Here is a 121,879-nt window from a genome sequence, read left to right as displayed (position 1 = left end):
GCTCTGTAGAAGCAGCCACCAGGGGTCTGCCCTCCTCTCTTGATCCTCCAACACCAACCTGAAGGCCCTGGGGCAGCTGGCACCACTGCCCGTGACATGCCCCACATATGTGAGGCTTTGCCTGGCACATCCTAGATGGGTCTGTGTTTACATGGTAAAGGGAACGAGGAAGGAAAAAAGCAGGTATTTTAAAAAACCTTTACTGTAGGGGCATCTGGCGAGCTCAGTCGGTACAGCATGTGACTATCTTGGGGTTGTGAGTTTGAGCCCCACGGTCAGTGTGGAGATTACTTAAAAATAAAATATTAGAGAAAAAAAACAATTGCAAAACAATATGGATAAATGCACAAAACTTCCTTGTAAGCACCACCTAAGCCAAGAACCTCATTTCCCCAGGAGCCTGTCCATGTGCCTGTGCCAGTTGCCACCTCCCCTCCCTCTGAACTGAGTCACCAGCCCAACTGAGTCCTGAGGGTCACCCTGAGCATTAAGGCTCTGTGCTTCACTTGGGTGTCTTAGCAGTCTGCAGGGGCCCCTTCCCGCGCTGCCCGGGGAACCTATGACTTGGGGAGACAGGGTGCAGGAGGGCGGCTCCGTGCTGTCCTGTGGGTGGCACACTCCGAGGCAGGGAGTAGGGCAAGAACGTCTCTCGGCCCCTGACCAGTCCCCTGGGCAGACAGAGGCAGGACGTGAGGAAGACACGGGACTTGGTCCTCGAGCCCGGCATTCCTTCCACACGCCTCAGACTCCCACGTGTGTAACCAGGCTCCAGGGCACAGCTGCCGGGGAGGGAAAGGGGAGGCCAGGGGCCGGGTAGCGCGGCCTCGGCCAGGCCCTGCCGGGGCAGCAATGCAGCGACCACACTTGGCACAAGGGAGTCCCTTGACACGGTCCTGAAAACATGATGGGGTGAGGAGTGCTCTTGGCTTTTTCAGGCCTCCGGGGCATCAGAGGTAGCGACGCCCGAGAGGCCGCGGGTCCAGATGAACCAGAGCACGGCTCCCGGGAGCCAGCCCTGGGCCTGGCCCTGTGGCTGAGAGGACTCCTGCACTCCAACCACCTCGCCCTGTGAGCACCACGACCGTGCAGGACTCTGGCCCCATGGCAGGGGCCGGCCTGGGTGCCCATCCTACAGGGTCAGAGCAGCGTCCAGGCGCATAGCCGTCTCCCCGGAGCTTGCAGGGCTCCCCAGTGTTCTTGGACAGCAAGGTGGGAGCAGCCACCCCGCTAGGGGGCTCACCCGCACGACCCCGCCACACCCAAGCACCACAGAGGACGAGATACCTGATGTGGGTCCTGTGATCCCTGCAACACCTGGCAGTCAACACCCGGTCGGTGTCAGCCCTCAGTGGGTGTCTCGTGGTGAGGGCGGTGGGGAGAGAGGGAGCAGGGTGGTTGGAGCAGTTCTCAGCAAGATGGAAGGTGGGAAAAATGTGGGGGCCGCCTGGCCTGGCGAGTGAAGTGGTGACCCCGACCCTGGTTCCCCTGCCCCGGAACCCAGGGAGCTAACCCTAGGGTAGGAAGACAGCCCACAGGGATTTTCACCAACCTTGCAGGTGCCCAGAGTGGGGCCCTGGGAAGCCTGGTGAATAGGGTCCCTGAAGGTACCCGAGGGGCTGCCCTTCGCACTGCATCTGTCTGAGCAACACCCCTGGGGGTGGATGGTGCACAGCCAGGGAGGCCACACACGGCCTATGAACTCACCAAAAAATTCTGCCCGAACCGTTCTGGGGAGAGAGAGAGACCAGCTTCCATCGGAGAAGTCATAGGGGCCCCTGATATCAGAAAGTTCCAAGAAACACTTTACTGGGGGCTTGGGAGTGAATGGCCCCCCAAGAGGGTGCCAGCTGGGACCCTGTGCATCCCAGTCATCCCAGCAGGTCGCCCACGGGTAAGCCCAGCTCTCGCCTCGGCTGAAACTTCAATGCCCAGAGGAAGACGACGACACACGGTCTTGCTGAGGCTGAGGCACAGGCTTGGACGTGCCCTGGACAGCATCTGTGCTGCTGGGTGCCGCCGACCGGCAGGTCCTCCTGGGAGCACTGGTCCTTGTGGGTCCCAAGCCAGATTAAAAGCCGGTCTAGAAAGGTTACGGCTCGAGACAGCCAATTATCGCTGCAAAAGGGAGGAGGACAGCATTGTATTTGTGATGCCAGAAGCTGTCTGAGGGGTTGCTGGGCAGGGCCAGGCCTAGCTTCAAGCGTCCCTAGACAAGCCAGGAGCTGGAGCAGAGGCGCTTCCAACAGCGGGAGCGGCCCGGGGCGGCAAGCTAGACCCCCTCTGCCCGTCCTGCCCTGAGAGCTGCCGGCCACCGCTGGCAACCACACAGCCCTCGCTCGGGGAGGGGACCGTCTCTGCGTGGCGGCCTGCGGGGGCAGATAAGCCCGGGCCAGGCAGGAAGGCGGCTCACTGCGTCAGGACCCCCTAGTCCCACAAACAGGAGCCCCATTCCTGAGGCCCGAGTCCCCCACTGCTTCCTTGGCCCATGAAGCCTTCCTTGCAGCCCCTCTGCCTGCTGGGCCTCGGGCCAGAGCAGAACAGGCCGCAGGATTCACTTGCGGGAGGTCCTCAGAGCAGCCGAGCCTGCTCCCATGACTCTGCCCCACAACACTGCTCCCCAGTCCCCAGCGGGGCGGGGGGGGGGGGGGGCAGGGTTGCCTCCTGAGGTGGCCCAAAGTGTGCACGAGGGTGTCTGCATTACCCCATGGCTGGAGCTGTGACTGGAATGTGGTGGGTGGGGATGCCATTCTCTGCAGAGTCCTACACAAGGAAGAACCGTCATCTGCTTTTATATGAAGAAACAACCCAGAGAAGAAACCATTGTTTTCTCCGATGAAAAGAATGCACAAATCACGCTACCTCCTCCTCTCTTTCTTTCCCTCCCAAAGTTAAACACATGACATTCAGCCAGTCGTACAGGCATCCAAGGGGCCATAGCCAGGCCCTGGTGATGGCCGGCCCACGTGGGATCCGCCCGGCGAGAGGCCTCCTTACCTGGGCATGTCAGTGGGGATGGAGCACCTGTGATCCAGAAGCATGTCAAAGCCATGCACACTTGCTAGCAAAGAGATGAGACACAGTTAGAGACCAAGGCCAGGCAGCGGGGGAGGGCAGCCATTCCTATAGGGGCTGGGCCAGCACCTCCAGGGCAGAAGGCAGGGGTGTCTTGGGGGGGGGGGGGGTGGCGCTCAGAAGGCTGTGCCCGGAGTGCATTTGTTCTCCCAGTAAGCTCAGAAATTAAGCCTGTGATAGGGACATACTGTGTCCGTGGTGGCAGGGCCCTGCCACTGTTCTGAGGGGGGCACACAGGGGTCTGTAGGAGAGGGCAGTGAGGCTCTTGGTATGGCCAGCTGCTTGTTCTAATGAATGCATTAAGTCACTTAATCCTCATACAACCATCATCCTGGCCCAGGTGACATAGCTAATCAGAGCAGCAGTTCGCGGGATCCCTGGGTGGCGCAGCGGTTTGGCGCCTGCCTTTGGCCCAGGGCGCGATCCTGGAGACCCGGGATCGAATCCCACGTCGGGCTCCCGGTGCATGGAGCCTGCTTCTCCCTCTGCCTGTGTCCCTGCCTCTCTCTCTCTCTCTCTCTCTCTCTGTGACTATCCTAAATAAATAAATAAAATATTTAAAAAAAAAAAAAAAAAAAAAAAAAAAAAAAAGAGCAGCAGTTCGCACCCAGCCTGCTTCCAGAATCCCTGCTCCAGTTAAACCGAGCTGCTCCCGGCAGAGCACACCTGCACCGAGGCTTTAAGTTTCTGCACCTTTCGGCATGTTCCTGTGCAGCACAAACGCCTTTTGTAAGACTTTCCCCTAATAACCAGCCCTGCCCAGGAAGAACCCCATGGAGCGCTGCTCTAGTGCATGGCTGGCGGGGACCCCGACCCCCTGGGACTCTACGGTCCAAGTCCTGGTCCCCATCCCGCCTCCGCACCCCGTCCCTGGGGACGAGTCCCCTCCCCGCCCCACAGTACTCCAACCCCGGGAGGTGGGCAGGACGCCCGGTGCTGGCACCAGCACCCCAGATAAGACCCCACAGGTACCAGAAATGGAGGGATTGGGATCCATCATAATCTTTTGTTTCCTAATTATCTACAGAAAAATTATCTTAAATGTATGAAAAAATTAATGGAAAGCTCCGTGCCAGCACTGTTTTAAGCACTTTGCATGGATTCTCTCCTTTAACTCTGATACTAATCGTTAAGATGGGAATTCCTCTTCTCATTTTACTTAAACGAAAAGCAGAAGCGTCTCCAGCAAGTGTGTGCGGTGGCAGCGCGAGCTGGGCTGGTCACCACGGGGGACGGCGACAATCTCCGGGGCTGGGCTCCCGGCTCGCTGCCCACACTCCGCAGCCCTGCGCGCTGGGCCCCCCGGGGCCTTCCGGGCGCCGTGCTGCCCCCTACCCAGCACTCACCCTCGGGGTGGGGGCCCCCCTGGCCGCCTGCGGGTCGGCCTGTGGGCCACACTCCGTGAGTGGCAGTGCCCTAGGGGTGTGGATGCAGGGAGAAGGCGGGTCCCCGTGCTTTGTACTTTGAAACCCTGTATCCTGGCATGAATCAGAGTGGAGTTTTTTCAGGAACAGCACAGGCACTCCTCACAGAACAAGCTCCTCCATCACAGACGCCACCTCTGTGTTAGTTTGTGGGGCGCAGGCCGCAGGAGAGGGGCAGAGGGGCGGTGGAGAGGCGGCACGGTGGTGGCATCCTGGGTTGGACATCAGACTGCGGGTGCCTTAGCGCTGGTCCTGCCCCTCGCCCAGCTCTTGAGCCCTGATCTTGGCAGGCACCATGAGGGGGTACAGTCTACAACCCCCAAGACTCCGAGGGCCTGATAAACCCAGGTGGCTCCGCGGTTGAGCGTCCGCCTTTGGCTCAGGGCGTGACTCCAGGGTCCTGGGATTGAGTCCCACATCAGGGCTCCTTATAGGGAGCCTGTGTCTCCCTCTGCCTGTGTCTCTGCCTGTCTCTCATGAATAATAATATCTTAAAAAAAAAAAATGACTTGGAGGGCCTGATTCTGTGTCATATACTCAGTAATTTCTCCAAAGTCAAACCCTGGCATAAGTTGAGCTAGTGGTGGTATTTACAGAATGACTTCCTAACAGCCCCTAGCTCACTATCTTAAGGGAGGTGTTGTGGACAGAACTATATCCCCAACATTCTCAAGCTGAAGCCCTAAACCCCCATGCCTCAGAGGGTGACTATGTTTGGAAACAGGCTTTTTAAGAGGGAATTAGTTACAGTGAGGCCGGGGATCCCTGGGTGGCGCAGCGGTTTGGCGCCTGCCTTTGGCCCAGGGCGCGATCCTGGAGACCTGGGATCGAATCCCACATCGGGCTCCCGGTGCATGGAGCCTGCTTCTCCCTCTGCCTGTGTCTCTGCCTCTCTCTCTCTCTCTCTCTGTGACTATCATAAATAAATAAAGAAAAAAAAATAATTAAAAAATTTAGTTACAGTGAGGCCATTAGGATGGACCCTTCTCCTCATGACATGATAGTGTCAGGAGAGGAGGACAGACTGGACCCAGGGACTGGGGTGCATGACGAAGCCCAAGAGCAGAGGCATCAGAAGATACCCACCCTACCGACAGCGTGAGCCTGGATTTCCAGCCTCAGGACTGGGAGAAAATGAATCGTTGCAAGCTACCCAGTCTAGTAGCAAACTAATACAGAAGCTTATATCCAGTTTGTATTTTGACCACTGCCTACCATGATTGAGGATGGTAAGTGAATACAATAAAGTGAAAGGCTGTTTGGTTAATACTTTTAATTATATGATTATAATTATACAACTTTCACTATTCAATATTTTGTATAAAACCAGTACAATACACAAGATTTTCAAACTCAACAATATATATCAAACTACATAGATATGCAAAGTTTACAGGCCATTATGAAGCTTTATCTTAAAAATACCTTCAGGAAAATAAACATTCAACCAGTTCTCTAGGCTTTATAAAATATGATTAGAAATATACATTTTAATAAAAAAATCAAGACAGTGATTGATCAAATACTGATTCATCAGTTACATTTTAAAACTTTTAATAATCTGTACACGAGTGCAGGTTAGATAAAACTGCAAATTATTAATATAAAACTGCAATACTATAATCAGATGGACACATCTGCTGACAGTTAATTCTACTGGGCAATTAAGGAGGTAATGTCCTACACAGTATACGTGAATTGTCCAGTTTTTAAAAGTCATCTGTAGTATTTCCACTTGGCGACATGAGTACTCAGATTTAGAGAAATGGAAGAGCAGGAGCCAGCCTTAGCAGAACAGCTTTAGCAGGAGGTAACTAGTAAAGAATTAAAATGTTTTTAAAGTTGTCTTTGATGAGCACTGCCTTCCAAGCTGCAATAATTACTTTTAAAAATGTACGAAGAGAAACAAGCTACTTTTAGAACCAACATCAAAAGAGAGCATTGCTCATTTGCCATGAATGGTGGTGATTCAAGCAAAGGAAAGCCTCCAGGAGCTCTTGGCACCACACACCCCAAGGCCTGGAGGCCCGCATGGTGCGCACAACCAGCCATTAGGCTCCAAATGCAGTTGCCTCATGAGAACACTGGGGAACTCCTCTAAAAATTGTCTGGGCCCAAGAAAAGAGTAGAAATCACCCCTGGGAAAGGAGAGAAGAGGATGAAGTAGGTGGGTGACAGGCTAATGGGGCCAAGTTTGGAACAGATGAATGCTGGAGACTAGGAGAGCAGCGTGCCACCCAGAAGTGGCAAAGTGGACAAGGAAGGCTACTTGCTTTGGTGAGACACTGCTCAGGATTTACCCCTCTTCGTGGACAACTAAGAGATTTCTAGCTTTTTTTTAGCATTACAAAATAGAAGTCTGTCTATACTTCTAGATACCCAGTTTTGCAGACACCCTTCCTTTGGACGGTCTCTGACTTTGGACACAAGTTCCCAAAAAGCTTCAAGGACACCTAAAAATATTCATTTCTAATTTTAATTCCAATGGAAACTGTCTTGGTGTACTTTCAAAGTTATTTAAGGCTCTTAAGTTTAAAGGATTCTCTCTGACTCTCCCTATTTCATATTCCATAGCAACAGTCTTTCCATGACAAGGACTTGAAGTTAGAATTTCAGAAGATTCAGGGTGTGTTTAAGTTTCTGTTGGGGAAAAAAGAGTCCGCTCTTATTCATAGCAGGAAGAACGTTCCATCAGTGAGACCCAGAGGCTTCCTGGTTTCCAGATCCGCTCTCAGTAAGTTGAACAGTGAGCTATGAAATCCCCTGAAGCACACCCTAGTCTTGGTGTGATCCAGGGAACACTTCTTGATCAAATCACTAGTTTCCTAGGACTCATTTCAGTGAGACAGTTAAGTACAAAGATTTTTTAGAAAGAGCCACAGTGATAGCAATTTTAGCTGGTAACTTGAGCAGCCAACACAAAAAGGCAATTTGTAAAATAAGAAGTACTGTGGTTAACACTGAAGCCCAGATTTTTCACTCTTGGCCAGGACACAAAATGGCTTATTCCCTGTGAGGGAGACAGCACACTGAGCTTGTTCTGATGGAATAAAAAGCCAAACCAAGGGCAGTTCAGAGGGAAGTTTGATTTTCAGAACTACCTGGATTATTTAAACAGGAGATGGCCTTTAAAACTGTCAAAGTAAGAAGAATTGCCCTGAGAAGCCAATGTTTTATGCAAGGGCACACAGTCTGAATACTGAGTATTGTCTCCTAGCACAAGACAGCAAGTGGAATGTTTCTCTTCCCATCCAAAGCTTACCCAAGAGGGGTCTTCCTGTCTCCCATTTGGTACATGGGTCTTTGTACCTCGTTCACTTCCAGGGATAGGAAACCACCTTTCCTCTGAGATCTAGTCTCCGGGGTTTAAAAACTGGCATTACACCCATTACACCTGGCGGGGAAGAGCCCCTTGTCTGACCAAGATGATGGCATGTGCCATCTCCCCTCGAAGCCAGTCAACCTTATCATTTACTCCACAAGAGAGGAAATATCAAAATGGAGCCATGCCTTCTTGTAACTTTTTGCATTAACAGACTTTGATCTGTTTATTCCAACTGCTTCTTACTGTTCTTAGTTTTGTTAAAAAGGCAGCTTTTAAAAATGGAATTGCCTGCTCACCTGGTTCATTCATCTTGCAATGTGAAGACATGTGCCTTCTATAGCCTTTCCATATTGTATCCCCTGTTCTTCAAACCAGGACAGGCAAAAAATTCTATTTGGGGCTCCACTGTTTTGTTTTAGCAGCAAATAAATTGTTTTTGTGATTGCTTTATATCACAGACTCTGCTGTGTTTCTGTGGTGGGGGTGGGGTGGGGGGGGTGAAGGCACTCTGCAAAGAGTTAGTTGTAGTCCCTAACCAAAGGCAACGGTGAGTCTCTTATTTACAAACAACTGAAATCCGGATGCAAATAACTCTCACTGAAATCAAAGGGGGCGTGAAAGGCCTTTGGCTGATCACATAAAAACAGAAATCCACAATGCTACAGAGACAGACCCTAATAAAGCAGTACCTTTTTTTCCCCCCTTTTTAAAGCCACCATTATTTGGGATGGCTATTTCCAAGGAGAAACACCAAAAGTTTGTTGTGTTTTTTTTATCATGCATGGAAGGAACTAGGGCTTTGATTTCTATGACCCGGCAGCTGCTCAGCGGGCAGCTGTGGCGTCCATCCTGCAGTCCCTCGCCCACACACAGGAATGACTTTGCCATCACCTTCCAGCTCTGTGACTGGTTGCCCTCCCAATTCCTCTAATACTACCCTCATAGTCTCTTCCAGTTTAGGTTGCCAAAGTCCCACTTTGTATCAGAACATCCAACAGTTTACAAACACGGTTTTCACAGGTTCTTGTTAATAAAGCACTCTTCGGTGGAAGACAAACAGCTTGGGTACTTAATGGAGTTACCAGTACAACAACAGTACAAATACTAAAGTGAGGATGGTTAAACCAAATAGTATCAAATTACAGAAAGTACCACTTCAGTAATGCCTGTTTTCTCTTTATAAATTTTGACACAGGGTGAACAGAAAATAAATACGTAAAAAACCTCCATCAGATCGTCACTTCTGAAGGCCAGCAGCTAAAATGATTGCCATCACAGGGACACACGGGCAGCACACAGACTGGTCAGCTTTCCTGACAGCAGAGGGCTTTGATATTTACACCTGAGACGGAATTTATAACAGCTTTGTCGTTCAACTTGAGACGTTTCTACCAAAAGAGAGCTGGGTCTTCTTCAAGTCACTGCTTGTGCCCAGACTCAAGTAGTTATTTAAACTCCCATGGACATTGTCTTCATTGAATAAACTTCTTAGGTGGAAAGCAGCTAAGGCCTTTGCAATTTTGCTTTGTTTCCAAAGAAATTGTGCTAAGTCTTGCTGTAGTTCTCTGTTCCTAGAGTCTTCCTTCAGTTCTGGTCACAGGTTTTTATTTAATGCAAGACTGTTTTAGTCCTTGAAATGGAGGGACTACAGGGGGAGAAAAAAAAGGATTTTACCATGAAGGTTTCAAAGTGTCCCGTACAGAGTTACCCAAGACAAGGAAGGCAACATAATAAAAGTGGTGACATGCTAAGAGGTATACACTTTTTATAATTCTTTAATGACAAATATTTTGAAAGAGATAGTACAGTATCAACCATAAAGTAAAGACAAACGGGAGAGAAAGGCAGAACAGAAAGAGGTTCGGTTCTGCAAAAAATAATGATAAAAACAAAACGAGAAGGGTGGGCAGAAGCAGCAGAGCAATGCGAGTACCATAATGCCATTAAAGGCATTTGTTGCAAAGCATTCCTTTTCCTTCCTTCCCTCTGAGGAACCAGGCTGTGGGAAAGGTGGAAAGAATGAAAAGATAAAGAAGTGTTACTTGGTTATTTCCAAAGCCAGAATTTGGTCACAGAAAAAGCTCTGGCACCTCAAGCAGTTTCCAGGGGGGCAGCTGCACAGGGAAGGCACCCACTGCCCACTATCCTTGGGCTGCGCCGCGGACCCAGCTCTGTACAAAATTAGCCCACACTGATTCTTACCCTATCTCCCTTCTGTCCTTCCCCAATTTATTATGTCAACTTTCATCCAGACAGCAACTAGCAGAGGAGAAAAGTAAGCAAAGACAAGAGCCAGAGAAGCCAGTATCATCTAGAGACATCCCTCACTGCCTGACACTGGCACTCCCTCAGAGGAGCACATCTAAATCGCTCACTCAGTTGTTGGGAGACCCAACAGAATACGGAGTACAGAGGTCCAGGTCAGCCAGTGCAGCCGAGTGGGAAAATGTCTGGAATTACAAAGGGAAATCAGTAATTTAGAGGATTAGAGGAAATCAGCATTGTTTTCAAAAAGGATATTTAGCAACCACATTCTGGAGCTTCTAGACTGATGTTTTTTCAGAGATAATGGTAGTAACTAGAAGTTGGGAGCCCAGAGGTGGTAGAATGGACACTGAGATCTGAGCCTGGAAGGGACGAGAAGCAGTGGGCAGACATGATGATGACAAAAGTCATAAATGAGAAGGCTTAAAAAGTCAAAGAAGTCCTAAATATAGTACTCCCAACAGAAGGGCTCATGAAGACACATTTTCAGAGGCCAAGGAAGGCACCCTGAGTATTTCTCTTTCCTCATAGTATCAATAATTGGGTATAAAACACCCCCAAAAGTCACAAACATTAGGTTGGTTTGACAGGTGGAACAGAAAGTGATGGTTCCTGGATGGTAACTTGGAATAAAAAAAAAAAAAAAAAAAAAAAAAAAAATTCGCTTGTCCACGACCACTTTCTAGAAAATGAAGTTATAATTAAAAAAAAAAAAAGAAAGAAAGAAAGAGAAAAGGAAACTATTCCAGAGAAATCACATAAGCTTACAGAAACATGCACGCAATGGTAAGTTGTATCAACACATAAACTGAACTGCATGGTATCACATGAGGTGGCTGCAGGTCTTCAGTCAGAGGCATAATGGTGGAATTTTCAAGACTTTAAGACAGTTCGTCAGAGAGTTAAGAGAGAATACTGAGAACAGGCCAATTCTCCACTGAATTTAGCAATTCTTACGAAAGAAACAATAGAATGATGTACAGCTTTCACAGGAATCGGGAGGGGTGGAAGTCTACTGATTTACTTCTTCAGACTTGACAAAGGGGATGAGGAAGGTGCTACACAGAACCCTGTCAGCCACCACCAAACCAAACCCTCCAGCGCTCTGGGCCTGAACTATACAACTGTGCCAGAGCAGAGCCTGGCACCCAGGAGTTAAGGTTAGATGTGGCTTGTGTTCAATGGTTACAAGAGGGAATGATCATCTGCCATGAGAGAACATGGTGGCATTTCTTCCCAGCAACAAAGATTTATGACAACACATAGTTTTGCAGCCTCCAAATAATTGCTCTTTTAATGTTTGTGGAAAAGCTGTCCCAGATTGTAGAGTGTCTCAGTAAACTGTCAAAAATCAAGAGCCAAATCAGTGGAAAGTGAGCTTAGGTGAGGTCTTCATCCTGGAAGCCTCTAAGAAGAGAATAGAAAACGGGAATAAATGGTCAAGTTCCTATGGCAGGACAGGTATGACAATGACGATGATGAGTGAACATCAACCTGCAAAGAGAAGGCCTCATGGCAGGGGGAGGGGGTAACAGCGGACTGGCAACCCTGGCACCTTGGAGGCATTTATTTTATACTGAAAGGTATACTACTTCATTTCCTCGTATTGCTGTCTAAAGCAAAGTTTTCTATTCAATACTTTACAATTACTCAACAATTTTATATTCTTTTCTCTTGAAACAGATTATGCAAAAATGTGTTAATTCCCTCATTACCCTCCAGCCAAAAATGAATGCTTTCTGCATTCATAAAGGATAAAAGTCTGAGGCTATACAGCTGGGCTACATCAGCTCCCACTATTTCCCTAGAAGCAGGAAGTGGGACCTGGACCTAATGTATTTGCCTCCGTTTCCTGAGCTCATGGTTAAGGTGATGTGAACACAGGCCAAAAACCCAAAAGAGGCCAAGACGACCCTGCGTGAAGGGAGGTGGGTAAACACACTTGAAACCCAATTCTCTCTCACTGATTTATTTCTTCACCTCTCCCAATCTCTGAAAATCCATTCCAAGAATTTAAAAAGAAGCCTTTTGGTTATCAACACTATCCCAAATGCCTGGAAACTGCTTTGGGCCATTTCAAAATTCAGTCAAGTGTATTCAGTCTGAACTCTACTTTCAACCCCTCAAAGCATCCAGTCCAGGGACCTCAGGCAGATGCTCTCTGCAATCAGAAACCACTTCTGCTGAGAAGCACATGTTTAGATCACTAGACAAGACCTAGATGGAAAAACTGCCGCAGGGCCACGGCCCCCAGGGGCACATGGTGTGACTGGGCATGCGTGGTCCTGGCTCCTGGACTCTATTCCCCTGTAGCCTGAAGAGCACAATCCAGAAAAGCAGAAAGCAGAATTAAATGTGCAAGACATATTCAACTGTAATGGAAGCCTGAGTAATTAACCTAAAAGGAATATGTTCATTCAAAATATCTATCTCTAACAGCAGGCTTTTTATTTGAATTTTTAATAGTTTAATTCACCTACATATGTCAAAGTTAAACTGCTCCCATTTCCCTCTACTTCTTGTAAAAAAGTTGGGAGAGAAACAAAATGATACAATCTGTAACTGTCCTACCAACTAGAAGAACTGTTAATATTATGGCATATTTTTCTGTTACATTATTTCCATACATGCATAGAAATGTATGTATATATATTTAAATATAGGTGTGATACATACAAACTTACATATTATACATAAATATATCTATAAACATGTAGTTGTATGCATTTCTATACATAAAGTATATTGTACATTTATAAAATTATAGTTAATACTTTATAATTTTTATGTGTAGCTCTTTTCACTTATTGGTTCATGAGCATTTATCGAGGCCATTAAATTTCTTTAAAAACATGACTCTTGATTCACTTGGTATAATTCAACAATCTTTAGGCCATTTCCTCTTCCTCAGGGTTATACATACCCTTCTGATAGGTTATAAAGTACATGAATCCTTGACTTTTTGTCAGTATTTCTCTAATATTCTTCAAGTTGAACTAGAGAGTAAACAAAATTATAAATATTTGATAGCTTTCTATGAAAAATCCAAAATCCCCAAATTATGAGTTGGTGCCCTCAAAGCCTTGTACTAAGGCATGATCACATTCTCATGTAAGTAAATGTATGTAGTGAAATTATATGAATCAGCAAAGAGGGGGAAATGGCAGAACTGAACAATCCCTTAAAACAACAACACCTCCCCCCCCGCCCCCCCAACACACACACACAGCTCTCCGGTTTGTACCAAGTCCCTCAGGACACAGGCTGCTGGGACCTGTCCCAGAGATTAACTCAGCTGTCCCATAGCCTCAAAGATATGAGGACAGGAAGTTAAAAAGAAGCAAAGAAAATTGTGAAAGATGCTTTGGAGTCTGGTTCAGACTTTCTTCAGGCCGCTTGTGGTCTAAGAGAGGTGCTGGGCCATGAGCACAGGACTGCACATGTTGTCAACACCAGGCAAAGATACACAAACACAAAAAGGGTGCCTGCCTTCCACTCCTGAGATAACAGTATGTAGGTTATCTGTTCTTCTCTCAAAGGGGGACTGCTTCTAGGATATGTTAGATTCTAGAAATATCTGCCTTCAGTTCATGATAAACATCCAAAAACAATAGTGAGTAATGGATTTGGTCATGGAATGAGTGCATTTTCTTGTCATAGCCTGTAATAATGAAGGAAAGGAAGATGCTGCGCTCTGTGGGGGAAAGCATGAGGCTCCTGGGTGTGGACTGTGGCCAAGAGACCAGGCCCTATGTAAAGAAGGATCCCAGACTCACTGGAGTTCTCATTTCCACCATCGCACTTACTTGCAGCTAATTCTCCAACAATTATGCTGTATCTCATATATAGAAAAATTTCCTCCGAGTCCAGACAGAGAGCTTTGGAAATTCAAAAACCTGTAAGTACAACCCTCTCAACTTCCCCATAACCTGACCCCGACCACACTTTCAGTGTTGAGAACCACCTCTGAAAAACAAAACAAAATAAATCCTATATTAACAGTGACCCAGAGTTTCTGAGATGGTGAATAAGTCGAACACATTTGATTAATTTCCCATCACAGGGACTCTGCTTTCTCCTCTCTTCCTCTCTTCGTTTCTATCTCCAGAAGATTAAATTGGAAAACCAATGTTTGGAACTTTTCAGAAGAGTAGGATTCTTTTCTCACCTTTTAAAACTGCTTTTTCTTGAAGCAGATCTGGTGGTTCTTTTAGTAATGCCTGCACTGCCAGAAATGTTAGGTTCAGATGTTTTACAGCTCTGAACACTGGACTGAAGAATTACTCTGAAAACAGTTGGAAAAAAATAAGATTATATTCACTGAAACAATTTTCAAATACTTGACAGAGGAAGGCATCTTTGCACTTTAGTGCAATTTAGTTTATTGAGAATTGATAGGATTTTCCATTAATACATTTGCCAGAAAAATCTGAAACACATTTTCACATCAGTCTTTCGAAAAGAAGCATCTCATTTCCCCATGAAGCTTATACAAATATTAACCAGAATATACTTTGCTTTTAGAAAACAAATGACCTGGCATTTTAAAGCAATTCCCGCACCAAAAAAAAAAAAAAAAAAAATCAATCAGTAAAACAAATTTTTGTGCCCCAAAGTAAAAGTAGATTCTCAGAATTCTAATCATAAAAACAAGAAATCATTTAAAAGCTCTGAATTCTAAGGAATATGAATATGAAAATCTATAAAATAGACTCTTCAGAAATGAAAGTATGGGTATTAAGCCCCAAATCAATACTAATTTTATATAACATTTCAAATTTTAAAAATATGTTCAAGCAAAATTTGAATTTTGTTTTTTTTATTTGAATTTTGTCTGGATTGCAACCACTTACTAAATCACTAAGTACCATTAACATGAGAGCAAAACTTGAAATTTTGTGAAATTTGATTTAATTAAACTCTAAAATAATCTCAAGGAACCAATGCCAATGGGTGAAGGTTTCCCAGGAGGCAAATTCATGAGTCAGAAGAACAACCCTCAGATGAAGCCCAGATAGAGTACCTTGCTCAAAGTAGAGGGTGTTTTATAATTCCTCACTGAATGGTGGTCATGGGGAAAACAGCAGAAAACATCAAAAGATTTTATATGTAAATCTTTTCTTCAACAGATAACCAAAATGCTGAACCGCATACACACACATTTATATATACTCAACTTCTATGTATCTGTAATTGAAAACACTGCCTTAAAAATAAGCTTCCTCCTCTCATGTCCAAATAGAGGTGAGAGCCGCTAACAACTTAGGAGGACCCAGCTCATGAGAGTAGAAGGAACCCTTACAACTCATGGTCCTCTCTCCTTCGTCTGTATTGCTGCCATATTAATCAGTAACTGAAGCCGGGTCCTTGAAATACAGCAGTAAATTCCTGGTATTAGCCAAACCACAGCATATTCAGCATTTAGTAAAATGCTTAACTTCTCATCACTAAAAAAATAGCAGGTGTCACTGTCCCAGGGCAGAAGCCAAGAGGCCAGTGGTTTTCAAGCTGTTTGGGGAAGGGGGTGAGGGCGGAGTATTGCTCTCTCAGCCGTTTTGCCTTATCCCCATAGTATTTCTCAAAGCCTATAAAACAGGCATTCAAAGGGAAACTGATCCTGAGTAAATGAGCCAATGCTTGACTCAGGATTTTTCACAAAGTTTTATCATTCTAACAAAACAGAAAAGGTATATGCAGACATAGTTGTTTTAATCAAAGAAGCATCTATTTAAATATCTTTCTGATCATATCAAATGCAGGGGAGGGACAGTAGAATATTTAATGGTCTCTGTTAACAGGATTTGAATATAGGATTTTTCATAAAGAAAAAGAAAACAACATGGGACGCCCGGGTGGCTCAGCGGTTTAGCACCTGTCTTCAGCCCAGGGCGTGATCCCGGAGTCACAGGATGGAGTACCGCATCAGGCTCCCCGCGTGGCGCCTGCTTCTCCCTCTACCTATGTCTCTATGTCTCTCTCTCTCTCTCTCTCTCTCTGTGTGTGTCTCTCATGAATAAATAAATAAAAATATTTAAAAAAAACAACAACAGAACTTCCACTGCTATTTCTGAAGCCAAGGCCCAGGGTGTGGTGCTGCCACTGTGGTCCTGAAGCCTTGCACCTGCTCCAGGCTCCTGGGTTTTACCACCATTTATACAAGTAGAGAAAATAAGACTCCTGTTGGCTTTTTGGAAATACCACACCAACTTGTTGAAGAATTTGAGGCCACTTACGGCCAGAAGAATGGACAATCATCACACTGTAAAATCATTAATGTGAAAACAAAACCAAGAGCCAATGTATTACTTGCTTAGGACATTTAAATCTTGATTTCTTAAATTAGCTACTAACTTGATTTCTTAAATTAACTATTTCAAAAATTTTTTGAAACGTTTACTATTTCAAAAAAGAAATCGCTGTTAAATCAAAATTTAGGTTGACAGGTCACATCTTTTAAAAAGTACTTATTTCTCTATAAAATTACTGTAAATAATTTATGTGGATTTTTTAAAGTAAGAGCATGACAGAAATTTGGAATGCATTAATGACACCAGAAGAGATTCAGGTCACTAGTTATTTGCATTAACAACAGAGCAGTCACTTTATCTGTAGGTTATGTGTCAAAAAACTGGAAACCCCGCAGCAAACACACTTAGAGAGGACCCGTGATAAATTCACAATACCACAAGGTGGGATAAAGCTGGCACGCGTGGCGCCTTCACTCTGCCATAGGGTATGGGGGAGCCCAGCACCTCTCACCTTGTGCAATCCAGGCAGTCACAGGGCTTTGTGGAGCAAAAGCCTCCTGGTGTATTTTCTCCTGTCAGCCCTTCCCGGACAGAACCCACAGTCCTGCTCTATGTCTTGCCATCCTGGGAGTTCACCCTCTCTGCGGCCTCTGCTGAGGCCCGCTCTTCCCAGACTGACACTTGCACCTTAAGGCACACAGCAAAGCTAGTAACTGACAAGCCAGCTCTCTTACCTCTCCAATTATAAAACACTTTGAACATAAATGCTCGATTCCAGAAAAAGGAATCCACTGGTGTGACTATGCATGGTGTACACTTGGTTATCACCCACACAAAATGAGCTTCCGAAATGGTGGGCCTGCACCCTCAGAGATACCAGCCCCCGCCTCAGGGTCTGACACAGCCGTGAGGTGTCGGGACAGCCTGACCTCCCAGGCACGCCGGGTGACAATGTATCAGGCCACACCACGTCACTAGCCTACCGAGGTGAATACCAACCCCGGTGCCTATAATGAGTCCCCTCAAAAGATAACTCCGAGGATTCTACCTCTTTACATCATTGTTACTACTGGAAGTTTTTGTGTCTGTAAATTCCAAATTAATCAGGGAAGCTAAACTGAATACTCCGATTTCAGTCTACAAATGCAATGGCAATATTAGTAATGGCAATAAAAAAAATTCTATCTTATATAGGGTATTGAAAAGAAAGGTGTCTAAGAGAAACCATTTTTAAACTTACCCAGGGTAAAGTAATACAACCACAAAGTGCCTAACTATTATTAGCAATGACTCCACCTGCTTAGAACTCATCTATTCAAAATACCTTTCCCACAGAATAGTTTGAGAATAAATCTATGTAGTGCATTATGCTCCTGAGTCAGAATATGCAGAAATCTAACCTTACTAAGAGAAATTAGTATTTCTTACTAATAGAAATAAAGGAAAAAAAAACAAAAAAACAAAAACAAAAAAGATCATCTATATCAGAAATACAACGTATCTGTCTATGCAATAATAAACCTGTATTGATATACAAGAAAATGTCATAAATAGGAACATGTTAAGCAGCCTTTCCTTAATTTTGAAAAGAATGGTCTCTGCTGGATTTTGAAATCCTAGCCATCTGAAGACACTCCATTAAGCCACAAAGTATGAGAGTTGTTGCAACGGAACTCCACTTTGGAGATCCCAGAAGGAACTTCCATATTCCTTTACAACTCCCAAGTCCAAGTTGGAGCAACAGAATAAATTCTTAAAATATGAGCTAAAGGAAGAGTTTTAGCGAAAAAAGAATGCAGCATAGATATACATAACGGGGGAGTGGTAAACCACATCTTACAGCACACACCCTCCTTCCTGTTCTCTTGGTCTCAACTGCATGGTGTTCCCTGGGGAAGCTTCCTGCCACATTCTACTGCAGAACAGAAGTCTCTTCACTGCGAAGATACTCACTTAAGGGTGAAAGATATCAAGAGAATACAAATTCTGCAGTATTAACCTAATAAGGGCGTTTTGATTACTTCTGGGAAAGGAAAGTATGAGGATGGAAGCGCAGTGACCATTATGTAGAAACACGAAACTGAACAAGGGACTCCAGTCTTCTCTGCTGTCCTATTCCCATTTAACATCATTTTTGAAAACTGTACTAACTATATTCCCTAAAGGGGAGGATGTGAAATGCAGCAGAGGAGAAGAGTCTGCTTACTCAAGACAGAGATTTAGCAGGAAGTAGCTGCAAGCTAAGAGAACTGTGTACAATGGCAGTTGGAGATGAAACATGATGTGACACTCACTATCTGCAAAATCAAATCTTTCTGAGCAGCAGAAAAACAGTGGGTAAGTTCTTTTTTGTTAGATTGAAGGGGATATGCTGAAGATATTTACTCTGGAAAATGAGAGGAAATTGAAAGAAAACCACCCCATTATCCCAAACTCACTAAATATTTCTGACAGGGAAAATAAACTATTTCAGTGACTATAAAAATTGCTATTTCAAAAAATGTGTTAAGAGTAAGCACAATTTAAAAACAAAATCTGTTATTTTTAATATCCCTATATGAAAGGATCAGGAAAGGGCTTCCTTCCCCCTACCACCATCCCATTAAATGACAAGTTTCAGAAGACGAACCTTTGAAAAGGAGCAAACCAACAAAGCTAGGAGAGCTGAGAGTGAGAAAAACATGCACCATGAGAAACACACTGGCCACCAGAGGTAACCACATAGAGAAATGGAATGGGACACTTACACAGCAGCTATTTGCCAAAGGGTCCCGACGGCTACTGTGTTCTGAAACCATCAAGACAGAATAGCAGGATGGGAAGAATGTAGTCACAAACAATCCACCAGATGACAACACTACACAGTGCAGAGGTCAGCACAGCTAGGGAACATCTGGAAGGGGGTGAAGGGGAAAGAACAGATGTTCAAATTGGGAAGCCAAAATAAATAAAATAATAAATAAAGCCACATGTCAATTTTAGACACCCTGTGATAGATACAAAGGGGTGGGAAACAAGGATGGATTTTTGCCATTTTACGCTGGGGAGAAAATGCTATCTTCAGTTTTAAATTGATTTGATATTTGGTAACAAAAGATGAGACCCAATCTCTAGCTGATTAACTGTCCCATGTTAATTTAACTGTATGATACAGAAATCAGAGTTGTAGTTCCATGATTGAAATTCTTCAAAAAGCAAAAGATATGCACGCACAGAAAACTATACCAAACCAGAGAAAAAGGAGACAAAACCAACCAAATCACCAACAGCAGCCCTGGACTGATAGTTAACAATGATTCACGGGAGGCACAATAGTAAATGAACACAGCACAGCAGAACTAATGTAATTTCCATGCTGTCATGCACTGGTCACCCAGGAGTTGAGGCAAACTGCATATTCTGACAATAAGTACTAAGGAAGCATGCCCAACACTGGGCAACACAAAATGAGGAAAATTTAGCCTATATAGGAACATTGTATATATGTCCTTAGTTGTTTTCCTCATTCATTTTCCTCTTGTGGCCAAACTTGGCTTTCAGCTCAGTATTTCTTAATCTTGTAGTCCTAGTCCTCTAGGATGATGACAAAGGGAACCTCACAGTTTGAAGAGTGGTGACTCCTTCCAGCTACTTCCAACTGGTCACTACACCTGTGATTAAATAGAAAAGGCTCCACTGAGCATTTGCTTTGTGGGACTACTGGGCTGGATGAAGTCATAAATCACTGGTCTGGCTTACTGTGTGCTCTTTCTCGGCATCCTTGTCATCTTAATCACTAAATAGGTACCCTCTGCTATCTAGCGACAAGGGATTACATTAAGTATGGACCTGAAATCAAATCTAACCTCACCCTGCAAATGACACCTGGCACCACCTTATTTACTCCTTCCACAAAAACACAAACCTACTAATTACAATATTTAGACAGGATGGAATAAAATGGCCTAGGAACACTGAAGAACTGTCTATCCACCCCAAATTTCATTTGCAATTACTGATTTAACAGTGATCTTAAAGGCAAAACAGTCTATATCCAAGCATCTACACCACAGATTTTTCATCGGTCCTCTATGAAAGCTCATGGCCTCAGAGTTATTTTCCAATGATGAAAGCATACTCATCCATAGTGTGCTGTTAAGGGAGGAGATTTAAAGCAAATTAGGTCTATATTCTCACCTTATTCCCAGGTAGGGTACACCTGACTCTTCACGCACCATTTCGTTTAACACTAACAGACCTAGCAGAATGATGAGTATGCACAAAGGCAGCATGGATGACGTTATAAATCTACCAAATCTATTTTAGTGCAGACAGTAATATACTTGCCTTCGCGTCCTGCAGATCACATCAAGGTCATGGTACTATGTGATTTACTGTCTTCGTGATAGTCGGGATCAGACTGATTCTTTGAGGTAAGGACCACTTGACAATATCTAACAACTTTAACTCTCCCCCAAATACTGTTTGTAAAATAGAAAACAGTAATTGGAATGCTGTTTTGTGTATTACAAGCTTCCTCTTAAGAATCACCAGTACTTCTATATTTTTCCCTAACTCCTTCTTAGAAGTATTTTTATTCCACTAAATATCCGTAGCAAAGCGACTGAGGTTACCTGCGGAGACAGAGGTGTCCCAATCTGGAGACAGGGGCTGAAGTTAGATTTCTCACCTCAAGCTGCTGTTGAAAACTCTCTCTTTTGTTTCTAAGACAACAACACAACTTTGGAGGGAAAGGAAATCCCCAACTGACCTCTTCTTCTAGGGCCAGAAGAATTACATGTAAGAGCAAAAGAGAGAGGATTCCAACAGCAAGGAGGGTCTGAAAAAGCAGAGGAAGGATAAGTGAAACGTACAAGAGGAGGAAGGGAAATCCTCCCAGAGTAATCTAGACTTCCCCAGGGTTTTTATACTTATGAACTTAAAAGGATCTTAGTATTTTGTTTTTTTCCTTTAAAAGTAGAGAGGGGGGAAAAAAAAAAGTAGAGAGGGAGATGGCTTGGGGACTTTTCTACTGTTTTTAGGATTACAATGATAATTAAAGAAATCCTGAACTAGCGGCCTTTTTGCCTTTTTTTTTTTTTAACTTTTACCATTTTCCTTGGTTTATAACTTACGCCAAATGTCTCAGAGAAAAAGGCCAGTGTCCTTCAGGGGGTAGGGTGGGGTGTAAGTCCAGAACAAGTGATCTCAGAGGCTGGTCTCTTCTTCAGCCCTCACGGACTCCTCCACCCCAGGATACCTCACACACTCACCCATATCTAGCGTCGTCTCTGGGTTCCAACAGAATTTAGAATTTTAGGCTTCATTCAGTGTTTTCTCTTATATTATCACAAATCTATCAGCTATGAAAGAGACTTTTATTGTCTCATCTGTAGGAAACAGCAGCAAGTCCTGTGAATCTCTGGAACACATACTCACAGGGCAGCAGGCTCAGTTACTGAAGGAAATTTCTTATAAGTCCTATTTAACAGGAACTTTTGACTAAGCAGAATTCCCATCCCGACTCCCAACCTGACTTTTCATCAGAAGCTTTTGAGAAATGAACTGATGCTGCAGATTCATAAAAACAAAACAAAAAACCAGGGCATGATTAAAAGCAACCCACAAACCACCCATTTTCTAGGGCTTGTGAGTCAAATGGGTCCCCACGCCAGCATCGTGGGCAACACCTGGAAGCTTGCTAGATGTGCAGTCACAGCTCACAGCCTAGGCCCCACACCGTAATGTGCATTCTGCAAAGCTCCCAGGAGACTCAAATGCATGGTGAAGTTTGAGTACCGCTCCAGGGAACTGCCTATGCCTATCACGTCCCCTCCAGCCTCAGAAGGGTTATCTTGAGGGACTACAATATTTCCAAATAAAAAGAACATTAGAGCCTCAGATGAAGACTTACTGAATTAACATCAACATGGCATTTGGATTAAATAAATGATATAAAATGCACCCTTGTCAAAGCTTTCTCAGTTATGTGCCACACCCCCACACCGCAGAGAGGGCTGTGACTGTCTACAATCTATTCCAACGCCCTTATAACTTTGTTCTTCCCTGTGGGTCTTTTAAGAACGTCCCAAGGCAGTTGCCCCTGAGCATACATGCTTTCTGCGTAATTCTACTTTAGAACTTTAGATAATGAGGAAGTGCCAGTGAAGAACCACTGTTCTTTTAATTAAAAAAGAAGGCCTGAAAAAAATAAAAAAATAAAAAATAAAAAGAAGGCCTGAAAAAAAATTAAATTAAAAATAAAATTAAAAATAAAAAGGCTTGTTCTTCTCTGCATGAACATTTATGTCATTAGGTCCTCACCATATTATAAGATGATTACCAAACAAAATGACCAGTCTCCAACACCAAAAAAAAAAAAAAAAAAACCCCAAAACAGCCAACCTCAAAAAACGTAACTGGAGGGGTACCTGTGTGGCTCAGTCGGCTAGGCATCTGACACTTGATTTTGGCTCAGGTCATGATCTCAGGGTTGTGAGATTGAGGCCTGCACTGGGCTCTACCTGGGCATGGAGCCTGCTTAAGATTTTCTCTCCTGGGCAGCCCAGGTGGCTCAGCAATTTAGTGCCTGCCTTCAGGCCAGGGACCTGGGATTGAGTTCCATGTCGGGCTCCCTGCATGGAGCCTGCTTCTCTCTCTGCCTGTGTCTGCACCCCCCCCCCCCCCTGCGTCATGAATAAATAAATAAAATCTTAAAAAAAAAAAGATTCTCTCTCCCTCCTTCTGCCCCACCCCCCCAAAAATAAATAACTGGAAATGTGGTACCCCATAATGAAAAGGAAGGTTACTACAAGGAAGAAATCCTAACAGGTAAATGAAAGCATATACTAAAGAATATCCTAGAAAAAAGTGTAATGGCCAAGTTTTTAAATTCTACGTATTTTTTCTAACAATCCTGGATGTGCCATGAGATCGAATCCCAACTAGCACACAACCAAGTACAGATGGGCATACACACACACTAACTGTAAAATTTCCTAACACCATATTAAACCTTCTTTTGGAACTTGAAATAGCTCCTCAAACAAAAAATTCATACAAAATTATTATTTAATCTAGTTCATTATTGCCCTAAAATTATAGGGCATTAAGCCACAGTGTCATCACTGATTAAAGTCTACCTTATCCACACAAACTGTCTATAACATGGTAGTGAATTTAAGGAAATTCAGTTTCAGTAACTGGACAAGTCTGTTATTCTGCGATTTACATCTGCTACCACTCTCCTGAGAACATCTCATCCAGAAGAAAGAGCATTCCTAATACTGCTGTCCCGTGTACACAGGCTAGATAGACAATGGACATAAAGTACAGATAAGAACTTCTTGGGTGACACCCTGAATTTTAAATAATGCATATAACCATTTCAAAGTGGCATAATGGACATGCAACTACGGAGAAAAACACAGAGGAAAAAATGCTCAGGAAGGACCTTATATACATATTAAATCATATCAACCACACAAAGGAAACCAGACTCACGTGAGGGGAATAGCATTTGTTTTTGACTGTCTTCTGCTTTTCAGGGCCCGAAGTCTATCCCCTTGTGTCACTCCATGGATTTCATCATCATCACTGTACTGTATAAGTAAAGAAACACTGAGCTAGTGACTTAAGTTGCACTTACAAAGGCAGTAAAGCATAGCAGTTACGTTTATCCATATAGACACATACAAAAAAACAGATCAACTCTAAAATATTCTGCTTTCAAAATAAAGCTATGGCTCATATTTCAAGATAATCAAAAGTTGACTTTCACAGACAAGATCTCAACAGTACTCTTGTTATAAAACATACTGTGAAGAGGCATAATGGGTTTTCAAGAATAACATTCTTTTTGAAATTTCACAATCCACTTAATATAGTACTACCACTTAATATAGTATCATTAGCCCCCAAACTCTTGATTCTTTAAAGCTTTCCACTTGAGAAAAATTAGTTCCGTAAATCAATTGTAACGAAATGGGAAAAAGGCAGGGACAGGGGGCAGGGGGAACATAAGGAGAAGCGTCACTAGGTCCCTCTAAAGAGCTCACTTCAATGTAGCTCTTTTTTACAGTGTCTAGTGAGTAAACAAACAATTTTAGTTTTATGGACATATGATTTTATTTTAACTATTTTGAGTAAAAAGTTCCTAGAGGGGGCTGTAAGTATAAAAAAATTGTGTGACGATAATCCCTCAAAATGTGCTTTATTATTTTTATCTACAATTTTCCCCATGCCCTGTAAGGTTCTCAACAGCACTGAAAACAATGACAACAGCGTGATGGGGATGGTTCGATTACCAGTTCAGGTTCTTGCTTGTCTTGATTCTCGACTCCATTGATTGAAATGTCGTCAACAGCCAAGAGGAGTTTTGAGACAGCTGCTCTGTGTTTTCCATTCTCCTGACCCCTTAACTTTTGACGAAAATAGTCACCTTCCAACCAGAGGCTTGCCTGTTTCCTAGAGCATTTAAATAACATCATCAAAATACAGCTTTCCAGAAAGACACATGCAAATGATGCTCTCCTACAGATGATCTATTGTTTGTTTGTTTGGTTTGTTTTTTAGATTTTATTTATTTATTCATGAGAGACACACACAGAGAGAGGCAGAGACGCAGGCAGAGGGAGAAGCAGGCTCCATGCAGGGAGCCCGATGTGGACTCAATCCCAGGACTTCAGGATCATGCCCTAGGCCCAAAGGCAGGCGCTAAACCGCTGAGCCACCCAGGGATCCCCGAGATGATCTATTGTTACTGGAGACTAAGAAAAATCCTACTTGCCATCATTTTCCAGACCCATGGTTCCCTGAGGAATTACAAAAGTTCTCCGTTACTTACATCACCAAAAATTGCTGCTGCGGTCCAATTACTGAGCCAGGTCTGCAGATTCTGACCCAAGCAATGGTCTCGGCTGCTGTCATCCTGTAATGCTTCATGAGGTAACAGGCTATCAGAGTGCCTGTTCGTCCAAGGCCAGCTAGAAAAGAAACAAATCAAAGGGTCCTAGTCTCACGTACTTCAGAATTTTGTTGGGCAGGTAGAATTTTTTAGGCTTCCCATGAATCTGCTTCCCTCAACAGTGCCTCTCAAGTTTGGATATGCACAGCAATCACCTGAAGAGTGTCAGAAATACTGGGTCTCATCTCCAGAATTCCAAGTTAACTGGTATGTGATGCAGCCTGGACACGGAGATTGCTAACATCCCCCAGATGGTTCTATGAAGTCAACAGTGAAAATCACTTTCTAAAGTGATGATTCTAAGTTGTTTAAGTGCATTGTTTTCCACTATGGGTTTTCTGTTAATGGTACTATCGTCTCTCCAAACACATGGGCTTAAACTCTCACATTTTTTTCCCTCATCCAATAGTTTTTTCTACTATACTTTTATTCCTATTTTCACATGGGTTTCTTTTATAAATTGTATTTCTGCTGTCCCCCTTTACTCTCATCTAGACTACCATCATTACCTCTTAGAGTGATTAATTTTGTATGTCAGCCTAATAGGTGTATTTGGAGGAATTGACATTTAGATTGGTGGACTGTCAATAGCAGATTACCTGCCCCTCCATAATGTGGGTGGGCCTCATCCAATCAGTTGATGATCTGGACCGAAGAAAAAGACTGGCATCCCGGAGGTTGAGAGAATTTTCCAACAGCCTGCCTTCAGACTGAAGCTGCACTATTGGCTCTCCTGGGTCTCCAGCCTGCCTATTCACATGACAGATTTTGTACTTATCTGCCTCTGTATTTACACGAGCCAATTCTTTATATCTTCCTCTCTACATACGTTCCATTGGTTCTATTCCACTGGAAACCCCTCACTTATACAAATTTTGGTACTGTGATATGGTGTGCTACTGTAACATATGTAAAAACGGAAAGGAGCTCTGGAGTCAGAATTGTAAAAGCCTGGGAGTTTTAAGGCACAATGTTAGAAAAAAAAACTTAGACCACCCTAAAGGGTCTGTTGGTAGGAATATGGGTGTTGGTAATTCTGGTTCTGACTCAGATGGGAATGAGGAACAGGTTACTGGGAACCAGAAGAAAGGCAATCCTTGTTAGAAAGTGGGAGAAAAACACCAGCCTGGCTAAATTGTTTTAGTGATTTTTGGAAGGTAGAACTTATTTAGCAAAAGATTTATAAGCAAAGTATAGAAAGTACAGCCTCGTTTCTCCTCATTAAAGTAAAACATTAGAGAAGACAGATGAACTGAAGAAGGGACTGTTAAAGCAAAACAAACATTTAGAAAATTCTAGGCCTGTCTATACTGCAAACAGAGAGAACGTTTTTTCTGGAGAGAACCCCAAGGGTGTGGTCAATGATCCACTGGTATAAAGAGATTACCTAGGGATCTAATCAGCCATCTCAGCAGAAGCCAAAAACAGGGATGGGATTGATTATACCAAGCAGACACAGTGCCAGTCTGAACTAAAAGGGACATACACAAGATGAAATGAAGGAAGGCTTCCAGATTTCTGGGGTTTTAATAGGACTAACAGAATTATCTAAATGAAAACACTCCTTGTCCTTCAAGAAGAGAGAAGTATAACCCCAAAGGACCAACAAGGCTGCCACTGCCCCGATAAGCCCAGGGGCAAGGCTACCTACTCCTGGGTTTTAGGGGGTAGGGCCAGCTCTGTGGTCAGGGGGCCAGGCTGTCCCTGCCCACCACCTCAGGGACAGAGCTGCTGCCCAAGTGGGTCTGTGGAACAGGGAATGGACCAGAGCATTACTTCTGGGCCAGAGGATCTCACAGCATTTGCCTTGCTAGGTTTTAGACTTACTAGGACCCCGTAAACCTTTTTTTCTTTTTTCTTTTTCTTTTTCTTTTTTCTTTTTCTTTTCTTTTCTTTTTTTCTCTTTTCTTTCTTTCTTTCTTTCTTTCTTTCTTTCTTTCTTTCTTTCTTTCTTTCTTTCTTTCATTCATTCATGAGAAACACAGAGAGAGAGGCAGAGACATAGGCAGAGGGAGAAGCAGGTTCCATGCAGGGAGCCGGATCCCGGGACTCCAGGATCACGCCCTGGGCCAAAGGCAGGTGCCAAACTGCTGAGCCACCCAGGTATCCCTTGAACCCTTTCTTCCTCCTGATTTCATTTGGAATGGGAATGCCTACCCTAGGCATGTCCCCTACTGTATTTTAGACACACTTAACATGTGTCAGGATCCACAGGTTCACAGCTGGGGAAGAGTTCTGCATCAGGATGAACTGTACCTGGTGTCACCCATTATCTGTCTTAGAGGATATTTAGAAGACACTTTGAACCTGAACTGATTTTGGAATGGATTATGTCTTTGGAGACTGTTGGGATAAGCTGCCCTGAGAGGACAAGAATACTGATCAACCGGAGAACACGATGTTATGGACTGAATTGTATCCTCCACTCCCTGCCTCCCCAAAAATCCACGTTGAACTTGTATTCCCAATGTGTCTATCTCTGGGAAAAAGCCCTATATGGAGGTAAATAAGGTTAAGTAAGGTCATGTGGGGAAGGCCCCACAAATCTCATAGGAGTGGTGTCCTTAGAAGAAGAGGAAGGGACACCAGGAGTTGAGTGTACACAGAGGACAAAAAGAAAACAACTATCAGGCTCCCCACAGAGAGCCTGCTTCTCCCTCTGCCTATGTCTGCCTCTCTCTGTGTCTCTCATGAATAAAAAAATAAAACCTTAAAGAAAAAAGAAAAGAAAAGAGCTGTCTGCGAGCCAGGAAGACACCTCATCAGAAATCAACCTTAGGTTTCTAGCTTCTGAAACTGTGAAAAAATACTTTTTGTGTAATCCACACAGTCTGTGGTACTCTACTGTGGTCCCCCAAGCAACTTAATACCCTCCCTAATGGATCTCACTTTCCAATTAATAATCCAAACTTTCCATGGTCATCAATTTTCTTGCCAAAACAAAGATCCAATCCTATCAAATCCTCTTCAAGTTTTTAAATGGTCACCAGCTGACTTCAGGGTCTCTCACCTCAGCACTAATGGCATGTGGGGCCGGTGTGGATGCTGTCCTGCACACTGAGGGCTATTTACGAGCATCACTGGTCTAAAGAGTTGTAGCATCCTCCCACCACTTTGTGAAAACAGCCGTTTTAAATTCTTTGTCCAGTAACTCAGAGATCTAGGTTTCTTTAGGGCTGGTGTCTGGAGATGGTTTTAATCATTTCATTTTTAAGTGTACATTTCAGTGGCATTAACCAACACACTGCTGTGCAACCATTACTACTATGTCCTCTGTGTACCTGAGACAAATGTGTATTCCTTTTTTGGGGAGCAGTGTTCTCAGTGTGTCTGTTATTTCTGTTGGTTTACTGTGTTGTTCAATTTCCTTACTGATCCTCTATCTGGTTGTTTTTTTCCATTATTAAAAGTGGGAGAAGTTGAATAAACCTTAGTATATCATACAGTGTATTATTACACAGGCATTCATTCAATAAATACTTATTAAGTGCCAAGGCACTGTTTTAGTTGCTGAAAACATAGCAACTTAATAGAATATAAGCTCCACAAAGACAAGCCCTTGGAGTCTGCTCTGTTCACTGACATATTCTAGAACATATCAAACAGAAGACACTGAATAGGTATTTGAGGAATAAATGAATGTATTTCTTCTTTTAAGATTTTATTTTTTGAGAAATAGAGATAGCGGATATGTGCATGTGTGAGAGCAGGGGGAAGGGCAAAGGGAGAAGGAGAGAGAATCTCAAGCAGACTCCCTGCTGAGTGTGAGCGGAATTCGATCTCACGACCCTGATATCAGGACCTGTGCCAAAACCAAGAGTTGGGTTCTTAACCAACTGAGCCACCCTAGCACCCCTATATGAATGCATTTCAATGTGCTAAGGTTTTGTAGGGTTACTTATGAATATAATTTAATTTAATACTGTTCGAATGAAATTAGGGCTTTAAAAGCCTTCTGTATATGCACAGCTTTATAATGTCAATCATCACTCAATAAAGTGGTTTTAAGAAAAAAGCAACTTACAAACAACAACAACAAAGTCAGTTCATGTGTCCTTGCATATAATCTAAATGGGCATGGTGTGCTTCTAAAGCATACATACACGCATGTCCACCATTCTTTACCCAACCCTGGAAACATACCTTTACAATGTACTGCAATGGCACCCTCTGCATTTTCACAAATATCCAGAAATTCTTTGACAATGGCATCAGTAGGGGTGCTGCCATCCGCAAAGAAAAGATCATAGTGATCGAAACCAGCATTCGTAAAGCGTTTGGCATCATACATCCTTTTATTCAGACGAATGATGGTAGAAACGTTGTGATTCTTAAAATATGGAATATAAGCCTCAGGAGAGTGTTGGTGGTAACCTACATAAAGAAATTCACCAGATGTTGTCAAATGCAGAAAGAAAATGGATAACACCTTTACCTATAATTGGGTAGAAAGAGTATCTTGACTAGGGACTGAATACCAATTTGATTATAACTGTAAAAGCACTAATTTAAGAAGTTAAAAGCCCGGCAAAATGATGTACTATCATGACCTAGTATATTTAAATAATTTAGACAAATGTGGTTTAACTGTTTGGCCTCTTTCAAAGGAAAACACAGGATAGATACTTCTTTTAATAACAAAACAATATTCTAGGTCCCCTATTTTCACATACCGCTTTCAAGTCTGGTTCTTGAATGAGGTCCACAGAAGGCAATAAATCGGTCTGGTATTATCCAGTTTAAATCTCCATTTTCCGCTTTCTGCAAAGGGAAGACCAGTACAATTCATTTTTAGACTTGATTTCCTGTCTACATCCTTTTTCAATACCGAGTGTCTAAAGGACTTCAAATCCATTTGTTTCAGCACAAAAACTATTTACAAGTGACCAGGAGACAGGAAACTAAAATTTAGCCTGCTACGAGTATTCCCAGGGAATAGTCAGTTAACTTTTGCTGGTCCTAATCACTTTTCTTAAAACAGTGTTTCTTTCCTAGGATAGTCAGCCTTTGGAAAATAGAGTTGATTGCCATCCAATTTATACCAAAATATATATATATTTTTTTTATCCAGAATTTATTCTCATGTAGTTGCTGCTACTCAGTAAAAAAAAGCATTTTTTTTCTTTATACTATGAGGGACTAGAAACTTCCCTATTTTCCTAAATGACAAATTGGCTTCTAATATGAGCAATCTTGACTCCTTTAACAAAGGGAAAAAAACCAAAATTTTTGACTTCTTGATATTTACACCTGTATGATAGATACACTTCCATCATTTTGTTAGCTATTTTGTAAGGAGATCAATGAGAATCTGCACTAAACCCAGCAGAAAATTTGAAATTACAAGTACACTAAGATCACAGTGTATCTCTAGAAAGAAAACATGAATATGAACTGAAATTTAAAACACTTTACTTTTAGTTATTAAGTCCTTTCAACTAAGCTACCATAACAATTGTCATAATATAGCTCAACTTTAACAATAGAAATGGATACAAAAAGACTTAAGCAGGAATTAGAAGACACTTAATAGTGGAGGAATAAAGAACTAGTGATAAAAACAAGATCAATTAGCTTTGCAATTGCAGTATACATATGTGCACCTAAGAACAAGTAAGAAGTAAACTGGGAGTTGCTTGAATATTTCTACAAGACAGGCAACCCACATCCAATTTACTTAATTATGAGTGAGGGGAATTAGTGAGCCCATGTTCCATACTAAAAGGCCTAAGCAGGAATGAGAATGTGTCCAGACACTACAATTTTGAAATGAAACCAGAAATCTGGAGTTTTGTTTTCTCAGAAATCTGTAATTCTTAATGAGAAACCTATGATTAGATTTCATTGAATTGCAGAAATTACAGATTATACGATGCATTCTGACTTCAGAGAAGTTAAAATGGGAAAAAAATGGTCATCATGGAATCAATGAAAGACACTAATCCAAAATTTCTAAATACACTGTACAAAGCAAAACTACCCATGGTCTGTAGCTACCTCAACAATTCCTCTTATTTCAATGCAGTTTCATTGAAAGTAAATAGCATTTGTGCGCAACCCTGCTACTCCCCCAACACTACAATGTCTGCATTAGTGAGAGGGGAACTAATTAGCACCTATATTCCTTCTTAGTAACACACAAAGACATCACTCTGCTCCACTGAAGAACCCCAAATGGCATTCATAGTAGTTTTACATGCCTAAAAAGAGAAAGTATACTTTATTTTAAATGTTTAATTTTATGAGGACAAGCATGAAAATAATGGTAAGTCACATTTACTAGTTTAAGATGCAAATTAAATATATATTGTACTTCAGAAAGGTACCACTGTTACAGAGAAGGAAAGACAAGATTGGCCTGAACGAATCAATAACGAAATATATTTTAGATCTTTGTACAAGGCAGTATGACTAATTGTAACTATTAAAACAGTTCAGTTACATTGAACAGATTAAAATAATAGTTACTCTAGAATATGATTGTGAAAGGACAGTTATCCGAGGATTCCATATACTGTTGCATGAAGCACTGCCTGTGGAATCACTCCATTATGAGTGAGAATGTCCGCTCAAGATAACCACATAGGGATAAAAAGACAAGATTCCACAAGTATTCTTGGTGAAAGAAACCTTTAGCACGGCATCTTACTACCTATTTAAAAGGTTAGAATGGTAGAATTAAATTACTTATTCTTAAAAAAATAATAACACTACATTAAAAAATGTAGAGGACTCATATTGCTTTGCCTTTCTGGACTTCCTTCTGTCCTTCTGTCTGTGCTGTTTGATGGAGCCAATCCCAGCACTCTACTACAACTACTGAGATGGCCCATCCAACAACCATCCTCACCAAGAACACAGTCTGGTTCAGGCCCAGGGCCATGATCTAAGGCCAATGAAGAACTTGTGGGTCTTTTCTGATGATTTGCCCAGTGAGTAAATCAAAGCTGCTGGCCTCCATCTTCATCACTACTGGGGAGGGCTGGCCTAAGAACAAAACTAGCTCTAGCCCAATTTCTGGTAAGTACTGGAGTACATTAATCTCGTCATGCATGAAGTCACACCAATTCCTGGACTCTTTATTTATATAAGTCAATTAATTTTCCTTTTTTATTTAAGCCACTTGTATTTACTTTTTGTAACTTGCAACCAATAGTGTCTTGACTTCATACAAACAGTTATGATAAAAACATATTTTCTAGAGGTAATCAGATACACGATGACTTTTATTCATCTCATCAGATCCTATGCTAAGGGTTTTATGATCTCATTTACTCACTATATGAAAATCATCAATACTAAAAAAAAGATTAAATACTAATTTAAAATGCCCATAAGCACGTTCATGCACTCTGGAAAGATGTATTAAATGCAGAAATCACCACTAAGAAACTGGACTGTAGAACGGGGGATGAGAAGATAAATACTTGAATTTCTTTTTTTACTCTATACACATCTAAATTATTCACTTCTTTAAAAACCAAGAATATTACCTCTGTAAGTAAAACTTGAATAAGGGAGTTAGTTAAAGCAATATCCTTGAAAACTTACTTCATAGTGTTCATATTCATCAAGGTTAAATGAGTTGAAATTAAGGAGGTCATACTGCATTGCCTAAAATCCAAAGGAAAGCTTTTAAGAATAAAGATGTAAGTAAGAAAACAATTTCTAATCCAATTTCCTAATTAAAAATATCAAGAGGTACCCCAAAAGAACATTATTATATTTAGATTTTGTTCCACTCAATAGTTTTCAAAGAAGGTAGACTACGTGTTTTCAATGCTTCCATTATATGGAAAATCAGTTATAACAGTATTTATTTTAATGAGATTTTTTTTTTTTAATTTTCCTTCATCAATCAACCTATCCATGCAGAGCTGAAAAACTATGTCTTCAAAGTAATCCTACCAACTTATTAGATCAACCCTAAATAAGAAAGAAAAAAGAAAAAAACCTAGGTTAACTTATCCTAAGTAAATCCCACCACGTCATAAATATCTTCACTTTCACATTCTTCTGAATTTGAATTAAAAGATTAATGTCCCTGAAACGAAAAATTCAAAAATTTGAGAAAATTCTTTCAATAAAAAAAGTTCTGCTCTGTGGCCTCACTCTGAGTTGCAGTGGGCAGGCAGATCATGGTAAGCAAAATAAGCAGTTTTCTCATTTCTGAGACAAAGACAAGCTGGTGGCCTCTGAGAAGTGTTGTCCCTGCTCACTAATCCATGAGCAAAGCAGTATGTAAGCAGGAATTTTTTTAAATTAAAGTACAGTTGACACACAATGTTTTACTAGTTTCAGGTGTCTAACATAATGATTTGACAATTTTATACATTACTCAGCGCTCACCACAATAAGTGCAGTCACCAGACAATGTTATGATACTATTACTGACTACATTCTCTATGCTATACTTTTCATCTCTGTAAGCAAGAATTCTTTTTTTTTTTTTAAGATTTTATTTATTCATGAGAGACACAGGGAAGCAGAGACACAGGCAGAGGGAGAAGCAGGCTCCCTGCAGGAAGCCAGAAGCAGGACTCGATTCCAGAACCCTGGGATTACACCCTGAGCCAAAGGCAGATGTTCAACCACTGAGCCACCCAGGCATCCCATAAGCAAGTTTCTTGATCAGCAAGATACTCTTGCTTTAAAAGGGGTGACTCTGTAAACTCAGCTTTCAAAATGTAAACTACTGAAATACAAATGAAAAACAAGGCTATAATATCAAACAAAAAGCCCCTGTTTTAAAAAATATAGCCATTTAATTCTAATTCCAACACCATATATTTCTTTGAATTCAAGATACTCAATATATATCATACTATTTGAACTAGACATTTCTAACAGAAACATACAGTAAAATGTAGATTATAGGCAATTTCTATTCATAAGGAGAGCCTATTAGAAGCTGCATTAAAATTAAGTCACAATTATATTTATAAATGTTTTATACATGCAGTAATATTCCAAATCAGATACCAATAAAAATAAATTGAAAATCAGAAAAAAAATAAATAAAGAGTGAGAAAAGCAATCTTAGCCTACAGTTCCTGCTAATTAATGAGACTTTGGATGTAATAGCTGATTAAAAAAAAAAACTAAGCTGAGAAATAACAACAGAAACTGCTATAAAAATGTTGCAGTAGACCATTTCCAGGGCTCTCTAAGTTTCTTCTCCTTTTAAAGGAGAGAAGGGAGCTCTAGGATCAAGACAGGTTTGCCTGCCTACATCAGAAGTTCCCAGGGGTCCATCTGGCAGGAACTGTAAATGCAGTTGGAAGGGGTCATTTATACCTGCTGTCTCTACATCTCTTGATCACTCCCTCTGCCTATGGACCTACCTAATCAGAGACCTGATGGAGCTACCTCAAAGCCTACAGCAACAAACTCAACCAGTTCCATCATAGTCCACAGACTCAAACCCAAAAAAACCATTAAGTTCCATACTTTGTTGCCTAATACCGGAAAAAAAGTATACTAATTAATCTCTGAATTTGTATACTAATTAGTCCTCACAATTCTCAGAAAGCCACCATGTTTCATTACATAAGAAAGTAAACCCGGTTCCTTTTGCCTCTGAAAATACAAGTCATACAAAAGTTGAGATGTTGTTGAAGACTTATTTGACGCATGGACAGCTGATTTATAGTCTTTGTTTCTTGTGCTGCCCTGACATTCAAGACACATACCTGAGGGAGGGAATGTTATAACCAGAGTCTGCTGCGTCACATAACTCCAGGGAACCCCATTCATTTAGAATGTGATATGAAAAATATCCCTGGGAGTCAAAGACAGCAGGCAGCCCTGGTTATAAAACACAAGAGTTATTTTTAAATAGCTTTGACAAAGCAGTGGTGACCTACTTAGTCTTACATAAAACCTAGTAACAAACTAATGGGCTATACAAATTCTTCTGTTGAACTAAAAACTGAGTACTTTAAGATACAAAAATGAAGTGTTTCTATCAGTTACTGTGTTCTAGAAATGTCCGTTGTAAATAGGATTGGTGGATATTAGACCTATAAAATACATAAATCAAAGAGAATTTGGAAACCAGTAATCTATTTACTTTTTATTTTTCTTTGAAATCACAACATACTCAAAGCAAGTCTGGATTTAGCACCTAAGTATGTAACTATCCTCTTATCATCCTCTGTTGTTCAAGTAGCTTTTCTATCAACTCATTCAGAGAAACACTCAGCTTCAGAAAAACTTTTCTGGTTTGACATCATTCTAACATTAGTGGAGAAAATGGGGTATCTCTGACATCATACACATCTTGGAAAATCTTTGTGGAAGAAGGACCAGGTTTCCTTGGACTGTAACTTTCCAATTTAACACTGGGCTCATCCTATGAATCACTTACCTTCTTTACTGCATGAAAACAGTCGAGAAGTGTAATGTAGAAATTGCAACTTCCATAGGCAGCATCTCTGAAATCCCAAAAGTATTGAAATACATAGCTTAGTTAATTTAATTTTCTGTAGTACACTTGCCTCAAGACAAAGTTGCCTAGAATTTAAAATCAAACCACAAACTCAGGACAAGGATTAAAAAAAAAATCTTGCCTTTTGGGTTTTAATCAGGGATAAGTCACTGTTATAAATTTCACTGCAGTTTCTACCTATTCTGGTAGATACTGTTTTATAGGTGTAAATCAATGACCACTATCTGAATTTCAAATGATCTCCCAAGATCATTTCTGGCCGTGATGGCTAGACTTCAAAAGTATCTTCTTGAGCTCTAATCTAATATGTACCCCTCCCCACAAAAAGGCAAAGCATTGCATTTTTTCTTCAAACTGGAAGATACCACATTAAATTGTTACCAGGAAAGACTTACTTTTGACTCCATATATACATACATATATGTGTGCAATATAAGTATGTATCCATCCACATAGAAAAAAGATAATGGGAAATCACAGTAATATGTAATACTACATGTGAGCTAAAAAGCAGTCTGCTCTTCTCATTATGCTTTCACAATCTTTAACAAATGAACTGAGTAACTTCTTTCTGATTTTTAGAAGATTAGAGTACCTCGAAAACCACAGTGCTCTTGGGGAAGTGTTTAAATTAGTTTACAGACAACTCCGCCCAACACCACAGCAACATCTATCACTAATCTTACCACAGATCTCTTAATGTCAGTTAAGAGTTTGTCCAGAAAAATAAGGCCACCCTCTACTCCCACTGGCTTCTCCTTTCCAGCTACCCTGAGCCATTACAAAATGAAAACATTCAGAATTAGGCAACATTAAGTTTGATCATTCTAGAAACGCTGAACAGCTAGGATTCTCAAATGGTCCTTATCTGGACTTTCGGTGGAACCAGACTGCTGCCGAAGCCATCATTACCTGCCTGCCTTGGTTGGGTTTTCACACTGTAATGTCACTTAGCTGAAAACTCAAACTGCACATTGAAAAATTTCAACTTACACAAACCTTATAGCAACATGAACAAGGTGGAAAAGGACATCCTTTTCACTGAGAATAGTTTGACATTACTGTCTGAACTGGCTAGGATTCCTGAGGTAAATTCTATGTCAGCCATCAGAGGATTGCACACAGTCTTACAACAGGCCATTTTTGTCCTGTAGGCCTCTTAATTTAAAAAGCTGCTCTTCTAAAACCTAGAAAAGTTCTCTACAAAGCCTAGGAAACGATTTTACCAACAGTTTATTGGCAATCTTCAGGAAGTAGAAAAATAATACGGCCCACAGCAGTTCGCAGTGTGGTCCCTGGTCAAGCAGCATCACTCAACCCTGTTGGAAATGTCAATTCCCAGGCTCCATCCAAACCTACTGAGTCAGAAGTTCTATGGGTGGGCCAGGGAATTTTTGCTCTTACAGGTCCTCTGGGTGATTGTGATGTATGTTCAAGTTTAAGAACCAGTGACCTAAAGAATCAACACAAAAACATATGTTTTGTAGGAATAATTTTTTTCATGGAATAAAGAACATTTTAGATAGAGAACCTAGGATAGGGAAATGAAGTAATTTAATCTAAACCCAAATAAAAGTTATCAGTGGAAGGGCGGGCGCCTGGTTGGCTCAGTTGGTTAAGTGGCTGACTCTTCATTTCAGCTCAGGTCATTATCTCAGGGTCCTAGGGAGACAGCTTAAGGATTTTCTCTCTCCCTCTACCTCTCCCCCTGCTTACATGCTCTCTCTCTCTCAAATAAATCCTTTTTAAAAATTATGACTGGATATATGGTGTTGCATCCTCATATTTTTAACCCTGTCTCCTCAGTTACTTTTATTATCTTCTTTATCTACTGAGAATTCTTCCCAAGTCAAAGGCATGTTGATTCAGTCTTTGTGATAACTTGATGCATTTATTCAATGTATATTTTTGAGAACCTACTACAAGCCAAGCCCTGCTTTAGTCAATGAGGATTCCACAAACTTTAATCTGGGCTTACCTGAAGTTCTGCCTCACACATCACACTACCTGATTAGACAATAAAAATCTTTCTTTACTCATTCATGTTTATTTCTTAATACCTCCAACTTTAAATACACCCATACATTCTTCCTTCTACCCAAGCAATCAGGCTTCTTCCAAACAGTAGAAAAGTAGCTATGAATCTGTATATAAGGCTGGGGCAGGGGATGCGTCACTAAGATCGTTTGACAAACTTAGAAAAGCAATGAGGGGGCACCTGGCTGGCTCAGTTGGTGGAGTGTGTGACTCTCGGTCTCAGGATTCAAGCCCCAAGTTGAGTGTGGAGATTACTTAAAAATAAAATCTTTTAGATAAATAAGGCAGATGAGAATCAGTGAAAGCGTACTGCTGAGAAACTGCAAAACAATGTCAAATACTAGTTTTAAAATAACAGCTTTTGCAGCAGCTTGGTAACCAAAAACTGCAAATAACCCAAGAATTCATCAAAAGGACAAAGAACAAATAAGCTGTGATGTGTACACTGAGTGGAATGCTACAAAAGCAGTAAAAAGATAAAGCATGATACCTACTGATACCTGCCACAACATGGATAAATCTCACAGGCATTATGTATTTAAAAAGCTCAGTCCCAACTCTCTAAAATGCCTACTATATGACTTCGTTCATATCAAGTTCAAAGGCAAGAAAAACATGTGGTGGAAGTCACAGAGATATTAGGTGGGGGGTGAAGGGAATCTTCAGGAGTGCTGGCAGTGTTCTGTGCCTTGAACTGGATGGTAGTTACATATACGCGAGAGACTAGTGGGGGTTTTAACTGCAGTAAGATATACATCATGGTGTTTAATCCTCATACCCCATTAGAGCGATCCTACTGTCATTCCCATTTATGAACTAGGAGACCAAGGCTCACATTTGTAAAGAACCAAAGTGGCAGAAGTTAAGAGTCAAACTCTCCTTGGTCTGATGTCAATAGTAAACTATACAACACTATCTCCCAAGAAAACAGAAAGCAGAGCCCCCCCTTCCCCAATCAATTAAGAAGCAAAGGTGTATTAAGGGTAATACCAAAGAACAGCAGTATATGCTATTGCTGACAATAATCCTAAAGTATCAAGAAAACACTGAACTACATTTTATACTATATTTTCATTTAAATGGCAGAAAAATCGTGATATGATCCATTAAGAAATCATATATATGTATATATAAACATATGTAAATTCAGTGGTTAAAGAATTATATCTAAGTTGAATTAAATCTAATTAAATATTGCTATGGAGCATAAAAAGTTTAACTGCAAATGAATGCTATTCTTGTTAACAGCTATATTTATACTATGCACTTAAAGTGCATATATTTTTTTAAAAAGTACATATATTTATTCTACATACTTAAAGTGGCAAGGATGAAAGACTATAATGCAATTTCTTTCAAAATATTCAAGCTTAAAAAATATATCAAGCTTTATTAATTCTGATTGACCTACTCTCTAATTAAGTTAAACAGAACACTAAAATGTGAAGTACAAGTTTTTTGATTCTGCTCTGCTGATACTTTCATAAAATTCAGTAAGTGTGAAATACAATAGTATTGTATTATTACATAACCAAAATAACATAATTTCTACATATAAAAAATACTTTCTAAAAAAAAACTTTCTATCTAAAAAATACATATGTATTTTATGTTTTACTTATAAATAAAAATGAATTACTAGAAAAGCAAAAGAAAAAAAACACATTAAATACAAGCCCAAATTCTTAATATTTTATTCCACAGGCATTAAAATACTCTACTGAATTATTATAAAAGTCTCTAAAATCCTACTCGCAATTCTTTTTTTTTTAAGATTTTATTTATTCATTAGAGACACAGAGGGGGAGGGGGAGAGAGGGGGAGAGAGAGGGAGAGAGAGAGAGACAGAGACAGAGACACAGGCAGAGGGAGAAGCAGGGTCCACGCAGGGAGCCTGATGGGACTCGATCCCGGGATTCCAGGATCACACCCTGGGCCAAAGGCAGGCACTAAACCGCTGAGCCACCCAGGGATCCCCTCTACTTGCAATTCTTATTCTCATCACAGCTGGTAACAAAAAGTTCGCAGATTGACACTAATTTACAGACCATATCTGGAGAAACAATACTTTATAGATATATCAAATATTTGGCATCTAGGACTACAAAGATTCAAATTTTACAAACTTGAACTGCTTCTAGCCAAGTCCTATTTTTTAGAGAATTACTCACTTTCCTCCTGGGACCAGGAGTGCCAAACTTCATATCTCAGTGCCAAACTTCAGTAATTTTAAACACAGGTAATGGCAAAAAAAAAGCAAAATTTATTCTATTTTTGGCATTTGCATTTAAATTAATGCAAATTCTCTTTTACATCAACAGTGTTCCATGGACCTTTACCTGGGTTATATGAAATGTGTGTGCTTATTCTATTTCAGGACCTTAAGTTATAAACTTTAAGAATGGCACTATTATAAAGGAATACTGATATAAAGAAGCTAACAACAAAATTATCACTGTATACCAATGTTCTTGTGACTCACAGACCACAGATACAAGCATTTCTTCTCAAGGAATTTATGGCTGCTGTTATATTTCAAGTTGAGAAATAGAGCACTCTCCAGTTTAGAAAATAATCTTCATCTCTTCCTACCCACCTCAAATAACAGAAGACTTAACACAATCCTTGCACTAGAAAGAAAGGTGATGGTACTGGGTTCAAAGCAATTCTCCTAATTTGCTAAATCACTTATTACAGTCTTAAGGTAATATAGAAATGAAACAACTATCTATTTCATGGAGTAAGTCCATGGTAGTAAGACCCATCTCATGGACAGTCCTACAGTTACTGAAGAAGAAGATTCTGCTAAGGTCAATGGGAGACCCAACCTGTCCACAATGAAGTCAAATTCACAACCTTACATTTTAAAAGCAAGGATATACCTTCAAAATCAGGCATCCAAGGCATATACAACAATACTAAAATTACTAACTTATGAGTGGAAGAAAAATGCAGTACTTGAAATTATCAACACAGTATGCAATCAGTTAAATTATTTCATGTTTATTACATCTTAAGTGCCATACAATATCCTGATTATGTACCACGTCAAGGATTTTGAGAAACTTTTAGAACTTAAGAACACAAGTTTTTTCAAAATATCTTCAACACAATCACCTGGTAAGTTGTGAGATGAGGATGAGGCTGTTACCCGTTTACATAGACTTTACTTATATACCACTTCTATGACACAGCCATTTGGTTTTTCCAGTAGTGGAGCACACTGGCAACCTCACCCAGCCACCATCTCTGCGGGCGTATCGCTAGGACAAAGAGATTCCTTTATGCCACTGAAATTAACTACTATTTATCGGAAAACTTATTTCTTAACTCTTCAGGACCCAAATTTCTCAGGGGTGGCTCTGAGTACCATAATTCCAGGACTGTCATCTGATTACAAGGCATAGTTTCCATAAGTGGCAGAGGTTCTCACATAGAAGTGATTCACTGCCACGAGGGACATCTGGCAATGTCTAGAGACATTTTGCTTTCCACAATTAATTTCATGGAGGTGGAGGTGTTACTGACAACGAGGAGGCAGAAGCTGGGGATGCTGCTAAACATCCTACAATATGTAGGACAGCCCCCATGACAAAATGTCAGTAGTTGAGCTGCCCAGATCTATGGTGTTATTTGTACCCACTCTAACAAGACTATTTACCAGGTCTTCTTTTTTTCAGAAACAACTATAGTAAGATATTTCTGGCAAGTACCTGATTGAATGAATCTACCATATCATTCTTATATTTACCTGAAAGGAATGTAGGATGTAGCTCCACACATTAATATTCTATATGCTTCTTCTGGAGCTCTCCCCAAATATATAACCTATATTTGAAAAGAGAAGAAAAAAGCAATTTATTTCTAAATGAAGATACAGTGCTGTCACTGCAAAAGTTTGTATAATTTCTCTCTGATTAACTGAGCCTGATTTTCCAGCCTTCCCAAGGACCCTGGGAGTCACCCAGGACCCTATCAGCCAATTCCTTTTTAGCTGGAATCTGCGGTAGCTAGTTTTTGTTGCTTGCACTAAGAGCACTGAACAACTCCCCAACAACCTTTTGTGGTAACAAGTAGAGCATTTTAAAAACAGATTTTCTAAATCAAGATATTAGACTGAGCACATGCTTTTAGCCTCATCCCTTTCCTGAAAATCCACTGAAATGACTATAAAGAAGTGTGTGGGGGATGGAGCTAGGAGGTGGACTGAGAATGGGGACGAGGACATAAGGCAGAGCAAGAGTTTGATTAATTCCATCCATTTAAATTTAACTACTTAAAAGTACTGAACAGGTTTCCTATAAAACTGCATTTGCTTCTTATTTTCATTGGCTTCTTTTATCCTCAGAACTATATTAGGCTTTCACCTTATCTGGCAGAACTACTTCAAGTAGATTCTTTAGCATTTCGGGTCCAATAGCTTCTTGTTTTCTGCCCTGACATTTACTATGCATATGATTTTTGGTGGACAGTTCCTTTCTCTCAATAATTCATACATGTTGTTCCACTGTCTTCTCAGTTCTAGTGTTGCAGAAATATTTTACTAGCCTCATTCTCTCTTCCTCTTATAAGAACCTGTTTCAGAAATTTGGAGTTTGAGAATTTCACTGGTCTCCCTCTAAGTGAGTCATCCTCAACCTCCAATTTAGTTTGCCTGAGACTTCCTGACCCCCATTCAATCTGAAGGCACAAGTCTTTTTCCAACTCAGAATCTTCCCATAAGGCAGGACATTTTCAGCTCATACATCGTGGAAGGAGAGGTGGCCACCAGCATCCGATTTGGCACATATATTTTTACATAAATTAGATTCCATGCTAAGGCTTATTTTGGGATAATATACTTGAAATTTTGAGTAGTAGGGCACCTGGGTGGCTCAATGGTTGAGCATCTGCCTTCAACTCAGGGCTGATCCGGGATTGAGTCCCACATCAGGCTCCCCACAAGGAGGTTGCTTCTCCCTCTGCCTATGTCTGCCTCTCTCTTTGTCCCTCAGGAATAAATACATAAAACCTCTAAAGAAAATTTTTTTTACTAGTAAAAAGAAATCACTAAAGAAGTCCCTGCATGGCTCAGTTGGTTAAGTGTCTGACTCTTGATTTCAGCTTAGGTCGTCATGATCTCAGGGTTATGGGTTCGGGAACCATGCTGAGCTCCATGATCAACAGAGAGTCTGCTTGAGGATTCTCTCCCTCTGTCTCTCTCATGCACACTCTCTCTCTCTAAAATAAATACATTGAAAAAATAAATAAATAAATAAAAATAAATTAAAAATAAATAGATAAATATATTTTTAAATCACTAAAAAAAGTATAAACCTCTAATCTCCATCACTTACGTATATGAGCTGTTTCCTCAACCTAATTGTGAGCCCTATGAAGTGAGGACCTATCTCTTAGGCTTCATTTCAAACTCCTGGTTCATATTCTATACATGGACTCTTACTGAATTTTTAATTCACTAACCTAAATCTACTTACAATAGTAAATTTTAAAAAATCATTGGATTGGGATCCCTGGGTGGCGTAGCGGTTTAGCGCCTGCCTTTGGCCCAGGGCGCGATCCTGGAGACCCAGGATCGAATCCCACGTCGGGCTCCTGGTGCATGGAGCCTGCTTCTCCCTCTGCCTGTGTCTCTGCCTCTCTCTCTCTCACTGTGTGCCTATCATAAGTAAATAAAAATTAAAAAAAAAAAATCATTGGATTAAGAGAAATCATACAATCACAGATCCAACAAGGATCTTTAAAATTCTGAGAAGGACATATCTCAAAACTAGTCATAACAGTTGAGTCACCTTCCAAAGGGCAGAATGCCTTTGGTAGAATTGGTAGAATACCAATTTTCTGTTTTAAGAATCATAAAAGGAATCTTTTCCCAGTGTCTAGGCTGTTTCTTTTCTTTTCTTTATTTATTTGAAAGAGAGAATGTGCACACACACAAGGAGGGAGTGGGGCAGAGGGAAAAGCAGACTCCCCAGGGAGCAGGAAGCCTGACGTAGGGCTTGATCTCAGGACCCTGGGATCATGACCTGAGCCAAGGCAGCTGCCTAACTGACTGAGCCACCCAGGTGCCCCTACACTGTTTCTCAATATGGTTTCATCCCATTTACTCTAAAAAAAAATTACAAAACTTCAATTAACTATACAGAATCTTGTAATGTTTATCTAGGGCAGCATACAAATCCCCAAAAAAGGTACAAGAAAAAAACATCAATTCCAAGAATAGAGAAATATTTTGTTACCTAGAACCTAGTACAAATTTTCAAGTATAATATTCATAACTCATGGGCAGCCCAGGAGGCTCACGGGTTTAGCACCGCCTTCAGCCCAGGCAGTGATCCTGGAGGCCTGGGATCGAGTCCCACGTCGGGCTCCCTGCATGGAGCCTGCTTCTCCCTGCCTGTGTCTCTGCCTCTCTCTCTCTCTCCCTGTGTCTCTCATGAATAAATAAAATCTTTAAAAAAAAGTATTTGTAACTCATATAAGATTGCAATTTATCATGAACTAAAGCACACATAATCATTTGTAATCTTACTCATCTTAGTTGTCTATACATTACTTCTCTTTTAGGCCTCAACTTATCACGTGACTTTCTATTTTATTATTATTCATTTGGAAAAACAGCATGACAATTCTTTTAGGAAACATTAAAAATAATTTTAAATCCAACCCCCTCCTTTGCAAATTTCCTCATTCTTTGTTAGGCTCCAACATCTTTCTTTTCTCTTCTAAGGTTTACTGTACAGCATCAGAAAAGTCTTTTCTTGTCTTTCTTCTATTTTGGGACTTACTAGTAGATAGAGACTCCCTTTCAAAGACCACCCTGAAACCAAAACAAACCAAAACCAAATAAAAAAACACCTTGAAGCCAATGAGAGTGAGAACAAGATTTGATTCATTTGTATTTATGCATGTATGTGTATGTACACATAATTTAAATTAAATGAAATCGAGACCTCTTTCAGGTTTCCCTATGTCTAGCAAGACTGTCTCAAATTATATAAATTTTTCCTCAAGAAAAAGGTAATTCCTCTTTATACATTAAATGCCTCTTCATACATTAAATAATTGTTGGTCAGCCTTGGAACACAAGTTTAATTCAAAGAACACAAGGGCAATGTAACATTTTCTCCTTTGGGGGAATATTTATTTTTTATTATTGTTTTAAAGATTTATTTATTTATTCATGAGAGACACAGAGAGAGGCAGAGACACAGGCAGAGGGAGTAGCAGGCTCCCTGTGGAGAGTCTGATGTGGGACTCGATCCCAGATCCCCTATCATGCCCTGAGCCAAAGGCAGAGGCTCAACTGCTGAGCCACCTAGGCATCCTTTTTAATTTTTATTTATTTTTTATAATTTTTAAAATATTTATTTATTTATTTATTCATGAAAGACACAGAGACAGGCAGAGACACAGGCAGAAGGAGAAGCAGGCTTCCTATAGGGAGCCCAATCCTTTAGGGGAATAAAAACTGAATCCCTAGTAGTAAACTTTTCAAAAACATTATTTTTAAACCCAGTTGTGGATTGACTGTACATAATGTACATAAATAGATACTGGGTATAATGAGATAAGTTAAAGGAAATTTATAGACTCAGAATGAGTCTATTTATATAATGCTATAGTCTGAATGTGTGTCCCGTCTTGCAAATTCCTATGTTGAAATCCTAAGCCCCAAGAGGTGATGGTATTAGTAGATGGGAGCTCTGAGATGGTTAGCCATAAGGGTGGAACCATCATGGATGGGAGGGGTGCCTTATTAAAGAGGCTCCAGAGATCCTTAGCTCCCTTCTGCCATGTGACAGCCCTCACCAGGTTGCTGACACACCCTGATCTTGGAACTCCCAGCCTCCATAAGAGAAATAAATTTCTGTGTGTTTATAAGCCTCCCAGGCTCTGGTAGTTTGTTACACCTACCCAAAAGGACCAAGACACACAACTATTAAGTAAATATTTGCAGCTAGTATCATTTTTAATTGTACACCCACGCATCTTCCCTAGTCAAAAGGCCTTGCCATATGAAATTATTCTAAATATAAGAAAAACCCTATAAACGGCTCCTATATTAACACAAATCCTCAAATTAGTAAACTCTAAATCAGTGTAATTTTACGAACCGTCAGTGTTCCTAGCAATTTGGAAGCTAGGTCCTTTTCAAATTCCTTTGGTATATTTTCATGAGAAGCTATGTACAAATATAGAATGGTCATTCTAATTCCACATTGCTGTCCAAAAATAGGAAGCAACAAATGAGGAACAAGAGAGAGATTAAACAGCTGTGGTAGCTAGCTTCCAAAACAGCCCTCATGATGCTCACCTCCTGGCATTCCCACCTTGCGGAGCCCCCTCCCACAATGAATAGGGCACCCATGTGTAAACAATGCACAAATGGCAGTGTGTGGCTTCTGAGGCTAACTCATAAATGACACTGTGGCTTCTGTCTGGGATTTCTCACTCTGGGTACCTCAAGGTGTCATTAAGTGAGGGTACTCCGGCAGCCCGTGTGGCAAGAAGAGAAGCCCCATGCCAATAACCAGTGTTAACTGACAGTAACAGTTGTCACTTTTAACTGACAACTTCAGATGACTGCAGCCCAGTGGGGTAATTTGTCAGGCAGCAATAGGTAATAGAGTAGCATGATAAACAGTGAGTAAGGAAATAGTCACTTCAGTTAAGAGAGGATAAATAAGCAAATAGGTGACAAGTGCGGAGGTAAACGCAAGCAATCCCCATGGCTTTGAAAGCATCAGAAGAGGGAGCATGCTGTCATCTCTCTCTCTGAGGTAGGTAATCTCTCTGAAGAAGCAAATGGCAATCTCACAGGATGAATAAAATATTGTGGGACAAATATCTGATAAGTCAGTAGTGCTTTTTGAAGTCACAGTGCAAAGATCTTTGCTGAGTAGTACTATAGTCATTTCTAGGACTTCCATGTCCGTATTTTTAAATTATCATCTGCATGCCCCAGTCCCTGTAAAGACTCTGAACCTTAGACTACAGACCTATGTTTTGAAACCTGGGAAGGGCTCAACCAGTGATGAATGAAATCAGTGGATTGAAAGAAAAGAATCACAGCCTGATCATTTGGTTTCAATCCTGACAATTCAGGCCCCAAATAATAAAGCCCAATCATTTAAGCACATGCTTCTTATTCTTACATAAAACATTTTGGGTTTTTTAAAGATTTTATTTATTTATTCACAAGAGACACACAAGAGAGGCAGAGACACAGGCAGAGGGAGAAGTAGGCTCCATGCAGGGAGCCTGATGTAGGACTCATCCCGGAACTCCAGGATCATGCCCTGGGCAGAAGGCAGACGCTAAACCGCTTAACCACCCAGGGATCCCTACATACAACATTTTGAAGCTTAAGCTATGTACTCAGAGAACCTTTGGTACAGTTTTAAAAACTAAAACATTACACAATCATCATGAGAATGAAGAATAACAAAGGGTGTTTAAATTCTACAACAAATGTGGCAGCCTGATAAACCCATAGCCATTTTCAAATATTTTTCATGGAGAAATGTCACAATGTTTCCAGTATTAACTATTTTCACTTCAACCAAATGACATAGTCTTTCCTATGCCAACACTTGAATGATCTTTAAAAAAAAAAAAAATCACTCTCCAGATTAACACAGAATGTTCATGAACCAACACACGTTGGAAATAAGCTTCAAGATCCAACTGCTGAATAAAAATGATGAGCAGGGACAAGACTATATACAATACACAATTTTATATGATAAAATAAGTAAACAAGGTAAAATCACTTTCACAGCTCCTGCACTAATATAAAAAAAAATTCTATCACTTAAAAAAAATCAGATGACCTTATATTTCAATAGTTTTAATTTTTCAGTTATTTATAAATATAGTAGGTTGGTATAATGATCCTCAATTTAGATAAAGGGAAACTGCAAGTTTGGCATAGCAATCATATATCTACCAAGACCAGATACCTAATAAACGTGAGGAAATTGGGCTCTGGGTCTTAGTGCACATGGCTATACTATGTGGGCAGTAGGGATATTTTTTCAAAACAAAGCAAAAATCTTAATTTTTCTTTTTGCATGAAACCTAATTTTTAAACATTAGCAAAAACAAACTACTATTTATAAATACTCAGTTACATAAAACTAGTAGGTCACTACTTTCCAACCTGTGATATTTGCTGGTCACCCAAAATCACACTGCTTGTTACTGGATGGAGAGAGCCTACTGCTCAGACCTTATTATAGACAAGAAACCATACTATCTAAAACAAGTACTGCAACAGGGACAGGATTCCAACATTCCAGAGAGCTTAAAAGATCTACAGTCAGGGATCCCTGGGTGGCGCAGCGGTTTGGCGCCTGCCTTTGGCCCAGGGCGCGATCCTGGAGACCCGGGAGACCCGGGATCGAATCCCACATCGGGCTCCCGGTGCATGGAGCCTGCTTCTCCCTCTGCCTATGTCTCTGCCTCTGTCTCTCACTGTGTGCCTATCATAAAAAAAAAAAAAAAAAAATCTACAATCAAAGCTTATAACAGAGAGAGCCATTTATCTTCACTCTTTCCCCAAATTGTGTCCCAGGTGGCTCTAATAGCTGCGGTCAGGCTCACTAGGGCGAGAAAGGAAGCAAGGCTGACATCAGCAGGGATGCCCACAGCTACCTCCACCACATGGCCTTGTCCCCTTCTGGGCACACCTCACACTAACCTGCCTTCTGGTTGCTATTCACAGCAGCCTGTTGCTGTTGCCCTGCCTGTCACCGACACCACAGTATCTGCCCAAGGATGAGTACTTATAAAAACTTGAGCTGTCCCTCCTACCCCCTTGGTCCTGTAGTCTTTGCTGCCCCAGCTAGACTATTTCCTGAACTGGATTCTTACCTGTGGCTTTCAGATCCTTTCTGCTCCCTTTGTCTTAGTTTCTTACCTGATCCCTTCAACAGGTAGCCACCTTCACCTAGCACTGACTACTCTGGGTTCAAAATCATTAAATCCTTAAGAAGTAGACCAGAGATTCAAAAGACCATCATTAACTAACAAATTAAGTCCCTGAGCTCTTATCATGACTGTTGAAATAATCTCAAATCTGACACAATTAGGATTCTATTCAGACTGTGAATTAATAAATTCTTAGGATTTAATGAGTACAATTTTCAGTGCAAATGTTTACAAGGTAAGCCATTCTAAAGGTTACAAAAATTGCTTAGAAATAAAAAATACTACTTACAGAGTGATAAATTTTGAACAAGGAATCTACATGTTAGCACAATTAGCTCTCCCAAAGTAATCTCTTAAAACATTAAGGAAAACAAATTTGCAAGCTATGTACCAAGAGTTTGCTTGCATCATTTATTTTATACTCAGAACACAGCCACAAATATGTTAGAAAAAAGGGTTAATTTCCCAGATTAGCCCTCAAAAGTACATTTAACTTGTGGAAGAGCTGAATACTATATATCTGCAGAAAAATATAACTGCTGGTCAATAAGATATAACCAAGGTTGATGACCAGTAAGATAATATGGCAACTTTCTTGTTTTTTAATATAAAAAGAATATTTAAGGTATGATAATAGTTGAAAGAAACAGGAAATAGAAAGACATTTAATGAATGCTTATTAATTGGTGCCAGATACTCTACATAAATTGAAATTAAAAGCCAGCTCAGTGGCCTCTTCCAAAAAACTGTTTTGTGGGCAGCCCGGGTGGCTCAGTGGTTTAGCGCCACCTTCGGCCCGGGGTGTGATCCTGGAGACCCAGGATCAAGTCCCGTGTTGGGGTCCCTGCATGGAGCCTATTTCTCCCTCTGCCTGTGTCTCTGCCTCTCTGCCTGTGTCTCTCATGAATAAATAAATAAAATCCTTTAAAAAAATAAAAATTAACGTTTATACCTACTAGTATAATAACACACCACCACTTCTATTACAAAGTATACACATAAAAAAATAAATAGTAACAGAAAGTGACTATCATTTCTTAAATGATTAGTGATCATACTTTAAAATAAAATAAAATATTAATATATTTAACAGTTAATGCTTCATTTTTTAAGTATCTTGATTTATTTTATTTTATTTTTTAATTTTTATTTATTTATGATAGTCACACAGAGAGAGAGAGAGAGGCAGAGACACAGGCAGAGGGAGAAGCAGGCTCCATGCACCGGGAGCCCGACGTGGGACTCGATCCCGGGTCTCCAGGGATCGCGCCCTGGGCCAAAGGCAGGCGCCAAACCGCTGCGCCACCCAGGGATCCCAAGTATCTTGATTTAAAAGCCTGGTTGTAAGTTCAGCTCCCTTGCTTGCTTTCTTTTTGGTTGTTTGGAAAAAAAAAAAAAAAAAAACTTATGGAAGTGTAACTTACAATCAACGAAAACATACATTTTAAATGTATATAGGTCAATAGATTTCAACTGTCCACAGCTATATGACCACAACAACAATCCAAGTAGGAAATGTCCATCACCTCAAAAGTTCTCCTGTGGATCTTCTCAGTTAATCCCAAATGTTTCCCCCTTCCCCACAAGTCTGAGGCAACCACTGATATGCTTACTGTCACTATGGAACAGAGACATCTTCCAAGAGCTTCATATAAACAAAATCATGTACAGCTGTTTCAATTCTTGATTTAAATGGGTGCTGTGACTAAAAAAGAAACTTTACTATGATAAGTAAATGCACATATGGGAATGATTACACTCATTTTCTTTCATTCCATCTAGCAATGATGGACATTTGGTTAGTAAATTCCCAATTTCCTAAATGCTAATCAGATGTTGTTAAAAACTAATGGGGAAAGTGCTGTACATTTTTTAAATGTTTAGCAAATAAGTATAAGATCCACTGAAACTTCATTTAGATGATTTTAAGGCAGGTTATAACATTTTCTTTTGTGGCTATTAATATAACCCTTGACTGAAAACTGTACTTAAAGGAAAAAGACCATTCATTCTGCCTTTTTAGTAGGAAATTGGTTTCAGGATAACCAGAGCCTCGGCTGGAAGAGGGGAAGTTCAATTCCCATAAAAGAAAGTCAGCTAATAAATGAAGGATGAATAAAATAATTAGAAATTATGGTTTTACTGAAACTCAAATATAATTAATGATTGAGGCAAGTACTATAAACTGTTGTTTAAAATACTAAATATTGGGCTGCCTGGGTGGCTCAGTGGTTAAGCACCTGCCTTCAGCTCAGGGTGTGATCCTGGAGTCCCGGAAGCCTGCTTCTCTCTTTGCCTATGTCTCTGCCTCTCTCTCTCTCTGTGTCTCTCATGAATAAATAAATAAAACCTTTAAAAAAAAATAAAACACTCGATTCATGATTGACAGGGTATTGAACATACAAATTGTTCCAAAATGATACCATACAGAACCCACTAAGTTATAAAGGAGAAAACCATACATTAAAGGAATTTGAAAGCACCAAATCCAGTGGTCATTTTTAGCATCCATAACGGTAACTTAGGTATCATTTGTTTTCAGATATGATGCAACATATACTATTGATGCATGAGGCTATAGATTTAACTTCCGGTTCACAAGACATACAGAGAATGGAGAAACAAGTTAAAAAATACCACAAGATAAAAAAACAGAGAAATTCAAAAGGTGGAACAGTCCATAAGAGGCCTGGTCTCATAAATCAGTGTTAGCAAAAAGGGACCATGCATGTGTGAGAGAGATTAAGGGCACAATAGTCACACACAATACACGGTCCTGGATTACATATTGCTCTGGACATTTTAGATCAATGGAGGAAATATGAATATAATCCAGGTACAGAGATGATGGAGTATGTACTAAAGTGGAAGGACAGACCACTGACTGAAAAAAACAGGTGATAAAACTATACTGGTGAACATAAAACATATGGTTATAGTACACACACATATACACATATCCTACTTATATAAATATAAAAGGTTTCTTTTTAAGGAAAATTTTCTAAATTTTCAAAGGTATAAATGTACATGACATTTTTCACAACAAAATGACAAAACAAAGTTTCAAACTTTTACTTTCAGAATACTCTCTTCACTATCATGAATTTGTTTTGAAGGGCACTTGCTTTTCCACTTAAAATTTCACCTTTACTTCAGGGGCACCTGGGTGGCTCAGTCTGTTAAACATCTATCTGCCTTCGGCTCAGATCATAATCCCAGGGTCCTGGGATCGAGCCTCACATTGAGCCCCACATTGGGCTCCCTGCTCAGCGGGGAGCCTGCTTCTCCCTCTCCCTCCCCCTCAAATAAATACATATAATCTTTTTTTAAAAATTCACCTTTCCTTCAAATGACAGCTTAAATGCCACCACCCCCAAAATCTGGCTAGATAATAACCACTGAATTATCACAACAGGGTAAACTGATGACTTCATAAAATGATGTGATATTTATCTTTCTGTAAGAAGAAAAATTCAGTTATCTTTTTTATTCTTCAACTATATAAAAGAATTTTACCTTCACCACAATTTCTTACCAAAGCTCCTACCATTCCAGATAGTTGGTAAAACCATTTACCAGGCCACATAACATGCAGTACTTGGAAATACACAAAGACAAATGAATAGTTAAGCTAATAATCTCACTTCTTCTGCCACAGGTGGCACGTGACCAACTGAAAAAAGGGACTAACAAAGCATGAGCGTATCAATCCTGTTTTAATAGTTGAGTATTTTGAGTATTTGCAAAACCTAACCTCCTCTTTTTTTTTTTTTTAATTTTTATTTATTTACTTATGATAGTCACAGAGAGAGAGAGAGGCAAAGACACAGGCAGAGGGAGAAGCAGGCTCCATGCACCGGGAGCCTGATATGGGATTCGATCCCGGGTCTCCAGGATCGCGCCCTGGGCCAAAGGCAGGCGCCAAACCGCTGCGCCACCCAGGGATCCCCTCCTCTGCTTTTAAGACAAAACAAACAAAACAAACAAAAAAAAAAAAACAAGCCTGCTCCACACTCCGTATTAGGTCCTTTGGAATACATGAAGATGAAGAAGACATTCGTTTCAGAGGCCCAGAGTGTAAAAAGATGGATAGAGAGTCAGCTTACTGGGAATACTTTCTTACTGACAGTTCTTCCTCCAGATTTTTTGTTCTAACATTACCACACCATCTTCCACGTTAATCACTAAAAATCACTACTATCTCCAAATTCCTCAACAACCCCAAAACATGGTTATGAAGGCTGCAGATCAATTTTAGGGAACTCTCACTCTTTCTAAAAACTTTGATCAGAGGATTCAACAGACTTCAACCAGATCAAATTTTCACTTACTTACTTTGATATTTAATGTTTTGAGATATCTATATTATATCTTGACACTCCTCTGCTACTGACCAGTTTCCTTTCTCAGGGCCTCTGGGTGGCTCAGTTAGCTAAGCCATCTTGCCTTTGGCTCAGGTCATGATCCCAGGGTCCTGGGATCCAGCCCAGAGTCGGGGGGGGGAGGGGGGTCCCTGCTCAGCAGGGAGCCTGCTTCTCCCTCTCCCCTACAATTCCCCGCTCGTGCTCTCTTTCACACACTATCTAATAAAGAAACAAAATCTTTAAAAATAAATAAATTTCCTTTTCTTGGAAGTTTTCTCCTGTCTTCCCACCTACCATCATTTCAACTCCAAGCCCCTACTTTAGCCAGCCAGTCATGGCTGCAAAGACTTTTGCTACAGCCAAGAGCTGTAATCCTCCTGCCAAGCTGGTTTCTTAACTAAGCAGAGGAATGAACTCAAGTGAATGTCCAAATTACTTACCTGGCACTTTCTTAACCAATCAAATCAGTGCCAATCTGAGAGTGTAAAATCCCGAAAGGATTTCTAACTCTAAATATGTTAAATATAGAAAAATAAACTTTTACATGCCAAAATGCAAACATAAACAAAGTCAAAAGACCAACAGCAAACTTAGAACAAATATGACAACAAATTTTCAGTAAATATGCCAAAGGGTCATTGTTTTTTTCCAACAGCAACAAGATTTTTAAAAAGAGATTTCTTATTTATAAAATTATTAAGCACCGTTTTTAACAAAATCCTTGTTTCCCACCATGCTTGCAACAACCCTCTGAGGGTTCTTCACTGATGTCCCCATGTCTGGCTCCCTGTAGCCTTCTCCCCATGCCCCATCTTGGGAACAGGTCATGGACCAGGGATGAATGACTGAGCCAAGAGCAGTGCAAGCAGAGCTGTGTGTGTTCTACTCAGGAGCACGTTCTCTTAAACGGAGTGTCTTCCTCTATTTTCTCCTGGATGGGTAAATATTTTCACTGTCACACTAAGGGCCATTTCTCCAGGGTTCCCTTTAATATTTTACAAACCCCAAGAATTCTGGCTGCATCCCTTTTTCTGTAAAGCTGTCATGAGTCATGATTGATTCTAATCCATGAGGTCCTCTTCTCATTGATGGGCTAAGTAATGGGACCACATGCCCCAGTTATTCAAAGAGCCACCTCTCCATACTCTTTTTCTTAAGAACTAGTCTAGGCTTTTTTCCCCCTAAGAATTATTCCTAAGCACAATACAGAGCAGGAGAGATGGGAAAAACACAAACAAAAGCACCACATCTGGGTACGCTTAAGAAGTCAAATTTTAGTAGGCCTAATCTACAAACCTGTGTTTCACACATTCAGAGATGATAAGAAAACTTAGAAGTATCCCAGAAAGATTTCTTTTTTTTCTTTTTTTTTTTTAAAGATTTATTTATTCATTCATTCAGAGAGAGCGAAGAGAGAGGCAGAGACACAGGCGGAGGGAGAAGCAGGCTCCATGCAGGGAGCCCGATGTGGGACTCGATTCCGGGTCTCCAGGATCACACCCCAGGCTGCCAGCGGCGCTAAACCGCTGCGCCACCAGAGCTGCCCTTTTTTTTTTTTTAAAGACCAGAAATATTTCTATCAACTACTTCTGTAAGCACTCGAAGAGGAAAATAAAAGCAAAAAGGCCCTAATTACCTTTGTTAATGATTTACCTTAAACACAGAAAAGGAAATTAGTAAATGCTTAGGTGCAATTTCAGCTATTACCAAAACCTCTGGTTTAATCACTATATATTCCAAATCATTAAACTATATACCAGAAAATAATTTTCAAAGGAAGGAAAGCATGACAGAGGCAAGTAGCAAGTTGGGGAAGAAAAATAACTTATCTAAAGAATTTCAAAAACAATCCCCTAATGGTGGGTGGGAGTAGAAGACACATCCACTAGCTATTCTTCTTCCATCAATAGGGCAGCCAGGTTCCACACCAACAAACAGATAAGGGGCACTATTCTGGACGAGCTCTCAGCCTACTCTGGAAAAATTGTTGCTAAGGTATTCCATAGATGAAAGTACTAGGCAGTAATAAAATGTGACTCTAAAGAAACAAAGATCTTTCGTGATGCTTAAAATAAATGAAGTTTATGACTCTTGTATAAATATTGGCTATTCCAAAGCATATTTTCCAATGATTCAACTAGACCTCTTGATGTCCTGTGTAGCCTATGTAGCATGTACCCTTTTTCCTGTAACACGGACTCGCCATATCTTCATGCTAGATGTTTTGATGAAAATGGAAAGAATCTGTAAGAATAGACCTAAGAGTCACATCTTAGTTAGGAAAAAAATCGCTTATATTCAAATTATAAAGCACCCTTACCTCATGTGCTGCACTTTGATGTTTCTCTAGAAAAAAATTTACTGGTCCTGGTTCTACTTTCACAACCTCACTAAATGATCATGGGTTTATAAAACAAAGCTTTGGGGGCTGTTTTTTCTAACCTTAAGTGCCATAACATATACAAAGGTCTTCCTGGGAGTTGGTCAATTTCTTAGAAAATAGACTTTTTAAAGAGCAGTTTTAGGTTCAGAACAGCAAACGGAGTAAAAAGTACAGAAATCTCCCATACACCTCATCCCCCCAAAATGCACAGGCTTCCCTGTTGGTCAAATCTTTAAAAGCAAAACACGTTCCTTCTGGAAAGAAATCAAGATACTATCTTAGAAAAAGTAATTTCAAAATTTCAATTGCTTTGAAGTAGCACCATTGGATGCATGTTCACTATGCAATATGTTAGGAAATCCATTAAATACTCACCATATAACATCCAATAAGGAAAGCAGCATTTGCTTGTTTTCTCTGATCAGAGCCAGTAAAATGAATAATTTTCTTCCTCATCATTGTGATGGACTATATAAAGATAAACAGCTGTTAGTATTCTCTCTTTTAATTTTGAGTCTTCTAAAACTTCATTTTGTGATGAAGATAAATTCCAAACCTTACAATGTGAAAGCATTCATCTTAGCAAGATCTTGAAAATGATTGACTTTGATACCCCAAAATACCATGTACCTTCCCAAAAAAGACATGTTCTTGGACTGGGATGAAAGTACAGTTAAGGGGTTAGGGAGGGGACATGAAGAGATATATGCTTGGAGCATAAGCTCTGAAAGAATACATAAGATGCTGGAAACAGCAGTGATAGGGGAGGCTTTTTCTGTTTTTGTTCTTAAGTACATTCCCCAAACCTTTATAATTAAAAGGGTATATTAAAACAGGCAAAAATAATTCATTCTGTTAGAAATCAAGATGATGAATGGGGTAGGAGGACAGGGTGAGGGTGGAGCAAAGACAACAGCATAAGTGGGCTCTTGTGTGGCATTGTTAATGTTCTGTTCTTGATTTGATGACCAGGATGGTAACCTATATTCACTTTGTGAAAATTCACTGAGTTGTGCACTCAAGATCTGTACCTATTGCTGTTACATACATTGTACTTCAATAAAAAGTTAAATAAAAAGGATATGGAATTAAAAAACCAAAAAAGCATATGATTAGTTAGCACCTCCTCACCTGTATTTCACTAACGTGAGCAGAAACAGATTCAGGTAGGCATAAGGAAAAGGATATATTCAGTTCAAAAAGCACGTATTTCTTGGCTTCTGTGATTTAATGATGAACGTGTACATATTTTCCTTTAGTTGTTTACACAGTGTAAGAAATCAAGTTGATTTTAACAAACAAAACCCAAACCCAACCAGCCAACAGAGTAACACAAGTACAAGACAACTTTAATTCAAACTCTCAGTACACTTTTGTCACTAATTAAACAGGCAGTAGTATTTCATCAGGCTGGGTGGTCAACACCCTGGAAGTTGTTTTGCTAAATTATAGAAAGTTTAAAAAAAAAAAAAAAAAAAAGACCAATATACCAGTACATTCTTGTTTCAGTCAAAGGATAAAACGTGGAGTATAGGGGTGATAAAGTCTTTCAAAATTAAAGCAAAGAAACACAAGTTGGGGGAGGGGGTCTTTTTAGCTTCCCAGCCCTGTATGAACAAAAGATCTGCCATTAGCAACCAGAAAAGAGGAGGAGGGTGTGGACATAAATATACAAGGCTATAAATGCTTATACTCTTATTCAAGAGAAAAATAAAGTCCAGAAAGAAGAGTCTCCATCTCTACACAAATCTGTAGGGCAAACATGGAATACAAAAAAGAAAAGGCAATCCTACTACTTCCATTCTGCAGATCAGTAACTCCTTTGACAAGTGCTTCTAACGTTTATAATCGGGAATTTTAGGTTTGAGGCTCAAGGGGAAAAAATTTGCCTTACTCATAAATTTTTAATATGATTTAATTTTTAATTGAAAATAAATATTATTTCTTCTGTGTATTATTAGTATGGTAGGTAATCAATTGGGTAATGTTGTTTCCAGATTTTTCTATTTGAGAATTTACAGTGACAAGTTTGGAATTGCTAGGAACACATAAACACTTTTTATTGATGTCACCATAACTTACAAGTTTTTAAGATAGAAGAATGGTGTCTAAGTTCAAACTAATAGAAATACACTTTTGCAACTCTCATACATGGTCTTAAAAAAACAGTTTGCCCCTGCTTCCCTGGTGAGGGGAAGGTGAGGGGAAGATGGGGTGAAAAGTCACGAGTAGTACAATACCATGACAGATTAAAGATAGAATGGAAGTTGGGGCACCTGGATGGCTCAGTTGGTTAAGTGTTTGCCTTCGGCTGGGGTGAGGATTCTGGGATTGAGCCCCATGTTGTGCGTGCTCCCGCTGCCCCTTCTTTCCCCCTTCTTTCCCCCCCTCTCCCCCCCTTCCTCTGTCTTTGTCTCCTACTCGAGCGCGGGTTCATAATTCTCTCCCAAATAAATAAATAAAATCTTTAAAAAAAAGAATGGAAGTGAGATGAGCCAGTATCTTTTATTAATTTGCTAGCACTCTGTCCAAGTGAAGCAGAAAGAACAATGACCAAAGCAAGGGTTCAGTCCCAATTAGATCAGGCAGCAAGAGGTTTTATTTCATTAACCAATTTCTACTTTGGCTTTTCAAGTATCTGAGCATCATCAATCCAAATCAGAACCAAATGACCCAATCAATCTTAAACCACTCAGTCAAAACTGTGGAAAACAAACATAAATACTATGACTATATATAACAAAAATCACATGTATGTCCCAAACACCACTGTAGTGAGAAATAAGGTGTTTTATGTGTTATTGGTTTTTTAATAAAAAAAAAAATAGAGGTATATTTTCCTTTATTTTCCCTCATCAGAATCAAGCTAACAATGATTACCTAAGTCAAATCTTAAGTAAAAAAGATTTTACCTTTAATTTCTTATTTATCTTGCAACAATATCTGTAAACCATTGCCAGATTGAGTGGTCCAAAATCTGCGTAGAAGCTTTAAAAATGAAAAACAAAAACATACATATACATTCTAGATCCTCTAAATATAAATGTCTTTTTGGAACTACAAGATCCAACTAAGACAAGAAAGCATACACCAAATTGTCATTGGTCATACAACTTAATGATACTGCCCTACTAGTGGCAAACTAGTGCTATTCTGGTAAATAACTCCTATTAAAAAATATGACAAAAAAAAAATACGACAAGTGCTACAATGCTGAAGTCTAGCCTCAATAACATCTGAATGAAGAAGCTGTTTTTCCAATGGTAAAAACACCACATCTTACTTATTAATATACTAGTTTATATCTCATTATACTTTAATCTGTTAGGATTTCAAATACAAGTTGTCAAATTTAGGAAGTTCCTTCATTTTGATATTTTCCCTAAGGATGTACTTTATTACCAAGGGTTATACTACCAAGAAAAAAAGCATTCTGCAATTATCCATCAACAAATTTTCAATTTTCCAAGGCTATTCTATTTACAAACATACCTTTAGATTCTTCAAAATAAAAAAAGTTAGTAACAATCTTTTAAAAAGCAATACTTACTTCTCATATTCAAGTTCATTATCTATGCTGAAATAATGTACATTTGATGAACTCTTTGGTCTGCTGTAGAGAATGGCAAAACAAAGGCGATCTGCAATGGAAAAATTGCAATGTTCCTTCCTTCAGGTTATTAAAAAAACGTTTCACATATCATGATGCAACTCTTTTCAGATTAAGTCAATTTTTAAATTTTAAATTTTAAATTAAAGGGTGCCAATGGGTAATTTCAAAATGTTGTGCTATCTTGGTAGGTAACATAAGCAACATTTTTAAAGGAGAAATTGTTTTTAACCAGAAATGTCAATAACAATAAGTAATTTTTCACATAGCAACATGGCTAAACTTCTAGAGGAACCTCTCATTACAAAAGTCTAGTTCCCCTGGGCTAAGGAATTTCAGCAAAGGGCAGCATGCATTTGGTAGTTCGGCATCAACCTAGATTACTCGCGGTATGTTTTGCTAGGTTTTCAAGTCATCCTAAGAAGTCTTCAGTAAGAAATTCTGCTTTTTAAAACAGAAGCTAAAGAACGCTATCAAAATCGCTGTAAAGTTAATGTTTATGGCTATAGAACACAAATGAAACAAACCATATGTTTATTCAACTGTTCTTAGGGATCCCCACTTCTTGATTCAGAATCACTATTTTTGTGTGTGTGATTTCTACAATTAGACAAATTACCATTAGGAACTAAGCAATGAGAGGTGTCTCCAAGAGGAGTGAGAGATGGACTTGTGTTGCGTAAACGCAGCTGGGCTCCGTGGAGTTTAGCAAGAGTGCTCTGAGGCTGCACCCTTCCCCCACCTCACCCCAAGGTGCTGCCTGGAGATCCTAGGTGGAGCAGGCACCCACCTGTAGTACCTACTGGCGGTCATACGTGTGTTAGTAGAGCACTCACACTCGGATTGTAGCAAAGTCAAGGGCAGCCTTCAACATAGTAAAGAACAAAGAATGCCAGCTGGCATCCTTCCCCCAAATGGTAATTTACACAATTTTTGTCTGCAATTCAACTCTCAGCGTCGCTGTCTTTATTTCCTTGCAAACTTCTCAACTGAAACGTCTTGCAACCAGACACTCCAGCAGCTGACGGAGCTTATTTCTTCCCCACCACGAATGACCCTTGGTCCCCGCGCACAGAGTGACCTGGGATCCGACCCCAGCGGAGCAGAGGCCAGTTCTGTGGCAGCCAGGGAGGAGCACAACCGGGTGCCCCCCGCCCGTCCGAGAGGGTTCCCCGGGGCGGGGTCCTGGGAGGGCGGCACCGGCGGCCCACGGTGGGTGGGTGGGTGGGCGGGGGGCCCAGGGCGGCAGCCGCAGCCTCCTCGCCCCGCCCCGCCCCGCCCGCCCCGCCCCCGCGCCGCGTCCCCGGCAGAGCCGAGACCCCGAAGCCGCCCCCCAAACGCGGGAGTGCGGGTGTCGCGCCCCCGGGCCCCAGCACTCACCTCTGATCACCTCCACCACCAGCGGGATCCCCGCGCCCTCCCGGCTCATGACTCTGCCTCGGCGGCATCGGGAAGGCGGGAAGGCGGGGCGGAGGTAAGGCCCGGGCGTCGACCCGGGACCGCCCGCCGGGAGGGGAGGCGCAGCCGCGACCGCACCCCCGGAGTGAAGCAAACAAAGTTGGAAGGGCGGCGCCCAGCGACAGCCCCGGCCCTCCTCGGGGCCTGCCCGCCCCGCGCCTCGGATCCTCTCGGACCGGACCGCACCACACGGAGGGCGGAGGGCACGGGGCGGGGGCGGGGCGGGGCGGGGCGGGGGCGCGGGGCCCGGCCGGGGCTGAGCCTTGGCCGCCGTGGGGCCCCGCCGCTCTGGTCTCGAGGTCCGGCTGCAGCCTCGTCAGCAAGTGGCTCCGGCCGCCATTAAGGGGACTCTCAGCGGAGAGGGACTGGGCGAGGGCCTGCCTGGGGCGCGGGGGGCGCGGGGGGGCGCGGGGACCTCCCGCAGCCACGCGCTCCGCGGCCGCCAGGGGGCACCACGGCCCGGACGGGACAGGCGGGGGCGGGGCGGGGCGGGGGGAGGAGTCGGAGTCGGGTGCTAGGCCTGGACGCCGTCCGCAGCCCAGCAGCTCGGCTCAGCAGCTCGGGCCTCCGGGTGCAGACCCCCGGGCGCAGGCTCGGGGAGCGCCGTCCCGTCTCAAATCGGCTCCCGAAAACCGTTCAGGACGCAAAGGTAAACCTACAAACAGGCCAGGCGTTCCTCTAAAGCCTTACATTTCGCCTCAGAAAAGCATTGGAATGGGTGAAAAACAACAATTCGGACACAATACTAGGCATCTATTTAAAGTATTGTCTAAGTCTATGTTACTGTGTTAATCTCAAGTGAAAAAACTTAATGTCCCGATTTTGTTATATATACTGGTGCTGAGGCCGTGGGTGTTTTACATTTGCCCTACGGAAAAGTGTTGCTTTCTTTATCCATCAAAAAACTTGCAATGACTCTCCCTTACAGAGAAAGGCAATACAGTAACAACTCTTTCCCCCAAATCACTTATAGTCTCCATACAACATGCACATTATATCACAGTATATGCATCTTTTTATCAGAAGTAAGCCTGCATACCTCCTAACCTTATTCTAAAATTTCCTGATGGATCAAAGATTTTAAATGGGAAAGACAAAACAATGAATTATTTCTGTACTCTTCAACTTGGCCTTTCTCAATGAAACAAAATATAAAAGCCATAAGAAAATCGACTATTAATGCACATTTTTAAAATGGTCTTCATGGCAAATAAGAGACACAATGGGAAAAAAAATTTTTTTAATAGTTCTTTCTTTGCAAGAGAGAAAGAGAACATGAGCTGAGAGGAGAGGCAAAGGCAGAAGAAGCAGGCTCTTGCTGATCAAGGGGACGGGACAGATTCGGGGCTCTATCCCAGGACCCTGAGACCATGACCTGGCAGATGCTTACCCCTTGAGCCACCCAGGGGCCCCTGGAAAAATATTTTTAAATTCATCTCAAGTTGATACTGAACTTCAAAATAAAAAAAAAAATACAAACTGAAACTACAAGATACTAGTTTACCTTCAGACTGGCAAAAATCAAAAGAATTTGATAAGACATTGTGTTGGTGAGTCTGTGGAGAAACAGGCACTTTCTCTCACGTTTCCTGTGGGTACGAATATAAACTGGGACAACTTCCCTGAAGGGTAAGGAAGGGCAACTTGGCAGAAATTTTCAAGACTGAAGACTGGCAAGGTAGGGCGCACTTGGGTGGCTCAGCGGAGCAAGAGGCTGTCTGATTCAGCTCAGGTCAGGAGCTCGCTCAGACCTCAGGGTCACATTACCAGCTTCCTGCTCAGTGGGGAGCCTGCGGATGCCTCTGTCCCGCCACCCCCCTCCGCCTTGTGCACCTGTGAGCAGGCTGGGCTCTCTCAAGTAAATAAATAAAATCCTTAAAAAAGAGTGCCAAGATAGACTACTATTTAAATACTACCATTTCTACTGTTTATCTGAGTGAATGTAAAGCATATATACACATTTGTGTGACTGTGTATGAAACCCTGCATAGCAAATCTCTGGAAGGATATACAAGAAACTGGAGCAGTGGATGCCTTTTATAGGGGTAAACTGGGTGTCCAGAAACACAAAAGGGCAAGTGAGATTTATGCCTTTTAGAACTTAAGGTTTTGTACCAAAATTAAGAAGCTTTTGAAAAGTGAACGTGCAGGCTGACCATGTTTTTCCAAAGCCAACTCTTCATCATGATACAAAGCATATTGTGAGCATAGCACTTTGCGCACATTTAAAAAAGAGAAATAGTTTAGTAACTTCTTTTGATTTGTACCTATGTGTATCTTGAAATCCAGTTTCTTTTAACAAACCCAAATAAAACCGGGAATACCTAGAAGGAAGTGGGGAAGAGGTTTTTATATATTACAGGGAAGAAAAAAAGAATCGCTGATTTTTGATATGCAATTGTCCTTGTAGAGTATATTCTCAATATTCTATTGTTAGAATAATATTGTAATTAACTGCTACAGAGACTAGAGTGCTACGATGAGAGCTATTTATTCAAAACCTGGAGCTAGAAACAGGGATCTTTATAAAGTTTTGCTTAAAGGTTCATGATTAAACTTATAAACCTACTGTAAACCCATGTATCTTCCATTTAATGTCTCTGTTGTCAAAAACAGAAAACTAAAGTTTTAAAGTAATAAACCTTCTTGTCTATACATTATACATATCTGTCACATAATGCTGCCTCTCTTGCTTCTCTGAGAAATGAAGGAAATGTTAACAGAAACATTCAATATCCTTGTGCCAAAGTTGTCGTTCTTGATTTGGCTTTTCAGCCTCCAGTTTGCTACTTCTTCCTTTAATAACTATGTTAAATAAATGAAAAAACGTTTTCCTGCATAACAGCTGTAGATATTTGGGGATGCCTGGGTGGCTCAGCAATTGAGCATCTGCCTCTGGCTCAGGTCATGATCCCTGAGTTGTAGGTAGGATGAGTCCCACATCAGGCTCCCCACAGGGAGCCTGCTTCTCCCTCTCCCTATGTCTCTACCTCTCTCTGTGTGTCTCTCATGAATAAATAAAATCTTTAAAAAAAATTGTAGATATTTGGGAATAATTAATCAAACAGAGGGGTATGTTCTAAACCAAGTGAGAAGTATATGGAGGAGTCAGGTGGCATTGATAATATGGTATATACACCACTTTTTTAACAGAAAAGATGACAATTTCTATTTGGACCTCATAGACACTATGGACTTCCTACTATTTCTCTTCCTACTATTTACCGCTGGTACTGACACTTCACAGATCCTGGCAGAGCAGCTAGAGACATGAACAGCTTTCCTACAGCATAAGGGAGATCACCTACAAGACAAGCAGAAAGGAGGATTCATATACCTACGCAACAAAAGAGAACAGGTAAAAACAAAACAAAACAAAACAAAAGAAACAGCCTCCACCTAAACACTGATTGTCCCTGAGAGAGGACCAGCAGACATCAAACTCTCATCTGTATTATGATAGTTACACAACTTTAAGGGGAAGGAGTAACCAAGGGGAGCAGGGGAAGAAATGTTCATGAAAGTACTGATTTAAAAAAAGAAAACGGGCATCTGGGTGGCTCAGCCAGTGAACCATCAGCCTTTGGCTGGGGTCATGATCCCAGGGTCTTGGAATGGAGCCACACTGGGCTCCCTGTTCGCTTCTCCCCCTCCCCCTGCTCATGCTCTCTCATTCTTTCCTGCTCATGCTCTCTAAAAATGAATATTTTAAAAAAATGTTTATAAAGAAAATAATGACAGCGAGCATAGAGAATTTAGTGTCACATACTGCATTAATAATAAGCTCTTTACAACCTATGTGGTAGATACACTACTGCTACCAACAGTGTATCTTCCAGGAAAGGAAACCTAACCCTAAAGAGGCCAAGTGCCTAACCTAAAAGCAAGGTCACAAAACCTGTAGTAAAGTAGCAGAATTAGGACAGACTATTAGACTGAAACCTAAGATTTTTAAAATCCCTGACTCAGAGCCCAGTCCTAATATCAAGCAAGAATAATTAAAACAATATGATTTTAGCACAGCAATCACTCCTATCATTACAATAACTGGAAGTTCTGGCTGATGCCAAGATAAGAAAAAGAAATGAGAGAGACGAATTGGAAAGGAACCAACTGTCCTTATATATAGACAATGATTATCTTCCCCCAAAATACAAGAGAATCTGTAGACAAACTACTAAATAATCTAATAAACTTTTGCAAAGTTTCTAGGTATACATGGTTAACATACAAAAACCAATTGTATATACCTGTAATAACCAATTATGAAATATAATTTAAAAAACCATGTGCATCTCCTATGGAAAGGTTAAAGCAGGTTTATAATTGAAAAAACTCACTATCACAAAGATGGTGATTACCCTCAAACTAAAGGCAATTCTTACTAAAATCTCAATTGAGCTGATCCTAAAATTAATCTAAAGACCACAGGGCCAAGAAGAACTGAAACCACTTTGTTTTTTTTGTTTGTTTGTTTGTTTTTTTAATTTTTATTTATTTATGATAGTCACAGAGAGAGGGGGAGGGGAGGGCAGAGACACGGGCAGAGGGAGAAGCAGGCTCCATGCACCGGGAGCCCAACATGGGATTCAATCCTGGGTCTCCAGGATCGCGCCCTGGGCCAAAGGCAGGCGCTAAACCGCTGGGCCACCCAGGGATCCCTGAAACCACTTTGAAAATGAAAAGGAAGGAGGTCCTTGCCCTACCAAATAGGAAAACTGAATTTAGGTACTGCAGTATTGGCCCAGTAAGAGGCCACATATGCATGGAAACTTCACATATGGTGGAGATGGAATTACAGATCATTAGAAAAAGTAAGAATAGTCAATACACAGTATGGGGATAAATGGATGTGCATATTGCCAGGGATGGTAGGAGAAGATGGATCCTGATCTCGCATCATATGCCACCAGTCCCCCAAAAAGAAAAAAATCTCGGGTGGATTACAAGCCTAGATACAAAAAGAAAGCTTTAAAAGTTTTAGAATATAGAAAAGTTTAACAGTGAAGGGATGGGTTTCTTTAAAAAACAAGACATAAAAGGTACCAACTATAAAGCAAAAATTTAAGAAATTTGGTCACATTAAGATTTAATGTGTCCCTTCAATACAAGACCCCATAAATAAAATTTAAAAAGATAATTCACACTAGGAGAAGGCAGGTACAAAACCAAAAGGGATTAGTATTAAAATTTACAACCAAATATAAGTGAAAGAGAAAAAAGCTAACACCCAAATAAATAAATGGGCAGAAGATGAGAGTAAGAAATTCACAAAAGAAGAAACAAAACTGTCCTTTTCTGATTCTTCTTTTTAGGACGTATGAGTATGAGGATGGTTTTAGTTTATGCTATGCCTTGTGATGAAGTGCGCTAATTGTTCAGGAAAAGCTATGGCAAAAACTAACCCTGAAATCTTAATGACTTAGTTCACTACGACAAAAGCTTATTTCTTCTCGGTGCTACATGTCCATCATCAGTAGGAGGGTGAAAGAGGCTGTATTCTACAGAGTCATGCAAAGATCCAGGATGATAACGGCTCCATCAGTCAGCAGATGCACCATCTGGAATTTACCCTGTGGTTGGTTGTCTGATGTGCCAGTGACTGCTTACATAAGTAACTCCAGTTGCCTGCAGACCTAAATGCAAACAGATATAAATCAACTCCCACAAATTTATCAGTAATAATGCCTACATTTTTTTATCTGTTTAACTCCTGTGTTCCTCTATCAGTTGGTCTGGAACTAAGGTAAGGAAAAGAGTAATCTTATCTAAAGAGATCCAAACATCCTCCCCCAAGGTTACGTTAATCTCCATACTCACCTATTATTTCTGAAATATTTTATAAGTGAATTTTTTTAAGGGAAGCCATTAGAAGAACTATAAAGGTTTTCACACCTTCCAAATCACTAGAGCCAGAGACAATGAAGCTAAGAAAATGTAATCAAGGCACCAAACAACTAGGAAAAACATGGCAAACAGAAAACAGAATGAGATGGTAGAAGTAAGTCCAAATGTACTACTACTAATAATAAAATGTAAACTACTTAAATTCATCTCTAAGATTTTCCAGTTGAGTTTAAAAATATATGTTTACTAAAGACTACTAAAAGCCTTACAGAGAAAATTTAAACGAAAGGATAGAATATAGTACCTTATCTTATTACACTTTGCTTTACTGCACTTGACAGATACTATGATTTTTGCAAATTGAAGTTTTGTGGCAACGCTGCTTTAAGCAATCTCTTGGTGCCATTTTTTCTAACAGCATTTTCTCACTTTGTGTGTGTCACAACTTGGTATTCAATTATTTCAAACATTTTCATTATTATTTGATATGGTGATCTGTGATCTTTGATGTTACTACTGTAATTGTTTCGGGATGCCACAAACCACATCCATCTAAGACAGTGAACCTAGTCAATAAATGTGTGTATTGTCTACTCCACCAACTAGCCATCTCCTCACCTCTCTCAGGCCTCCTTATTGCCTGAGACACAACGATATTGAAATGAGGCCAATTAATAACCCTACAATGGCCTCTAAGTGTTCAAGTGGAAGGAAGAATAACACATCCCTTACTTTAAATCAAAAGGTAGAAATTACTAAGCTTAGTGAGGAAGGCATGTCAAAAGCTAAGGCAGGCTGAAATCTAGGCCTCTTGCACCAAACAACAGAGCTGTGAATGCAAAGAAAAAGTTCTTGAAGAAAATATAAAGCACTATTCCACCGAACACATTAATGACAATAAAAGTGAGACAGCCTTATTATGGATTTGGGGAAAGTATGTGTGGTACTCCGTAGAAGATCACACCAGTCATAACATTCCCTTAGACCAACACCTAAGCCATAGCAAGGCCCTATCTCTCCAATTCTGTGAAGGCTGAGAGAGATGAGGGGAGGTTGCAGCAGAAACTCCTGAAGCTAGCAGAGGTTGTTTTATAAGGTTTACAGAAAGAAGCCATCTCCATGACATACAAGTCCAAGGTGAAGCAGCAAGTGATCCAGGAGATCTAACTAAGGTAATTCATGAAGATGGCTATACTCAACAACAGACTTTCAATGCAAATGAAATAGCCTTCAACTGGAGGATGTCATTTAGGACTTTCATAGCTGGTGAAAAAGCCAATGCCTGGCTTCAAAGGCCAGGCTGACTCTCTTCTTAGGGGCTAACATGGCTGGTAATTTTCAGTTGAAGCCACTGTTCCTTTACCTTTCTGAAAATCCAAGGGCCCTTAAGAAATATACTAAATCTACTCTGTGCTCTACAAATGGAACAATGGAGCCCGGATGGCAACACATCTGTTTACAGTATGGTTTACTGAATATTTTAAGCCCACTCTTGAAACCAACTGCTCAGAAAAAAGATCCTTTCAAAATATTACTGCTCATTGGGACACCTGGGAGTGTCTGTCTTTGGCTCAGGGCGTGATCCCGGTCACGGGATCGAGTCCCACATCAGGCTCCCTGTGAAGAGCCTGCTTCTCCCTCTGTCTGTGTCTCTGCCTCTCTCTCTGTCTCTCATGAATAAATAAATAAAAATCTTTAAAAAAAATATTACTGTTCATTGACAATGTTCTGGGTCACTCAAGACCTCTGGTGGAGATGTACAAGGAGATAAACATGTTCACATCCGGTAACAAAACATCCATTAAGAAACGCATTTTATAAGACTATAGCTGCCATAGATAGTGGTTCCTCTGATGGATTTGGACAAGGTAAGTCAAAAACCTTCTGGGAAGGATTCACTTTATAGATGCCATTAAGAACATTTATGACTCATGGAAAGAATCATTAACATTCATTAACATTCATTAACTTCATTGTTGTCCTATTTTAAGAAATTGCCCCAGCCACCCAACATTCACAACCACCACCCTCATCAGTCAGCAGCCATCCTCACTAAGGCAAGATTCTCCACAATCAAAAAGATTTTGGGTCACTTAAATCTCAGATGATGGTTAGTATTTTTTAGCAATAAAGTATTTTTTAATTAAGGTATGCACATCGAGGGATCCCTGGGTGGCGCAGCGGTTTGGAGCCTGCCTTTGGCCCAGGGCGCGATCCTGGAGACCCAGGATTGAATCCCATGTCGGGCTCCAGGTGCACAGAGCCTGCTTCTCCCTCTGCCTGTGTCTCTGCCTCTCTCTCTCTCTCTCTCTATCATAAATAAATAAATATTTTTAAAAAAAGGTATGCACATCGGGATTTTTAGACGTAATGATATTGTACATTTAAGAGACTAGACTATAGTGCTAACATAACATTTATATGCACAGGAAATCAAAAGGTTCATTTGATTTGCTTTATTGTGATATTCACTGGGTTGCAGTGGTCTGGAACTGAACCTAAACATACCTCCAAACATCTCTGTGGTATGCTTGTAGAATTCATAGCAAAAAGCAATAAAAAGATGAACATGTTTCATGATTAAAGATATAACCTACCAAGAGATTACAATGATCACATCTTATGAAAATAGATATAAAATCTATAAAGCAAAACTAGTGAAAATAGGAGAAATTAATAAATCCATAATCCTAAAACACTAACATACCTCCAAAAAATAATCATAAAACACTAACATACCTCCAAAAAATAAAATAAAATAACATACCTCCAAAAAATCAGAAGTTTGATCAGTAAATATAGAATACTGTTTCAACAGAGAATATAAACTTTTCAAATAGGATATACACTGAAGTCATCATGTATTAAGCTCAAAAGGAAATCACAAGAAATTCTGGAAAGAAGAACCATATATGCAGACCATACAATGACCAGAATACAATAATATTTGAAACTTCTTGATGAAAGGATAACACAAAAAATCTATTTCTAAATAACTTGCAACATAGAGAAATTAATGCAGAATTCAACACAAGTACTTTAAAATTAATGTAAGAATTCATACTAAAATCTGTGGAATATGGTTAAATAAAATTCCAAGCATTCAAGATTATAGCCATAATACAAACCATTTTAGGGACCCTGGGTGGCTCAGCGTTTAGGTGTCTGCCTTCAGCTCAGGGCATGATCTCAGGGCCCAGGGATCAAGTCCCACATTGGGCTCCCTGCATGGAGCCTGCTTCTCCCTCTATGTCTCTGCCTCACTCTGTGTGTCTTTCATGAATAAATAAACAAAACCTTTTTAAAAAAATACAAACCATTTTAGAAAACTGGCAGTGTCTAGGAGCACCTGGGTGGCTCAGTCAGTTGGGTGTCCACAACTCTTGGTTTCAGCTTGGTGGTGGTCATGGGGTCATAGGGGATAGAGTCCCATGTTCAGGCTCTGCACTTGGTAGGGAGTCTGCTTGGGATTCTTTCCCCTCCCTCTCCCTCTTACCAGCATTCTCTCTCTCTCTCTCTCTTTCTCTCAAATAAATCTTACAAAAAAAGAAAAGAAGGATGGGGCACCTAGGTGGCTCAGTCATTAAGCAACTAAGTCTTTATTTCCACTCAGGTCAGATCTCAGGGTTTTAAGATGGAGCCCCACATCAGGCTCTACACTCTGCAGGGAGTGTCCTTGAAATTCTTTCCCTCTGCCCTCCCCCGCACTCTCTCTCTAAAATGGATAAATTCTTTAAAAAAAACCTGGCAGTATCCATAAAAAATGAACACCACACATTTTATGATTTAGTACTTCCACTTCTAGATATATATAACAGAAACATACATTCACTAAGAAATATCCAAAAAGAGGGTCATAGAATCATTTGAAAATAATGACCAAAACCAAAAACTGAAAACAAACCAATGTTCAGAAATACTAAGACTGAAACACTGATACTTGCTCACAATGGCATATTAAATAGCAATAAGAATGAATGAACTATGACCATGTACAATTATCACAGATGACCCTCACAAACATACTGTTTACTGAAAGGAGTCAGACATCAAAGAGTACATATAGTATGATTCCATTTATATAGATTTTAAAACCAGACAAATCTTTGGCAATAAAAAATTAGGATGTTTATCCTTGGAAGGGTTAGTGATTAGGAAAGGGCACAAAGGGGTAGTCTCTAGGGTGTGGTGATGTTCTGTTTCTCAGTCCATGTTCAGTTATTTACCCATGATGTACACAAGCTATCAAGTTGTTCATTTTGTGCACATTTCTGTGTATTACTATATACATATATATGTATACGTAACATGAATATGTATATATGATTAAAATAAATAAGTTTAGTTATGTTATACTCAATAAAAAGTTATAATGTAGTAACTGTGGTCCACCAGTCTGGGTCACAATAGCAAGGAGATTTAGAACAGGTTTTACCTCACCAGTGATGGCTATGTATCATGAACACAAAATATACCTTTGCTTGTTACATTCCACTAAGATTTTTGGAGTTGTAATCACAACATAACCTAGCCTATCCTGATACTTATCTTCAGATGTGTAAGAAAAGTGTTTAACTAAAACACAAAATGCAAAAGCTATAAAGAGAAAGGACTTGATAAATTTAAAAAAGACACCTTAACAATATTTTTTAGAAATGGAGTAGAGGGACAGAAGAATACTACAGCCCACCTGAAAAAACTCTCAACAAAATAAGTATATAATATTGGATTATCACCCTGCATATAAAATATGCACAAATACTGACATAAGCGATTAAATAAACAAACGCAGAAGAGACAAACCTTCCCTACAGAAGAATTCCAAATAAAATATGTAGGGGGCGCCTGGGTGGCTCAGTCAGTTAAGCATCTGCCTTGGCTGTGGGGTCATGACCCCAGCATCCTGGACCCAAGCCCTGTGGCGGGTTCTGTGCCTGGCGAGGGAGTCTGCTTCTCCCTCTCCCTGCTCTTGCTCTCTCTCTCCCCCCCTCAAATAAATAAATCCTTTTAAATAAATATGTAGATACATCCCTCTGAGAGGTGGAGCTTAACCTCTCCCCTCTTTGACTGTGTGCTGAACTTGGTGACTTGCTTCTAAAGAATACAGTATGGCAACTTTATAGGGGAGAAACCTGGCCAACACTACTGCAACCCAAGCGGTCATGAATAACCAGTGATGTCATATGGATTTCATGTGCCCCCGATATGATAAGAAGGGCACTTCACTGTGGTATTCATTTCCAAAACCCAGTCTAGTCATGAGAAAATATCAAACACAACTTAAAAACATTCTACTAAATCCCTGGCCAGGATTCCCCAAAACGGTCAAGGAAATTGTCCACGACCTTAGATGACTAAGAGGATGACACCAAAAACAATGTATCCTAGAATGAATCCTGAAATAGAAAATGGAAAATCTGTGGATACCTGAATCAAGTCTAGAGTATACTTAATAGCAACATACCAGTGTTGGTGTCTTACTGCACCACAGTAATTCATTCAGGATGACATAGTGACTAAACCGTGTCCCCCTAAAAGATGTATCTTGAAGCCCTAACCCCCAACAGGTCTGACTATACTGGATAGAGTCTTTAAGGAGATGATCAATAAAACTCATGTCCTTATAAGAAGTAGAAGAGGAAAAAAATAAAAAAAAAAGAAGTAGAAGAGGGGCACCTGGATGGCTCAATCAGTTAAGCATCAGACTCTTGGTTTCAGCTCAGGTCATGATCTCAGGGTAGTGAGACTGAGCCCAGAGTTGGGTTCTGTGCTCAGTGCAGAGTCTGCTTGTCCCTCTCACCCTCTCCTCTCCCAACTCTCTCTCTCTCAAATAAAAATCTAAAAAAAAAAAGAAAGGAAAGAAAGAAAGAAAAGAAAGAAAAGAAAGAAGAAAGAAAGAAAGAAAGAAAGAAAGAAAGAAAGAAAGAAAGAAAGAAAGAAAGAAAGAAAGAAAGAAAGAAAGAAAAAGAAGTGGAAGAGGGATCCCTGGGTGGCGCAGCGGTTTGGAGCCTGCCTTTGGCCCGGGGCACGATCCTTGAGACCTGGGATCGAATCCCACGTCGGGCTCCCGGTGCATGGAGCCTGCTTCTCCCTCTGCCTGTGTCTCTGCCTCTCTCTCTCTCTCTGTGACTATCATAAATAAATAAAAATTAAAAAAAAAAAAAAAAAAAGAAGTGGAAGAAATACCAGATCTTTTTTCTCCCTGTGCACATACAGAGTAAAAGCCACCTGAGGTCATACCAAGCCAGGAGGAGAGGCTTCACCCAAAACAACCCTAGTGGCACCTTAATCTTGGAACTTCCAACATCCAAAACTGTAAGAAAATACATTCTTGTTTAAACCACCCAATCTGTGTATTTATTTTGGCAGCCTGAGGTGACAAATGCTGAGGGTAACACTAAAGGAAACAGAAACTACTAAAGAGTATAAAGGAACTCTCTGTTACTATCTTTGCAATGTTTCTGTAAATCTAAAAAGTTATTTAAAAAAAAAAGCAACTGGGGATCCCTGGGTGGCTCAGCGGTTTAGCGCCTGCCTTCGGCCCGGGGTATGATCCTGGGGTCCTGGGATCGAGTCCCACGTTGGGCTTCCTGCAGAGCCATTTTCTCCCTCTGCCCTGTGTCTCTGCCTCTCTCTCTATCATAAATAAATAAATAAATAAATAAATAAATAAATAAATAAATAAATAAATAAATAAATAAATCTTTAAAAAAAAAAAAAGAAAATGTAGTCTTCTGGGGAGTATGGAAGGGACGGGGGAGGGACCTTTCATCATCTTTCCAGATCACCTTCCTCTCAACCGGTGTGGCCTAATTCCCTGGTAATAAGTGCCATGAAACAACAGCTATTTTCAGCTATGACAAGATCTGCTGTCCCAGAGCCGACATCAGTTTAAATAAAGCATTAGTAACTAGCACTCTTAACTAGAAGAAAGAGTTAATAACTCCTGCCAGCTGCCTTTCACCGTCCTCTTTTTATCTTAGTCTATCCTTTGTCCTTGGGCTAGAGATTCACAACTGTTTGACTCTCTGTGCACTTTATGGGGACCACTAAGGGGTGGCAAAGATAAGACAGCTCTCTCTCTGGTCTTGAAATTTAAATCACTGGGAGTGGGGACAGGGAGTAGGTGAAGGGGAATAGCTTTAGCCCTCTGTCTCATGTGTTCTCTGGCTATGCGACAAAAAGCAAAATAGTTCTAGACTAGTTTTGTCTTTGAATGTTGTGTAATTACTCTTATATGACACTTCTAATGTATTTACGAAATTTATCAGAAGGTGCATTACACAGATGAATTCTTTTCTTGTCTTCTATAATGGCACTGGAATAATGTTAAATTTGCTTTCAAACTGCACAGACAAGGTCAAAATGTACACAATTTGGTTTAAGCTACACTGTGGGACAATCAGTTAATCTGGGGGCAATTGCTCCAATCAGAAACTCACACTCCCAAAGATGGACACCTTTAAAGCAGGAAAATCACATTCCAGAGATGATACAGCTTTTCTATTATCCGTATATCTGGAGAATTTATAATTAAAATACTGAATGCCAAGTGGTTTTTATTGGTAAAAATCAGTAGCTTGCTAATCAAAATCACAGCTGTTAGAAAGGGCTCTCATTGGTGAAATGAATGGCTGTCCATATATGTAGATTGCATAATCTGTCTATAAAATATTTTAGACAAACAGGGCACCTAGGTAGCTCCATAAGTGTCCAACTCTTTGTTTCAGCTCAGGACATGATCTTGAGGTTGTGGGATAGATCTCCATGGTTCTCTGTGCTCACCACAGGAGTCTGTAGGTCCCTCTTCCCTCTGCCTCCTCCCCTTGCTAGCGCTATCTCTAAAATAAATAAATCAAATCTTTAAAAAAAATATTTTAGACAGTTTATAAGAATAAAATGTGACTCTTATTTAGGGGTAGTCCTTAAGACTAAGATCCACATGTCTAAAGTGGCCCATGTCCAGCTACTAGCTGTGAGAATTTCTGGTTGAGTGGTGCCAACTATAAGGTTAACAGAATCCTATACCCGGAATATTGTCCTATCTGACTCAAGTGAACCAGTCATAAAATCAGGGCTCAGAATACCTAAAAATTCAGGAGCTAAGCCCATAGGAAAAGGTATATCATGATTTATGCCTGCTTGCTAAGAATACTTAGTAAATGATTGTTGTATAGAATTATTGTTATCTGAAACTAGTTTTCATTATAACCCCATCTACCTCAAGTTTTCCTGCAGTTATTGTTCTATATGAAAAAGTCCTAAGAGCTGTGCATGACCAAACTGGCTCAGATCAGTTTTCATCAGTACAATAAAAAAGTTAGATTAGATCTGGCATCACTAATGTGTCCTAAAACATTTGGATCGTAGTTACGGAAGTAAGACACAAGCCAGAGAAAGGGAGTCACACTGAAATAAAGCAGTCAACTTCAGCAGACAGATATTTTTCTAGGATCCTCAGCTAAGAACTTTGATAGATAAATTCTAATTTATTTACCTAAATAACTATTTCAAAGGGGAGAGGGGAGACGGCCATAGCCCGTCTCATCTCAAATTTCTTGGCAGTGAATGTAAAAGACTTACTTTAATGAGTATTTTTAATATAATTGTCTTATCAGAAGCAAATTCTTATTCATAATACTCATTATCTACAACAGTATTTCAAGACCCTCCTAACAATATCTGGGACAAATCACAATTCTAGGCCACTAGTCCTACCAACAAGTAATTAAAACATCAAAGGGAGGTCTTTAAAACTTATGCCAATTTGGCTATGGTTTTTAAGAAAATGGTGTAGAGAGGATTCTGAGTACACATTAAATTTTTTTAAGGAAAATTTGAAGGCATTTTATGAAAGAAGTTACAGGAATGGCCTATAAGCTCATGAAAAAGGCATTCAAATATGGGAAATGCAAACTGAAACTATACTGAAATACCTATACCCACTAGAATGCCTACAATTAAAATAACACCACCAGGGGCACCTGGTTGGCTCAATTAGTAGAGCCTGCAAATCTTGATCTAAGGGTTGTGAGGGGGGTCCCTGGGTGGCTCAGCAGTTTATTGCCTGTCTTTAGTCCAGGGCGTGGTCCTGGAGTCCCAGGATCAAATCCCACATCAGGCTCCCTGCAAAGGGCCTGCTTCTCCCTTTGCCTGTGTCTCTGCCTCTCCCTCTCTGTGTCTCTTATGAATAAATAAAATCTTAAAAAAAAAAAAAATGAGGGTTGTGAGTTCAAGCTCCCCAATGGGTGTAGAAATAAACTAAAATGTCAAAAAAAAAAAAAAGATGACAACACCAATTGCTGTGGAAGATACAGAGCAATTAGAACTCTCCAACACTGCTAATGGGAATTTCAAATGGTGGTAAGACAAAGGACATATACTTACCCTATGACCCAGCCAACCTACTCCTAAGCATATACTCAAGAGAAGTACAGTGTGTCTACAAAATGACTGTACAGGAATTATCTGTAGCAGCTTTACAAGAGGCCCAAACTGGAACAATGAGAAATGTCCACCAACAGGTGAGTGGATAAACACTCACATATACAGATTGCTGTATATTCATGCAACTGAACGCTACTCAGCAAAAACAAAAGAATGAAGTGTTGATACACAAAATAAAATGGATGTGTCTCTGAAGCACTATGCTGAGCAAAAGAAGACAGACACAACAGTTCACACTACAGGATTCCAGATATGTAAATTCCAAGAGCAGAGAGAAACTAACGTCACTGACAGAAACCAGAACAGTGGGTACTTGGGCTAAGAGGGAGTTGACTGGAATGGGGCCCAGAGAGAACAGTGGTGCACAGGGGTATATAGTTGTTAAACTTCAAATTGTACACATAAGTCTGTGCAGTCTACCGTATATAAGTTATACTGGGGAAGCAAAAAGAATCTTAACTGGTACACATTCATGAAAAGATTACAGAATAAGTATTTTGTATAGAATACAATTAAGAATTACCTTGACCTAATTAAGTATATAGCCTAGACCATGAATAACAAATTACAATGCAAAAAAAAAAAAAAAAAAAACCTACCAGAAAAGATAATGTGACCAGTAGAAAGATTGTTGAAATGTAAATATTTTTATTCTTCCTCAATCTGTAAAAGACTTTATTAAAAAAAAAAAAATTTAAGCAGTTCCTCAGGTCCCAAAATCTATAATTCCTATAAATCTATATTTCCTAATTCACAGATACAGGGCCTCTTTTTTTTTAAGATTTTATTTATTTATTCATGACAGACATATATAGAGAGAGGCAGAGACATAGGCAGAGGGAGAAGCAGGCTCCATGCAGGGAGCCTGATGTGGGACTCGATCCCAGATCTCCAGGATCACACCCTGGGCTAAAGGTGGCACTAAACCGCTGGGCCACTGGGGCCGCCCAGGGCCTCTCTTTTAATAGAAAGAATATCTGCCATTCTTTACATTCCATCGAACGCATTATTTACTAAAGTACTCTGGATTGAAAATACGGAGAACAGTAACGATCCAACACTGCTACACCACCTACAACATTGCTGCCCAACAGAACTTTCTGCAATGATGGAAACATGTGGCATTTACAAACATGGTTAGTGGTTACTATAACACAGACTTAGAGGAAATTAGTCCATCAGTTTCTAATCTATACATTCTGACAAGTGGATACTGAGAAACAAAAGGCCTCCACAAAAGCAAGGAAGGTATGGCTTTCCTTCTGCTTTTAGGACCTTTGCTTCCAAGAGTCCTCATCTGAACACCAATCCTCAGGGCACAACTGTGATTTTCTCAGGGGTTTGGAGAGAATATGAGCACCTGCAGTCAGAAACACATCCTACCTAGTAGGACAGTGCCTACCACTGTGCTTAGTCAATGCCTGTTTAAGAAACCAATTTAATAAATGGAAGAAGATCAGACAGGGCCAAAGGAAAGTCATTTATTGATTACATCCTGGCTACATACTTTATACATATTATCTCACTTTATTTTTCACCATAGTCCATGATACAGGTATTGTCATCCCCATTTTACAGATTGCCATCCCCATTTTACATTTTGCACTTCCTTCCAGTGCAAGGAAGAATAAGTAACTTGCAGAGCTCATGACAGTGGGGGTAAAATAAAGCTTTTAACAAATATAACCATTTAATTCATATATAAAGTAGCATGCAGGGTTGCCTGGGTGGCTCAGTCAGTTAAGCGTCTGCCGTTGACTCAGGTCCTGGGATCAAGCCCTGCATCCGGTTCCCTGCTCCTTCTCCTTCAGCCATTCCCTTTGCTTGTGCTCTCTAGCTTTCTCTAGCTCTCTGTCAAATAACGAAACCTTTTTAAAAAATAAAATAAAATTAAGTAACATATATATCAGTAATTGCCATATAGCATTTTTTTAAACACCTCCTATTTCTCATTATTATTTTGCAGTCTGGCTTCCAGGAATGTCTATGGAAAAATAATTAAGTGGCTCAAGTAGATGACTTCCAAAACTGCTCATTTTATATGATATCTTTCAAATTTTAGTATTTTAATATTTTTTTTCAAAAGGAAAGAAGGACCAAAAACCCTGAAATCTGCACCATAAAGTAGAGATACTTTATTTGAGCTTTTCCAGGCTCAATTCCCTTCAAAGCTTGTTTCTTTCAGGGGAGCTATGACACCAGAACACACACACTGGGGGGTCCAGAAGGAGCTCTCGAAGCAGCACAGCTTTGTGGAAATCTAAGAAAGAGATGTGGGATGTTCACTGAAAGCCCTCTATTAACCCAGCCACAAAACGTTATTCAGCAAAGGAGCATTCTATCTTGCTTACAGGTCGTTTTATGACACAACAGATTTTCACAACAGTAACATTTAGCTCTCTGTAACAGCCCTACATGAAACAGTAAACCCAAAGATTTTAAGAGAAATTTATTTATACTTTGAATTTGAGGAGGAAATAGCTCTTGCTAAGTTTAACATAATTTTGAGGTGGTTTTCTCTGTTCTTAAAGCTTTTTATTTTTTAAAGGAAGTTTTAGAAGTCATTAAATATCCAGGAATTTAATGTCAACACTGAATTATAATTATTATCCTGCTTTACAACAATGTGATTTTTTTGTTTGTTTGTTTGTTTGTTGTTAAGATTTATTTGAGAGATAAAGAGCAAGCAGGAGGTGGGGCAGAGGGAGAGAAACTCAAGCAGAATCCTCATGGAGCAGTAGCCATAATGCAGGCCACAACCCTGAGATCATGACCTAAGCCAAAAACAAGAGTTAGTGGCTTAACAACTAAGCCACCCATGTGCCTCCAAAATGTGACAGATTGTTAACTATGAAGCAGCTTTATGTTTTACAATATTACTTAAATACTTGTAATTGAAAAATACTGCCTGAAGGCAGAAGTGAAATCTTCCTGTTGAAAATAAACCATAAAGTATAAAGATGTTAATAAAATTTATACCTGGTAAGTATATTTTATTATCTTTTTTTTATTATCTTTTTTATTTAAGTTGAATAGATATGTGTAAGTATTCTGTTAATGCTTAATTACACATTCTCAATTTTCCTCAACAATTCTAATTTCAAATATTCTGTTCCATGCCTAAAAGTAATCCTTATATTTATCAGATGGACTTATTTGCTTAAGATACAAGTAAAACATTCTCTGAAATCTGTACTCTTGATCTGCAAGAGCCTAATATATTCCAGAGGACTACACACACAAATAATAATATTAAGTTCAGTCAACAAATAGAAAAAGATATGAACCGTGTGTGTGTGTGTGTGTGTGTGTGTGTGTGTGTGTGTGTGTTGTGTCTGATCAAAAACAGCTTAACTTAGGGGCACTGGCCCGCTCAGTCAGAAGAGCATGCGTCTCTTGCCCTCAAGGTTGTGAGTTTGAGCCCCATACTGGGTGTAGAGATTACTAAAAATAAACAATTTTGAAAAAGACCTCATTAATATTTATAATCGATCAAATATATATATTTTAAAAAGCAACATAAAATTTACTATCTTAACCATTTTTAGGTATGATGTTGCCTATATATACATTGTGGTGAAAACAGATCTGGAGAAGTTATTCATCTTGAAAACCTGAAACTCTGTGTCTACTAGAACAGCAACTGCCTTCTTCCACCTCCCCAGAGGGCAACCACCATTTACTTACTGTTTCCAAGAGTTTGACTGCTTTAGATACTATGTAGAATCATACAATATTTTTCATTTTGTGATTGCTTCATTTTACTTAGGCATAATGTTCTCAAGGTTCATCAATATTTTTGGATTGCCTTTAAGACTAAATAATATCCCACTTTATGTATACACCACATTTTCTTTATCCATTCACTTGTTACGGACATTTAGGTTGCTTTCACCTCATGGCTACTATGAAAAATGCAGTGAACGTAGGTATGTTAGCTCTTTGAGATCTTGTTTTCAGTTCTTTTAAATATATACTTCAAAAGTGACATTGCTGAAACAATCACATAGTAGTTCTAATTTCACTTTTTAAAAGCCGTCATATAGTTTTTCATAGTGACTGCAGCATTTTACATTCCCACGAACAATGCACAAAGGTTCTAGGGATTCCTGGGTGGCTCAGTTGGTTAAACATCTGACTCTTGATTTCAGCTGATCTGAGAGTCATGAGTTCAAGCCCTTCATTGGGCTCCGTGCCTGTGTAGAGTCTACATTTAAAAAGCAAACAGGGATCCCTGGGTGGCGCAGCGGTTTGGCGCCTGTCTTTGGCCCAGGGCACGATCCTGGAGAACCGGGATCGAATCCCACGTCGGGCTCCCGGTGCATGGAGCCTGCTTCTCCATCTGCCTGTGTCTCTACCTCTCTCTCTCTCTCTCTCTCTCTCTCTGTGACTATCATAAATAAATAAAAATTAAAGAAAATTTTTAAAAAATGAAAAAAATAAAATAAAAAGCAAACAAATACCAAACATCTATGAGAAAAAAAGGATGGTGGGGCATTACCAACACTTTCATCATTAAAAAATTTTGAGGACCTCAAAAAGCGCACTTAAAAAAAAAAAAAAGGACACAGAAGATTCTAATTTCTGGGACACCTGGTGGCTCAGTGGTTGAGGGTCTGTCTTTGGTCCAGGTAATGATCCCAGGGTCCTGGGATGGAGTTCCACATGGTGCTCCCCAGGGTGGCAGTGGGGGTAGGGTGGGCGCTGCTTCTCCCCCTGACTGTGTCTCTCATGAATAAATAAATATTTTTCTTTAAAAAAAGATTCTAATTTCTCCAAGTCTCACCAACACTTATTTTGTTTTTTTCTTTTTTTTTTATAGTGCCCAACCTAACAGGTATAAAGTAGCAACTTATTGTGGTTTTGATTTACATTTCTCTAATAGTAGTGATGTTAAGCATTTTTTCATATGCTTGTGTGAGATGACAGAAAATATATATATTGGTCTCTGCCCCCAGTTCCTGAATCCTAAAACCTTTGTAATTTCCTAAGTTCTAAGAACACTTGGAATATCTTTTTTCTAATATTTGGTCTGATTCTGAATTTCTAGAAATTTCCTGGGTGATAGGAGTGTCTTTTGTTCTATGAGATGACGCTGGTGGGCCCCTGGATCAGGGCTGGTCACCAGAAAGAGCAAGCTATATTACAAGCTTAGAATTTTCAGCCCTGCCCTGAATTCTCTAGAGGAAAGGAGCTAGAAATGGGAGTTGATAAATTGATCATGCCTACGTGAGGAAGCCTGCATAAAAATCCCAGTAGTACGGGTTTTAGGGAGATTCTAGGTTGGTGAACAAATAGAGGTACTAGGAGAATAGTGGGTCCAGAGCAGGCATGGAAGCTCTATCCCATCCCACATACCTTGCTCTATCTTTTCCATCTGGATATTCATCTGTATCCTATCATATTCTTTTTTACAATAAACTGGTAAACAGTAAGTAAGCTGTTTACCTAAATTCTATAAGCCTTTCTAGCAAGTAATCATACCTGAACAGGAGTCCTGAGAACCTGATTTACAGACAATCAATCAAAAGTACAGGTAACAACTTGGATTTGTGATTAGTATCTGAAGTCGGGGAGGGCAGTCATGTGGGGCTGAGCCCTTCATCTGTGAGATTTGATGCTATCTCCAGGTTGAGAGAGTCAGAATTAAGTTAAATTATGGGATCCCTGGGTGACTCAGGGGTTTAGCACCTGCCTTCGGCCCAGGGCATGATCCTGGAGTCCCGGGATCAAGTCCCAAATCGGGCTCCCTGCAAGGAGCCTGCTTCTCCCTCTGCCTGTGTCTCTGCCTCACTCTCACTCTCTCTCGGTATCTCTCATGAATGAATAAATAAAATCCTAAAAAAAAAAAAAAAAGAATTAAATTATAGGACATTCAGCTAGTGTCACAGAATTGCTTGGTATGGGGGAAATCCCCGCATACTTGGTAACCAGAAGTATCAGAAGTAACAAGTTCTGTGTAAGAATATAAAGAACACACAGGAGGGAAACCCGAAAGGCCTATTTCTAATATAGCTTATTGGCTCTTTGTCTTCTTTGGAGAAATGTCTGTGCAAGTCTTTTGCCCATATTTTAGTTGGATTTTTTTTTCTGGATTTTTTTGTTGTTATTGTTGAGTTGTCGTTCTTTACAGAAGTTCTTTATACACTGTGGATAAACAACTCCTTAATTTATCAGATACATGGCTTGCATACATTTTTCTCATTCCACAGGTTGCAGTGTCCTTTGATGTGCAAAATTTTTTATGTCTAATATATTCCCATTTGTCTACTCTTGCTTTTTTTTGGCTGTGCTTTTGGTGCCATATCCATGAAATCACTGCCAAATCTAGTATCTTGAAATTTTTCCCCTGTATTTTCCTCTAAGAGTTTTCTTTTCTGGTTTTACATTTAATCTTTAATCCATTTTGGGTTAATTTTTGTACATGATGTAAGGTAAGAATCCAACTTCATTCTTTTGCATGTGGATATAGTTTTCCCAACACCATTAATTGAAGAGCCTCTCCTTTCACCATAGTGTAGCCCTGGCAGTTTTGTCAAAGATCATTTGACTGTACACATAAGGGTTTAGTCTGTTGAGCTCTAGTCTGTTCCATTGGTGTATGTCTTTCTTTATGACAGTACCATACTGTTTTGTAGCTTTGTAATATGTTTTGAAATCAGAAGTGTGAGGCCTCCAACCTACATCTTTCTCAAGATTGTTTTACGGAGATCCTTTGAGATTCCACAGGAATCTTAGAATTTTCTTCTATTTCTGCTAAATATACCATTGGGATTTTGATAGACATTGTATAAAATCTGTAGATCACTCTGGGTAGTATGGACATCTTAACAATATTAAGTCTTCCAATCCACAAGCACGGAATGTCTTTCCACTTATTTTGTGTCTTTAATTTCTTACAGCAGTGCAAAACTAAGTTTTTAAAAGGCCATTTTGCTTCTCAAGCAAATTCCTATTCATTTATCAAACAAAGAAATCTATGGTCATCATTAGTTATACTAACTTACTCAACAGAGTTCAAAAAAGGTAGTCAGTAAGGCTAATAATAGTCTCATTTACAAGAGCTGTAAGATAAAATACCAACATGATCAGAACAATCAATTCCTGGGGCACCTGGGTGGCTCAGTGGGTTAAGAGTCTGCCTTTGGCTCAGGTCATGATCCGGGAGTCCAGGGATTGAGCCCTGAGTCAGGCTCCCTGCTCAGCAGGAGGTCTGCTTCTCCCTCTCCCTCTGCTCCTTTCTCCCCCACCCGTTTGTGCTCATCCTCTCTCTCTCTCTCAAAAAATAAATAAAATCTTTAAATGAAAAAAAGAGGGATGCCCGGGTGGCTCAGTGGTTGAACATCTGCCTTTGGCTCAGGTTGTGCTCCTGGGGTCCTGGAATTGAGTCCCACACTGGGCTCCCCGCAGGGAGCCTGCTTCTCCCTCTGCCCATGTCTCTGCAGTGGTTGAGCGTCTGCCTTTGGCTCAGGGCATGATCCCAGGATTTTGGGATCAAGTCCCACATCAGGCTCCCTACAGGGAGCCTGCTTCACCCTCTGCTTGTGTTTCTACCTTTCTCTGTGTCTCTCATGAATAAATAAAATCTTAAAAAAGAAAAAAAGGCCCAATTCAAGCTTTTCTGAAGACAAAGACTATAATCTATAAAATGAGGAACACACTGCATGGAATTAATGGGAAATAATAGAAGAAAACATTAGTGAACTGTAAGGCACATTAGTGAACCTATCCCAAAGAAACAGAGAAAAAAAAATTCCTCCCAAACGAAAAGAGATCAGTGAGCTATGGACAGTGTAAATGGCCTAATATACAAGTAATTATATATTATGGAAGTGGGGCAGGCAGAAAAAAAAATTTTTTTTAAGATTTTACTTATTTATTCATGAGAGACACAGAGAGAGAGGCAGAGACACAGGCAGAAGGAGAAGCCAGCTTCATGCAGGGAGCCTGATATGGGACTTGATCCCGGGTGTCCAGGATCACGCCCTGGGCTGAAGGCGGCGCTAAACTGCTGAGGCACCCAGACTGCCCAGGCAGAAAAAATATTTTAAAAAATAATGGCTGAAAACTTTTTAAATCAATGAACTCTATAAACCCACAGATCCAAATTCAATGAATCCTAAGCACAAGAAACAAAAAGCTACACTGTAAGCAAATTGCCCAAAAGCAGTGATAAGGAGAAAATCTTGAAGCAGCCAAAGAGAAAAGTACATAATACTCAGAGAAACAAAGAAAAGGATATCAGATTTCTTGTTGGAACCAATTTAAATGATAACACACACACACACACACACACACAAAATGATAACACAAGACAGCAACATCTTCAAAGTACTGAAATTAAAAAGAAAATGCCGACCTTGAAATCTATACTAAGCAAAAATCTATCAAAAATGAAGACATAATGAAGATATTTTTAGATATTCAAAAGATGAAAGAGTTCATCACTAGCAGACCTGCACTAAATAATGTTACCAAAAAAAAAAAAAAAAAAAATTCCTTCAGGCAGAATGCACGAGAACAATAGCTTAAGGGCCAAGACAGGAGAAATAGAAACACATAGGAAGCCTTAAGAGAAAAGATCATCAGGTTCACCTATAAACTTAGCATGGTAAGCACACATTACCACCACAACTGTAAGGAAATTAAAAAGTAAATGACAAATAGAAAATTCATTTGTAAATCCTAACACAAAATAACTTCCCTAATATTTTTTTTTTCTAATGTTTAAAGAGCCTAAAGCAATGCATATAAATTGGAAATAGCAAACAGCCAATAAATAAATGGATGAAGAATATTTATGCCCAGTTTTTGGAAATTCAGCCTGTGCTCATTAATGAAAAACTACATTGAGACTATAATTTTCCACCTCTCAGAGTGGCAAAAATCCAAAAATTTGGTAACCCACTCTGTTGGTGAACTTTTAAACAAGTTCTCTTATACACTGAAGGTGGGATTATAAATGGGTATAGCTTCTACCAAAATTACAAATGGATATACCTCTAACTCAGCAATTCACTTTGAAAAGTCCTTTCTATACACATCTGTTCATATGACATATGTAACAGGCTATTCAAAACAGCATTATTTTTTATAGCTAAAGACTGAAAGCAATCCTAAGGAGTATGAATAAGGGCTTAAAGACCTTACATGCATTATAAAGTGAAAATCTGTGCATCTATAAATATGAATGAGAAAGTCTCTACGAAATAAAATTGAAAGATCTCCAAGATATATCACATTCCATCAATTCTAAGATGTATATTTTTTCACATTTGAAAATCTCTGAAATTATTCTGTAGCTTAAGATCTGTGACTTAGGTTATAATTGGCAGCATGTCTCCTTTCTTTGAAGTACTTAATATATTCTCTTGTGTTTTAGAATCACTGACATGTGGTGTCAGTAGAGACCAGCAAGGTGCAGAACCATGTGTAGAATATGCTTTTAGTTCAAAAACAATCTATTAAATGCAATATAGTATTCTGGCTTGTAGCCTGGAACAGAAAAAAAAAAAAAAAAAAGTTTATGTGGGGAAATCCAAATAAAGTCTGGAGTTTAGTGAATAGTTCACATCAATGGTGATTTCTTGGTGTTGACAAATGTCCTGGGGTAATGAAAAGTAGCATCAGGGAAATGGGGAAGGCATATACAGGAGCCTTCTAAAATCTTAAATTATTCCACCATAAAAAAGTTTGTTGAAATAGTAATTTTTAAAATGATCTATTTTTTTGCATTTTTAAAAACTCAAGGCAAACCTAACAAACTAAAACCTCTGGGGAAAGGCAGGGTGAGGAGAAGTAGACAAATATAGACCGAGAGAGAGGAGCCACAGAGAGGGGCCAGTGGAAGACTGCTCACTTTATACTGTGTCAGAACCATGTAACTGTATTTACCTATCCAAGTATCAAGTTTAAAAATTATAAGGGGCACCTGGGTGGCTCAGTGGGTTAAGCATCTGCCTTCAGCTCAGGTCGTGATCCCAGGGTCCTGGAATCAGGTGGACATCAGGCTCCCGGCTCAGTGGGGAGTCTGCTTCTCCCTCCTTCTGCTCTTGTGCATGTGTGCACTCACTCTTTCTCTCTCCTTCCCTCTATCTCTCCCCCTCTCTCAGATAAATAAAATCTAAAAAAAAAAAAAAAATTTGAAAACAGAAGTACCACATTACTGGCTATCTACCTAAAGAATATAAAACACTAAGTCAAAGGGATATATGCACCCCTGTGTTTACTGCAGCAAAATCTACAACAGCCAAATGATGGAAGCAGCCTAAGTGTCCACTGACTGATGAACAGATAAAGAATATATGATATGTGAATGATGGAATAATATTACTCAGCCACAAAAAAGAATGAAATCTTGCCATTTGCAACAACATGGATGGATCTAGAGTATAAGGCTAAGCAAAATAAGTCAGAGAAAAACAAACACCATATTTTACTCATATGCGGAATTTAGGAAACCAAACAAACTAAGAGAAAAAAAGATACAAACCAAGAAACTGACTCTTAACTATAGAGAACAAACAGGTGGTTACCAGAGGGGAGATGGCGGGGGTGCAGAGAAGGGGGCAAAATAGGTGAAGGAGGTTGAGAGTATACTTATGCTTTTAGGTTTTTTTAAACATTTTTTTCATTAGGCTACACACCCAACAATGGCCTTGAACTCACAACCACACAATCTAACGCTGCGTGTTCTACCCACTGAGCCAGCCGAGCACCCCAAGAGTACAGCCCTGAGTAATATATGAAACTGTTCAATCACTGTATTGTACACCTGAAACTAGTAGAACACTGCATGTTAACTCTACTGGAATTAAAATTTTTAAAAATACATATGTATTTACCTGATTTTAATAAAGTAACAGGGACAAGAAAAAAATAAAAATAAAAACTATAGAGTGCCTGGGTGGCTCAGTGGGTTAAGCATCTGCCTTTGGCTCAGGTCATGAGCCCAGGGTCCTGGGATCCAGTCCTGAGTCAGGCTCCTTACTCAGTGGGGAGTTCTCTCCATCCCCTGCCCCTCTGCCTGCTCGTGCATGGATGCTCACTCTCTCTCTCTCAATAATTAAAATCTGAAAAATAAAAAAATTAAAATAAAATAAAAACCATAAGAAGGTACTATATGAGGGGCAGAGAGGATAAAGAGGTTATTCTAAATAGAGCTTATATTTACAACCTAGAGGCCATGACAAGAATCCATGACTTGGCTGTGGAAGGTCTACAATCTAAAATTCTCCACCCATTGGGGGGATCCCTGGGTGGTGCAGCGGTTTGGCGCCTGCCTTTGGCCCAGGGCGCGATCCTGGAGACCCAGGATCGAATCCCACATCGGGCTTCCGGTGCATGGAGCCTGCTTCTCCCTCTGCCTGTGTCTCTGCCTCTCTCTCTCTGTAACTATCATAAATAAATAAAAATTAAAAAAAAAAATTCTCCACCCAATTTTATGTAAATGAATTCATGGACATTTTCCTCAGTAGAGGGACATATATCCATCTGTACACTAGAATAATATGCATCCATATATATCTCTAAATATACATTTAGACACATATTTATGACAATGAAAGATTCCAGTATACTATATCAAGTAGAAAAAAGTAACAAAAAGTATTTATAGTGTTTATTTTGTTAATGTAAAAACATCTCTTTATAGAGATGTCTATGTATATAAATATGCACTGAACAATCTAAAAGGCTAAATGTGGTAACCATTAATGCTGTTCCTCACCAAATATTTCTGGCTTGCTGCCTAACAGACACATTCCTGCTCCTCTGTGGTTGGGTGGGAACTTGTGATTAATTCTGGCCACAGAGTTATGAGTGGAAACAACCATTAATTATGGATTCAAGACCCTCCACAGGCACTTTTTCCTCTAACATAGGCACCAACAATATCAGAGATGATTGTTGCTCATAGGCCTAAGTCCCCAAGCAATTACAATAAGCAGAAGCCCCTGCTGACCCACAGTGGATTTGAAAGAGATTTAAATTTTTGTTTTAACCTGCTGTGATTAAGGAGGGAGAGGGAGGGTTGTCATTATAGTAAAACCAAGTCTAAACTAACTGATAAAGAGAAAACATCCTTGCAAGTAGGATCTCTGACGATTTCTGTGTCATCTTTTTAAAAAAAAAAACAGCACCTCAGAACTCTAACACTGATTTCCCCTCAGGTCATGGTCTCAGGGTCCTGGGATAGAGCCCCAAGTAGGGCTCTGTGCTTAGTGGGTTATCCTGCTTAGGAGTCTCTCTCAACCTCTCCTTCTGCCCCTCCCCCTACTCACTCTCGGGCATGTGTGCTCTCTCCCTCTCTCTCTAAAATAAATACATAAATCTTTTTTAAAAAAATAAAAATAGGGCAGCCTGGGTGGCTCAGCAGTTTAGCGATGCCTTCAGCCCAGGGCGTGATTCTGGAGACCAAGGATTGAGTCCCACGTCGGGCTTCCTGCATGGAGCCTGCTTCTCCCTCTGCCTGTGTCTCTGCCTCTCTCTCTCTCTCTCTGTCTCTCATGAATAAATAAATAAAATCTTAAAAAAATAAAAAATAAATAAAAATAATAAAAATAATGAGCACTTGTATCTTAGAAACTTTATTTTGGGATAGAAGAGAGGCACAGGTCTTAGCATGGGCCATAGCATCAAGCAGACACTGACTACTCAGAGATTATTATCAGCATATCTCAATCTAGAGCAAGCTGAAAGCATCCTCATTAGGATCCTTCAGCTTTCTTTGTTTCATTCCATGCTCACTGAGCAATCTAGCAGTAGTGAAAAAAGAACAGAATCATGAGAATAAACTGCTGTATTTTGCATGAGAGGATACAAACATGCATACATCTGTACATACATATATATGTTTGTGAATACACAGAAAATCTCTGTAAGACATAGAAAAGGTTATGTCCATTCATTCTGAAAAGAGAAGATAAGTAGGTGACAAAGAAAAGTGAGAGCTTACTCTGTGCCATTTATTCTTTTATTTTTTTTTAAGATTTTATTTATTTATTCATGAGAGACACAGAGAGAGAGGCAGAGACGCAGGCAGAGGGAGAAGCATAAGCACATTCCCTGCAGGGAGCCCGTGGGACTCGATCCCAGGACCCCAGGATCACGACTTGAGCCAAAGGCAGATGCTCAACCACTAAGCCACCCCGGTATCCCTGTATCTTTATTTTTTTAAGGATTTTATTTTATTTTATTTTATTTTATTTTTTATTTATTTATGATAATCACACAGAGAGAGAGAGAGAGAGAGGCAGAGACACAGGCAGAGGGAGAAGCAGGCTCCATGCACCGGGAGCCCGATGTGGGACTCGATCCCGGGTCTCCAGGATCGCGCCCTGGGCCAAAGGCAGGCGCTAAACCGCTGCGCCACCCAGGGATCCCCTAAGGATTTTATTTTTAAGTAATCTCTATAGCCCATGTAGGGCTCAAACTCATGACCCTGCGATTGAGTCACATGTTCCACTGAGTCAGCCAGGTACCCCTGTTTTATAACTTTAAGTTCTGAATTAAGCACATGCACTATCTATTTAAAAAAGATAAAAGAAAAGCTTTAAGAAAAACACAAGCAACTCTAAGTGAAGAGATAGAGTGTTATTTAGTGGGTCATATTTCAAAAATATAGAAAGCCTACTAAAGCGGCTTGCATGGACCAATGATGAATGCATCATGAACCCAGAATCATAAAAGCACCTCAATAGCATGGAACATGATTAAAGGGCAAGAAAGATGACGAGTACTACTTTCTCAAATAAGTTCTAGGAACTGCCAACTGATATTCAAGAAAACGAAGAAAAATTATTTCCACTGCTTCAAGGCTTTTATTACTGAATCTCGATCCTATTTGAAAGCTTCAGCATTGTTAGCAATATGACTTATTTTTTCTCCTCCATTAAGAAAAACAGACTGGGGGATCCCTGGGTGGCCAGGAGTTTAGCGCCTGCCTTTGGCCCAGGGCACCGTCCTGGAGTCCCAGGATCGAGGTCCGCGTCAGGCTCCCGGCATAGAGCCTGCTTCTCCCTCTGCCTGTGTCTCTGCCTCCCCCACACCCCCTTGGTATGTCTATCATGAATAAATAAATAAAATCTTAAAAAAAAAAAGAACAACAGACTGAATTGTTGTTTCCAAAGAAAAATCAAAAGGTATTGAACAAGGCTTTAATAATATGGGAAAAGTGAGCACCTGGATGGCTCAGTCTGTTAAGCAACTTGATTTCTGCTCAGGTCACGACCTCAGGGTCTGTAGACAGCATCACCTGGGTGGCATGGAGCCTGCTTAATATTCTCGCTGTCCCTGCTTGTGTGCCCCTCTCTCAATTTCTCTCTTTCTCTCAAGGAAAAAAAAAGACCACAATAAACCTCCCATACATATATTACTTTAATTAATTAGTAAATAAATAAAAATGGGGAAAGAATCTCAAAAGGTAGGAAAAGAACACTTACACCATATATAGTAAACTGTGATTTCTCTAATTTATATCTGTGTAATATTTTGTACACATGATACACAAGTTACCAACTCTTGAACAATTAAATTAGTATATACTTATTCATCTTGAAATTCCCAAAAGAACCTAATACTTGTTATCTGGCCTTATTAGAAATAAATGACATAGGGGCACCTGCTGGCTCAGCTGGAAGAGCATGTGACTCTTGATCTTGGTTGGGGTCATGAGTTCAAGCCCCAAGTTAGGTGTAGAAATTACTTAAATAAATGGAAACTTTAAAAATAAATAAATAAATAAATGACATAAGGTAGTTGACTCCACATTTTTACACAAACTTCATTTAGCTGGGGATGAGGAGTTTCTGGAAACGGAACTGCACAGAAACTGCAGAGTCTCCATGGAGATTCAGTCCTGGCATTCTACATTGGCAACGGCTCAGCTCTTCCAGCTACTTCACATTCACTGAAGTCAGAACTGTCTCTGGCCATAATTCTTCTAGGTGCTAATCACACAGTTGTTAGTCAAACATCCAAACTACAGTGTTTGTAAAGCCTTTCGTTAAAAAAAAAAAAAAAAATCACAACTTCCAATCATCCTTAATTGCGGGCTGATCTTTACCTAGTTTCCTTAAACAATTCCTTCCAAAGGTCTCTAAGCTTACATTTCAAACATCCAGCTCTCCCACTGCTTCTAACAAACCCACCCTGTCCCATGCATATGGTTTCTCAACATTTGATATCAAAAATATCCCATATCCCACCAGGACACAACAGAGTGACAATAATGTACTCAACTCAGGATAATAGGTGAGAACTAGCCAAGAACTTAAAAAATAGCACGAGGAGCACACAGAAAAATATTAACAACACCCTAACTGCCTCTGGAGGCACACTGTAAGAGTTCTTACCAGCAGCACTTTCCAATTGCACCAACATCTCTTTGAGGGCTTTCTCTAGACAACAGGCCCTATTTTGGCCATCCTCACAGCAATTCAAAACTATCACTCACTCAGCCTTAAGTTCCTGATTAAAAAATATCCCAAGCCCCCTCAACCCTCATTCGTTCTATACGTACTGCTGTCAGATTTCCCCTATGGGATCAAACTCCAGTTAGCACAGAAGTAACCTGCCTCATAATCAGCATACCTTTCTCACTCATAACCCTCTCACGTCCCCACTCCCCTTGGAGAGTTTTCTGGGATCCTATCCCAAAGAAAGGACTTCGTTGGAATCCTTGATTCAGTCTGTGCTGGGGAAGCCAAAACAAGACAATGGCCACAGTTTTATATATGCCTATATATTCTTAGTAAAATTATTCTGAAAACAATCTAATTACAAAAAAACAGCATTGCACAGGGTTATGTTAAATGAGGTGTGTAATAGGTACACAAAAAAATTGACATTATTTAAAAATTACTTTTGGGGCATAAAACAACAAAACTTAGTAATCCTATTCATAAATATAATAAGAATAACATTTGTTTTCTGACCACTTTAAAATAAAGCCCTTGGGATCCCTGGGTGGCTCAGCAGTTTGATGCCTGCCTTCGGCCTGGGGCATGATCCTGGAGTCCCACATCGGTCTCCCTGCATGGAGCCTGCTTCTCCCTTTGCCTGTGTCTCTGCCTCTGTCTCTCTCTGTCTCTCAAAAATAAATAGATAAAATCTTTAAAAGATAAAAATAAAAATAAATAAATAAAAATAAAGCCCTTAATCCAAAGCTTTTATTTGGGAAAAAAAAATGCTTATTGCTTAGCCTTCAAAAAACCCCAACACTGTTATTTTGGAAATTCCTAAAAGTATCACATTACCAAAAGAAAAAAGACTCCTCCTCTTTTGGAGGAAATTCCCATTGCTGGTGGGAATGTAAATTGGTGTAGCCCCTGCAGAAAACAGTATGGACGTTCCTCAAAAAATTAAAAATAGGTGATCCCTGGGTGGCTCAGCGGTTTGGCGCCTGCTTTTGGCCCACGGCATGATTCTGAAGTCCCGGGATCAGGTCCCGCATCAGGCTCCCTGCACAGAGCCTGCTTCTCCCTCTGCCTGTGTCTCTGCCTCTAACTCTTTCTGCGTCTCTCATAAATAAATAAATAAAATCTTTTTTAAAAAAATAGAATATATGATCCAGCAATTCCAATACTGGATATGTACCCAAAGAAAATGAAAATACGAGTTTGAAAAGATATATGCACCTCTATGTTTATTGTAGCATTATTTACAATAGCAAAGATATGGAAGCAACCTGCACATCCATCATCCATAGACAAAGAAATAAGGAAGATGTGGTGTGGGTGTGTGTGTAAAAATATATGCATGTACATACAGTGGAATATTACACAGCCATAAAAAAGAGAGGGGATTCCTGGGTGGCTCAGCAGTTTAGTGCCTGCCCTCGACCCAGGGCGTGATCCTGGAATCCTGGGATTGAGTCCCGCATCAGGCTCCCTGCATGGAGCCTGCTTCTCCCTCTGCCCCCCCTCCAACCCCCATCTCTTATGAATAAATAAAATCTTTAAATAATAATAAAAAAAAAAGAAATGAGAGTGCCATTTGGTACAATGTTGATGGACCTAGAGGGCACTATGCTAAGTGAAACAAGTCAGACTGAGAAAGACAAATACTATATGATTTCACTCATAAGTGGAATCTGAAAAACAAAATGAATAAACAAACACAAAGCAGAATTAGACCTGTAAATACTGAGAACAACTGTGATGGTTGCCAGAGGGGAAATGGGGAGGGAGGTAGGTGGATGGGCAAAATGTGTGAAGGTGAGTGTGAGATACAGGTTCCAGAACAATAAACAAGTCACAGGGATGAAAGGTACGTCACAGGGAATACAATCAATGGTACTGTACAGCCTCGTATGATGACAGATGGTGGCAACCCTTGTGGTGAATATAGCACAAGGCAGAGAACTGTTGAATCACTGCATGTGTCCTGCACATCAAACAGATGTAACATTGTGGGTCAACTATACTTCAAGTAAAAAAGAAAGAAAAAATTAAAAAGAAAAAGAAAAACATTCCTTTGCCGTTGTACTTAGAAATGGTTGTCTTCTGAATCTTTACATTTAACCCCTAAACATTGATTTGACCAAAATAACCTGAATAGGTTCTAATAGATAAAGGATGCTTTCTTCAAGGTTTATGTTCCTTTTCCTGGAGATTACATTAAAGTATTTTTTCATTTTGGAGCAGAGTTATTATTCAATTTAGGTTAACTACCAAGTCTTGATTCTCGTTACTGGCAGAATGTAAGAGCGCTGGGAGACAAGTCCAGGGGATACAAAAAGGATATACCCAAGATATCCAGGGAGTAGAGTCTATCCCCAAACCCAGCAATCACCAATCCCTGACAACTGCCACCACAGTAGGGACAATGGTGCTGTCAGCAGGAAAGAAAAAGCAAACTGGTGTCACCGTGATCAAGAATGGTTCCTGCTGGTTCTAGAGGGGGAGAAGGGAATCAAACAAACCTCAAGGCTCCTTTCACATTCATTCAGAGACATCCCTCTTTGAGCATCAGTAACATTCATTGATAAGCCCCTCTATGCGACAGATTTAAGAGATGTATTACCCTGTTCTACAGGCTCCTATCACTTCCCAGAGATCTGGGTCAAGTGTGAAATCTGTTACAGCTCTTGCAGCAGCCACTGCAAGGATGACACCATAAAATGCACTCACATATATCCTCAGTAAATTTGTGCTTCAAGCTCTTTCAGTCACATTTTAAAATTAGAATATATTAATAGTTGTTAAAATCCCAACCTTGATTGTATTTGCTAGCTAAATCCTAAGCTCTTATTTGACAGTTTATTGTCAAAAAGGAAATAAATCCATGTTAAGATGATTCAGTTTCATGTATAAAGTGCATCCAACAAGCTATCTAATGACAGTATCACAATAAAAAAATTCCAAGAGCAGACTGAGAACAGCTCCGAAAAATGTAAAACCGTAACATTAATTCTGTTATACATTCACGTCAAAGCAGTTCTTCCTCAGCACCTATAAAAGAATGTGAAAGTCAGAATGTTTTTCCAGTTCTTAGTTCAAGTCACACACACCAAATCTAGTTCTTAAAATACTTGGCAATTTTCGTCTTTAGTGCCTTCAATTCAAGAAACAATACTCAGCTTAAAAGGTGCTCTGTAATTACTTCTTACCAATAAATAATGTATTTTCAAAAATAAACAGGGTGGGATGTCTGGGTGGCTCAGCGGTTGAGAGTCTGCCTTCAGCTCAGGGCATGACTCTGAGGTCCTGGGATCAAGTCCTACATCGGGCTCCCCATGACGCACCTGTGTCTCCCTCTGCTTGTGTCTCTGCCTCTCCGTGTCTTTCATGAGTGAATAAGTAAAATATTTTAAAAAATTTTTTTAAATAAATAATAAACAAACAGGGTATCTCATTTTAAATTCTATTGTCTGGGATGCTCCTGAGATTCAAATTAGAGATACAGAATTAACTGGAATGGAGACCTTTTACTTGAGCTGTGTTTTATTTTTATTTTTTTTTAAGATTTTATTTATTTATTCATGAGAAATACACAGAGAGAGAGAGGCAGAAACACAGGCAGAGAGAGAAGCAGGCTCCATGCAGGGAGCCTGATGTGGGACTTGATCCAGGGTCTTCAGGATCATGCCCTGGGCTGGAGGCGGTGCTAAACCGCTGAGCCACCCGGGCTGCCCTGAGCTGTGTTTTAATAGAAATAGGTATATTATTAACCATAGGCATTTATATATAGTATATATACAGTATTCATATATATAGTACATTCATATATAGATATGATTCATTATATATCACAATTAAGCTTTTTCCCCTCTTCTCTTTTAAGGCTTAAAACACAAACCTACACCCACACCCCCCAGTCCCATGAGAAAGACACCTTAAGACAGATCGTTTTCATCACACACTGGAAAAAATAATTCACTTTGTGTAGGAATTATGGAGTGACATTTCCATCAAAGAATTCTCTCAAACTGACATTGTGTAAATGAAGAGAGCAAAACTACATAATGACTGATTCCTTCATTACCTGTCTTCACTGAGATGATGATTTAATAGTCTCATTCTTTCAGGGATATTGCTATAAATCTTCACATCTCCTCCTCCCTTCCTCAATAATACCTGGCTCAATCCCTTGTTCAACATAGTTGCTCAATAAATATTTGTTACATGGATACACTAATTAATTCCATAACACAATTCATACAACTACAAATGAGCATAAATGAGCAAAATGCAGAGAATGACTCAGCTGAGATGGTCCTAAAATTAAGGGCTTTGCAGAATTCAGAATCTGTAATGATATTATAGCATTATGGATTGGGTATAAAAAGATCAATGTCATAAACTGCAGTGCCAAGAAAGTAATTTTACTTTCAAATTAGAACTTGAAGGAACAACAAATACCATCCACATTGGGAACAAGATGTTTTTCTTTTGTGAAAAGTACACTGCTGCCCAAATTTTAATAGTATAAAAGTGAACTACCTGAGAAATGAAGTAATGTATGATATTACACAATTAGAATGAATTTACCCAGCCTAGCTTCCGTAGCTTTTCAGACTCAAAGACAATGGGACCAAATCTTTGAACTGACTGGTGAATTCTAAGAGAACTGCTCCTCTAGAATGTAAATGATACTAGGAATTAAAGGAGCTGAATAAAAGACCAAGAGGATAAAGGCAGAAATTTTTTAAATTAGAAATATTATACATATGGAGCCATTTGGATTTGTTCTTTTCATAACTGGCCTTATTTGAGGTACTTGAAAATGAAATGGAATCAGAATACTTTTAATTTTTAATAGAATATGAGAGAGCTTCCCCATTCCCAAAGTTTAAGTTGGCATTTCATGAGATTTGCCTCTTGCCAAAAATAATAAATAAGATATAAGTCTGTCCATTAAGCAAAGAAATGCCTAGAAAGAACTAAGTGCCCTCACAAAAGATAATTAAAAAGTCAAGAATAGTTGTTTTGTTATAACAACTCATTCTAAGCATCCTTTCAGCAAGAATCTACAAAAGTGAGATTCAATTATAACAGAAAAAGTTTCGTATTACCAAAAATATCTGCTATCGAAAACATAACATTAATAATTAACCAATAAAGTATCACAGAAACTACTGTCAGCATTATCTATACACAGAAACCAACAAAACTGTTCATATAAAGACAAATTTCAACTTAAGTCATAAACATACAAAGGATACTCTACAGTTATAGAAAACTGAATCTGCTACCCAAGACTAAGTTTAAGACAAGCAAACAGGAAGGGACGGAACCAAGAATGACAACTAACATTAAATCTACAGTTTTAAAATCATCAGAAAGCACTGCAAAGTAGAGTCAATGGTCTGAATACCTTTGTTGGAGCAGTATCCATGAAAAGCTATAGAAAAAAGAGAAAGAGAGAGAAGGGCGTAAAACTTTCATATAAACTAGAGAATCCAGATGAGACGCACACATTCCAGTTAAATACCCTTGTATTTAGGAAATTAAAATTAATTTTATTTTAGAAAATGTTTTCTAAAGTAATCCCTAATACAGTGGTCAGCTCTTCTAGAAAGGGACTAACCTCAGAAGCTAAAACCCAAATAACGTAAAGAAATGATACTTGAAGGTCAGTTGGCTCCTACCCACACAGCCTCTGCATCTCTGTCTCCATCTGTGCACTTTGCCCAGCACCCCCGCACCCACTTACCTCACTCAGAAAGGTGCCTGTCCTAAGCGAGGGACAGCTCTGAAGTGTTTGAAATCAGTCTATCCAGGCTTTTCATCCAACTTACAGATAATTATGTAAAAGTAACTCTAATGTGAAGGACCTTAAAGGATTTACTAAGATTAAAAATAATACTCTGTGGCTAGTATGGGAAGGAAAATAAAATACTGGCTACTAGAATTTTGTTTTCAGTTTAATTACAGGAAAAGATTTAAAGATATAATTTCTTATCAAATCTAATTACCACCCTTGCCAAATACATTGGGTCTCCATGCCCCCTGAAAGGCCCACTGAAGGGCAATTTTGTTTTATTCAAAATAACAACAGAAAAATGTCCTGTCTGCCTATAATATAGACACCGCGCTGTGAAATACTTTTAAAACGATGTTCTAGGGCACAGTCATGCTTTAAATTAACCATTCTGAAAAGTTTATATTCTCTCAGTAAAGAATTTAATGTATTTGTTTTATTTTCTATAACTCTCTACCTGAAGCTCTCCCATGAGGCCTCTTCATCTTTACAAAGACCCTCCCCCCAAAGGTTCGCTGCAATTTATAAGGCAATATACAATCTCTTCAGTGTAATAAAAATACATAACAGCCTCAAAAAGAAATAGCTTTGCTTTATTCTTCCTCTTACAAGGAATCTCTAAAGAGAAATGGTAACATTTTTCCCAAGGCAGAAAAGATTGTCAAGGCAGTGCCAAATCTCTTCCACTGCTCTGACAAATACCAAGCCAGCCTCATCTGGAGCTCTTCTGCCCTGAAGATCACTCTTAGAAGCAGAGAAAGGAACACACTGCATTTTCACTGTGCTGATTCACTGGACCTTTGGAGTATTTACACGTATGGGGGAAATGTTTGCTTCTGAGCTTGAAGTCTTTCCAACCGTGATGACGGTCTCAGTCTGCCTTTGCAATCCAGGCCCAGTCCTGGCATACTTCTCATACTTAGAAACCGTTTATGGAGCCCTGGCTGTCAAGGAGGCACCAAGCCAGGCACTTCGCATGCATCTGCATCACTTCTTCCTCCCAACAACACTGTGCACTTTTTACTTTCAAACAGAGGAGAGAATAGAGGCTCCGAAAGGTTATTAATAATCCAGCTGTGTTCAATCCGCTTAAGGGCAGACACTAGCTGTGTCTCTGCTGTCCTCATACCTAACCACTAGAACTAACTCTCTGAATACCCTCTGAACAAAGTTTTTCTTCCCCAAAGATTTCAACCATGATGTAGTTTCTCTCTATGCTAGTTATTCCTCAGACCCTCCAAGTTTCATTTTCTCAACACAAGACAAACTCTAAGAGACCAGGGATTATCACCAGCAGTGACCTATTTTTACCACCTAAGGAAGGAAAAAACAAAACAAAACAAACCTGGCAGAGTAGTTATTCATTATACATGTGGTTGAATGAATGAAATATCCAGAAAACCTGGGCTGTGATGACAGCCAATTTGGAAAACAGCATAAGCACAGGAGGACGTGAATTGTGTATATAGTTTGCTCATATTTCCAAATTCACTAGGTAATTATCTAAATTTAACTTTGCAGATACCACTTATGGAGCATCTAGTAGGACATCACCTACAAGCCTATGTAAGCAAAAGACTAAATAGTACACGTCCAACAAATCATTTATCTATAACTCTGCTAAAATAGTATCTATAACTCTGCTAAAATAGCTTTATCTGTTGGAAAAAAAATAAAAGCCAGGTAATATGGTTTTCCCAAAAAGAAAGTGCATCAATTTGGCCAAAATTACTTCTCTCTAGCCTTAGCTTCTGAGGGAAAAGTGGATGGTTGTGGTATTTCAAGATGATCTCCTGAAATTCTGTTTAGTAATGACACACTTGTCCTGTCAATTCATAGGTGCCCAGAGACCATCGCAGAAACTTCCAAGAGATGTCATTGATATGTATCCAATGCCATCCTTCCATTCTAAAAATCTACAATGTGGTTCAATTCATTCCCATTCAAGGCACAGAGAAATTACAGTTTGCACTGACTGGTAACTCCCAGCATTAGTACCATCTCTGTCATCCAGTTATTCCACTTTCCCTTCATCTCCATGCCCAACCACTCTGTCCAATGAAACAGTAACAACGCCAACAATGTTAACTTTTTGTATGTGGTGCCCCAGTGCCTAAGGAATTAGACCTAAAACAGGTAAATAACACGACACCATCGTAAGTAAAGACGTTGAAGAATTAAGCATATAAATCAAGAAAGTAAATTAGAAAGAGGTCATAAGCAAGAAGGGAAACGAACACTACATGCTTTGATGAGCTTCAATTATTTTTTTTTTTGAGCTTCAATTATTGAAACTCAATAATCTGCTACATGAAAGTCTTGAAGAAAAATGAATTTATTTCCTCCCTGAATCAGTGCCCAGGTAACCATATTCCTTTTTTATCAAAAAGAAAAAAAAATGCTTCTATCACTGCAAACAATGAATATGCAAGACTATTTTACATACTAAGCATTCAATAAATACTTTTTGAATTAATGAATAAATTTTCCATGTCTAGTGTGAATTTTTTAAATCCTAAAAAGTAAAGGAGGCTGGAGGCAGTGCTATATCTGTTTAATTTGATGAGTATCTGATATACCATTAATCGGTGCTTTTAAATGACAATCCTGACCTCAACTAGAGATTCTCCAAAAAGATTATTTACCATTATAATATAGACAGCCTTAAACTATCATAGCAGACACTGAAAAAAAAAATTTAAGACAAATCACCAAGAATCTTTTTTCCCCAAGAATCTTTTTTAACCAATAATTACCAATTATTTTTACTAGTCAGAAGTTTAAAAAATAAAAAAGTAAAATAAATTGAAGTTCTGTACCAGCTATTAAATCCTATAAATTATCAAGCATAGGGATAATACAGTAATTTCATATTCCTTAATTTTTTTTCCTTTATTAATAAAGAGGAAAGGAGAATGTGCACTATCATTTATGGCCCTCTTTAAGGGATAGGAATATAGAGATCAAAAGAGTCAGACTTCTGACTGCAAGGAGGTTCATAGGAAAATCAAAAACCTGCGTCCAACATTTTTTCTTTGGTATTTCTCCCATCTGTAAATGATGATACTTAATTCCAAAGCCAATCAAAAACCCTCCTCTCTTCCTTTCTTCCCCAGCTTCTCTGACTGATAACAACTCATTCTGATTATGTCTTTACTCAGTATCTCTTTCACATTAATGTATACAGTTTATAGTTTTCATTATCTTTTTTTAACATGATGCACTGGAACTGCATGATGAATATAGCTTAGGTAAAAATTCATATCATTGCACATGGCAAGAACTGAGTGAACAATCAAGGAGAGGGGATGGGGACCACGTGGGAATAAGACATGGGTCAGCTCCTGGTAAATGCCCAGTGCAGCCAGGGGGCTGGCTAGACACTAAGAAAATAGTGGCCACATAACAAAGGACTACAGGGAACAAAAATAGGCATTCGGCATCTTACATTAAATATATACACAGGGGCGCCCCAGTGGTTCTGTGAGTCAGGAGCTAGACTCCATTGTGGCTCAGGTCACATCTTGGGGCCCTGGGATGGAGCCCCAGTGGGCTGCCTGCTCAGTGGGGAGTCAGCTTGAGATTCTCTCTCCCACTCCCTCTGTCCTTCCCCACCCCTCGAAGGTACCAGCACTCTCTTATTCTCTAAAATAAATAAATCTTTTTTTAAAATGTGAACCATGAAATACCCTGCAATCTATGGGAATGGAATTTGACTTAACAGATTAAAATAGGTTGCAATAAAAATAACAAGGGACTAAAAAAAAAATAAAAAATAAAAAATAAAAAATAACAAGGGACTAAAATTTTAAAAAAATCCGTGTATTTCAGGGCAGAGTGGGCAGAAGTGATAATGTGCATTAATCTTTACAAACCAACGCCACTGGTAAGTCTGCAATCCTGTTAGCAAGTGAGGAAATGGAATGAATTGCTGGAGGGAAATGCTGGTAGTACAGCAGCTTTGGAAAAAAGGCTGCAGGTTAAACATGGCCTTACCATGCAACTCTGCAATTCCCCTCCTAGGTGCATATATGCAGAACAGAAAACATCTCCACGCAAAAACCTGTACATGAATGCTCATAGCAGCATTATTCATTATCGCCAAAAAAGTCCACCAATGAATGGATAAACCTATATATATTTTGGCCAGGCCTCTTCACTTCTACTTTACAGATACAATCGTACATGTAGGTAGATATACTGATGCGGTAGCTGCCATCTGCAGGGACTGAAAACCCCCACATAACCATTTATTTATTACCATTATATAAATCATAATTCAGCCACATAATGCAATACCGTACAGCCATCAAAAGAGGACTCTTCGTGGGGCACCTGGTAGCTCAGTGGTTGGGCATCTGCCTTTGGCTCAGGGTGTGATCCTGGGGTCCTAGGAGCTAGTCCCCAATTGGGCTCTCTCTGTGTCTCTCATGAATAAATAAATTCTTTTTTTTTTTTTTAAAGGACTCTTCTTGCTGATATGGCAAAATCTGTATAAACTTAAACATGCATAGAAAAAGGAAAGAAAATATTACTGGGGAGATTAACTACATTTATATATCTCCTTTGGTAATGCTCAACTTAGAAAACATTAAGGAAACAAACCGAGGAAAAAACAAGTTGGGGAGGATGAAACCAGGCTGTCACTTGCTGAGATTCAAGCCCAATAAAAAGTAATCTGCACTCTAAAACAGACTAATTCAGTACCATTTTTCTAGGAAACTAAGACTGTCACTAAGAGATACCTGGACAAATTCCAAGCAAAGTTGACTCCCTTAGATTTCCCACACACACACTGAGGCTGGACCTTTCCATAATCTGGTTTTTTTTTTTTTTTTTTCCATAATCTGGGTTTGTAATCTAAATAACAGAATTTTGATTTTATTTTTAAGTTCATTTTTAATTAATTAACTAATTTAAAGATTTTATTTATTCATGAGAACCACAGAGAGAGGCAGAGATACAGGCAGAGGGAGAAGAAGATGGGGGACTCAATCCCAGGACCCCAGAATCACAACCTGAGCTAAAGGCAGATGCCCAACCACTGAGCCACCCAGGCGCCCCCCTCCCCCTGGAATTCTGATTTTATATAATGCACCAATTCTTTCCTCAATATTTTCTGAAGTTAAATCACTGTGTTCAGGAAGGCCAGCAATAAAGGAGGAAGACCTCGCCCAATGACTTTACTGTCAAAAACTTTCTTTTTGATGGAGACAATCTAAATGTTCATCAATAGGAAGCTGTCTAAAGAAATTATAAAACATATATGTATTTAGGGGCACCTGGCTGGCTCAGCAGAGAGTACGTCAGACTCTTGATCTTGGGGGTGTGAATTCCAGCCCCACATTGAATGTGAGATTACTTTAAAAAAAAAAATAAAATCTTAAAAAATACACATATTTAAATACACATGTCCTTTATAGTTTTATTTTCTAAAACCATATCTACTTTGGCCTATGCAGTAATTAAAGTCAAATAAAGCAGGTTCACATGTACTAATCCTTCTGCTAAGAGGGAACACTGTGAAGAAAAAACAATGTACAAAACACCATGTATGCTACCATGCTTGAGTAAGACAGATAATATGTAGGTGTATGCACACACAGTCTCCTTCTGGAAGGGTTCACTGGAAACTAGGAACTTCAGTTGCCTCTGGGGAAGGACACTCGGTAGTGCCACCAACTTTTCACTACAAACTCCTGTGGACCTTCGGAACGAAGAGTGCCCTACTTGCCCTAAAAATTAAATGCTATGTAGCAAAGTTCCTTTGAAGAGATATGAATAACAAAGACGTAAGGAATGTGTGGGGTCGTCCCGCACTCCGAGCCCTCCTCGGCCAGGCGGTCCCCTGGGCCAGGCGGGTGGGACCCGCTCTCAGCTTCGGCCAAGCGGGTCACGGGCACCAGTGCCACCCGCCGCGGTGGGGCCGCGCACGTGCCAGCGGGGACCCGCCCCTCAGGTGCCCCCTCCCTCCCTGAACGGTTCCCAGGGGCCCTCCACCCCGCGCCCAGAAACCTTCCCCTCCACTCGCAGCTTCGTTAAAGTCGACCTTAACTTTCCAACTGTCCGTCAACCTAGGAAACAATCCCTACTAGATGTGCGTTTGCCTGAACACTTTCTGAATTCAGATTCTGACCACTCCAGCTCACCCGGCTCATCACAGGCGACGGGTGGGAGACTTTACGAAAGTCCCACACGCCAAAGCGTACGCCGTTCCGCGCCACAGAAAACACCGCACATTCCCTCAAAATCGTAGCCAGCTCTGCTGTTCACAAGGCGCTTCCACGTACATCATGACATTTAATACCTTCACACACTTTAGTGTCAATCCTGGCAAACCCAACGGCTGCCGCGCTGGATTTACTGGTCTTCAAGAACTGTAGAAGCGGCACTGAGTGAGAATCAACAGCTACCAAAGGGCCGCTCTTCCAGCAGCTCAGGCTGGCTGCGATGTCGCCCTCCAAAGGGGCCACTCCAGGCACCGGGCGCGCACCGCGGCTCAGGAGCCGTCAGTCACACGGGCCTGGTGGAAGCCCGGGAGGGGCGCTGGCCCCAGGAGAGGAGTGGCCCGGTCGGGGCGCGATCCGGCCCCGGGGGGGGGGGGCAGGCCCCGGGGGGCAGCTCAGCGAGCCTGGAGGGGGAGGGGCTGGCCCCGGGTCGGGGAGGGCGGGGAGGTGGCCCGGGGGCCCGCACGCGCCGCGCGCTGGGGGGCGGGCCGGGGGCGGTGCGGCCCGGAGCGGGGACGCGGGGACGCGGGGACGCGGGGACGCGGGGACGCCGCCGAGGCTGGACTCCGAGTCCTCCCGAGCGGCCGCGGCTGGGCGGGCGGACGCCGGGTGAAGCCGGCCGCTGCTCCCTCCGGTGCCTGCGCATTCCGCGGGCTCGGGAACCCTCTGGGGTGATTCAGGGCTTCCGACTCCTCCGTGGGCCCACTGAGCCTGCAGCCCCGGAGGCGCGATTCACCCCGACTTAGGAAGAGCCCGAGGCGCCGAGCTGACGCCAGCAATTTGGAAAGGTGACCCTCGGTTCTTTGGCTGGGGTAGAAGCGTGCAAAACGGATAAAGTTACAGCTTGCGGCACACCCGGAGGGAGAGTCGGGGGAGGCACCGGGGAGCCCGGCCGCGGAAGGGGCGTGGCGGGGGGCTCGGAGGGGGCGGGGGTGAGGCGTGCGGGTCGGCCCCGAGGGGCGCCTGCCCTGCGGAGGGGGGGCTCGGGCCCCGCGCGGGGAGCCGCGTGTCTGGGCGCCCCGGCCCGCGCCCGCGCGCCGGCTCACCGGTGATGTCCAGGTACAGGTCATCCTGCAGGTCCAGGCGATGCCGCTCCTGCGACGTGGAGCTGCGACTCTTCTTCACTCCGGGCGAGGACGCCGAGCAGCGCCGCGAGCAGGGGGGCGCGGCGGCCCAGTTCGGCCGCCGCTCGCTCTTCCGCTTCATGGAGGCGGCCGCGGCCCTTCAGGGGGCCACGACCATGGCCCAGCGCGCCCGCTCGCCCGCCGGTGGGTGCCCGGGGACGGCGGGCGGCGGTGCAGCCGGAGGAGGGGCCGGGCCCAGCGCGCCTGCCCCGCGCCCTCCCGCCGCCGCCAGCGCCCCCAGCCCGGCCCCAGGTGTCTGCAGCCCGCCGGCGCGGCCGAGGCGACGCTGCTGCCTGCGGCGGGAGGGCTGCCCGGGGTCACCGCGCGCGCCCACGGCGGCCGCGGACGCTGCTGCCGAGGCGCCGCAGCACAGCGGGCCGCGGCTCCCGGGGACCCCAGGAGGGCTGCTCCGTGCAGCTTCATTCACAAAAAAGGGCCCACAACCCTCCTCGGGGCCCTCAGACCTGGGCTTTTCATTGGCCGGTGCGACGTGACGCCACGCCGACGGGGCCTTTCTACAGGCAGGTGCCCGGTGACGCCATAAAGAAAAGTCTGAGCGGTTCCACCAATCAGATATAAACGTGTGCTCGGGCCCCCTCCCCCATCCGCCTGCCCCCAACTTTTGTCCGCCGGGTGCTCCTGCAGCGCCCAGACCCCGGTCGCGCTGCCTTCGGGGCGTCAGCGGAGCAGCCTCCAGCCCACCTGGGACTGACCTCCAGGGCTTCGGCGTGTACGTTTGTAAGGATATTTCTGGGCTTTCCTGGTGATCGCGCCCAGTGAAAGGGGTCATGCCACGGCTGCTGGCTTGGGAAAGAGTAGTGACCGATTAAACTGTTCGCTGCTCCGTAGACTTCAGGTGAAGGTGATTTCACAACTGACCCCCACGCCTTCCCGACCTGGGTGTGCCCGGCACTCACGGGGACCAAACGGGGACTAAGAGGTCGGTCAGCCCGCCGGGCAAACACGAGCCACCGTCCTTCCCCTTGGAAGCCAGGGCCCGCATTTCACTCCGTAATTGTGTACACCAGTTGCCGAATTTTTCTTAAAAGTATCGACCAAAAAAAAAAAAAAAAAGTGTCGACAGATCCGATTATTTAAGTATGGAAGCAAATAGCGAATTTAATCCTTGAACTTTAGTCTTGCAATCTGGCTTCCTATCTTATTTCTTCTGGGTATCTGTGGAACATACCCAAAACCGTCATTTTGGAGACACTTTAAACAAATGTTCATGGTGGCACCTAAGAAGGTGAATAGATTGGAGTGTAATCTTTAGGCCTCAGAGCCCCGAATTTGACATCTTGCAGTCTATTCCTAATTTTTCACCAGCATTTTAACGTCTTATCCTGCAGTTCCGCAATGACTGCCAGCCTCTAGAAGAGAAAGGTAAATTCGAGTCAGTCCCCATAGAAGCGTCTCAGAAATGCAAATTTTGATGGAGTACCTGGGGCGGGGGACTATTTGACTTATATTGTTGAAGGCCTTTATCCATTAGCACTGCTAATTAAGGAAGGAAAGGGGGTTGGGGAAAGAAGATTCTGACTCAGCTGAACAGCCTGGAACTACGATCAGCCACTTAGACCAGAAGCTTAGTAATCATGTCCTTTCATCCCGTTTTCCCCTAAGGAAATCAGTGAAGGCCTTAAATATAAAAATGGCCTTACCTGTTTGTCTGCAGGGGCAGCAAGGAAGGGAAAGAATTCGGAGCTTGAGTAATGCTATGCAAACTCTGCAGAAACCTATCCTCCCACGTCCTCCGCTTTAACCGGAAGTAGGAGGCCTTGCTGGCCTTAGGGGCTCAGCAGGGGAAAGGCCACCTTTGCCCAGACTATCTGGGATTTTGCAAAAGCAAGTCTTTTGTTTTGTTTATTGAGGTATAATTGACATGAAACGTTATATTAAGTTCGGGTGTACAACATATTGCAAAATAATCACCACAGCCAGTCTAGTTAACATCCAAGTAGGTCTTGTTTTGAGTAGGTATTACAAGGAATTGTCGACTTGGATCTCTAGAATGAAAGAAATTCAAATACCCCAATATACTGTTTATTTAAGGATCCCTTATGTAAGTGTCAAACTAAGATTGAAGTGCCAGAAATTGCACTTACATACTTAACATTTTCTCCTTCAAACTTATTATTGAGGCTGGAAATTCTAACAAAACACCTATGATTCCAATAAAAGAAAAAAAATGTAATAAAAATAAGCACAGATAATTATATTGTTTGAGCATTTTCACATTTTAAAAACATAGAATTAAGGTTTTGTTAGTATAACATCATTAAGAGAGAAAATACATAATTATACTTGTAATTTTGCAGAAATGTCTCACATTCTTGAGAGTAGGAAGTCCATATGCTAAGTACACATATCGAAATTTGAAACTCCATTTATATTTTGTTTTTAGGTCATATTTAGGTAATGGTAGGAAAGTACTATTTCTTAGTGATATTTGTTTTTTGTGTGTTGCACTTGAGTAATTTGGCTTTTCCTGATGTTCAGTAAGCTGATCCCTAGGCTATGAGAAATTGGCCATAGGAAATGTAGTTTAGTTTGCTTGGTTGATTGGTTAGTTTCCTGTCTACTGTTTGACCATTGATCATAAAATTTTAGAGCTTGAAAACACTACACGATATTTAATCCAAGGCTGCCCTTAAACAGTGAGGACAAGGGGATCCACAGAAGTGACAGGCGCAGGGCTGGAGTAAGAACCTAAATACTCCAGGACTCTGGCTTTCCCTGGCCTGTCTGAGCTTAGAGAACAGATGCGCCTGGTTGTGATCCTCAATATTATGAGCAGCACAGTGAAAAGCAAGAAAGGAGGGAAGGAGTTCTCTAAAATATTCCTCTCTCCTAGGTAAATTCACCCAGAAAAGAATATGATTATGCAACCTTTACTTTTATTTTGGGGGGGAACATTTTCTGATATGTGTATTTCAGACAAGTTGTACTCTGAAAATTTGAAATCTTACCCTAAAATTAGTATAAACTGATCCGTAGATACATTGTTAAAATTTCAAAGGCTGGGGAACTAGCCTAGCTCAGTGTGTAGTGCATGCAACTCTTGATCTCACAGTTTTAAGTTTGAGCCCCATGTTGGGTGTAGAGATTACTTAAAACTAAAATCTTGGGCAGCCTAGGTGGCTCAGCGATTTAGCGCTGCCTTCAGCCCAGGGTGGATTCTGGAGACACGGGATTGTATCCCGCGTTGGGCTCCTTGCAGGGAGCCTGCTTCTCCCTCTGCCTGTGTCTCTGCCTCTGTGTGTGTGTGTGTGTGTGTTTCATAAATAAATAAATAAAATCTAAAATAAATAAATAAATATCTTAAAAACAAAACAAAACTATGCAGTCTATGATACTTTGTTATAGCAGCCCAAGACAAGTGATAATATCTATAAAAATTCATACTAAAGAATTTATGGATAAAGTATTAGAGTATAACACTTTAAAATGGCTCAATAAACATATTCTCTATCTCGTTCTATCTACCTATTTACCTATCTATCTACCTATGAAACAACGATAGCAGAGTATTAAGAATTGTTGAATTCAGGGAAAAAAATTGTTGAATACAGCTAATGGTTATTATTTTTCCATTCTTCCTACTTTTTTATGTTTGAAAATTTTCATAAAGTCAATTTTTCTCTATATTCTTACATATTTTAAAGACTTTATTTTTTCTTTTTTTTTTTTTTAATTTTTATTTATTTATTTATGATAGTCACAGAGAGAGAGGCAGAGACACAGGCAGAGGGAGAAACAGGCTCCATGCACCGGGAGCCCGATGTGGGATTCGATCCCGGGTCTCCAGGATCGCGCCCTGGGCCAAAGGCAGGCGCTAAACCGCTGCGCCACCCAGGGATCCCTAAAGACTTTATTTTTAAGTAATCTCTGCACATGTAGGTTTGAACCCCATGATCAAACCTACAACTCTAAGATCAAGAGTCACATGCTCCACTGACTGAGCCAGGCAGGTGCCTCTATATTCTTACATATTTTTAAATTCTTGGGCAGCCCAGGTGGCTCAGCAGTTTAGTGCCACCTTCAGCCTAGGGCATGATCCTGGAGACCTGGGATCGAGTCCCACGTCAGGCTCCCTGCATGGAGCCTGCTTCTCCCTCTGTCTCTGCCCCTCTCTCTCTGTGTCTCTCATGAATAGATAAATAAAATCTTTTAAAAATAAATAAATAAATAAATAAATAAATAAATAAATTCTTTCCTTGATTTTGCCTAGGGTAGTATTCAATTTCTAGATTAACTTGAAGAAAATTGACATATTTACAATATTGAATTTCTTTCATAGGAATTTCTTAAAATATTGATTTTCTTTAATTAACTGAAAAGGTTCACCTTTAAATTTCAGTCCTTTCTGACTTCAGTAAGTAAACTACCATAGGTTTATTATAAGCATGATTTTGTGTATTGTTCTTCGATCCTACCACTGTTAATAGAAGGTACAGCCTTCTTAGAAACATTTTTCATTAAACATAGGCTTCTCAGCTTTTTTTGTTCACAAGGGAGATAGTATTTTACTGTCCAGATTAATTTCAGTTCCTCCTCCTGGCTTCCTACAAGGCCCAGAGGCCTACTGGGGCAAAAGAAATTACACCTATTACTATATAACCAAAGCAGAATCCACTACATCTGGGACACTTAAATTTACACCAAGGCCCAACAGAACTTTGAACTTAAATTCTTTTCTTTATTTTATTATGGAGTTTTGGGCAGCACGGTCTCTTATCACCTCATTTTTTGTAAGTAACAAGGAGGCTTTTGCGAGGATTTGTTAACCTCATATTCACAGTAAGATCTGGGGGCACCATAAGAGTGTGATTTCAGCTACAGTAATTTCCTGCTGTTTTTACTTTCAATGAACTTTTTAAAAGTTGAGATATACTTAACATGCAATAAAAGCAAAGATCTGGATGTTAATTCAGTGACTTGTAAAGTTATATACACCTGTGTAACCACCACCCAAAAATAAAAAATACAGAATCAGTGGTCCTTACAGAAATACCATCCATGTAGACATGAGCATGATTCCCTGTGCCAAGCCTATGTCCAGACCTTTCTCCTTGCTATTCCAGTCTATCTGACACCCTTACATTGTCCCTGCTTGCTGCTCTCCATCTCACTTTAAAAAAAAAAAAAAAAAAAAAGATTGTATTTATTTATTCATGAGAGACACAGAGAGAGATAGGCAGGCTCCATACAGGGAGCCCGATGTGGGACTCAATCCCTGGTCTTAAGGATCATGCCCTGGGCTAAAGGCAGACACTCAACCGCTGAGCCACCCAGGTATCCCATCTCCTTCTCACTTCTGACACCCCTTTGGCACTGCACCTCAGCTTCTAAACCTTCCCTCCCACTCACCCTTGACTGAATAGGCCAGGCTCTCCTGGCTGGGATCTTGGTCCTCTTCCTCAGATAGCACTGAGCTACAAAATTGCTGCAGACCCAAGTTCCTGCATTTGGCCCTACCTGCCACCAGACCTCCCCCATCAGTGCTAGGTAGTAGTAGAACTGAGCATGCTACAAGTGGTAATCAGCAGAGATAATCAGGTAATGTGATGTAGCTAATAGCCTCCTTCACCTTCACTATACACATTTGTCTTTCCAATTGTTGCAGGACAAGAAAGACATCCCTTGTCTGACTCTGCCCTTATCCACACCGAAGTAAACTAAAGGCATCAATTTCAAGTCACTTCTGTAGCTATAGAAGTGTAAAAGCAATTTATTCTTTATCTCCTGTTGTGGCTGGGAGACTATTCCCTGCAAAGACTTTGGAAGAGAACTAGCCACCGATTCCAATATATTGAATGATTTTTCTGTCTTTTTGTTACAAATTTTCTTGTCTATGAGGAGATCCTAGCCCAGTGTTGGTTCTCCCTCTCACCTGCTGTTCTCCATAGGAATGGGGAGGACAGGAAAAAGTAAAATACACATTCTTACTTGGTGGGGGGGTTCCACTACCTTTTTTTTCCCTCTTCAATGATACCAGAGCACAAATGGACAGATTAAGTTGGGTTCTCTATTTCACTTTTTTCAGATCTATTTATTTATTTGAGAGAGAGTGGAGGGGAGAGGGGCATTGGGAGAGGAAGAGAGAGCCTCAAGCCAACTCTGAGCAACACAACCCTGAGATCAGGACCCTGAGATCAGACCTGAGCTGAAACAAGGAGTCTACCACCTAGATGCCCTAATTTCATTTTTAATTGCAGATTCGAGTGAGCAGAGAATTGTTTTATCCAAAGTTAGGGGCTGTGCAAAAGACAAAAACAGAAAACTAAAAAGACCCATAATATAGGCAGTCAGCTTCTAGATATTGTCCATAATAGTGAATTATCATTTAATAACACTTGTGGAAAGAAAAGCAATTCTGTTTCCACATTTAATATATTAACTTAATTCTTTTAGTTTATGCACTACTAAACATTGTATAAAAAAGAATATGGGGGCACCTGGGTGGCTCAGCAGTTGGGCGTCTGCCTTTGGCTCAGCAGTTGGGCGTCTGCCTTTGGCTGAGGGTGTGATCCCGGGGTCCTGGGATCGAATCCCACATAGGGCTCCCTGCAGGGAGCCTGCTTCTCCCTCTGCCTGTGTCTCTCCCTCTCTCTATGTGTCTCTCATGAATATATAAATAAAATCTTTAAAAAATTAGATATGTAGGATGGTCTGGAAGATAAATTTAAGACTCTTTAGATGGGGCAGGGTGCTGTTAGCACATTTTAGTTGATAAAAGTATATGATTAGATTTGCTATTTTGAAAGTTTACTATGGAGTGGGTGGGACATGGTCCAGGAAATGGACATGCTGCCCAAAGGACAAGTTTGATCACAAATTCTTCACTTCTAAATACGTTGTAACATTATTTTGGGAGCTAGATTTAAGTCAGAAACATGTTATTTATTTATTTTCTCCAAAGATTTTATTTATTCATGTGTGAGAGAGAGACAGTGTGCACCAGCAGGGGGAGGGGCAGGGGGACAAGCAGACTCCCCACTAAGCAGGAAGCCTGACACAGGGCTGGATCCTAGGACCCCAATAACGACCCAAGCTGAAGGCAGACACTAACCCACTGAGCCACCCAGGCGCCCCTGGACTATCCTACATATTTCTGAGAGTCATGTTTATTATTAGTTTAGTTAAAAAATTTCAAACCTATGCTAATTTAGGGGGGAAAAGTTTAATATTTGAACCATTTGAGAGAATGTTACAGACATCATGACCTCTATCTCCTCAGGGCAGTGATGTTTTCCTACATAACCATAATGTCATTGTCAAATTCAGGAAGCTTAACATTCCTACATTTATAAAATATTTAGTCCATCTTCACAATTCGCCAATTGTCCTAACAATATTCTTTATAGACTTTTTTTTCCCCTGACCCAGGAAGCAGTCCTTAACAGCCTGAGGATGAACATTTTTGAGGAGTTCTCTGCCCTGATGGTGCATTCTCGATGTATCAGGTTAGGAGGTCCAGGATGACAGTTTGCCGTATTCTGGGTAAATATGAACTTTGATCACTGGCTTCATTAAGGTGCTACCTGCCAGTTTTTTCCACTATGAAGGTCTAACTTTTCCCTTTATAGTTAATAATTTGTGGGGAGATACTTTAAGATCACGAACTTCTACCCAGTGACTTAGTACACATTGGTGATTCTGAATCAGGTGTTACTATAATGGTATAGACTGGTGATTTTCAAATTATGTTCTACATTTATTAATTGGCATTCTTTAGAAAGAGGGGCTTTCTTTTCTCTTCTTTGTATCTATGTATGCAAATGGATGGATGGATGGATGGATGGATGGTGGATTATGGATTATTCATTTCTTGTTTTGTATATTGGGTTATAATCCCAGAGTGTCACTATATATTTTGATGCTCAAAGTGTCCCAGATCTGATTAGTGGGTGTCACTTCATATTAGCTTCCATGTCCTTTCGATGTGTCCCCATCAATGTTTTAGTGCTTTCTTACTTTCTGGCAAAAGATGTTCCATGTTTACCTTGTGCTCTCCCTGCCCCTGCCCGGGAACCAGTTATTCCTTCAGGAAGGTCCACTTCTCTTCACTAGGTCATGGTGTTTAAAAAGTATTCAAGGCTCTTGAGACCTGACCCTGGCCTCATCTACTTCTCCTGATGTGATTCCTTTGCTGCCTCCTGTGCTCACTCACATATCCTCTCATGTCCCCCAAGTGCCATGCTCCTCTAGACTCCTGCACTTGTCCATGCTGGGGCCTCTTTCTAGAGGCTCTTACCGCCACTTTTCTGTGTGGCCAATTCTTTTTTTTTTTTTTAATATTTTATTTATTTATTTGACAGAGAGAGAAAGAGCACGCAGGGGAGTGCAGACAGAGGGGGAGGGAGAAGCAGGCTCCCCACGGGGCACAGAGCCAGATGCGAGCCTTGATCCCAGGACCCTGGGATCATGACCTGAGCCCAAGGCAGACGTTTAACCGACTGAGCCACCCGGGCACTCTTTGTGTGGCTAATTCTTACTCTTTGTCACCACATTCAGGTATTAACTGATGCCTAGTTTTCTCTGACCACCTTAGAATCCCACCTGTGACCTGTGCTCCTGGCAGCACTAACTCTGTAATCCTCTCTCCATAGGAAAATAGCATCTCATTGTTGTTTTCTGTTTTGTTGTTATTATTTATTTATTTATTTATTTATTTATTTATTTATTTTTAAAGATTTTATTTATTTATTCATGAGAGACACAGAGAGAGAGGCAGAGGCAGAGGCAGAGGAAGAAGCAGGCTCCCTGTGTGGAGCCCGATGTGGGACTTGATCCAGTGATGCTGGGATCACGCCCTGAGCTGAAGGCAGACGCTGGACCCTGAGCCACCCAGGCATCCCTGTTTTGTTTTTAAATAGCTTTTTTTTTTTTTTTTAAGTAATCTCTACACCCAATGTGAGAGTTCAAACTCACAACCCTGAGATCAAGAGTCACACACTCCACCCATCTCATTGTTTTAATTTACATTTGGCCGGTTACCAAGGTAAGCATATTGCTTTCTGTGTGGGAAATAGAAAATAATACTGTTCAAGAGAACACAAGAACTGGCATTATGAAGCAATGAGGCTAAGGAAATTCCGTGTTGTACTGCATTTTTAGTTGAGTCTTCTGTAACTAAACATGGATCATTGTTCCAGTATGGTTTTTTTATTGAGTTATAATTGACATAACATTATATATATATACAGACACACACACATACCTCTTTATTCATTCATCAATCAATGGACATCTGGGCTCTTTCCAGTTTGGCTATTGTGGACAATGCTGCTATAAACATAGAATTGTAGGTGCCCCTTCAAATCACCATTTTTGTATCCTTTAGATAAATTAGTGCAATTGCTCGTTGTAGGGTAGTTCTATTTTTAATGTTTTGAGTAACTCTACACTGTTTTCAAGAGTGGCTGCATCAGTTTGCATTCCCAACAGTGTGAGAGGGCTCCCCTTTCTCTGCATCCTTGCCAACATCTATTGTTTCCTGAATTGTTAATCCTCCCAAAACATTTTTTAAAGCATTAATTCACAGGAGGCCCTAATACTTGCCAAAACGGACATGAGCAACAAAATACCAAAATGTGAGCTTTCAGTCTAGAAAAACAGGAAGTGTACTGGTTTAAGAAGAAAGAATGATGAATGTTGTGTTTATGAAAGATGTATGCATGTTCTTAGAATTATGAAGCTATTCTTTATTTACACCAAGTTAGTAAATACATTCACGTATGGTATTTTAAATCCTTAGGAGTGGAAGTCTGGAAATGTTAGTGATTACAGGCTGCTGTCAGAGTAAAGTTAAAATAACAGAGCTGAAATGATTTTTAAAGAAACCTTAAAAATACTTTGAGTGCTTACCTATTTTTTAAAATGGCATGTAAGAAGATTGGTGTAATAGACACATTTTCCGTTTTACTGAGTATTACTAAATTGCTCTGCAAATTATTTTCCAGTTTACATTGTGTGAGAATACCCATGGCTCAATCCTCAACACTTATCATACTTTATATTTCTTGCTAAATTCCTGAATATAAAATAGTATATCATTGTGGACTTAATTTGCAAGTCCTTAAATTACTACTGAAGTAGGATATTTTTTCTTTTCTTTTTTCTTTTTTTTAAGATTTTATTTACTTATTCATGAGAAACACTGAGAGGAGAGAGCTAGAGGCAGAGACACAGGCAGAGGGAGACGCAGGCTCCATGCAGGGAGCCTGATGTGGGACTCCATCCCTGGCATCCAGGACCACACCCTGGGCCGAAGGCGGTACTAAACCGCTGAGCCACCCGGGCTGCCCTGAAGTTGGATATTTTTTTCATGTTTATTAGCCATTTATGAGATTTTTCCCGATGAATTTGTAGTTGTGTACTAACAAATGTGGTGTACCCTCAAAAGAGGTCTGTTTGGCCTTTGCCCTTAGCTGCTTAGAGATAATCTCTAAACCCTTGGAATGTCTTTCCCAATAAGAGTGGCTTTGCCTGAGGTCATGCCAGATGATACTGTGATTTGAAAAATAGTGGTTTACAAATATTGCACTGATGTATTTATCTTTTCCTGTAGATAATATCCCAGCACCACTTATTAATACTCTATCCTTTCTCCAGTTATCTGCAGCATGTCAAGTGTCTATAGATGTGTTTGTCTGTTTCTGAGCTTTGTATTCTATTCCATTTGTCTCCCTCTCTATACATATGTCCTGACAGTTTCACACCATCTTAATTGCTATGACTTTATTCTGCAATTTTTTAAAGATTTCTTTTTATTTATTTATTTGAGAGGGAGATGGAGAAGCAGGCTCCCTGCTGAGCCAGGAGCCTGATGTGGGGCCCCATCCCAGGATCCTGGGATCATGACCCGAGCTGAAGGCATATGCTTAGCTGACTGAGCCACCCAGGTGCCCCTATTCTGCATTTTGATTTCTCACAGAACCATCTACCTCTTGCCTCTTCAGGAATGTCTTAGTTTTTGCTCTTCTACATAAATTTTAGAAAGAAGTACAAGTTCCATGAAAAACTCGGTAAGGATTATTAGGAATCTGTAGACCAATTTGGGAACAGCTAACATTTTTAGGATAATGAGTAATCTTCTCCATAAATATGTTATCTCTGCGTTTATCAAATCTTTTAAACATTTCTTTAATAAAGATATGTAATTTTCTTATAAAGGCTTAATATGCTGGATTTATTTGTGGGTCCCTTATCAGCTTTATTGCTCTTATAAATGATTTTAAGATCAAATTTCCTGTTTACCAAGGGTTTGTGGCAATGCAAACTAATTTTGAATATTGATATATCCAGCTACTTATTTTATTAATTCTAAGAATTTGTCTTTAGATTCTTTTTGGTTTTCTATGTAGACAGTCATGGCATATATTATTATTTTTTAAAGATTTGTTTATTTATTCATAAGAGACACACAGAGAGAGAGAGAGAGAGAGAGAGAGAGAGGTAGAGACACAGGCAGAGGCAGAAGCAGGCTCCATGCAAGGAGCCTGACATGGGACTCGATTCTGGGTCTCCAGGATTACTCCCTGAGCCAAAGGCGGGCATTAAACTACTGAGCCACCCAGGGATTCCCCCCATGGCATATATTATATATCATTTATCAATGAGGGTTTTAGTTCTTCTTCCTTCTAAATCTTATACCTTTTATTTGTTTTGTTGTGGTTTTGTGCTGGCTAGGACTCCTAATGTCAAAAACTAGCAGTATTAATGGGCACTTATCATTTTCCTTTTTTCAAAGAAATAAATGTAACATTTTTCGATTAAATATGATAAATGTTGAAGGTTTTTGGCAGACAGGTTTTATCAGATAAAGGAAATAATTTCCTTTAGTTTCTAGATTGCCTAAGGTGGTTTTTTTTTTTTTTAAGATTTTATTTATTTATTCATGACAGACACAGAGAGAGAGAGGCAGAGACACAGGCAGAGGGAGAAGCAGGCCCCATGCAGGGAGCTCGACATGGGACTCGATCGTGGGTCTCCAGGATCACACTCTGGGCCGAAGGCGGCACTAAACCAATGGGCCACCGGGGCTGCCCCACAAGGTGTTTTTTTTTTTTTAAAGTATAAACAGATGCTAAATTTTATGGTTTTTTTCTGCTTCTTTGAAGTAACTATAGACATATTTTTTCTTCCTTAAATGTGTTAATGTGAATTATTTTAATTTATTGTAAAACCAAATTTGCATTTCTGGGATAAACCCTACTTATTGTGATAAATTAAATATTTTATATATTGTTAGATTCTGTTTGCCAATATACACTTTAGGAATTTCTCATTTATTTATGTGAGAGTCCAACCTATAATTTTCCATTCTTTTATTAGTCTACTCTGATTGAAATAAAAAAAAGGTAAAATTAGCCTCATTTTCTCTTCTCAGAAAGTTTGGATAAGATTAGAAATATCTTTACTTCCTTAAAAATTTGGTTAAAAAAATTGGTAGAATTCAAATTCTTGTAAAAGCTCTTTGATCTCGTGTTTTCTTTGTGAGATGGAACTACTGATTTTCTTTTTTTTTTTTTTCTTTCCATAATGATTTTAAGGTAATCTCTATACCCAACATGGTGCTCAAACTGACAACCCCCAGATCAAGGGTCGCATGTTCTACTGTCTGAGCCAGCCAGGCACCCCTGGAACTAATGATTTTCAACTGCTGAATTGATTTTTAAAAGGTTATAAGGTGTATAGGTATTGTATTTCTTAAGACTATTGAAAAGTTATTTAAATAAAACATTTTGTCTAAATTTAAAATTTATCAGCATAAAATAGAATTTTTTTTTTTTTTTAAGATTTTATTTATGGGATCCCTGGGTGGCGCAGCGGTTTAGCACCTGCCTTTGGCCCAGGGTGCGATACTGGAGACCCGGGATCGAATCCCACGTCAGGCTCCCGGTGCGTGGAGCCTGCTTCTCCCTCTGCCTGTATCTCTGCCTCTCTCTCTCTCTCTCTCTCTCTCTATCATAAATAAATAAAAATTTTAAAAAATGATTTTATTTATTTATTCATGAGAGACAGAGGCACAGACACAGGCAGAGAGAGAAGCAGGCTCCATGCAGGGAGCCCGACATGGGACTCGATCCCAGGTCTCCAGGATCATGCCCCAGGCTGAAGGCTGTGCTAAACCGCTGAGCCACCCAGGCTGCCCAAAATAGAATGTTCTTACATTTTAGTCTTTGCTATGCGTATGGTTCTGTCCCTTTTTTGTTTCTAATATTTGTGCCTGATTTTTCCTTCCATCAGTTTTGCAACAGGTTTGTCTACTTAATTGCCAAATTTACCCTGTGGAATCACCCTATTATTTCTGTCTTCTGTTTTATCAATTGACCTCTTTTCCTAGCTCCTTTCATTTTTTCATATAGGTTTCGTTGGCTGGTTCTTAATGTTGAACATTCAGTCCATTAATTTCCAGGGCTATTTTCTTCTCTAATATGAGAATTTAAGGTATGAATTTACATTAAAATACCATTCTTGAAGAATTCCACAAATTATTGTCATTATTCAGTTCTAGTTCTTTACATCCCTGGCATTTTCTTTGTCCCATGAATTTTTTTTTTAAAGATTTTATTTATTCATGAGAGACACAGAGAGAGAGGCGGAGATACAGCAGAGGGAGAAACAGGCCCATTGCAGAGAGCCTGATGTGGGACTTGATCCTGAGATTCTGGGATCACACCCTGAGTGGAAGGCGGACACTCAACCACTGAACCACCCAGGAGCACCATCCCATGAATTTTTAGTGCTTTTTTTTTTTTTTTTTAATTAAAAATGTCTACAGAGGTTTTGGTTTTGATATTGATTTCTTATTGTTGCATTGGAATACAAAACATGGTCTGTATAAACGTGAGTTTTTGAAATTGAGCTATACTTCAAGGATAATACATGATTAATGTTTCATGTATTGTTGAGAAAGGATAGGTTTTTTAACTTATATTTTACATTTGTTCATTAAATCAGATTTATTATTTGCACTGTTCAACTCCTTTTTTTTTTTTAAGATTTTATTTATTTATTCATGAGAGACAGAGAGAGAGAGAGAGGTAGAGACACAGGCAGAGGGAGAAGCAGGCTCCATGCAGAGAGCCCGACTTGGGACTATCCCAGGTCTCCAGGATCATGCCCCATGCTGAAGGCAGTGCTAAACCTGCTGAGCCACCTGGGCTGCCCAGTTCAACTCTTCTTTATTCTTAATTACTATTTCTTTGCTGTATCCATCAATGAAGATGATCAATATAATTTATATATTATTTATATATAATAAATATAATTTATGGTCTAAGCAGAATATCTGAGAGTGAAAACGGTGTGAAAATAATTCTGATTATTTTTTAAGGTTTTTTTTTTTTTTTAATTGGCAAAATACACTGATATACAGTGAGCATTTTGTTTAATATGGGTAACTACTTAGTAAAGGTGGGGAAGGAAAGGAAAATGGAGGTAGTATTTGCAGTTTACCAATGAATGAGTATTGGAAACCAGGATCTTACCCAAAGGGCAAAACTAAGGCAATCCAGAGATGCACAGTGAACAGAATGATAGGGCTATCATTTCACGGGCTATCATGCCATTTTAGAATTTTTTCTGTGAACCATTTCAGACCCTTCCTGGCCCAGAAGCGGGAAGCCTGAGAGGAGTGACCTTACCTGCTTGAGGAAGACAACATGGAACCCCCAAGATGTCTCAGAATATTTCCCAAATGGATTTACAGTCATTCTCCAAATCCAGCCACCTCTAAGGTCCCGCTGAACAGTCCCTTGTCTCCTCACTGCTGCCCCCTGCAGACAGCTGCCTCCTGGTTCAGGCCCGCGCCATCCAGCCCCACAGCTCGCACACCCGCGAGGTCCTGCGTCATTCCATTCTGAAAGGCCACTGATTTCCTTCTGACCATCACATCACATCCAGACTTCTGTGGGGTGTGCAAGGCCTATCATTCCTTTCTGCCTCTCCACTCAGTCTTCATCCGCCAGCCACAGCCTCACATTCAGAGGGTGCTTCTCCCTCAGGGGAGTCTCCTGACTCCCCTGAAAGATACCTGGCCTGCACAGCAAGACACCATCATAATCTTTTTTTTTTTTAATATTTTATTTATTTATTCATGACAGAGAGAGAGAGAGAGAGAGAGAGAGAGAGAGAGAGGCAGAGACACAGGCGGAGGGAGAAGCAGGCTCCATGCAGGGAGCCCGACGTGGGACTCCAGGATCGCGCCCCAGGCGGAAGGTGGAGCTAAACCGCTGAGCCACCGGGGCTGCCCGACACCATCATAATCTCTTCTGGATTCCCTGCAGTTTCTTTGGCTTTCCCCAACTAGATAGACTATAAGCTCCTGAAAGACAGGAACCATTTTTATATTATATACTGTATCTTCCAAACACCCAGCATAGTGCTGAGTGCAGAAAGCAATCTCACTTACTGATTAATTGATAATGAGAAGCGTGATCTTATGAAAAGAAATTTGCCTTCTACATGGCAGGTCAGTGAAGGTGTTCTCTGCACCTTCCATCTTCATAGACCTCACCCATGGTGCTATTTCCAAACAAATGTAATGTGCTCCTTTGATTTTTGATGCAAGGGTAAAACAAGCCATGGCAACAATCCAGGAACAATGAATTCATGCACAGTGGACCTGTGATGGGTAAAAGTTGGTTCTTGGTATTCAGCCACCGGAGAGATGCCCAGATCGGAGGTCGTAGCCATGAGCCAGGATCATTATTAATAAGAATAGGGACATCTGGGTGGCTCAGTGGTTTAGCAGCTGCCTTCAGCCCAGGGTATGATCCTGGAGTCCCAGATCGAGTCCCACATCAGGCTCCCTGCATGAAGTCTGCCTCTCCCTCTGCCCGTGTATTTGCCTTTCTCTCTCTGTGTCTCTCATGAGTAAATATGTAAAATCTTAAAAAATTAATAAAAATAAAATGTACATAAAAATAAATAAAATAATTTCTTGAAATAGTTATTGACTGATAATTATTTCAATGTTAGGAGATTTCTTAAACTATTTTCAAAATAAAATTTTGGGCATCTGAGTCTTGGTTTCAGCTCAGGTAATAATCTCAGGGTTGTGGGATCGAGCCCCCAGCGTTCAGCATGGCATCTGCTGAAGGTTCTCTCTCTTCCTCTGCCCCTTGTCCACATCTCTCTCTCAAATCTTTTAAAAGTAATAAAATTCTTTCTGAGGGACCTCAGTGGCTCAGTCATTAGAGTGACTCGATTTCAGCTCTGGTCATGAGATCAACCCCTGCACTGGGCGTGGAGCCTACATAAAAAATAATAAAAAGGGATCCCTGGGTGGCGCAGCGGTTTGGCGCCTGCCTTGGGCCCAGGGCGCAATCCTGGAGACCCAGGATCGAATCCCACGTCGGGCTCCCGGTGCCTGGAGCCTGCTTCTCTCTCTGCCTATGTCTCTGCCTCTCTTTCTCTCTCTCTCTCTCTGTGTGACTATCATAAATAAATAAAAATTTTTTAAAAAATTAAAAAAAATAATAAAAAAATTCTTTCTAAAAAATTTTAAACTTTTATATTGATTAGCTGAATTTTAGGAAAATTTAGGATAATTGTGCTTAATTATTCATATTTATATGCTTTAGTCCATTTCTAAGCTGAATCTGTCTCTAATGCCATGTCATTGGTATTTTTCTGAAAACTTTTTTCAATATGGTTTTATTTTTTAAGATTTACTTATTTTATAGCAAGAAAGAGAGTATGCAGGAGTGGAGGGTAGGGACTGAAGGAGATAGAATCTGAAACTGACTCCTCCTGAGCACAGAGCAGGAGGCAGGGCTCTATCCCACAACTCTGAGATCATGACTTGAGCCAAAACCAAGAGTCAGATGCTCAACCAACTGAGCCATCTAGGTGCCCCATGTTGTTTTGTTTTGTTTCATTTTCTTTTCAGATTTACTCTTTACTCATTTATTAGAGAGGAGGTGGGGGGGCAAGTACAAGCAGGGGGAAGGGGCAGAGGGAGAGGGAAAAGCAGACTTTGCTGAGCAGGGAGCCTGACATGGGGCTCAATTGCAAGACCCCAGGATCATGACCTGAGCCAAAAGCAGATGCTTAACTGATGGAGCCACCCAGGTGCCCTGTTTTATTATTTTTAATTCAAATTAATTTAAATAAAATTCCCTCTAATGTTGCATTTTGTAGTTAATTGACTTAGAATTGTAGACCTCTTCATTTGATTTTTCTCTGTAGTCCACATTTCAAATGGAGACTATTCCGTGTCTTCAGGTACTGAAGTACCTGGTAAGTTCAGGGAAAGTTTTGTTGAATGGAGGATACTTTCTCAGGGTGCCTAAGTGGCTCACTCACTTAAGTGGCTGACTCTTGGTTTTGGCTCAGGTCATGATCTTAGAGTTGAGGGATTAAGCGCTGTGTCAGGCTGCATGCTCAGCAAGGAGTCTGCTGGAGATTCTTTCTGCTCCTCCTCCCTCCTCTTCTGCTCCTCCTCTGGCTCATTCTCTCTCTAATAAATAAAATCTTTTTTAAAAATGGAGGACATTTT

At 40.5% G+C, this 121,879-nt stretch overlaps 1 protein-coding gene and 2 long non-coding RNA genes across 23 annotated transcripts; 2 read left to right on the top strand and 1 right to left on the bottom strand.

Annotated features, from left to right (window-relative positions):
- Positions 1–1,784: 1,784 nt before the first annotated feature.
- Positions 1,785–104,464, bottom strand: CDC14B (cell division cycle 14B). Of its 20 annotated transcripts, none has more exons than XM_038526820.1 (16): positions 104,290–104,464; positions 96,630–96,656; positions 59,001–59,091; positions 58,363–58,438; positions 55,826–55,918; positions 41,517–41,593; positions 35,648–35,714; positions 32,830–32,892; positions 29,952–30,039; positions 29,422–29,652; positions 25,159–25,297; positions 24,620–24,779; positions 23,817–23,914; positions 14,255–14,371; positions 2,995–3,054; positions 1,785–2,115 (listed from the first exon to the last, which is right to left on the bottom strand). In XM_038526820.1, exons 1-16 carry the CDS (start codon positions 104,447–104,449, stop codon positions 1,869–1,871), a joined length of 1,794 nt encoding a protein of 597 aa, XP_038382748.1. In that variant the 5' UTR covers positions 104,450–104,464; the 3' UTR covers positions 1,785–1,868. The 20 variants fall into 20 exon arrangements, 19 of the variants coding, with proteins under 19 accessions (XP_038382748.1, XP_038382752.1, XP_038382751.1 ...); XM_038526827.1 differs by having other exon boundaries at positions 1,794–2,115; positions 2,995–3,058; XR_005353939.1 differs by lacking the exons at positions 1,785–2,115; positions 2,995–3,054 and adding exons at positions 5,755–9,466; positions 20,661–20,794.
- Positions 61,019–68,417, top strand: LOC102157082. Its single transcript, XR_005353942.1, has 3 exons — positions 61,019–61,167; positions 63,766–63,876; positions 65,834–68,417. It is a non-coding gene; the product is annotated as an uncharacterized LOC102157082 (long non-coding RNA).
- Positions 104,465–104,772: 308 nt separating the features above from the next.
- Positions 104,773–119,474, top strand: LOC111096328. 2 transcript variants are annotated; one of them, XR_005353941.1, is made up of 3 exons: positions 104,773–105,750; positions 111,757–111,833; positions 118,976–119,474. It is a non-coding gene; the product is annotated as an uncharacterized LOC111096328 (long non-coding RNA). The 2 variants fall into 2 exon arrangements; XR_005353940.1 differs by having other exon boundaries at positions 111,757–111,870.
- Positions 119,475–121,879: the final 2,405 nt, after the last annotated feature.

This window comes from Canis lupus, chromosome 1, assembly GCF_011100685.1.
Source record: "Canis lupus familiaris isolate Mischka breed German Shepherd chromosome 1, alternate assembly UU_Cfam_GSD_1.0, whole genome shotgun sequence".
Taxonomy (NCBI): domain Eukaryota; kingdom Metazoa; phylum Chordata; class Mammalia; order Carnivora; family Canidae; genus Canis; species Canis lupus.
This window is presented reverse-complemented; position numbering and strand designations above follow the sequence as displayed.

Bases quoted from the DNA above. Each gene is read 5' to 3' on its own strand.
- CDC14B (XM_038526820.1), bottom strand. From the start codon at position 104,449: ATGAAGCGGAAGAGCGAGCGGCGGCCGAACTGGGCCGCCGCGCCCCCC. The intron at 24,780-25,158 runs GTAAGTAACGGA...TAAATGCTCTAG, and splicing joins CAGCAGCAATTTTTGGTGAT to GAAACAGGCAAGCCTCTGGT. The intron at 23,915-24,619 runs GTAATCGAACCA...TTACTTATACAG, and splicing joins ACAAGCAAGAACCTGAACTG to TACAGTGATGATGATGAAAT.